Genomic DNA, 144,117 nt, shown 5'->3' with positions numbered 1-144,117 from the left:
ACTTTCTCCTATTGCTTTATAAAAAAAAAATAATAGTTGTAAAATATAATTAAGGCCACTACTATTAATAATTTTTTGTCACATCATTTTTTATATTGAATTTTATTTTCCTGGATTGATATTGAAATTATTTTAAAGAAAATAATTTATGTTAAATTAATTTTATCTACAAGTATGCATACCCAACAAACTAGCAATTTATGTACTAAAGAATTTTTTAAATTTATTGTTTGAATAGTTTTACATTTGACTTATTTAATTAGCAATTGAGCTATATTTATATAAGACAATAATAACCGTAAAAAAAATATATGATGATAATAAATTTTACACATATGAGTGAAATTGGAGTTTACACTCCAATCATAACCTCCAACGTAATAATTTTAATATTTTTATCGGTTAAATTATAATTTATAGATCAAATTTTTTTTTTCTCTTGATCAAAACAAATGATTTATTTGTTTGGCATTATTTATAAGATAGAGTACGTAGAAAGATGAAGATACGTGTTACACTTCATATTTTGCACTTATTAATTAATTAAAAAATATAAAGTTGTTTTTATGGTTGACAAAAACACATACTCGTACGAGAGTATTTAATGGAGATACTATTTTGAGTTTCATATATTACTTCTACAATGTCATGTATATTTATACTTATATAATTCGTACATATTTTGCTCCAAAAAACACCAAATTATGACTCTTAAGCAACTCATATTAAATAAGCGAACATTATATACAAAAAAAAAATATATATATTAAATTGATAATACGGTAACTTAAATAAAGTATTTGGATTAGTTTTTTGATACTCACTCGGCCACATCATGGTTGCTCCAGTGAGAAGAAAAAATAAAGAACGAATCATTAGTGTATTTTAGTTAGATATATCCTTATTAGAGATGCTCTAACTTTTTTATTTCGAAAAGTAAGAATTTTATGAAATCACGTCCAGAGTCAGCATCATAGTGAAAAAACTCTACCCACCTTCTATGAAGAGTTGCAAAGAACTCATACAATCACATGCTTGAAAGCCGGACAAAAGACATAGATATTACAAGAAATTCTTATACACACAAGCAACTAGCACACTATCTCCAAGCCGGGGAAAAGAGTTTACAAAATATACAAGACGAAAAGTGCAACAAATTAAACCCAACAATTACCCTACTCTAATTGCTAAACATGTCATAGGATTAGACGATCACAAATTAAATTAAAAACACAATTAAAGTTATGTTTACGCATCTTCAGACACCACCAAGATATAATTTTCACCTTCAAGTACAACTCCTCGGATCAGGATCACCTGCAGTTGAGTTCAACTGCAGGCCCACACAGTAAAGCAAATTGTCCTGTTATAATTTAAATAATTTATAAAATAAATAAAAAACAGTGTACAGCAGGACCCTGCAGTTGATTTTTAACTGCAGGCAATCCAAACTCCTAATGATATGACCAACATAATGGAACCCACAGCCAGTCACATGCAATCGCAAGTGCTCTTGATTTGTTATGAAGGCAAAGCATAAATGTACCTTCAAAAAATAATGACGAATGATGGAAGGCAATGTCCACTCTCCAGTGTCGGTAGATTCAGATTCAAACTAGGTTATAACAATCAAATGAATATTTATTTTTTTTCTGTATGTTCTTTCAATTAGGTGCAAGGTCAATGATAAGATGTGGCTGTGGAATTGTAAAAATTGTTGATCCTTAAGGTCCGTTTGGTATGAAGGAAAGAAAGTGAGAGAAAAGAAAATTATGCAAACCAATAAATGAATTTGGACTAAAGTTAGTTTAGGTTGATTCATTGATTTGCCTAATTTTCTTTTCTCTCACTTTCATTCTCTCAAACCAAATGGACCCTAAGAAATATATCCACATCAAATGTGAGTTGGTCTGAATAAAAGTTCATAATTAAGTAAGAGACAATTATTATCTTATAAACCGATTTTATAGGATTAAGTTAGGTCAAACTTTCAATTTTAAGATTGATCACTTAGTTGTTGGATGTGATATATTTTCCTATTATAGTGGTACTTGTAAAATTTTAAATTGGTCAGGTGTTCTTGACCCTTCACCTAATCTATAGTGTTGCTCATCATGCAACACAATTTTTGCAATATGTACCTATTTGCTAGCTTGTTGTTGGTTCTTTAGAAAGAGCGAAACAACATGATATTTGTTCAAAAAGTATTATTAGATGGAGGAGTTGGAGTTTGGATTGCCTGCAGTTAAAAATGATAGGTTTAATTAGTAAAATGGTCCCTTAAAGATATTTTTGGTTTCAGATTGGTCCCTTAAAGAAAAAAAGGACCAAATAGGTCCCTTAAAGAAAAAAAAGTCCGAATAGGTCCCTTAAAAACATCTCCGTTAATCAGTTTGGTCCCTAAAAAGAGGTCTAAAAAGGACCAAACTGATTAACGAAGATGTCTTTAAGGGACCTATTCAGACTTTTTTTTCTTTAAGGGACCTATTTCGACCTTTTTTTCTTTAAGGGACCAATCTGAAACCAAAAATGTCTTTAAGGGACCATTTTACTAATTAAGCCAAAATGATATTAGTACTAGATATTACTCTCTCTACATTTTAAATATGTATTGAAATATAGCTGAGACATTGGATTTAACGGTAAATTTTAATATGGACCACTTCATCAAGTGATTAATGGTGGATCAATCATGAATAACATTATAATGAATATGAATTTTACAAAATTCACCGTTGGATTGAAAGTTTACATCATATAGATTATCCATAGAAAAACTTAGAAAAATTGAAAATCATTTGATATGTTATTGAGACACATCAAGATTAACGGTTTATTAAATAACGTAAATCTTGATGGGTCTCAATAACATATCAAATGATTTTCAAAAAAATTTAAAAAATTTATGGATGATTTATACGATATAAACTTTCAATCCAACAGTGAATTTCGTAAAATTGATATTCGGTAGATCACTTGTCCACGGTGGACCACTTGTGAAGGTGGTTCACCGTAGTAAATCAAATATAAATATTTTTTGTACTTCAATCTCTTTTTTGTTTTGGTTAAAATTGATGATATTTCAAGTATGAGTTGAGTCTCAAATCGGATAAAAAAGTAGATGTTGAACACTTTATAAGTAAAAGGACACATCAACCTAATGTCTTAAAGTTTTTGGTTAAAATGTGGTCTCCAACTCACGTGTATAGTTGTTCAAGGTCTAATGTGTTGATTCCCATATAAAATGGATGGTCTCACACTTAAAACACCAATATGAACATATACAGTACGTCAATAATGTAGAATAAAGTTCCTCTAATTTTTATTTTTATTGTGCTCGGCATTGTGTCTAGGAGGATGTGGAGTCGCCGAAACTATTGATCACTTAATAATTGGTTGTGAGATGTTTTCGTCTCTTTGGATTAAAATTTTAAATTGGCTAGGTATTTTTGGCCCTTTACCGAATATTGTGACCGATCATGTTTCACAATTTTGCAATATTTTTCCCGTTGGTCGTAAAGAGACGCAAATTAGGTTTCAAGTCTTATGGTTAGCTTGTTGCTAGTATCTTTGGAAAGAAAGAAATAACAGGTTGTTTGCCCATAAAGCATTATATGTTGAAACATTGGTAGAGAAAATAAAAATTCCTTCTTGCTGGTGGCTGAAGACCAGTAAGCATGACTTCGATTATGATTTCAATTTATGGTGGTCTAACCATTTAACTTGTTTAGGGGTTAGAAATTGACTTGAAAGTCTTAAGACTTTTTTATCTCTTTATTTTTCGTATAAACTGTTTTTGTTAAGTACACTTTGTGCTTAACAACACTTTTTAATATTTATATTCATGTGACTTCTTAAAAAAAATATTAATAATATTAACATATTTTCATTTGAAGTGTGAAAAAATGTTCAATGTCAACGTCCCATTTAATTCAGGAGGAAGTGAATGTTAACCATCAAGCTAAAATACGTAGAGAAGGATTTTTTATATCAGACGAAATGAAATGACAAAATTATTGAAAACTCACACACACATAAAATAGAGTGATCGGAATTCAAATTTTGGTCCCGACATCCGACACTAACAATTTCAACATTTCTACCAGTTGAGCTAGGATTTGTAGACAGAAGAATCCATTTGAGGTATTTTGATTAATCATCATGGATTATCTTGCGTCATTTGTTTTCAATAAGCGGTGAGGACAAAAAACATCTTTTCTTTTCATTTTATTTTAGTAAGGGAGTATGGAACAAAGTTTTATCTTGATATGGTTGGCAACCACTTGGAATATTTGGAATATTCGAAATAAAGTAATTTTTAAGAGCAACATACCGGATGTTTCATCGTTATTGGAGACAATCAAACTTCATTATTGGTTGTGGTTCACAATCAAACTTCATTATTGGTTGTGGTTCACTAGTCGGTATGGGCGTAGGACTTGTACTCTTTTTCCTTTTTGGTGTTTAAATCTTATGTCTTGTATTCTAAACACTTAATTTAGTGCTCTTTGTTGTAAGGGTTTGAGTACCACTTGTACTCGCTTATAATAAATTTTTGCTTATAAAAAAAATTTAAGATTTTTGTAGACATATTAAAAAATATAATTATAATGTTAAAAGAAATAACATTTTTATTAAATTAATCTTATACTTTATACTCCCGGTTTTCATATTTTTCTTCCTTCGCAGTTTCCTTCCAACCAAATGGGCGATAAGGATATTGATTCCCTTAAGCATTTTATTAGAAGTTTGATTTTTGACTCATGTGTATAGAGAAAATTCGGTTGGAAGAGAAAAACGCATCTAGTGTGCCCTACAAATTTTCAGATAGAGATCAATCATCGTTAATGACGGTAAAAATTTTGTATCAATACTAACAATGAATTGATTCAAGTGATAAGGATTTTAGTCTCCTTAAACACGTGGTCAGGTGTTTGATTCTTAGCTCATGCATATGTAAAAAAAAATTGTTGGAAGGAGAGAAGTCACTTTATATATGCTTCACAAATTTCGCGACGGAGATTGATAACCGCAATAAAAAATTCATAAAAAGTAAAAATTATATTGATGAATTTGACAACTTTGTAGGAGTTTGGTTGTTTGTGGCGGTACGTGTGAGTGTTGATCCCTCCTTGACACGTGTTAGCACGAGCTACATGAGTTGGCACCTTGCATCGATCGAGGCAGCAGACACCGACTCTCGTTACGGACGCTGTAAAAGCCATGACTTACGGAAGCGGTTCCCTATATTTTAAACTTTTTCTTTCGGCACCTCTCAAGTTTTTTTTTATGTTAAGGAAAATGTTAAATATCCAGGGACAATTCAAAAGTTTTATTAAAAATTATAGGTTAAATGCATCTCACAATTTTATTTTTTTTGAGAAGTAAAAATGTGATATACATAAAATATTAATAGAGTGCTCACCTCAGTAAAAGACATATAGAAAGAGACTACGATATTTTACAAATGCGTTAATCGATAAAACAACATAAATAATAAATAAACGGGCTTGACCACTAACTACTGTAATTTAAAAGTAGATTAATGTGTTTTGACTTCATCCACCAAAAAGAGTAAAGTTTGACTTTTCAGAGTTTTTGAATAATTTATGATTTCTTTCATTCCACACAACTTAAACACATAAGCGACGCACTTTCTGACCATCTGATGAAAATAGTCCACCTATGTAACACCAATTCACGACCAAACTAACGTCCAAAGAGAACCAAAAAAGTTGTAGTAGAGAAATAAGTGTGAGCATTTGGAGTGATAATGCCCCGAGTTACCAAATTTGCATTTGTTGCAATCTGACTTGCAATAATCTTCACACAAATAAAGAAACCTTCATGAGAACCTGTTTGTGCCAAAGTACATCTTCGACTTCAACAAAAGTAATAGACTCATGTGAAGTCAACAACTGATACACGCCACGAATTGAGTAGCCTCTAACAGGATCATGTTGCCATTGTCATTGATATGAGGATTGAGTCTGCAAAATGAAACTTTGAAGTAAAGTCTGACACTCCCTCAGCATTTCCTCCTTCTACGCCCGCAGCCAGGGATGAATCTAGGAATTTCAATAAGTGGGGTCAAGGTCGTATATCATAAATATTTATAAAATATATTTATAAATTCATAACCAAAAAATTGAAAATTAATTTATCTATATTTATAAAATATTTTATCATGAAACAAAAAATTGAAAACTACATAAGTTATATAATTGTAGATTCAAAACTCTTAAGGAAAATTTGTCATCTATTTGAGTCATACTTGATGGATTAGTTTTGCAATTGCACACAGAGAATATCCAATTTACATCGAAAAAATAATTATAATTGTTATACATATGTCTTCATGTTATAAAAGTTTTGTAAGATCTTTTTTTCAATGGAAGTTGAAAGTATTTTAAAAGGTGTAGATAAATTAAATTTGTCTTCGTTCAGTTTTGATATAGAATTTTGCTAACAAGTATTATGAAAATACTGTTTTTGGATTTTATATAAAATATTATTCATTTAAAAAGATAAATATCTCAATTTTCAATATATTAACTTCACATATTCTTATAAAATTCTTTAAAGAGTGTCTCAATAAACACTAGTTAACATTTCAGTAGGTTCGTGTGCTGACACCAAATAAGGAGTGGGGTTCGCTGACCCAATTATATTAACATAGATTCGTGTCTGCCCACAATTGTTTCTGTCACACCCACGCTTCTCCTCCATCATCTCGACTACCGAACTCAATTTATTCTCCGCCAACTCGTATAAGCGCCAACTTTGTTAATCAATAAGTACTTAATTTGGTTGTTTAGAAGTTTCTTCCTATAATTTAAGATTTAAGGTTTAGGACAACAATGAATTATTTTAAGAAATAAAGGATTTAAACTTTTTAAATATGTAATTAGAAATTCTATCATCAACTCTTATGTATGGAGAATGTTAGAAGTCTTACATTGGCTAGAGATATGGTAAAGATAGCCTTTATAAGTGTAGTGCAAACCTCAACTCTCAGGCTAGCTTTTGTGGTTGAGTATAGGTCTCACAAATTATAATATGGTATCAGAGCCTATCTAGATCCATTTATTGTTTGTTGTGGTAACCTTCCATATTTGGGCCACCCGTTGTTGTTGATCCCACGTTCCAGCTTGTTCAGTCCTGGACGTGAGGGGGTGTGTTAGAAGTCCCACATTGACTAGAGATATGATAAAGATAGCATTTATAAGTGTAGTGCAAATCTCAACTTTCAGACTAGCTTTTGTGGTTAAATATAGGTCTCACAAATTCTAATAGAGAAGATGTGGTTGAAAGAGAAAAACTCATTTTATGTGCTTTTGTATGTTCTTCGATTAACACTAGTCACTATCAAATGAAATTTTGTACATATAGGACCAAAGAGAGAGTGTTGGTATTGAAAAATTACAAATATAACATAGTATACATGTAAAACATGGCCAAGCAAGCACTCATATAATGGAAGTTCCATTATTGGTAGCAATGAAGAGAAGAACAGAGCAGAGCAAGGACGTACTGATACTGCGGTACATTTTGGTGTCCCATTATTGAAGACCGAAGAACTTATACAATAGGATATAGGATAGGACCCATTCCCTCTCAAAATAACGGATCAATTTGAAAGAATTTTTTTTTTAAAAAAAATTGTACACTTTAGTTAGTACAACTTGCTCTTCATTATCAATTTAATATTTTTCATTTTGAAGTAATGATAAATAAATCAATCTAGTATATGACAAGGTATCTTAATAAAAGTAATGCATTTTTTTTTGTTAGGACATATACTTTTAATTTGTATTAATTGGTCAAACTAGATCAAATATTTTGCAACACAAAATGTATATTACTACTATAATATTATACATCTTGTTGTGGCAAGTATGAAGTAAATTAAATTTCACATTACTTAAAAAATTAGAAGTTAAACAATTTTTTTTTGAAGAAGCTAAATTAGTCCATCCAAATTGGCACCAGAGATACTCGAACCTCGTACCTCAAGAGGAGCACATTCTCAGGTCCTAAGTCAATACCAATGCACCAACCCAAGTTAAACATTTTATAAGTGAGAGAATTATGAATCTAATGCATTAAGATTTTTGGTAAAACTGTAGTTTTTTTTTTAAGTAACCTAGTGGCTAGAAATTTCACCCTTCAGATGGATAAATGGAATACCAAGGTTCGAACCTCAGTCCCCCTGCATATATAAGTCACTGTCAACTGAATTATACTCACGGGACAAAAAAAATATAGTGTTTAATTCACTTGTATTATTACTCTGAATTTAATGTAATTAAGTCAATAATGTATACACTCTTCGTATTTTTTTGTGTGACTAAATTATAAACTCTTTGTTGTTTCTATGAAAACGGTTGACATTTAAATGGGATAAATGTTGAAAGAGAATCCAACTATGCTGATCTTCATTATCACCAAGGAATGTTATAATAATGTAGAAAAATGTAACATCTTGTGACATCAATTTTTGGATAATTGGAGAGGTATAATTCAATAATAATGTAGAAAACTATAACATCTTGTGACATCAATTTTTGGATAATTGGAGAAGCATAATTCTTTATTATTTATTATGAGATTGATATAATATAAAAAAAAAAAATAGAGATGAGAATGATATAATATAAGGAAGTGATGTGGAAACAAAAAAAAATAGAGATGAAAATGATATAATATAAGGAAGTGATGTGACATTATTGTGTGATTTAATTAGATGTAAGTGAGTGATGTGGATTAGGGTTAAGATGGATAGTAGGAGAACTATCTAGGAATTATATATATAGATTAGCCGAACTAAACGTGTTATTTTCAAATAATCAAACAATATAATTAATAATTAACAAAAGTGTCCCCCCTCTAGTCTTATATTGAAGCATTAATAAAAAAAGGTTATGCTAACCGGTGCCCCCAGGGCACCGATTAAGGAAACCAAAATAGGAAATTTTTAAATTGAAAATAATACTTTTTAGACTTTCGAGACGCTGACTGTACAAAATTCAATGTCATATTACTATATTTGCTTCCTTAAACAGTGCCCCTAGCATTTTCCATAAAAAAATCACTCCCCTTAACAAAATTGATCGATTAAATTCAACCGATAAACTATGCATTTTATTACGTATAGTTGATATTTCTGAATCTGAAGAACTGGTGTTGGATGTTACTACGACTCTGTGAGGATCATTGTGAGCGGACGGTTGATCGATGGACCGTGAAAGTAGAGTGTATAAGCAAAAACTTTGACAATCAAGTAAGTAAACATTTTGAGTAAGTGATGTAGAGTTAGAATTGCATGAAACCCTAAATCCAATGCATGTGAGTGGTCTTGTGACATGTGAACTTGCTTGTGTGCCTTTAGGGCACATCCATGAGATGGTCTGCCGAGGAACCGTCGACTTAGCCGGCCAAGTTCAGGAAAGTATTAGGTATTGGCTTATTTCAAGATAATTGCTAACATGTGTCATTAGAAAACAAGTTAGATTTTTTTTTATTTAATATATAAATTCAAATTTTGTCTAACATACACAAATGAAGCAATTATTTTACTATGCACAAATTTATTTTTACCATTGTATTAATATATCTCACCATTGGACCATATGTCACATCATATCTCATTTGATTTAATTATGAAACTTATTGATACGATGAATGAAATAAATTCGTGCATGATGAACAACTTGTCTCATGTATACACTATAGATTTGACCTAAAATACATTACTCTCTTCGTCTCATATTAGATGTTTGACAATTTCACACAATTTAAAAATAGTGTAATAATAAAAGAGAGAATGTGACTTTTACTTAATTGTCCTTAAAACGTATTGAAAGTTTACTTGGGAGTACTTACTTGGTATTTTATAAAAGTTGTAAAATATTGTATTGAAAGTTGACTAGGTCAAGTAAGTATTTTGAGACAAACTTTTTATTTTATTTGGGTTATTTATTTTGGGTCTCGGACTGAATAATGTTATCTTTATTTTGCTTATCAAAATATCGGTCGTCACACAATGTGAATTCTTCCTTTCTAACTAAATTTTTTCAATCACAAGTGTCGAGAATTAAACTTTCGACAATTTACTTTAAAAATTTAATATTCTTATTACTTGAAAAAACTCATTGTTAGTACTCCCTCCGGTCCTAAATATAAGAAAAAGTTTAGTTTTTAAATTCATTGAGAATCTAATGTATCTAGACTATATTGTGAATCAGATACATTAGATTTTCAATGAATCTAAAAAGTAGACTCTCTCTTATATTTAGTATCGGATGAAATACTTAGGAGAATAATTTTATCTTTATTAACATGCTAAGAGTGTGAATTGATGTGATATGAAGAGGCGGGCTTTTTTATGATGCTTTTGGTCTTTTAAAAAAGGGAAAACAATAAAAGGGTTTAAGATAACATAAAGAAAGAAAAAGCTGCAAAAATGGGCTAATATGAATGTGATGGGTTAGGAGGATATCAGTAAAGATCAATATTGTGTCTCACTCTCATCTCATCCATCTAACTTTTTCTATGCCATGACCATACAATTGCCAGTAGCCACGTCAATATCTAGTAAAATAAATCATCACTTTATTCTTTATAAATTTTCTAATAAAATACTCCTTCCATTATATAATAGTAATTGACTTACTATTTGTAAAAAATATTCTTTAATGATTAACCTATTTTAATTTAGACAAAATAAATCATCACTATTCTTTAATTGACTCACTATTTTAATTTTAAGTTTAAGAATCAATCTAAGAGGGATGAATTAGGTTTTAAGGCTTTTTCGATTGTTTTAGAGATATTGTGGATTCGTTTTATTTTTCTTAAAAGATATAATGTACGTATGAATCATATGCAGAAAAATAAAGAGTGTAAGGAAAGAGAAGAACAACAGACAAGATTTATACTAGTTCGCCTTTTAACCAAAGATTCATTTTATTTTTCTTAAAAGATATGAAGCATGTATGAATCATATACAGAAAAATAAAGAGCGTAAGGAAAGAGAAGAATAACACAAAAGATTTATATTAGTTCTCCTTTTAACTTAAGGGTACTTCAGTCCTCTCACACCCTGTGAGAAATTTTCCACTATGTTAGATCTTTGTACGAGCTTTACACCAAGACCTATTGATCAGTGTATTTTGGCACACATTTTATGACTTTGTACTTTAACATATTGGAAGCTTTTATAGCCTAATATTAACTTTTTACCATGTTTCTAAACTTTGGGTCATAATTGAGCTCTAATGTATTTCTTTGATTAATTTTCGGATTTAATTGCATGTTGATCCTTCTCAGTCCGCAGGTCATAACTTGAGCTACGAGTATCGGATTGAGGTGTGTGAATATGCGTTGGAAAGAAAAGAGAAAGAGCTACAACTTTCATGTTAAGGACAGAACCCAGTTCGGGGCGCAAAGCAGTCAAATATTTACGTTTATGTTCCAGACTTTATGAAAATAATGTAATTTCGGGTCAAACTTATGTTTTTCGACCCGTAGCTTTTTAAGCCCAATTTTCTCTGAGTACTTAAGCAAAAACACAGCTAGGGTTTCAGGGACAATTGAGTCTTCACGCAAAAAAATAGAAAGGAGGCTGCTTCTTGTCAGTCATGGAGAACTAAAACTCTAGATCAATCCATTGACGAAGGGTACTTTATATGGATTCTTGAGGTTCTATTTTAATGTCAAATTCGTTTTATGTTTTATCTCTTTCTTTATCAATTTCATATTAATTCTTGTGCGAATCGATTTGTCTTATGATGCTTAATCATATGTAGTTTCGTTTTGTGCAATTCATTGATAGTTTGCTTAACTGATTTATCGCTTGTTTAGGTTAGTTGAGTAGAAATTGATAAAGTCTATGATGCTTAATTATATGTTTGATCAAATTCGGATTTAGATTAATTATGTTATAGACGCTTGTTCTTCCATGGTTAATTGAACTTTTTGATGCTTAATCAATAGGATTCGAATAGAAGTTACTCGACGCTTGTTCGGTTAGTTTCTATCAAACAAGAATAAATTTATAGAACGAATGATCTTTTGAAACCTCTGTGATAGAAATCCAAAAGAAGTACCTGAAGCTAATAGATTGATTGCCTTCTAATTACTTGCAATTCTTTTGCGAACCAACCCAAAACCCCCTTCTAATTGTGTTATTCATTATTTTTATTTTTACTCATTATTAAATTAGAGGTCCTTGTGAGACGACCAAGGTTAACTATCTTGTTAGTACTTTTCTTGATTAAAACTTATTTTGACCGCGTACGACAGCGATCACCTATCCTACAATCTTCTAACATAACAAAGAAATATACCACTTTCTTGATTTCACAAGCACCAAACCTACGGTGGATTTGAATCTCCCCGATTCAAAGAACCTTTTCTCAAATCGTATCGGTGAAAAATTAATAAATGTTTTCAAAAGACAAATAATTTGAGATATAAATTTATGACTAATGCTAAATAGTATAAAAAATAGTAGGGAATAAGAAAAGGAAAAGGTTAAAGGTGCGGTGGAAAACAACCCCAACAATGTCAAACACAAAGTGAAAGTAAATGGGATTATGGGAACAAATAAAACCGGCCAAAGGTGATGATTCATAGATTCATTTCAATTCAAATTATTGAAAAAGCCAAACAATTAGTAGTGGTTTCTACGGGCATCCAACAACAATGCCTTGTTTGAAAACTTGGAACCTTCTTTTCTTGTGTTTTAATTGATTGATTATAATTTAAGCAACTAATTTGTCAAACTAAACCGTATCTAATTCTTTTTTTTGACCAAGCCGTATCTAAATTTTACTTTTATTTTGTCTCTAAACCGTATCTAATTCTAATATGTCTAGAGAGCATTACTAGTACTCTTATAAAGTTTGTTTATGGTGGTTTGAAATTGAAAGTATAAGAATTTGATGTAAATTTTTAATGTATTAAATAATTTTTATTTTACATAATGTTTAGGGAAGTTTAGTCAAAAAAGAAGAAGGATATTTTAGTATTATGGATCATTTGTATTTATGATAAAAAGTTGTCGTGGTTTATTGAGAGATAAAATTTTCATTCGCTTCCCATAAACTTAACTCAGTTGGTATTTGGTAGGGACGTTATATTATATATGTAGAGTTGAATTAATTGACCAAAAAATAATAATTCATTGGCTTACCTTCTTTTTCCCTCCAATTTATTAAGCCTCAAAAACAAATCAAAAATTAAACACAGTGCAATTAGAATTGTCTTGTCCAATCAAATTTTTTAGAAATAAAAGACACCCTTAATAAATGGGGGTGGAAGAGTTAAACAGTTTAATTTCAGCCTTCGGTAAAAACTAACAATATAACAATTAATACACCATTTACAAATTTCCTCTCCAAAATTCACTACACAAATTATGGTTTTTTCTAAAAGACTAAAACAATTTTTTTGTTTTCACCACTTAATGTCCACTGAACCGTCTAATCTGATTCGATGATCAGTTATGTCATTAAGTGGTTTCAGCTCTCTCCCGATTGTAGTTGTGGGGGATTAAACTGTGACTCTTCCTACCAATTGGGGATTGAACTTGCAAGTTTAGCGTCAATCACCACTGGACTGACTGATTGAAACAATTGCAGTATTAAACAACATAAAAAGTGTTGGAAATGTAAGGAAACAGTAGTCTACAGTTACAAAAAAGACCCCAAACAATGAAGTCACCAAACCAAAGAGAAACTTAGAATCAACGAGCAAGTAAAGAAATCTTGAAATATCTAAAAGATTGAATGCTCCACTTATAGCAACACTATAAGAGAAATCTTTTACTCTAGACTTAGTGCAAGACAAGATCCATAGACCATGCCAATAGTTGAACTTGATAGGCTATCATGATTATCCTAAACCACATAATTACAATGTTTTTAGATTGAATGAAGACATTTCTTCGATTATGCCAATTCTAACGTGCACAAGTGATGCATATGGTGTATGGTGATAAGTTAATGATATCATTAACGAATACGAATTTTACAAAATCCACCGTTAGATTGATAGTTTACATTCGTGTCAAATTTTAAAAAAATTGAAAATCATATGATATGTGATTGAGACCCATCAAAATTAAACAATTTATGAGTTTTTATTAAATACTATTAATTTTGATGGGTATCAAATCAATAACATATATAATGATTTTCAATTTAAAATTATAGATGAATAATCTATATGATACAAACTTTCAATTCAACAGTAATTTTTATAAAATTCGTATTCATTATAATCATCGTAAAAGACATAATCTACTTATTAGCCAAAGCCCTTAATCTATGATTCGTGAAAGATTAAACCTATAAAGTACAAGCAATGTTAACCAACCAAATTTCTTTTTCCATAATTTACTAACAACATGATATTTAAATCCTGATATCGACATATGTAGAATAAAATTGGATCGCATTCGTACCAATGTCAATCCTGCCAATGTTAACTATTTCAATGCTCTAAGGAATCAAATTAATCATTTATTAGTGCAGGATGATGCTTTTTGGCGTCAACGAGCTAAAACTCATTGGCTCAAAGACGGTGACTTGAATACTAGATTTTTTCATGTTGTAGCTTCTTTTAGAAAGAAAGTTAATCGCATTGTTTCTTTAGTGGACTCAGATGGGGTTCGGTATACCGAGCATGATGATTTGTGTAATGTGGACACGAATTATTTCACTAATATTTTTCAGAAGCAAAATAGTCATGTAACCCCGGTCTTGGAAGTTATCAACCAACCAATATTTGATGATGATAATGCTTTGTTAATGTAACCCCGGTCTCGTTCCTTTGTTAATGGCACCTTTCAAGGAAGCTATGTTTTCTATGAAACCGGATAAATGTGCTTGTCCTGATGGATATAATCCGAGCTTCTATCAACATTTCTAGTCTTTGTGTGGCGATGAGATTTTTCATGAATGCAGCTCTTGGTTGAAAACTGGTAACTTCCCATTTGTTCTTAATTTAACAAATATTTCCCTCATTCCCAAAGACAATGAACAAATGTCTATGAAGGATTGACGACCTATTGCTCTCTGCAATGTCATCTACAAGCTTGTTGTTAAAGTCCTCGCGAATAGGCTCAAGTGTGTTCTAGACAAGTGTGTTTCTAACTCTCAATCAGGTTTCGTTCCAGATAGATCAATTTTAGACAATGCCATTGTTGCCATTGAAGTAGTCCACTATATGAAGTCCAAAACGAAAGGAAAAGTTGGTGAAGTGGCGCTCAAGCTAGACATCAGCAAGGCCTACGGTCGGATTGATTGGGACTATCTTAGAGGCGTCATGACTAAGATGGGTTTCTCTACTCGGTGGGTGTCTTGGATCATGATGTGTGTGGAGTCGGTGAATTATAATGTTATTGTGAATGATAGGCTGGTAGGACCTATTACTCCCAGAAGAGGCCTTCGTCAGGGGGATCCCCTGTCTCCATATTTATTTATTCTTTGTGCAGAAGGTTTTCCGTCTCTTATTAGACATGCTGAAGCACTATGTGATATCCATGGTGTTAAAATTTGCAGAAATGCACCTATTGTGTCCCATTTGTTATTTGCAGATGATAACTTTCTTCTTTTTTTTTCCATAGCAAATGTTGCTGAAACATTAATGATGAAAAATATTCTCTCCACCTATGAGCTTGCGTCCAGTCAAATTATTAATTTTCAAAAATTTGAAATCTTTTGTAGCAGAAATGTTTCTCAACCTGTCAAAGATGTCGTCATAACCACTTTGGGTGTGCAAGCAGTTCTTGGAACCGGAAAGTATTTGGGACTTCCCTCTATGATTGGAAGAAGTAAGGTCATCTTTAGCTTTATCAGGGAACGTGGTTGGAAGAAAATTAATTCTTATCCCTTCGACTCTTTGTGATGAAATTGAGAAGATGGTGAATTCTTTTTGGTGGGGACATTTCGGTAGCCAAAGTAAAGGGATTCACATTGGTTTTGGTATTTGTATTCGCGATGAGACCGGTGCTTTTATTCGCGCTAAAACTGAATGGGTTGAACCAAAATGTGAAGTTCATGTTGGAGAAACTCTTGATTTTCTCTGTGCTTTAATGTGGGTGCATGAACTCAATTTGGGTCCGGTTGATTTTGAACTAGACTCCAAATTGGTGGTTGATAGTTTTCGTCATCACAGGAAAGACTTTACGGAGTTTGGTGCTATTATTCAACATTGTAAAGTTCATTTTTCCTCTTTTTATGTAAACTCTAGTGTTGAGTTTGTAAGGAGACAAGCAAATGAGGTTGCTCACGTCCTTGCTACGGCGGCTCCATCTTTAGCTAGTGTCCAAATTCTGGTTGATATACCAAATTGTATCGAACACATTTTAATCAATGATACGCTATAAACACTTTTTCATAAAAAAAAAAAAGATATTTAAAATACAAATAATTATGTTTCAATTAAATGACATCCTTACGAAGTTACGATGGTTCAATTATCTACTATTTATGTCACACTATTTTGGTTTATGATACTTGATTTTACTAAATTAAAAAATTATTATAAAAGTAATAATATTTCACAGATTTAAAAATTAAAATAATTAATCCCATGAGTTTAACTCAATTACTTAGTAAGTAATTGTCCTGTACTTACTCCGTTTCAAAATATAAACAAAAATAAGTCAAATAAACGTGATATATTTGATTAAAGATTTTGACAATTCAGTTATCCATTTTAAAGATTGAATTTTTGGTGACAAAAAAACTAAAATAATTATTATTTTATCCAAAACAAAACAATTCAAGCCAAGAATCTACCCTTCACTACCACCTATGGTGTTGTGAGTTGTGACCTAACAACTACTGACCCACACCCACTCACTCACGTCTCTAAATTTTTTTCCAAAGTACCAAATCTGAAACCTTTTTTTATTTTGACGCAACCAAATCTAAAAACTTTAAATATAAAAAAGTTGAATAAAATACATATGATGTTTCCTAGGCATGTGGACCCTACCACCGGACTTCAAACCAAAATTAAATTTGGTTAATTGCTAGAAAAGAAAAATCATCTGTCTGCAATAATGGCCAACGGATCTTACACGCAAAAAAAGGAAAATTCAGAATGGCAGACACACCATGAATTCTTAATTTTAAAAACTCATATTTATCTCATTTTTAAAAACTCATAATTATCTAATTTTTTGAAATAGCTAAATAATATTTTGAGTCACTTGGTTTGATCTAATGATGAATGATTTGGGTATTATATTAGATATTACGAGTTTAATTTTTAACTCCATTATAAATAAAAAAAATAAAAAATTATAAACAGTGTTTTCGGAATATTGAGCATATTTTATTTTAAAAATTAACACAAAATTAATGCCAAAAAGATATTTTTTAGCTTTTTTAAATATTAAACATACTAATTTTAATTTTTTTATTAATATATTAATTAATGTCCGAGACACTATTTAACATTTTCATTTTTTAATCACTTTATCAATTTTAAAATAAATATCGTCCCAACATCATCATTTCACAAAAGATAAAAAAATAATAATAAATTTATCCACAAACAATATATTGATCAAAGTGATAAAGATCTTGATCTCTTAAGCATATGGTCAGGGGTTGATTTCTGACTCATATGTATGGAAAAAAATTGATTGAAAGATGAAAATCCATCTTGTGTGTCTCATAGGTTTCGCGACGAAAATTAGTTATCGCTAACGGCAGTGAAAACTTCATACCGATATCATGATATCTAAAAAATATGGCTTAATTAGTAAAATGGTCACTTAAAGACATTTTTGGTTTCAGATTGGTCCCTTAAAGAAAAAAAGGTTCAAATAGGTCCCTTAAAGAAAAAAAAAGTCCGAATAGGTCCCTTAAAGACATCTCCGTTAATCAGTTTGGTCCTATTTAGACCTCTTTTTAGGGACCAAACTGATTAACGGAAATGTCTTTAAGGGACCTATTCGGATTTTTTTTTTAAGGGACCTATTTGGACATTTTTTTCTTTAAGGGACCAATCTAAAACCAAAAATATCTTTAAGGAGCCATTTTACTAATTAAGCCTAAAAAATATTTATCTTTTAATCTAATAGACCACGTTACCTACGTGTATATTTCTATCATCTTAAATAAAAAGTAAAAGAATACTCTATCAGTCTCATAAAAATTAAAAAGTATTTCATTTGTAATATGATTGTTACTTTTTTATTTATGTACCTTACGTATTTATTTTATTTTATGTTTTATCAAGTAGTTTAATTGCGATGTATCATACTATTTTAATAAATAGTAAAAGTATTTTAGAAAATAAAATTTTATTTTATGTTTTATCAAGCAGTTTAATTGCGATGTATCGTACTATTTTAATAAATAGTAAAAGTATTTTAGAAAATAAAATTTTATTTTATGTTTGAAACATGTGAGAAAATGGTCCACATGTGGGAAACATCATGTGTACTTTTTTTTCTTGTGTGTGTGTTAATTCTTGAGTTTTTATGAAAAAAATTCTTGTAATTTGGAGTATAATCGTAAAGTAAGTAAAATTTAGCCGAAAAATTATTCAATTTAGAAATTAAACTCGAATTATTTTGAATAATTTATTCTTTAATGAAGCTCAATAACTATTTGGACCATAATAATATATGGATTTTCTACTCATAAAATAGTACACAATTTTATTGCATCACTCATTACGTGTCATTAAAACACACGCAACATAAATAGAACATTTTTTATGAGGCAAAGGAAGTACTAGTAATAATTTATGAGTGATCTACCTAATATTTTAGAAAAGATGATGCAAGTCTTTTTTATCTTAACCAAGTTTTAAATTCTATCTCCGATAACATTTCAAATACAAACAACACTCCTAATCAAAGTTATAAATTGAGTAACAACAAACAAATAGGTTTCAACATATATTTTATATCCAGCCTTTCTCTGCCGGCCCTAAATTTTTTCTTTCGAGTTTTCTTCTTCCTTCACGTGTGAGGGGTTGTTTTAGGTCATTTTTGACCTAAAATCACCCCTATGCATATTTTTTTCTTATTGTTTTTAATCTAAATAAGTGATTTTCACATAGATTAAGTCTTTTTGTTTTTCTTTATTTTGTTGTAATATCGTCGTATGAGTGCGACGTTGTGTTGTTCGTTGTCATTAGTACGGTGTTTAGTTTCCCGTCTTGTTGCGGTGTTCGTTTAGTACATATTGAAGACCAACTTCAATCAATTACATATTCAATCAATGATTTAGACACCGTCGTTGCAGATCCGGAAACATGGACATTCTAGTGACTTTAGTTTTATCATATTATTTGTAGCAATTTTGCTGTTGTATGCTATTAACTTGAATGTTGTGAGTTTGTTCGCAGATTCATCCTTTTTGTTTTTAGCTATGTTGAATTTGTACTTGAATCTGATGTACTCTATCAATTATTGTAGTGAATGAATATCATTGTTTTCTTGTATAAAAAAAAAATCCTGATTTGAGCATGCGACGGTGTTAAAATTCTTAGGGAAAGTTTATCATCCATTTTAGTTTATCAAGAATCGAGAGAATAATCTCTATACTTGCACGAGAGTACACTTGATTTAGAACAAAGAAACGCTTAAATACAGTCCTCTATAATTCAAATGTCCTATTTTCCCTCGTGCAATTTTAGTCGACTTATTTTAAAATTTCAGAGATTTGATCCCCATTTTATTTTGAGTTTTAAGAAAAAAAAATTAAAATAATGATAATATTCAATAAATCTAAGAGCATAGGGGTTTTCGGAATGGGTGGATGGTGAGAGTGGTGCGGTGGTCTTAACATGGGGAATGGAGAGATGAATTTTGTATGGTGTAAAGAAGAATATGGATCTTTGACTTGTGGCCCAAATCTTCAGAATTACAAAATCTTCATATCCAACACTAAAATAAATAGGAAACATATAATTAGTGTTTCTGAAATACTGGTTAAAAAATTTAATATAAAAAAAAATTGAAATTTGTGTAGTTTATTTTTTAAAATATAGAAAATATTTATTTAATACAAAATTTATTTCTTTTGATTTTCTTAATTATTATATCCGAGACACTAGTTTGCATAATCAAAGAAAAGTGGCAAACACATACAATGCCACATTATTTAATAAAGTGCCACATCCTAAAAATTGAAGGTGAGGAGGACAAATTTCTGAATTTTAATAAATAAGAGATCAAAATTAAGAAGGAAAAAATAGCGGGACCGAATTATAATTCTAATAAAATAGAGACTAAAATTGCATTAAAAAAAATTATGAGTAATGTACATTACATTAGTTAAACAATTAAAAGTTATGTTGAAAACAATTATTATGGAACAAAAGTAGTTTTTTTTTTTTCAATAAAATATAACACTAATTCATTTTTTTTTAATTAATAATGCTAACACTTCTTTACCATACATTTTTAAAAGCGTTATTTTTATTGATTAGAATTTAGTACATTTTATTAAATTTATATAGGATTCACGTATTTTGTAGGACACATAAAATTTAATTAAATAAAAATGTTAGATAGGAGAATAAATATGTGTGATCGACCCTCTTCAAACCTGAGATTTAGGTGATATGTTGGTAATGAGTCGTTGAGTAAGAATTGTTGATGGTGATATCTCCCTATGAATGAGGGTATATGTACATTTTTTGACGATCAAGTCACTAGAAGTTAAATGTGAGAGATATTTAGATTAAATAAATGCTTATAAAAAAAAAAGATTAAATAAAACATACTACATTGTCGTGGCAGAGCCACATAGTGACCGGGGGTTCACTTGCACCCCCTCAGATCGTCCATGTGTCCATGTCGGACAATTAGTGTGGTTCAGATAACTCGGTCCAACTCATGAATGAAATCCATTATGGAATCGTGATAAAAATGATTCTCTAAATTATTTTTTTCCGTGTATATTTCCATTTTTGTGTAGAGAGATAACATATTTTTCTTTACAGGTTATCAAATATAGTGGACATATTAATTTTTTTCTCTATACGTTTTCTTAGAAAATCAATAGTATTTAATAAACACAGTGGACATATTAATCTTTTTTCTCTATCTAACACTTTACCCTTTTTTTTTATAACAAATCTAATACTACATTTCTAAGAAAAATTTAAATACGTTCTTATCCTTTATGAATTGATCATTTATTCACTCTCTTTTATGGTAATAAAATACTCTGTAAATCTAAATAGTTTTTTTAGGTAAAAACCCAAAATAGCTATTAACATAAATCTGTAATGTACAGGAAATTGTTATTAGTATATGTTTTAATATTTATTTTTATTAATTTTTGGTCTATTAGTTTTTTTTTTGACAATAACAAAATGATATTCATTCATTCAAATTGATAGATTACATCAAATACAACCACATAATCAACATCGCTAAAAACATAAAGGATGAGTCTGCGAACAAAAATTAGTTTAGTGGTTATAAGTTATACCTTAAAAGCGAATAAACATAGTATTCGTGATTCGACGATATTTTTGCCAACTATTTCATCCATAACACTTTATAAACAAAAAACTACTTTTTAGGTTCATTGTATATTTAATAAATCTGGACCAGATTCATTAAATATACAATAAACTTAGAAAATATTTTTTTACTTATAAAATATTCCGGAGAGAGTACATATATGTTATGTCCCTGCCATAACTTTTAAAAGATCACGATAAATCATGGTAATTCTAACATATACGCTCTTTATGACAATATATAAGCAAAAATAATTTTTTTAGATTTATTGCATATTAAATGTATCTGATCTATATTATAGATCAAATACATTAATTATACGATGAAATTAAAAATATGACATTTGCGTGTATATTGTGACGGATGAAGTACTTCATAATACCAGTAGAATCTTTTTGTCACCCTATTTTTGGTACGCTTGTAAAAAGAAGTTTGATGCCAGACCCAAAAAAGTAAAGAAGATTGATGTCAAAACAAAACATTAGTATTACACACGCAACTTTTTTAAGATATTTGGATAGAAAAGGAAAATGAAAAACTTAAGAAAGAACGAGAAATCCGTGAATAAAGTTTGTTTTATTATTTTTGTATTTTTTTTAAAAATCTAATAACAAGACTCACACATTTAAATTTAGAGAAACTTGAAATTTAGGGTTCGAATCCGACAACTCCAATAATGTTCTTAGTTATCATTTAAACTATATTTATAGAACTATTTTTGTATCTATCATGCTAAATAGTATTTTCAGGACACTTTTAAATATATTAAAAAAGAAAATCAATGATAAAGTTATTGTTAAAAAGATAATTTTTATATTTTAAAAATATTAAATGAATAAAGATTTAAGATAAAACTTATTAATATGTTTATATTTTTTTTCTTTTAAGTTTTTACATCGGTATTCGGCCCATGAGATCGTCTAATTTGGTTCGAATCAGTTCTGGCATAAGTGGTTCAATCACCTTTCAATTACATTTACGGTAGATTGAACCGTGATACTTTCTATCAAATTTAACGTCAATTATCATCGAACCAACTAACAAAAATGGGTTGTATTTTCCTTTTCTGATTTACACGCGCCTGTCACTATCTTTGGTTAAAAAATTAAATTATACAACTCTATCTTACTTTTCCAACCATTATATATACCCTCCATCCTTTCTCTTTCCTCCCACCCAAACACTTCCCTTTTTCTCTCTCTACAAACTCATTTTCTCTCACTTCATTGCTTTCTCTCCATTTTTCATTCATAATAACAATGGAGAATTCCACCGACAAGAGAAAGCGAGTTCATGATGAGTCAAATACCGATTCCGAAACTCATTGTGTTGATTCGGTTGAAACTAAGATTCGTAAGGTTAACTCTGTTTCTGATGTTAACTCGTCCGAGTTGGAGTCTCAGCTTACACGAGTTGACTCAGGTTCTGATGTTAACTCGGTTTTTGACTCGGATGTTCAACTTCAAGATGAGATTTTTCATATACTTGATGATGCTGATAATGTTCCTGAACAAACTGAGCGTGACTCGGTTGTGATGGGTCTTGACTCAGTTATCAAAAGCTTTGAAGAAGAGATTTTTTCACCCGGGGTTGAACCGGGTCTAACCGAGCCGGTTCATGTTACCGGTTCAGTTGAGCTGGGTTACCTTTTTGAGGCCTCTGATGATGAACTTGGTTTGCCACCAACTGTGGTTTCAGGTGATGAACCGGGTCGGGTTGAACCGGAAAAGGTGGACCTGACCGGGTTTGCTGGGTTTGATGATGATTTTTCCGGTTTTGATGGGTTTGGTTTTGAAACCGGGTTGTTGTCGGAGTGTGATGGTAACAACGGTGGTGCCGGAGGTTTTGTGACAGGGGATGGGTTGTTTGAATATGGTGAACCGGTGTCGGATGTTTTGTGGCGGTCGGAGTCATTACAAGCTATGTAGGTGGTGGCGTTGAGATTTTGGGGTGGAAAATGTAAATCTGAGAAAATGTTGGGGTTAATTTTAGAAGGAGGAAAAAAAGGAAGGATAGAAAATGTAGGTGATAGATGTGAAAAGTTTGTAGGATTAAGAAGATTTGTTAATGGTTCTTTTGTTAAATTAATTGAGAAACAAATTGGTCCCTGATTATGTCATTTTTGTTTTCTTTCTTACTTCTTTTCCACCAAGAAAATTATTTATTTTTTGATTTTTTTTTTTGTGGAATTGGTATAAGACATCAAAAACAAAAACAACATAAAATTTAATTTTCCTAAAATTGAAAAGGAACAAATCCATAACACCCATTTTGTTGGGTGGATAAATATCAAATATTTGAGGATAATCTCTTCCTATAAGCTAATATTTGGGTTGACGACCAAATATGTTTGGTTACATTTCGATTAATTTATTTTTGAGCTTATACAAACAGTTTATGCAATTTTTATGTATTATAGGTTTTTTGAGCTAGTTTATGATAAAATAGGTTATAAAAATATAATATTCATCAGTGTGAATTTATAAAATAGAATAAAACATAATTTTTATTGCATAAGCTAAAAAATAAGCTAATTCAAACGGGGTCACACATCTCACAATATATCATAATTTCGAGACAAATATTCAAACACCAACAAGGTCTAAATCTTTCTTTTTACCTTTGGTTTTTTACATGTTTCTTTTGTTGAAAGTAATCATATTTAAAATTAAAATTGTCCTTAATGGATCATAATTGGATGATTTTGATGATAAAATTTGAGGCAATAGTTACAGTAATGCTAGATCTTTGAAATAGTGATTTACAGTGAAGAATATATTTGTAAAATATCTTAATATTTCAACGCTCAAGTTATTATATGATTAAAGAATGAAGTGAAAAATGATTTAATTACGTATCTTAACGTTAAAACCTTATTCTTAACCTTGTTCTTATATAGACTGACAATTATACCCGTTAGTGACAATTGACAACAACTGATGTAGAGTAAATGGAGCTGTTAAAATGAATTTGACGGTTCTAATGACGTTGAAAGGAGTATATTTACTGCATGAGGAATGCGTAAAGCGTTTATATTGAACATTGGCCCAATCCGAAACATAATAGATATTTCGATCTTGATTAATTATTTTTAAACTACTTTGTATGACATTAAGAAATTTTTATTTTGAGTTTTAATTTATAATTTTTTTTGGTTTTCACTATTGGTATCCGGTTTATTAGACCGGCTAATCTAATTCGAATGTCAGTTATAGTATCAATATCAAGTGATTTCAGCTTGCTCTAGTTCGGAATTAATTATAATATCAAGTGATCGCAATTGTGAGAGATCGAACCATAATCTTTTCTATCAAATCTAACGTGAATCAAAACCGGATCAACTTAACTAAGTATCGGTTAGTTCATAAAATTTCAAACAATAAAGATATAGTAGTACGTACGGTATTTAACTATGGAATTTGTCTTTTTTGCTAGACACACCAACCACTTCTGTAGTTTTACACACTAGCAGTGCAGAGTAATGGAGGATCCAAAGATAAAGCATCCACCTCGTTATCAACGAAGTGGTTGATGAATGAATTATATTTGTTCGGTTACAGATGTCTTTCATGCAAAAAATAGTCATGTTAGGACCAAAAATTTGATTTAGTGATTTTTCTGTTTTTAAGTTTTCATTTTGTCTTATCCTATTCTTAGAAAAATAGTTTAGACTCTGTTTTTTGTTTATACTCTCTTTTTTGTGTGGGTTGTGACATGGTAGAAACGTAATCGTATTTATTACTCTATCCCTCTTATTTTATAAGATCTCATTTGATTAAATGCACTATTTATATGTTTTGTTTTGACCGTATTTTTCTAAAAGTATATAAATGTAAATATTATCATATAAAATCTTGTTTGATTTGTTTCGACGAGTATTTTCAAAATATCAAATTTCTATAATTTTTACTAATGCACAATTAAAAATATACGTAATCAAAATTATGCATTGGTATGCGTGTAGTGGTCAAATAATTCTTATATTTTTGGATGGAGGGAGTATATGAGTGTTTGATGTTTTTTTTATAAAGTAATACGTAAACGGCTTCACATAATATATAGTTGACGTGTTTGATTGATATTAAAGTTTTATAATACTCTCTCGGTCCTATATATATATATATAGTTTTATATTTTTAGATTCATTGTATATTTGATGTATCTAGACAACATTTTACTCTAGATATATCAAATTTACAATGAATTTAAAAAGTAAATTTTATCTTATATATGAAACTGGAGGAGTAATAACTCAAGAAAAAACGTATCTTAGGTCTTACGATTGACATGGTTAAGTTTCTAACACACGATCATGGATTTTGCAAAAATTCAAGACTTTTTGTGTTTTTCTCTTAACGGTGTTAGTATGTTTATGTAGGTTTATTTTAACTCATTAATTTTTAGTTTTCATTTGGCTAGCAACCACTTAGTGTATATGGCGAACTCGAAACAACATTATGTTATGTGGAGATGTTAATTTGGTCTCTCTTGTAGATCAGATTATTTTTATTTCTTGGGTTTGGTTTATAGGTCGAATAAGACTTAATTCCTTCTTTGTAATTTCGGATTGGCGTAATGAACTATTAACTTGTATTCAAAGCAACTAATGACTTTTGTATAAATCGTAAGGGTTGAGTACCTCTTATACTCCTTATAATTCAATCGTTTAATTATAAAAAAAACCTTTAACTCAACCAATTCAACTAGTTGAGTTATCCATTATGTTCTCGATTGGGCCCAAGGCCCAATCGCAGAGGAAGCACTTCTCTTGGACCGTCGAGCAAGGGCCAATAGCGAGAAGCCCACAAAGACGCAACTCTAGTCAACGTTCGACTTGCACAGCGCAATCGTAACGCACGACATCGAAATGATAAACATTTACTGCTCATCATGGCTTTTCAGCCGTTTTCCGACGGCCATTGATGACATTAAACATGTCCATCAATGGTCTTGGCCCAACACTGTGGGCTATATATACTTCTCTCATAGAGAGGATCCAAATACATTATTCTTACTCCGAAAACCTTTACTTCACACTCTTGCTGACTTGAGTGTCAGATCACCTGCAAATACACAACCCCCTCCTATTCATTGGAACGGAAGAGAAACACCATCACCGACTAGGTCATCTCTGATCCAGGTATGATCACATTCCACTCCATTTATAGAAATTTGGATTGGTCACTTTTAATTAGAAGATGATACCTGTACCGGGCCATGGACCAGGGTGTGATTTGTTAAGGCCCAATACGAAAAAGCCCAATGGGAGCATCTAAAGGAGAAGCGTGAAAACAACCATGAAAAACACATGATAAGCATGATCCACCATGACTTGGAGAAGAAGGAAGAAACTTGGAGAAGAAGGAAGAAGCTTGGAGAAGAAGGAAAAGTAACCGCCCACTACCCATGAATTCCTCTCCAAGCAAGGCGGTTATCAAGCAACAAGAGGGAGATGTTTTGCCTATAAATAGGATCTTCTTCAAGAGAACAAGGGAGGCTCATTCGGAGAAACCACCATACTTTCATTCTTGTAAAGTTAATCAATTTTTTCATACTTGTATCCCTTATCAATCTTGAATAATACAAACCCCCTATGTTCTAGATCCTTTTTCTGACTTATAAAACTCCCAGGGTTGTTGGGATTGAACCGAGTGTAATCATACCATTTAGTCAATAATACAACCCCCTTTGAGTTTTTACCAGAACATTTTGGCGCCCACCGTGGGGCTGCGGTAAAATCATTTGATCCCAGCCTACCACATCGAACTAGACAAAAAATCAAACATCTCCACAAACACACGAAACTGCTAGCCAGTCCGCCCACTATCTTCTCTATCGCGACTCTGCTCGCAGTCCAGATGGTGTTTTGTTTCAAATCTCACGCGTCACGTTGTGTGTCACTAAAAGAGAAAGCTTTATTCATATGTGTTCGTTATGGTCGTTGTTGGCCAAGCTCCACGCGACAACAATGAAGCCGCCGTCGCTGCCGTCATATTCATGATGAAATCGCCGCCGCCGTCGGCTGTGGAGAAATTATCGTTGTGTAGGAACCACCGCTTCATCACCAAGTTTATGAAGGAATCGGTGTAATTACCCAGGTTCGGAAAGAACATGACGACTGATCAAGACGAGCTCAACATCCGTCTCACAAGAATTCAAGCAACACAGACTCTATGCGGAACGGACTCTATTCAAAATCCTCAGGAAAGTACTCTAAAATGCTTTTTAACTATGAAACTTCTCTGCAATTTATTATCTTAGTTTGTTTAATGACATTATCCTCTTAATGAAAGGTCCATGATTAGTAATGTGTTCTGGATAAATTAAGTCTGTGTCTATATGCTTCTTGAATAAAATAATTTATTGAATAAATAATATTATATAATATGTGTGTATGACAATCAGTTTTGATAGCCGTATTTTCCAAATTGTTGTGGACTACTAGTTTGCCTATTCAAACATGATGATTGTCGCTGTTAGTTTACACAACGTGATATTTTAGAGTCCAATAGAAAAATTGGTTATATTTCTTGCCTTTATATGATAGTAGATGTATTTGTCTCACTGATATACTTTTATTTCAATGACATAAAGATTAACGATTTTTACGGGAATTTATGATACAAGCCTAATTAATAAGTATATATAGAATGAAACTGTAGATGAAATATACTTTCAAGCAATAGATGCTCCAAGACTGTTAAGATTGTTGGGAACAATCTGGGAATAACGTGTTAATCGAATTGAAATAGTAGCCACTAAATGGCTATACATTTTTCATAACGTTTGTTTGTGTGTCCTTACATGTGCAAAATACTTTGAGCGCAACACTCCTGCTAAGAGAGGTGATCATAAAACACAAGCAGCTGAACATTGATGCCACTCGGCAAGATAGAAGTCGCCAACTAATATTTCAGGTTCAAGCATATTCTGCGATAACCACCGCAATGGAATTCAATCTCGCCGCGCCAAAACATGTACTTATAGTCACTAACCATTGTTGGATCATCGGTTAGCTTGAATGATCATAACCCAGGTGATAGCTTTCTTCTCTCTTTAATTTTACTGAGGATGTATTGCTCAGTTACCAGTTCCTTTAATTTTACGGATTCCAGTCATCTTTAATATTCTACTGTTATTGATGATGTGGTGTATGTGCCATGTTATAGTTAAGTTAATTAGTGATTTTGGATTTGTTAATCATAAACAATTAGTAATTGATGAAGAGTCAAAATAATTCAAACTTGTGGACTTGTTGTACTCTGTTTCTCACTTATCCTAATACTTCGGTTTAAAGGATTCTAATACTTCAAGTTTGAAGGAATAAAATGTTACTGTGGCACCCTTGGTAGTTATATGCTGTTATTATTATTTTTGCAATGAGATAGCACAGGAAATGTGATTATAACAAACGTTAGTACCCTTTTTAACGAGTCTTCATTAAGCTCGTATTTTGCTAATTCCTACTTTTATTACATTCTGCAAGGTGTTTATGACTTGAAAATTGACTGATAAGAAATATTTACTCAGCGTTCTATAAAGGGGTGTAGTGTACCTCTAAAACAGTTTAATATCTTTTTGTTGTGCTTATGCTACGATGATAGTTCTATTTTTAACACTCTAAATTTATTACTATTTCTAAAAGAAAGAGTTCTTACAAGGAAATAAACCAGGAAATGTGGTTCTTATATGTCTCTAACTTCGTCAATCATAACGTGGTGTGTATTTTTCTTACATGTGCAAAATACATGGAAAGCAACACTCTCCCAAGAGAAGGCAAAGTACAAGCAATTGGTCATTGATGCCACTCGGCGAGATAGAAGTCGCCAACTAATATTTCAGGTTGAAGCATATTCCGCAATGACTACCGCAAAGGAACTCAGTCTCGCCACGCCAAAACATATTTTTTTTTTCTTACTAGGCGAGGAGCGCCGCAACAAACCACCCATGGCGGTATCATTTTTGTTTGTTTTATGTTTCATATATTATTATTGTTGAACCTTTAATGTATCAAAGTTTATTTGCAGCAATCATGATTAAGTTGCGGGCTCTGAACCATAATGAAGCCAGCCGGCTCTAGACCAATAAAGACTAACCAGTGATGGAATAGAGATCAACTCATATGAAAGCTCTGAACCAAAATCAGGGTTGAAAGGCCTTGGCGTCACCCGTAGGGGACGTCAAAAACAGAAATTAAATCAGGGTTGAGAGGCCTTGGCGTCACCCGTAGGGGACGTCAAAAACAGAAATTAAATCAGGGTTGAGAGGCCTTGGCGTCACCCGTAGGGGGCGTCAGAAACAGAAATTAAATCAGGGTTGAGAGGCCTTGGCGTCACCCGTAGGGGGCGTCAGAAACAGAAATTAAATCAGGGTTGAGAGGCCTTGGCGTCACCCGTAGGGGGCGTCAGAAACAGAAAATAAATCACGGTTGAAAGGCCCTGGCGTCACCCGTAGGGGACGTCAAGAACAGAAAATAAAACAAGGTTGAAAGGCCTTGGCGTCACCCGTAGGGGACGTCAAGAACAGAAATTAAATCAGGGTTGAGAGGCCTTGGCGTCACCCGTAGGGGGCGTCAGAAACAAAAAATAAATCAAGGTTGAGAGGCCTTGGCGTCACCCGTAGGGGGCGTCAGAAACAGAAAATAAAACAAGGTTGAAAGGCCTTGGCGATACCTGTAAACCTTACGAGTAGGGTACGTCAAAAACAGAAAAATAAAACAAGGTTGAAAGGCCCTGACGCTACCTGTAAACCTTACGAGTAAGGGGTGTCATAAAAAGAAAACATACAGCGAAGAAAGGCAAGATTATCAACATCACCAACAGAAAAAGCTTGCACGCAGTCAAAACAAGGCGACATATCGCCATACCAGCTACAATCGCCAAAAGGCAACAGGTATAAAGTTATTCACAAATGATATATAATTATATTTAAAGAGCTAAAGACATTGCAGGTGCAAAGTTGAAAATTTTAAAAGGCGAGATTATTTTCAACACCAAACACAAAGTACAGTGGAAGGGCGACTCCGAGCAGCGCCAATTCTTTCTAAATCTCCAAAGAAACAATAGTTACAAAATAAGGCGTGCAAACCTGACAGTACGAAAATCAACTACAACAAAGAAGTGGCGAGACATATTACGCTAGACTACTTACAATCTTCAAATATAGAATGTCAAAAGAAAATAAGAAACGTATGTCGAGTAGAAGAAGCAGAAGCACAGACTAACAAAGTGACTAGCCACAAAGTTTCAATTCGTTTCCAAGAAGGAAAGGCGATCCGCGAAAGATGAAGAGGCGAGATTGGTGACAACGCTGACTTGAAAATGCAAATACAATGAAAAAAGAGGAAGGGCGACTTGCCAACTTGCTCAAAGTCGCCAAGAAACAATGACAACAATATTCAAAGCCACAAATGGCGTACATCAAGATATTCAAAAGTCATAGAAGGGCGTACAAATTATCTAAGAAATATCAACAACAAAAGGAAGGACAAGGCGACAAGCAAACAAATAGTATGAGTCAGCAACAAATAGGCGACATAGAACCACGCCGAGACATAATAATCGCCAAGTTACTTCATTCAAAAGCACTTCGCCTTCTTGAAGCCTCGTGCTTGGGGGGCTGTGTACCGGGCCATGGACCAGGGTGTGATTTGTTAAGGCCCAATACGAAAAAGCCCAATGGGAGCATCTAAAGGAGAAGCGTGAAAACAACCATGAAAAACACATGATAAGCATGATCCACCATGACTTGGAGAAGAAGGAAGAAACTTGGAGAAGAAGGAAGAAGCTTGGAGAAGAAGGAAAAGTAACCGCCCACTACCCATGAATTCCTCTCCAAGCAAGGCGGTTATCAAACAACAAGAGGGAGATGTTTTGCCTATAAATAGGATCTTCTTCAAGAGAACAAGGGAGGCTCATTCGGAGAAACCACCATACTTTCATTCTTGTAAAGTTAATCAATTTTTTCATACTTGTATCCCTTATCAATCTTGAATAATACAAACCCCCTATGTTCTAGATCCTTTTTCTGACTTATAAAACTCCCAGGGTTGTTGGGATTGAACCGAGTGTAATCATACCATTTAGTCAATAATACAACCCCCTTTGAGTTTTTACCAGAACAATACCTTTCTCTGAGACCTCTATTTTTGATTCTATTCTTAGTAATAAGTTTTGCGTGGACAAGTATTTGGAGGCTAGACAAATTTTGATGCAAGGGTGTAGGTGGATGATTGAATATGGGAGCCAAATAAATGTGATTTATGAGTCTGGGTTGAGAAGTGGTGATAAGTGTTGTTCTTAATATACTTGTTCTTAATAGATATGTACACATAAATTGATATTTGAGAGATGTGTTTAAAGATTAGTAATTACCGTTTGGTGCAAAACATGTATCCACAACATAGTAATTGTAACAATTTACTTTAAAATATTTTAATATTATATATTATACACTACTAAAGTCCAAATTTAATTAAGTTAGTTCTGATTGTTTGCAACAAGTGAGAAATTATTTTCTGCTATGAAGATTGTGAAAAATAGGTTGAGAAACAAGATAGAAAATGAATTTCAAACTAATTATGTGATTACTTACACCGAGAGAAGAATTGCTAAAAAATTTAATACAAATTCAGCTGATGAATTTTATGATATAGAACAATGTCGTGTACAATTTAGATAAATAATATGTAGGGATGACAAAAAAACTCAAACCTGAGAGACCCACCCGAACCCAAACCCAAGTCAACGGGCGAAATCCGATTTGACTGGGTTTGGGTTTGGGTTCGGGTGACACCTGATAATATGGGTGTGAGTTTGGTATCAGTCAAACCCACACCCGAAACCCATACACCCACCCGAAATATTTTATAATTACCTAATTACCCCCCATAGTCTCCCTCAATTTTCTTGGAAGACCTTAATTTTAGTTGTAATTTAATTTCTTGAAAGTCTATGTTGTAATTTCTTGAAAGTCTATGTTTGAATTTTCTTGAAAGACCTTAATTTTAGTTGTAACTTAATTCAAAGTCTATGTTGGAATTTAATTTCTTAAATTTGTAAATTATTTTTAAATGTGATGCGGGTTTGGGTTTGGGTGGAAAAAACCCGAACCCAATGGGTGTGGGTGTGAGTGTTGTTTTGCCACCCGAACAACCTTTGGGTTTGGGTTTGGGTGATGATTTCGGGTGTGAGTTTGGTAAGTGTCAAACCCGCACCCATGGGTGCCCGTTGCCATCCCTAATAATGTGATGTATTTTTATTTTTTTATTGAATATATTTAAATACTATTATAATTATTATTTATTTAATATTTATTATTTAGTTATTCCGGCCCCCATTTTATAGATTCATGGATCCGTCCCTGAGTGCACCTCAAAACCAGTTGGTGCGCACCTTAAAAATTCAACAACTAATGATGTTGCCGAATAATAAGAAATAGGATGCTACGAAGATCCATTCATTATTTCATGAAGCAATAACGCCTTAGATCCTGGAAGTACCAATGTCAGATGCTCACTTGTCCATCTAGGGGTAAAATGAAAAAATCTTGACATTACAGGAGAGTAAACAGAAAAAAATTTCGCGCAGGGGGTAAACAAAAAATCCATAATTTTGCAGGGCATTTACCCTGGTTAAAACTTAAAGATGAACTAAAAGCGGGGACAACTATGGCAATTCTTTTTTATTGAACTAAAAGGAATTGATTGCATTTCATCGATTATAATAGGAAAAATCAACGAGAGGATATATAATTGTAACGAACAATGGGGCTAGATGATAAACGCTCTAGCTAAGTTATGAACAACTCTATTTTCTTGCCTCAAAAGCTATATTGTAACTAGCATTTGTGTTAATGAGAGATCTACGTGTGAATAAGGGAGTTTCTAACTCATTCTCATACATATAATCATTAAGCAATACATTCATTATTTGTTGACAAATCACTTTCAAAAATTACCTTATCCTAACCATAAGATAAGGCTAGAGAAAGAGCTTGCTTCAAAGTTGTAGCTTCACATTCAACAATGGTAATTTCAAAATGAAACACCATACTATGAGCTTGAATAAAGGTATCCAACCTATCCCGCAAACATATACCTATACCGAACTTTCCTGTTGTCTTGAATAAAGCTCCACCGACATTGCATGTTAGCGAAGTCACAGGTGGTTTCTCCCAACTCAACACACGTGTAGGCAAAAGGGACGGAACAAGAGCGTTGCTACACCAGTTATAATCTCGTATCAGATCTGAAGCGAGCATACAAGTTGAGACCAAATTAGCTTGTTTATTCTCCCAAATACTAGCATTATGCACACACCATATGCTCCAAAGAACAACAACAAACAACGACTGTTTTGCCTCTTCCATGGCCGAAAGAGTGGAGAAAATAATAGAAGGAAAACCGCCACTTTGATGGAATTGACGCTCTAAATTATTTTAAAGATTTACCTCTTGCCAACACGAAATAGCATGGACACAATCCGTTAAAAGATGCAATTTGTCTTCAGCTGCATGATTACATAGAGCACATATAGTTTGGACACGGGATACCATGACTATGAAGGTTGATTATTATAGGGAGATAACCTCGAAGCATTCGCCAACAAAAATATTTCGATTCACACCTAATGAATACTGTCCTGTTGCACAAGGTTTAAGCATAGACGGTAAGATGTTTGACGGAGTACTTACCGCTGGGTGAAACCTTCCAAATGATAGTATCACGTGGTGCTCTAAAGTGTAGTAAATCATGCTAACATCCACTGCATCTTGCACGTTAAAAATCGTGTCTAACAATTCATAATTCCAAAAGTATTTGAGATAGGATCAAAGAGATTGGAAACACACAAATTTGTATAATTCACATCATGAAAAATGGTTGATGGTCGCATAATAGCTCTAGATCATATCAATGGATCAAACCTTACATTAATGTTACTTCCGTCACTAATTTTTCACCTAGCCAAAAGATTGCAATGGTATAGTAGTGCTTTGGATACTTCTCCATGAATCAACCCAATTTAAACGACACATACATAAACTGAATCCATCTAAAAATGCAAATATTCACAAATATTAAGAGAAAATAAACTTGTGATTCAATCTTTAATCTCTCACAAGCTTGGTCAAATATTAATAAATGTTTGTTAGTGTTTTTTTTTGTTACGAATGTTTTTTTTAATCGAATATTCTCTGTGTGCAATTCCAGAGACTAATTTTCAAGTTTTGTGGGATTCAAATGAGTGACAGACTTTTTCTAAGAGTTTTAACACTGCTGCATGTCTAAATCAGAGATCGAACTTAAGACTTTGATTAAGAATTTTTTTGGTTTTCACCACTGGTATCCGGTTCATTGAACTGCCTAATATAGTTTGAGGGTCAGTTCTAGCATCAAGTGGTTTCAACCCTTTCTCAATCACAATCACATAATCAAATCATAATTAAGTCCAACATCAATAGAGGTGGGAATAGGCTAGGCCGAGCTAGGCTTTGCCAAGCCTGAGCCTGACCTGTCAAAAAATCGAAGGTCTGAGCCTGGCCTGTGGCCTATCATAGGCTTAAATTCTAGGCCTGAGCCTGGCCTTTTGAAAGTCTGATGTGGCCTGTTAGCCTGTTTAAAAGCCTATTTCATATGAACATATTTAAATAAATAATTATATTTATTTTGAAATATACTTATGAACTAATAAAATAATGTTCCATTTGATATTTTAGAGAATTTGACTATATATGTCATCATATTTCAATTCTAGTTTATAATAATACATTTATATATGTTAAAAACTAATGTAGATTAATAAACTTAAATTACTTAAAAAGTTAATAGATTTATAATTTAATCAAAGTATAAATTTTAATATATAAATAATAATCGTAATAAAAATATTATTCATGTTAACTTAAATAGGCCGGCCTAGTAGGCCTCAAAGGCTTTTTTAATGGCCTGCGGCCTGACCTTTTTTAGCTAAATAGGCTTATAAAAAAGTATTGGCCTGCTCTATTTAAAGAAATAGGCTGACCTGGCCTGAGCCTATGTAGGCTAGACCTTAAGGCCATGTAGGCCGGCGTGGCCTGTTCCCACCTCTAAACATCAATCAACACTTGACCAAAATTGGTTACAAATGCTTGAACATATGTGATGATTTTTTTTTTTAAAAAATAATCATATTTTTTATCTTATCCATGTATACGTAAGTAAATAAAAAAAAAAAAAAATCCTTACTGAAAATCAAAACATGCAATCTAAACCGCAAACATTAATGTTGTTAATGTTATCCATCCATAGGTTGCTACTTCCTAGTTCCTACCAAAATCATCATCACTTCCTCTCTACTCTCTCATCCTCCTCCAAATGACATTCTCCGTAGCCACCACTGCTACATGCGGTGGTGCAGGAATCCTCTGCAACAACACAACCACAACAACACCACCATACACCCCTCTCTCACACCTCACCCTCCCACCATCATCATCATCATCATCATCATCACCTTCAAGAAGAGCCCTTCACGTAGTTTCAGCTAAGAAATCTTCTTCTCGTTCTAAAAGAAACCAACCACCAACAACAACAACTGTTGATGAGGAATTACAACCAAGGAGTGATATTGAAATACCCTTTTACTCTGATGAAGATTGGCCATTTGAATATAGACCTCCTGGTACAACAAAGGAACCTGATTTCTTTGAAGGTGAACAGTGGAATACTGTTGGGTTTATTGGAGAGTGGTTGTGGGTTCTTGGTGGTCTTTTTGCGGTATAATTCAACTTCTTATCTTGTTCTTTTTTAGTTGCTATCTTGTGAATTCATGTTTTTTACTATTATGTTGCTGAATTGTTGGTGTGTCTTGTCTTGTCTTGTGTATGTTTGTTTTTTTGATTTCATTGAGTGGTTTTTGGAGTATGAGAACAAATTTGGTAGAGGATTGAATTAAATTTTGAGCTTATTTAGGGTCTATTTGGATTGACTTATTTAAGCTTATCTATTGGATAAACACTTGTGAGATTGTTTGAGAGAGTAGTTATGGAAACAACTTATTTTTATAAGTTCCCCACTATAGACATCACATTTTATATGCAGGAATCGGGGTTCGAACCCTGGACACTCCACTTATTCACCTTAAGTGTGAAATTCTAGACACTATGGCTCTGTTTGGTAAGGCCAAATTTTGAGCGTATAGCTTATAAGCTCATATGACCAAAAACTACCTGACCAAAAAAAGATATTGAAAACATCTTATGGCTTATACGAAAATAGTTTGACTTTATTATATCTTTCTTTTGACTTTATTATATCTTGTGTTGTGTTATAGAAATAGCTTACTTCATAAGTGCTAACATGATAAACCCCTATGTTATAAGCTGCAAATTACAGTGTTTATCCAAACAGGACCTTGGTGACATATCCACTAAACTAAGGACGTGTTTGAATTACGGTTTATTTGACTAAAACATGGTAACATTGTGATTTTGTTGAAACTCTAAAGTGTAGTTTTTTTTATTATGTCAAACTTACCACCAATTCAAAATAGGCACTAAGTAGTTAGAAAAATTAGTGTGAAAATGAAAGTAGTTAGAGAAGTTACAACTTACAAAATAACATACTTCTATCAAGGTTTAAAAAATTTGGTTTGGATTGTGATGTCAAGGTTTTTGATGTCTCTATAACACTATAACCATATCATGATCGTAATTGTTGCCACATGATGCTGTATTTTGATTTATCAGCGCCTATATTTGGATTCTTGGTGGTGTTTTCGTGGTATAGTTCAACTGTTATGTTGTTTCTTTTGCTATCTTGTGACTTCAAGTTTTGGACTTTGTTGCTGCTGTGCTGATTTGTGGGCGTGTTCATGTCTATATGTGGGCGTGTTTTTCTGTTAGTGATTTTTTTGAGTATGAGAAGAAACTTGGAAGAGGACAGAGTTTAATTTTGAGTTTATGTGGTACAAATCCACTTATCAAGTATTTGGATAAGCAAATAAAAATTGCGTAAAAAAGTTTATAAAAATAACATATCCACTTATCTTTGTGACTAAAACATTAAGGTTTTTGATGCCTCACACAACCTTATTGCGATCACAGTTGTTGCAGTATGATACCATATTTGACCACATTTTTGTGCAATATTAAGAATCGTGATGGGAATGATGTTTAAAACCGTCACTACATTACCATATGTTCATACGCTTTTTTTTATTTTATTTTTTATCTTATTTACATAAGAAAGAATGCAGAGTTTATCTCATTATAATTTATACTGTGAATTTTTTATAACAGAACGATGTTAGTTTCACTTCGGTGCATTGCATTATCGTTTTACTAAATTTAAAACTACTAATGATAGAATAACTATATGAGAAACTATTAAGAAAGACTGAGAGATTAATGCGTTGGATAGAGATATGAAATATATGATAGAACATTATGGCGTGTTTGATCCATGTAGCCGACCCTAGTTAGTGTAATAAATAAGGCTTAGTTTTCATTTCTGCATTTCAACTTCTTATGTTCTTATTTGTTTGTTTTTTTGGATGAAAATGAATGTTTGTCTGGAGACTCCAGCTTACTGATCTTTTCTTATTATTTAGGCATGTGGTTCGGTTTTTAATGTTAAGAACTTCATTGTGATCGCAGGTACTTGGTGGTGGATTTGCAGCCATAAATTACAATTCAGGAGCATCAGATTTTAAGGAAACTCCTGCATACAAGGAATCTGTTCAGTCTCAAGAACTTTTAGAACAACCTGAAACATCCGAATCAGATGTATTCGACTCCAATCCTACAGAGGTAGCTCCTAGTTTGAACTAGTCTTATTCATAGATACAACAAACATACCTTGTTTTAGCATATATGAATCCAGGTGAATGATTTGAAACTTTGTAGCACTCAATTTGTAAGGCAATGATGATTTTGTTTGCATAAACTCAGTTAAGTGTATCGATTCTGAGGCAAAATGGTCATGTTGGTGTTGCTTGTGTTATATTTTTTCGATTCTTAGAAGTTGCAACTTTTTTATCAAATCATTGTTGAATGTTGATGATGATGTTATCTCCTATATAGATAAATACATTGGAATTTTAGAGATGACATTTGGATTCAAATGTGGTACATGGTTAGAGTTGTTTGTATGGACTAATTGTGTTTTACTATTTTGACTTTTGAGTTGTTTGTATGATTCACTTATTATTAGAGGCTTGTTTGGAATGAATTATTTGATTTTATCTACCGATATCATAAGAACTTATGACACTGTTTGGAAGAACTTATAAAACAACTTATGAGTTTAAGCTCTCCAGGATAGCTTATATAAGAAACTTAGAGATTATACGAAAACATTTTGACTTTCTTTTTTCATGTGCTACAAAAGTAGTTTATTCATAAGCACTTATATAAAAAGCACTCATCTAAACAGGGAGTCTAGCACGAATTGCTAGTCAATCACATTTTGCTTGATCAATTTGAAGACACAAACTATGAAATTTCTTTATCCTTGAACAAGAGATCACAATGTTTTAAAACAAACAACAAAACAAATTCGATTTATGGAACAACTACAATGTCTTATAACAAAAACAACTAAACATTCGATTTAAAGAACCGAAGTTTTTCAGTAACATTAACATACAAACAATCCACACTCAAACTCTAAAAGGAAATAACACAACCACACAATCCACACTCACTCTAAAAAGAAATAGCACAACCACACAATCCACACACTATAATATTTTTTTTCTTTGGTACATCACTCACTATAATATTTTATTGACCCTAATATGGTATCAAGACACCAATATGAACACAAAAATTGTTATATTTATGATAACAATCATTCCATTCTTTGCCTTCAAGTTAATGGCTTCACTTCTTCCAAATCCAAATCCAATGATGCTTGGTCTTGGTGGCACTGTAAATGCTGGAGAAGCTACAAATTCAATAGAAAGCATGATGGTTAGTTCAATTTCCATGACATTATGAATGTTAACCTACTTCACTAAATATTCATTTTGAGACTTAGTTTTTAACAATGATATATAAGATAAAATATTAACTAATAAGAATAAGGAAAAAGCTTATTGTGAATACCAAAAACAGTAGAGTTGTTCTTTGTTCCAAAGAAAGCTTGAGATTTTGGTGAAGTTGCAGGCACATGTATTTTCTCCCCTGTGACAAAAAATAGAGACAAAATTGTTTCAACAAATAATACAAGAAAATACCTTTTTATTTTTAGAGTGAAGACACATTTTGGTTCCTCACAAATTTCTGACGGAACAATTCAGCTCTAACAAAAACAGTTTCCTAGAGAAGCTATTTATAACAATTTTTAGATTATTTTTTTTTCTTTTTCAAATTCCAATTTTTTAAAATTTGTAACAAATGAATAAAAATTTCAAAATGTGATTTATTTTAAAAAGCGATCCTTTCACAAAAAATACGGTAAAAAGTGATTATTTTTGTAACCTTGACAAACTGAGCTATTGACTGGAAGGTTACAAAGAGCTGGGATTTGTAGAGCAAGTGTTCTGTTTATGGGGAAAGAGGTAAAGGTAGTGCTGTTGAACAAGAAACAAAGACAGTGAGGTTGTTGGTTATAGATTCGCTCGAGGTTGCTACAACAGGCAGACGCCGGAGTTCTAACGGCGCCCTGCACGAATGGCATGCAGGGAAAGAGAGGAAGGAGGCTTGATGTGCATGGTGCTATTGTAGGGCTTGAGGAGTTTGGATCTTGGGAGAGGGTGTTTGGTGGATAGGAAATTATCAGCAAGAGAAAAATGAGATAGAAAAGAGAAACTAGATTGCAATGAATAAGAGAAGCCATTATGTTTGTGTGATAGTGTGTGAAGAGAGAAATGTTTAGCAATGTATCTAAATAGCAAAATTAGAAATCTTTTGTGTGAGTTTTTATCATGCACCTTTTGTAAACAAAATTAATTTTCATGCAATTTTGTTTGTTCATATGTAATACATGAAGTAAAAAGGTGGTTGAACTCAAATATTTTAATGAGTTTCAGTTAAAGAATATATATATTTTTTGAAATAATTTGAGTTTGAATTTTGACCGAAATAATTATTGATTAGATTTTATTTATTTTTCGATGAATTTCATATTATTAGGATCTCATTCATGGTGAACGGAAAGATTAAGACAAAAAATTGTAATACATGAACTCTGTTGGTTTTTTTTAGAGGAAGGAGGAATACAACTCACACAATTTTATTGATATTATCATCCTTTAAATACATGAAAAACATAACATAAAAAACATAAACATAAATCAGAATTAAACTACCTTAAATTTGTAACACACCAACTAATACTCATAATTCCTATAGTTAAAACTAGTAACAATAGGAATCCTAAGAAACTCAATAAACTCTATTAAACTATAATAATAATATTGATTCAAACTTTCAACACTCCTCCTTGAATCAATAGTTATTGACTTCAAATTTCTCTTCTTTGGACTTCTCAACTTCTCTAATGAACTTTGTAGATTTTCTCAGCTTCAAAACTTGCCCCTTCATGACTTGCCACATGAGCAAAATCATTAGAAAAATAAACTTCATGTTCCGGAAAGCCTTTGTCAACCAATTTTTCCTGAAATTTGTTCTTAGAACCATTATGATCAAGTTTAGTTCTATAAACCCACTTAACATTATTCAACTTTTGATCTCTTGGCTTGTCTTCAAATTGCCAAGATTCATTTTTCTCTTTCATATTTTTATCCTCCTGCATGACAACTCTCCAACCATCCATGCTTGCCACATTTGCATCACCCAAAGGATTGACCATAGCAACATTGCACATTTCAAAAATTTCAGCATGAGGTTCACACTTTTTAACAGAAAAATTAGCATTATCATCAAATTTTTCTTCTGCAGTTTTAGAGTTTTGGCCTTGGAGAATTTCTACTCCGTTCTTCTCTTTATTTGAGGCTTCTACTACACTTGTAGATGCATGCATTGCTGTTTGCTTCCACTCTATCGGAAAACTTCTATTTCTCATTTTAATAGACATTAGTTCACCACCAACAGGATCAAATATGGTGCATTTCATGTCATTAAAATGCAAAGTGTAGTGTTTTTCCAGCATTTGTCCAACACTCAACAAATTTTGATTCAACTCAGGCACAAATAAAACATCAGAAATATATTTAGTACCTGAGAGAGTTTCAACAGCAACAACTCCCTTGCCTTTGACATCAACACTTTGTCCATTGCCAATGGTAACTTTTGAAACAATTGTTTTGTCTAACTTCTTGAACAACTCTTCATCATGGGCCATGTGATGTGTACATCCACTATCAACCAACCAATTTTTCTTATTTTTGTCGGTAGACAAACATGTTGCTGCAAATAAGTATTCCTCCTCCTCATTTTGATCAGCCACTTGTGCCTCAACTTTAGGTTGTACTTCATTTTTGCAAAATTTTGCAATATGACCCGGCTGATTGCATTTGTTGCAACGGAAATTAGGTCTACTCCAGCATCTGAAATGTGGATGATTTGTTTTTTCACAATGCTGACATGGAGGATAATTTGTCTGCTCATCTTCAGCTTTACTACTCAATTTATTAGAACCTTCTCCTTTCTGGAAGTTGTTCCATTGGGCCTTTTTCTTCTCTCCTTTGTGGCCTTGATTGAGCTTCAACTTTGCTTGTAAAGCACCTTCATTCGTGCCTTCCTCCCTCATAAGTCGCCTTTGTTCTTGGGCTTGCAAAGCATACACCAATTCTGACAAAGTAATGGTTGACAAATCTTTGGAGTTTTCTAGAGAAGAAATGGTGGACTCAAATCTCTCAGGAACAGTTACAAGAATTTTTTGGACTATTCTTGTATCAGAAAATTCAGTTCCAAGCAATCTTACATTGTTGACGATGCTTAGAAGTTTGTCAGAATACTCCTTGATTGTTTCTGATTCCTTCATCCGTTGCATCTCAAATTCTCTGATCAAATTCAGCACTTGCATCCCTTTGATTTTCTCATTTCCTTCGTACTCCTGCTTGAGAAAATCCCATATTGCTTTGGCTGACTTCAGAGTCATAATTCTTGTAAAGATTGCTTCAGAAACAGCAGAAAAGAGATAAGACTTTGCCTTTGATTTTCGCTGCTTTTTCGTCTTATGAATTTTAATTTGTGCAACCGTTGGATTGTCCGGTAATGGATCAATCTCATACTCATCCTCAACAGCCTCCCAAAGATCATTAGCTTCAAGATAAGCTTCCATTCTGGTTGCCCATAAGTGATAATTTTTACCCTAAAAAACTGGCAATTTTATGGCTAAGTTTTCTGATTGCATTTTGATCTCTCTTTTTTTTTTTTTTTGTGTGTGTGTTTGATGGAACTCTCAACCTCACTAGGTCCCTCAAGAAAAAAGCTTTGATACCACTGTTGGTTTTTTGTAGAGGAAGGAGGAATACAACTCACACAATTTTATTGATATTATCATCCTTTAAATACATGAAAAACATAACATAAAAAACATAAACATAAATCAGAATTAAACTACCTTAAATTTGTAACACACCAACTAATACTCATAATTCCTATAGTTAAAACTAGTAACAATAGGAATCCTAAGAAACTCAATAAACTCTATTAAACTATAATAATAATATTGATTCAAACTTTCAACAAACTCTAAAAAAATAAATTATATTTCTAAATAACATTTTTAATTATATAAAATTGTTGCTACTATTTTGTTTTGGATCAACGGTGATTCAGCTTCTTTGGGTTAGCTAGTGTTTTATGATCAAGGTTTTCTCCTCGACATCTCATTATTATGATATCCATAAAAATTAGGCAAAATTACATTTTTAAGTCATTTAACTTAATTTCAGGTATACTTTAGTCATTTATCTTTTTTTAATAATATTTTAGTTTTTTTTCATGTTTGGATATGAATTTCAAACTTCACATTTATAATTTTATGTCTTTATTCGCTTTCAATCATAAATATATGTATGCCATAAAAGAAAAAACATAGATTTAAACCTTGAAAAACCATAAACAAATGTGGATAAAAGACCAAAAATGACTCGGATGACGCAAAAAAAAAAAGCATTAAATTGTTAACTAAAATTAATTAAAATTAGTCTAAATCATTCATTAGTTTTCGTAATTTTTTTTCTACATTTTTCTTTCCACTCAACCAAACAGACCCAAATAACTAAAAATGTAAAAGTAAAATGCACTATATATGTGCATATACAAATTAGGTAAACAATACACTAAGTGGTGAACCATAATCATGGCAGTTAGCTTCGCTAAGTGTTGCTATGAAGAATTTTAAAGACCGATAGACTATGAATTCAGATAAGTGTCAATAAAGAATTGAAGTAGAAGTAAAATAAAAAAAGACAATATTTCAACAAAGTGTGTGACCATCAACAAAACAACATCCAAATTATCAAATTATGAAGAAGTTCGAATAGACAACAAGAAACGTTAAGTGTGTCTTGATCGGGAATGTGTTTTTTTGCTAAAATTAATTCAGTAAAAATAACTGCCACAAAATGGTACCTATTACTAAAGTCAAATTCAAAAGGTATAGGGCGATGAACATTAAGTGGTGTACCGTGCACCACTTGTCTCACACTTTTATGTTAGAAGTGGCCTTAAAAAAACTATCTTTTGACATTTGAAAAATCACTACCAAATTAATTATAAAAATATGGAATATGAATTTCATATTCTTTCAAAAATACAATATGAACTGCATTTTCTTTCTATTATTTCAATCACCTCCAAATATTTACTTAAGTCTCTCTGGTGATTCAAATTCAACAACCAGAATAACAACGACAAACTCAGAAAAACAAAAGTTAATAGAGATAAATGAAGGAAGTTGATAGGCATGGTGGTGGGTCTCGCGGCCGTGAGAAAGAGGGAGAGGCAACTGTTTCAAACCAAACTCGAAATTAGGATCCTGGCTTCAAATCCAGAATTGTTGTTCTAAACTTTCTACAATGTTTTTTGAGTTTTATGATTTTCATTTTTTTTTGATATAGTTATGATTTTCTTTTGTTGGCGCCCAGACGTGCAGAACTGAGATCAATTATGCCTACTCACGCTCAGGAGTGGGAGCTCACGTCCAGGCGCAACGCGTTTTAACAACATGTTTTGTTTTGCTTTTTTTTTTTGGGAAAAACTTTTTCTTCGAGGGTACTATGACTTGAATTTGTTTTATTTTAAAATAGATTTGTTACTAGTTTTTTGGCATATATTTTTCTATAAATAGAGATCACTTTATTTATAGAAAAATTGAGAGAGATTGAGGGAATAATAAGGATTTGCCAACAACAAAGGCTAGGGATTTAGAGAGAGAACAAAAGGGTTTTTTTTTTTTTTATAATTATAATTATAGGACAAAGTGTTATTGTTTCTTCTTCACCTTGGGTAAATTAGGTCAAATTGAATCTCTTGCCCACAGGAAGAGATTTAGGTTTTTTGGTAGAACTAGGATTAATTCTTGTAACCCAATTTGGGATTTCTTCTTATAAGGTGACTATTTGATTATAGTGGAACGGATGGGCTGCTCTCTTCCCTAGACAGACTAGGTTATTTTGACCGAACTGGGTAAACAAAGATTTGTGTCTCTTCTCTTTTATTTGTTTACATGTCTTTGGATTATTTATTATCATCATCTCTATCTACTTCATATATTGGTTGCTTGATTCAGTTACTCCACATATCAAGTTTCATATTTGTGTGATTTTATTAACGAATTCACAACATCTTTTAATTTTATTTTTTAAAAATTAATTAAAGGTAATTTATATTTTAATAGTTAAAATGTGTATTGTCAGCAACATTCATACCGACCACATAATATATTGGTAAAAATTGGTCACATCAATGTTTTTCAATTAAACAAACACAATAATGACCTTTAAAAAAAAATTGCAAAAATAAAAAATTGCAGGGGTTTGTTAAAAGAGTTTTGATTGATAAAAAAAACAACATTTGCATGAAACTTTGTGATCTTTTTTCATTTTAGCTTTCAATTATCAATTTCTCAGTTGCTTGAGGACGAGAATTGAGCGATGAACGATGTCGGTATTGCATAGTGGAGCGTGTCGAAGTCGGCCATCGAAACAACAATGACAACTACCACTGCATGTGCAAGTTGCTATTGGAAATCAGATTTCGGAAGAAGCCAGTACTAGAGCTATTCATATTCTTAAACACTTTGTTACTTACTTCATTCATTTTTAAGTGTCGTTTTAGAATCGTACGCACTATTCATATAATCTACTTTGACCATATTTAGCTTTGTTCACTCTATTCCCTCTCGCAGAAACCTCTAATCACTGCAGTTTTTTCCAAGTACGATCACTGACATATGTGAGCGACAGAGAGAGGATGACATCCAAATTACAAATATTAATATTAGTTAAATATTAATATTTTTTAATTAAATATTAATATTATAAATCACTATAAAATAATAGTTTAACTTTTTTGACGAAATATATAATATGTTTGATGTAAAATATAATATCTAATATATTAAAAATTAATATTTTGGAATGACAATTATCGATTATATTTAAAACATATGAAATATTTTAAAAAATAGATTAAATTAAACTATTAAGTAGTATAAAAAAATAAAAATAAAAACAAATAATTTTTTTTGGTTTATAAATTTATGGCATCTTGATATCAAGATAGAGATGGATATCGCAACTATGTTGGCATCTCATCCATCTCTATCCTCTACCTATATATCATATTATATTAAAAAGAGAAATAAGTTTTAAAATATATGTATGCAGTTTGGTTCTGTTTGAATCGGTTTGAAAAAATCAATCCAAAATCCGATTCAACGGTTTTTACAAAAGGAAATCCTAACACATCCAGGAAAATTTTGTTTTGTTTTTTTTTTCTTTCTAGTTTTTGGTTATTTTCGGTCGGTTTACAATTTTTATTTTGATCCTTTTTATTGTTGGGCTTTGAGGAGCTTGGATCTTGCAAGAGTATATTGGGTGGATAAGAAATTATCAGCAAGAGAAAAATGTGATAAAAAAGAGAAACTAGATTGCAATGAATAAGAGAAGCCATTATGTTTGTGTGAAGAGAGAAATGTTTACTAATATGTCTAAGGCCCCGTTTCTATTAATTTATTTTTAAACTTATGTAAACAGCTTATGCAATTTTTATGAATTGTTATAAGTTTGTCAAAGTCGTTTATGATAAAATAGCTTATAAAAACACAATTTTCACTAGTGTGAACTTATAAAATAGCATAAAATCTAATTTATATTGCATAAGTTGTTTGCATAAGCTCAAAAATAAACTAATATAAATGAGGCCTAAGTAGAAAAATTAGAAATTTTGTGCGTGAGTTTTTACATGTACAAGGTGCGATTTTTATGAATCATGCTTTAAAACAATAGTATTAAATTATCATGCAATTTTGTTTGCTCATACGTAATACACGAACTAAACAAGTGGTTAGACTCAAAAGTTTTAATGAAATTCGGTTAAAAAAATTCTTTTGAGATAAGTTAAAGTTCATTTATCTTTTGGTAATTTTTAAATCATCAGGACATCTTTCAAGGTAAACCAAAGGTTAAGACAAAAAATTGTAATATATGAACTCTTTTAAATAAATTCAAGGTTAATTAAGATATATAAATAATTATTATATTTTTTTGGGTAGATAGACTATTATATTATATTTCTAATAATAATTTTAATTTTTATAATTTTATAATTTTTAAAATAAGTTATATATTTACAAAATTGTTACAATATGCTTTAACTATAAGATGTGTTTTCCGATCAAGGTTTTCTCCTTATCTCATTATTATGATATCAATAAAAATTAGGGTTAATTCCAGTTTTGGTCTCCTACTTTGAAATATGATAGTTTTGGTCACTCTATTAGTAATTTTTAACTATAATTAGTTATGTGATATGTTTTAAACAAAGTGACATATGATTTGATGATGAGAGAATTTCGATAAAATCGTATGAAAAATCCTTCATAAAGTTAATTTAAAACATGTTGTATCACCAAATTTTAGAAAAAATATGTGTTAGAGGGACCAAAATTATCAAATTTTAAAATAGGAGACCAATTCTATAAAATGGTTAAAATAAGGAGATCAAAACTGCAATTAAGCCTAAAAATTATTACAAGTGCAAGTAGTGTGACATGATTAAAGATGTTAATTTGTATCCATAAACAAAGATCTCTATCGAAACTTCCCCATCTGAACAATAATTGTTTTCACCGTGGAAGTGGTGAAGAAAGTCCTCAAAGAGTTTTTTTTTTTTATAGTTAGACAAAATAAAGTTGGGAGATCAAAATTCAAATTTCATGAATTTATCTTGAATCGAGATCTTTTGGCAAAACTTTATCCAAGTTTTGCCGAGAGAGCAACCCCATTTTTTACCTTGAATTGGTCAAAATACGCAGACTTTCTTACCTTTCGTGGAGGATTAGATCCCCTAATTGGTGGTCTATGGCCGACTGATATTGCACATCATCATTTAGCTATTGCAATTCTTTTTCTCATTGTCGAACTAATGTATATAACTAACTAGGGTATTGGTCATAGTATAAAAGATATTTTAGAGGAAGATCATGATGTCCAATCTAACAATTTTGACATTTTTATTGATTTACTTAAAATTTGTGAATCCTTCAAGAGCATTTTAGGGATTGGGAACCCCATTCTCGAGCCGGTTAATAATATATATGCATTTGTATCTTTATAGGTTTGTGGATGCATTTTATTTTTGATTATATGTAATATTTATTAATACCACACAAAACTAGCTCATAATAATATTTACTTTCGTTATGATTGAAAATAATATAATTTTGGTATTTTTTTTAAGAACAATGGTGGATTCTCGACTTCACTTGTACTTGTTGACTTTGTTTGATTGTTCTCGACTTTTCTTTTATAATATATATATATATATATATATATATATATATATTAAATTTATCTCTAACCCATTCTTATGATGACATTATAAAGTGTCGACCAGACATCAAAATTTACCCTTAAAACACATACATGCACACACTTTATTAAATTAAAATATTTGCAAGAAGAAGCAGAACACTTCATTCTTGCACAAGATTAAGAACTTTTCAAAAGATAAAGCATGTTCTTTCATTCTTTGTTTATGTAGTGGCAAGCACAAACTAGGAACAAAGAAACCAAGAATAATGTGAGGAACAACGCTACATTGCATTCCAATATGGCATAATAACTTGTTTCAAATAGAATAAGATTCTACAAATTAAAGAAGAATCATTTTTACCATATGAAAAATGCTAAACAGCTCATAATCATAAACCTTTTTAGCTCTCAAAGTTTTAAGATCCACCCACTTTTAATCTTTTACTAACTCATTCATACTATTTTGGACTTGAACTCTCTCTCTCTCTCTCTCTCTCTCTCTCTCTCTCTCTCTCTCTCTCTCTCTCTCTCTCTCTCTCTCTCTCTCTCTCTCTCTCTCTCCCTCTTATCTCATTGATTTCATGACAGTGAAGGCAAGCATTTTAATAACCATGTTTTGTCTTTTTCTCAAGTTTTTCATAAATATCAAATTTTGAATTATTTTTATTTTGTTATATGGCAGCATTTTTGTATGGTGATGAGGATCAATATTGACTGCAATGGTTGTTATAGAAAAGTGAAGAGAGCCCTTCTTGAAATGCCAGGTTAGACATAATTGATCAAAGTACTATTAAGCAAATAAATTTAAGTTCAAGATTAATTAAGAAAAATGAAATCGCTCTAATTTTATCATTTAGAAACACATTTTTTTTCTTTTAAGTTTATTTTTCTAGTATAATTTTTTATAAAACAATCCTTTTCATTCATGCCTATTATAATTAGAAACAAATATTACTTTTTTCTTTCTAATTTTTATGATATTTGTTCTGATCTCAAGTCCGCTGCGCTATATTTTTTGAAGTATTGTCCGTTTTGGAAACAATATGAATTTTATGGTGTACTGAAAAATTAGCCCCACATCGAGACTAAGGGGCTATATGGTCTCTTAGACCTCGAGTTTGACATATGTTTGAATTATGACTCCAATTGTATGACACCATATTCTGAGGTACAATCTATTTTAGATTTTGAGTAAAGTCGTCATAGTTTTGCCATTTGACAAGTATATCGATGAATAAATAAATGTGTGTTATTTATAAGCAATTCGTAATTTCAATTTTCAAGCCGCGTGAAAATTTGGTGTCACAGAAAATATTTATTTTTTCTAGTATCATTTTCTTAACACTAATAATCATATTTTCCATGCATAGTTTTGAAATTGAGAATTATGTACACTATAGCTAAATTTATTTCTCTTTGGTTTTAATTTCTTCTAGAGTTGGAGAGCCATTTCCTAGAGAAGAAGCAAACAAGAGTAATTGTGTGTGGCAGTTTCATCCCTCAAGATGTTGCAATCAAGATAAAGAAAAAAACCAATCGAAGAGTTGAAATATTGGACATACAAGATTTGAGTGAAAACAATGATGAAATTATTGAAGATCAGAAACCAATTACTAGCCCCCAAAAACCAATTGAAAGAAATATGTTTGGTAGCTCGATAGAAACAAAGAGAGATATGCCTCCTCTCAACCATAGAGTTCACTACACATCAACTGTTTCTTATATTTAGAACCAAAAAGAGTATAACCGAGATCAACTATCTCTTATATTTTAGGACCGAAAAGCCTCGAAATCAACTATCTCTTATATTTGTTATTTTTAAGTGTATTTAGTATACTTGGAAACATAGATTTTTAGTTTACTTTGTTCATGGCTTTAAGCCTTGAAGTCTATAAGTTATAGTAGCATTGTTTTGATGTTCTCAGAAATAGGATTGTTAATCACCTTTCTTTGTGCTACGCTTTGGCTCAATTTGTGAAAGACCAATTTTGAAATTTACATCTAATAGGCAATAGCTAACTTACATCTAATAGCTTAGCTCATAACTAGATCCATGCGGTGCATGAGTTTAATTAGTTGTAATATGTAATAATAAACAATAATATAAAAATTCTAAGAGCATCTTCAATAAGGAGTTTCATAGACTAATGATCTGTACCTTAATTTTTTTTTTTATCATTGGAGTTCTGACGTGGCATAGAGGGTATCAAAATTGATGATACGATATCTTATTTAAGGTACCGTATCATCAATTTAATACCATCAATTTAAGTTAAAAATAAATAAATATAATAGGGACCACTTGTTAATAATGTATGATACCTAAAGTAGTATCAGCATTGAAGCAAAATATGTATCAGTTGCATAAGTACTACATGACATTGTATGACCATTTGTTAGTAATGTATGATACCCAAAGTGGTATCACCATTGAAGATGCTGTAACACTAAAAGCTATATGAAAAAAGTCGAGCAACATTAAACATTAGTTCAACAATAAATTTGCATAAATATTCATCGAACAGAAGTTATGGTATATTGTGAAATACTACAGACTACATTGAAAGTTTTATTTGTATCTTCACCAATTATGTAACAAAATTTGATTAAACTTTATTCAATTTTTTTTTGACTAATCACTGAGCTTAGCTTGCAAGTAACAAAATATATATTTTAGACAAAATAAAAATAAAATAGATCAAAACTCTTATTCAGAAATACATAAACAAATACTACGTTTAAAAGACACTTAACACATTTCTCAAAAAATGTACTTCAATGATTTAATGAAAACTAATTTTTAACCTTTAATTATCAGCAATTTTTTTAAATAATTTTGGAACCCCATCGTTTTGGTTGATTCTGAACCATTAATTATTTTATATTTGTTTATGTTCTTATTTTATATTTTATACTTTTTTTAATAATTTAGGAACCCCATCGTTTTGTTTACTTATTAAAAAAATTGCTGATAATTAAATGTTAAAAAAAATGAAGAACACAGTCAAGAACATAAACTTAAGTAGACAACCATAAATAAATAAAAATTGTGATTAATTCTGTCGTTCAAATTTATTGAAAACATGGTTAACATATTAGGATTCCTAACTTTTATCACAATTGAACCACAGACTTTGGTGGTTGAAAAACTTTATTGTAAGTATGGGATTTAAGTAAGGGATGTAAGTTCGATTCTCGTCGTAGATAAATTTGTATTTTTTTTATTATAAAGCTGCAATAAAAAGAGTGGGAAAATAATAAGGTTTAAGGTTACCTTATGTTACATTTGATCTAAAGCGTGTTTACATTTGATCTAAAGATATAAAGTCATCACTAAAATAATTTGATCTAAAGGTATAAAGTCATTACTAAAATAATTCATGTGGTACAACTCACACTCTATCACCTAATAAAAAACAAATCTTTATCGTTAAAAATCATAATTATGGACTTCCTTATTTACTTGCCCCAAATTTTTAACTCGTCCATACACCCTATGATACCGACCAATGAACAAACTTTTGCTTTGCAAGTTCGAACACGAGTCTTTTCAGCGTGTCTTGTCCTCACTCGCACGCTTTCTGGGAAACTTCCCAGAAGGTCACCCATCCAAAGACTACTCCAAGTCAAGCACGCTTAACTGTGAAGTTCTTATCAAATGAGCTACCGAAAAGAAGATGCATCTTGTTGATATAGGTAGTACCAAACAATTCTTATATGCCTTCCTTCAACCATGCAGTCTCATACCTGCACGGTCTCAGGATCCCTCTCATTCCGATGTGATTCGTTTTTGCCTAGAAGCTGCCAGGAGCCGCTAATTGTCATGCCTCATGCACCGACAACCACTCCCCACCATGATTCAGAATAAGAAAATGTAAGTTTTTTTATAAAATAAAACACAGAAAATGTATGATTTGATGATTTGCTAGATTTCTAATTATCGGTTTTTAATTGTATAAACTTTGCAATGAAAATTGATGGTGCTTAATTGTCCTATGAAATCTTTCCTATTTGATTGATGATAATTGATTCCTCAATATGGATGTAAATTAATTCCGCAAAAAATTTAATTGATGCCTAACGTGAGTCAGATTTAACACTTTGTGGACATAATTTTAATCACAATTGATCTACATGCCATATTGGTTGAAATGTTGTATTGCAATAAAGGAGATGTGGGTTCAAATCCTAGTCAAAACAAAGTTGTATTTTTTTAATAAAAAGCCGCAATATAAAAATGGAGAGAAAAAAAATAGGTTTGGTTTACTTGTGTATACAAGCTTATATTACAATAGATTTCATATTTATGTGAAAATTCAACTTCCGATTTATCACAATCGCCGATCCGATCAGATGTTAGGAATCTAAGCATCTCTTGGCTTAGAAGCTTAGAAGCAAGAGTTCCGGTTAATTAACAAGAAAAAAAAATCCCGTAATCTAAAATTTAATCGCGAGATTAATAAAATCAAACAAAAAATTATTTGGACCAAAACTCAAATTCAATTCTCACAATAAAAAAAAGACTTTATCTATTAAAAATATTTTTGGTTTCACATTGCTCCCTTAAAAAAAAAGTTATACTTTAGTCCCTTAAAGACATCTCCGTCAATTGTTATTTCCGTTAAATTTTAACCCTAAATATATAAAAGTGCACAAACATTATAGATGGTCCATCTAATTTACTAACTACTAATTTACTAAATAATTCATTAATCCATTTAACTACCAATTTACTAACTTCCAATTTACTAACTACTAATTTACTAAATGTATGAAAGTGCAAACATTATGTATAAAAGTGCACAAACATTATAGATGGTCCATCTAACTTCCAATTTACTAACTACTAATTTAATCCATTAATTTCTTAGGTGCCAACTAATTCATTCATCTTCTATCTATTATAGTCTTATAGACATCATCAACCAATCATTTTTAGTACAAAGAGCCTATAAATAATCTCATTAAAAAGAATATAATAATTTCTGGTGCCAACTAATTCATTCATCTTCTATCTATTATAGTCTTATAGACATCATCAACCAATCATTTTTAGTACAAAGAGCCTATAAATAATCTCATTAAAAAGAATATAATAATTTCTAAAATAACCATTATTTTAAAACAAGATTAAAAAAGTAAAAACACTAAAGAGAAAGTAATTATTTAAAATTTTAACTTTTATTACTTCAAATAACAAAGTGAAGCACCCTCTCAAAACACAGAAAGTACCTTCACATATGCCCCTATGGTAGAATACTATACTAATACAACATGCATATTTTATTAATCTACATATCCACCTCATATATACCTTTTACATAACATGATAAGGTACATCACACATGAAGCAAATTACACAAACCAAAAGTTTAAAATACACCAATACACATTTATTATTAATCATAATCATATAATATGCATGTATCCATCCATACATAGATATTAATCATGAAGATGGTCTAGTGTCCAGTACATGATCCAGTACCAGGAAGCTTCTCCTTAATCTTATCCATAATCCCTTTCTTCTCTCCATGTTGTTGCTGATCTCCATGATGATCATGACCAGTTGTTGTTCCATAACCAGTTGTCCCTGTTCCATGCCCTGTTGTCCCATAACCTGTTCCTGTTCCATGTCCTGTTGTTGTTCCTGTTCCAGTACCAGGAATCTTCTCCTTAATCTTATCAACCATCCCTTTCTCTCCATGTTGTTGATGACCATACTCAGTGCTTCCAGTTCCACCATATCCAGCTCCACCACCACTTCCATAACCAGTTGTTCCATGTCCTGTTCCATACCCTGTTCCTGTTCCAGTACCAGGAATCTTTTCCTTAATCTTGTCCACAATTCCTTTGTCTTGTTGAGTTCCATGATGACCATACTCAGTGCTTCCAGTTCCACCATATCCAGCTCCACCACCACTTCCATAACCAGTTGTTCCATGTCCTGTTCCATACCCTGTTCCTGTTCCAGTACCAGGAATCTTTTCCTTAATCTTGTCCACAATTCCTTTGTCTTGTTGAGTTCCATGATGACCATACTCAGTGCTTCCAGTTCCACCATATCCAGCTCCACCACCACTTCCATAACCAGTTGTTCCATGTCCTGTTCCATACCCTGTTCCTGTTCCAGTACCAGGAATCTTTTCCTTAATCTTGTCCACAATTCCTTTGTCTTGTTGAGTTCCATGATGACCATACTCAGTGCTTCCAGTTGTTCCATATCCTAATCCTGTTCCACCGCCGACACCGGTGGTGCCATAGCCAGTTGTTCCATACCCTGTTCCAGCTCCTGTTCCTGTTCCATCAATATTGGTACTTCCATAACCACTTCCAGTGTTGGTGCTTCCATAATCAGTGGTTGTTCCATAACCTCCTACACCACCTATATCAATCACATATAAAAGTTAATCATACTAATTAATTCAATATTAGTAAGATTAATTTCTATGCACATAGAACGTGCTGCTAATTCTTTCTTAAAATATAATGTATATTCTTTCTTCTCATAAATTAAATCCTTGGTATCCCACTTATTTATTTAAGAATTTAAGTTATACAAAATGATGTGCTTTCCTGCCAACTGAGTTAAACTGACAGTAGCAGAAAATAACTCTTTATTTCAATGTAGTACCATAGAAATTCTTAATTTAACCAGTATACATGACTAGTTAATTTGTTATACTAATTGGTTACCTGTGGCTGTGTGGGTGTCATATCCAGTTCCAGTTCCACTACCTGTGTGAGTCCCAAACCCAGTGGTTTGATCAACTCCACCATGATGCTGTTGTTGCTGACCATGACCATGACCATGACCAGTTAACCCACCACCACTACTAATTGGATTACCAAATTGATCAAGTTGTTGACTCACTGGGTTTCCATATTCATCAACCCTACGTGTTTGATCACCATATCCACCTTGTTGATATTGAGACATTTTGTTATTATGATTCTTCTTCACAAACAAAAATAAAGTACTTGAAGTTGTTGGTTTTTGAGGTTGTTTTTTTTGTACTAATGTAATGATGTTGTTTTGAAATTTGATGTGGTTAGGTATTGGAACATGTTGTGTGTTTATAGGTGAATCGAAGTATGGGATATGAACAAAAAATCTAAGGATGGGGTCGGTGGTTTTGGATTTTGATTTTTTGAAAACTGACACGTGTCAATGTTGAATCGCCACGTACAAGGATACGTGGTGTGTGGTTATTGGAAACCGACAGTTATTTTGTCGTGTTGTGATATATGAGATGACACGTGAGGGGTTTGTGTGGTTTTGGAGAGCAGAACTATTGTGAATGGTAAGTTGGTAACTATGGAATTAATTTATGGATAAGGCTTCATTTAGTTACTTACTATGGTGGTGTTATAGCTAAGCTACTAGTTAGACATAGTTTGACTGCATGTGAATTTGACATTAAGGGTCTGTTTGATAAAAATAAACTATAAGCTAGCTGATAGCTGATAAGCTAGCTGATAGCTGAAAAGCTAGCTTATAGCTGATAGCTGAAAAGCTAGCTTATTGAAATTAAAGTGTTTGGTAAAATTAGCTTTTAAAGTGGTTATTAAATATAAAATTACATAATTGATAGTGGGTAGTTTATTTTTTAGAGTGGGTAGTTATTAAATTAAAGGGTAAAAATGGAATAAAGTGTAAAAAGCTATAAGCTATAAGCTCAAATGCTACTTGAAATAGCATCTGAAAAAAAGCTATAAGCTAGTACAAAAAGCTTGTTACCAAACACCTCTAATTTTTTGAAACAAGCTTATAAGCTCATATAATAAGCTATAAGCTAGCTTATTTGTGTTACCAAACAGAGCCTAAGGGTCGGTTCGATAAAAATAAGCTATAAGCTAGCTGATAGTTGATAAGTTAGTTGATAGCTGAAAAGTTAGCTTATTGAAATTAAAGTGTTTGGTAAAATTAACTTTTAAAGTGGTTATTAAATATAAAATTACATAATTGATAGTGGATAATTTATTTTTTAGAGTGGGTAGTTATTAAATTAAAAGGTAAAAATGGAATAAAGTGTAAAAAACTATAAGCTATAAGCTCAAATGCTACTTAAAATAGCATCTGAAAAAAAGCTATAAGCTAGTACAAAAAGTTTGCTACCAAACACCTCTAATTTTTTGAAACAAGCTTACAAGTTCATATAATAAGCTATAAGCTAGCTTATTTGTGTTACCAAACACACCTAGCATCTCAAAAAACACTATAAACTAGTTAGAGAAGCTCGTTACCAAACACTTCACATTTTTTTCAAACAAGCTTATAAGCTATAAGTTATAAGCTAGCTTATTGGACTTACCAGACAGTGCCTAACTATCAAAAATAAGGTATACAATCGATCTTTAGTTGATTAAGGGATAATTGATACTAGATTTAGTAGGAGGATCGCAGTTCAATTCCTCACAATTGCAGTTGAAAGAAGGCTGAAACCACTTGATGTCAGAACTGATTCCAGAACTAAATCAAGTGGTCCAGTGGCTGGATACTGATGGTGAAAAAAATTCATTTTTTTTATTTACAAGAGAGAATGTCAATGAAAATCAAACTTATAAAAGTTGACACATACTAGAACTTCGACCCGTGCGGTGCACGAGTCTAATCAGCCGTAATACATAACAATAAAAAATACTTAGATAAAATTCATACAACCGAAATTATGTTATATTACGAAATACTTTCTTATAGACTACATTGAAAGTTTTATTCCTATCTTTTTAAATTTATTTTGGAATTGTATTTTTGAAATATTTGGAATTGAATTAAATAGTGAAAATTTATTTAGTTTAATGTGAAAATGAAAGGTGTCCCAAAGAATTAGGATTGAAAAATAGGTAACTGGTTGAAAAAATATTATAAAAAAAATTACAAAACTAATAAACAAATTTTCCTTCAATTGACGAAGATTAGTTAACTAAGAATTTTCTAATGTAAAATTTTCCAACATGTGCGGTGCAAAAATTATGCTTATTATAGGCGCAAAACAATTTTTTTAGCAGGCAAACGTTGATTGACACGCATAAATTAAGAATGTGGGTTGGCTTATTATAGGTGCAAATAAATAAATAATTAGCAACCAAACATTGATTGATACGCATAGATTAAGATTAATTGATAGCAAAATTAAGAATGTGGGCTATCTTATTATAGACGCAAATAAAAAAAATTTAGCAACCAAACATTAATTGATACGCATAGATTAAAGTTAGGCTTAATTAGTCTTTTGGTCCCTTAAAGATATTTTAGGTTTCACAATGGTCCCTTAAAGAAAAAAAGGTCAGGATTGGTCCCTTAAAGACACATCTGTTTCTCAATTGGTCTTTTCCGTCAATTTTTTTACAAAAACCGTTAGTTTCAGTAGACTGAATTGTGGATGTCATTAAGTGTAAGTGGTCCACCAAAAACCTTATTAATTTTTAAAATTTTAACCATTGGAATTTTTTGTTATATTTGGAGTTAAAATTTAACGGAAAGGACCAATATGACAAAAATATATGTCTTTAAGGGACTAATCCGGGCCTTTTTTTCTTTAAGGGACCAATCTAGACATTTTTTTCTTTAAGGGACCATTGTAAAACCTAAAATGTCTTTAAGGAACCAATAGAGTAATTAAGCCTTAAAGTTAATTGAGAGCAAAATTTAGAATGTGGATCACTCAATAAAAGAGGGAAAAAATGATATTGATGTGAAATAAATTTATGTCATATATGTGAGGGTTAAGAGATGAGATTGCTAACGTTAATCATAATTAAAGAACATGTTTTAGTGGTTGAAAGACCTTATTGTACGCAAGGGAGGTAGGTTCGATTTCCATGTTAGACAAATTTGTTTTTTTTTTTTTTAATATAAAGCAGCAGTAAAAAGAGAGGAAAAATGATTAGGTTTAGGATTAGCATTTCGGAACAAACTTACAATATAAGAGATAATAAGAATTAATAATATACAGTAAGAATTAATATATCCGGTTAAAAAAAATAACTTTTATGATTTCTCATATATTCTAATAATATATATCAACGTATAACGTTACTATATATTCTAATATATATAAATAGTATCTCATCCTAAAAATTCTTAGATTAGATATCCATTGTTCACAGCTCGCACCGCCCAGCACCGCCGTGCTGTTCTGTTTCCGTTTTATATAACTTAAATTCCTTACCACTAAATCAGATCAGTCTGTTTGGTAAAAATAAGCTATAAGCTAGCTGATAGCTGATAAGCTAGCTTATAGCTGAAAAGCTAGCTTATAGCTGATAGGTGAAAAGCTAGCTAATTGAAATTAAAGTATTTGGTAAAATTAGCTTTTAAAGTGGTTAATAAATGACATAATTGTTAGTGGGTAGTTTCTTTTTTAGAGTGAGTAGTTATTAAATTAAAGGGTAAAAATGGATTAAAGTGTAAAAAGCTATAAGCTATAAGCTCAAACGCTACTTGAAATAACATCTGAAAAAAAGCTATAAGCTAGTAAAAAAAGTTTGTTACCAAACATCTCTAATTTTTTGAAACAAGCTTATAAGCTCATATAATAAGCTATAAGCCAGCTCATATAATTCATTTTTTGTAGTAGACCAATTAATTGCCAGCTATCACTTAAACTAACGCTCTTAACCGTGAGATTTCGTGTTTAAATTCAACTAAAAATATTTATGTTGAAATTAATTTTGATATCAATCAGTAATCACATTCACATATATAATACATGCTCACTAGACGATATAAAAATATAATTATATTTAGTATAGAAGTTAAATAAACATATAAATATGTATATAAAATAGGATTTATTATTGGTTAATTTATCAAAGATCAATAGTAGAAAATAGAAATACATGGATACATGAAACCATTTATTGATATCTCTCATTAGTACTCCTGCAATACGCACAGAAAAGGAGAGATGGATTACTAGTATCTACTGACTTGAGGTTTTTTTTTTTAATTTGGACTCTTTATACTTTTACACACTCTCTAGATGATGAGAAGTAGAATCGATATGCGATGTGTCTGATATCTTGAAAGTCATAGCCTATATATAGTGTCATGACAAATTCAAATTCTCATTATTTTAAAAGAGTGTTGTTATTGTCACGATATGAGTGTCACAAATTCATCACGAAATCATTACCACCGTTAGATTTCATTTCATAAAATACATGGGTGGATGGATATAAAGAATAATGTCTGCTACAGTAAAAGTAAAAATATGTAGTGTCGTGATGTTATCGAGAAAAAGCATTCGAGATATGCAACATCTCATTCTAAAATGGGTCATCTTAACATTGACTCATATTGAGCTCATACCAATTAATTAAATAATTAATTTAATTATCCAAATTGAAATTTAATTAGCATTTTTACTTAATGGGTCGTGACACGACAACAAGTGATGCAATGAATGGATGAATATTGAAGCACATTGGGTAGTACTATGTAAAACATACTGACTCAATTGCTATTTTGGTTATACTGTCAAAACTATAAGAGGTCAATTTTTTTGGTTTTGAATGAAGCTTGAATTTGTCATCCTATCCTATGGTGTATTGTCACTATTGGATGCAGTGAATTGTTGCTTTGAGAGGGATATAGATTAATTATAAGTGGTTGAGTTAAGAATATTGTAAAAAAAAGTAGTCATATTGTTTGTAAAAGTTTGGTCAATGGTTGGAAAAGGGTGGCTAAGATAAGTGCAGCAGAAAGAATGAGATAACTTTGAAGGAGAGGATCCGATTCCTTATAATCATAAAATTGGAAAAATTCTATAGATTACTTCTTCAATAAGATCGATGAACACCGCAACAAGACGGAAAATCAAACATCGCCGTACCAAGACGACGAACAACAAAATGCCGCACTCAGACGACGACACCACAACAAAATAAATAAACTAAAAGAAATCTATGTGAAATCACTTATTTAATTTGAAAGAAAGAAAAAAATGTAGAGAGGTGATTTTAGGCCAAGAATGACCTAAAATCACCCCATTACCCTTGAAGGAAGAAGACGAAACTCGAAGAAAGAATGAAAAACTAGGGCCGACAGAGAGAGAAGTTTGCTGAAAGGTATTGAAATTCTGGTATAACAGAACCAGATGTTGTACAGGATGGCGAAACATCTGGTCTGTCATGAATAATACGGCAAGTCATATAACATTAAAAAAACAGATACTGAAAGACATAAACAACAGATATTCTACACGATGCTCCAACACCTATCAGGAGCGATAGTATACTAATGTTGAGACAGATGTTCAAGCATCTCGTACCAGTACAGACAAGTTAATAATAAAGTGCAGAACGTAAATAACACAAGTTATTTGTTAACCTAGTTCGGTGCAACGTCACATAATCTGGGGGATACCAATCTAGGAAGGAAATCCACTATAATAGTTCCAGTTCAAAGCCCTCAATAAACGCCCTGTTTATGACTTATCACCTAGACACTACTCGTGCTAATTTCTACCTAGGAACTCCTAGATATGAGAACCTCTGCTCACTTCCCTCAATCAACACAACTTGTGTTTACAATCGATAACAATCTGCAAGGAGTCACACTCCCATAAAACTAATACCACCCTTGACTAAGTTCACAATTTGGAGTTGCTCCTCCAAGTACAATACTCAACTCATTACCTAAATGTTTCTAAGTAAGGACATAGTGACCATCTCACAACCCGAGTGGTTCACTTACACCAACTCTCCTAGAGAGTGGCTTAAAGACACAAAACCCTAAAAAACTACATCTTTGATATGCTATTTTGATTCTAGTTTCGGTTCACAAATTAGATTTTGCTCCTTTCTTTATATAGTCTGAGCTTAGCACAACTAGGTCTTGAATTTGGGCTTCAGATCACAGCTGGTCCAAAAGTTCATGCAAGGAATATTCTTGAATCAAATGTTTTATTTCCTAAAATAGTTGATTTGTTTAGAGACAAAACTAAGTCATGGCCGCCTTCTAGAACATCAAGAAAGGCGCTACTTGGCGCACATGTTAAACGTGAATATATTCTTCAATCAAATCTTTCAGAGATCTCACGCGAAAATAGACCTTTCAAAAAATGCGAAAATAGAGCACACCGGATGTCGTATCCAATGTTGAAACATTATATGAGCACACTGGATGATGTATCCAATGTTGAAGCATTGTATCCAACATCTCGCTTGCATATTTGTTTTAGCAAAATGAGACCAACACAAATCTCCAACAAGTATGCTCATCATGTCATTCATAAGTATGAGTCAAATATTATATGGGTAAAATTCAAAGAATTATAAAATAGAGCGATTAAAATTTCAATTTTTAAAATAAAAGGGATAATATTCAGATTCAATCAAAATACGAGATAAAACTACGGCCTAATAAAAATATTTATGTTTTTGTGATTAAACATTTTTGGGTAAATAGGGTTTTACCCCCTGTAAAATGGGCGAATTTTGCATTACCCCTGCAAAAAAAAATTGTGATTACCCCCCTGTAATATAAAGATTCATTCAACTAGAACATCGACCCGTGCGGTGCACGGGTCTGATTAGCTGTAAGATATATAATGATTAAATAATATATGATAATTCCAATAATGTAAGGTATATGAAAAAAGTTGATTAAACGATAGTTCAACAATAATTTTGGATAAATATTCATACAAAGAAAATTATGTTATATTACGGAAGACTTCCTTATAGACCACATTCGAAGTCTTAGTCGTATCATCACCGTCGTCATCGATGATCAATATTTTTAATCCTTTTCTAGAAGTAACTTTTGAAATTGCAACATACAACTGACCATGTGAAAACACTGGCGACAGAAGATATATCCCAACATGCTTTAAAGATTGTCTCTGACTTTTATTAATAGTCATCGCAAAAGAAATCATTATAGGAAATTGTCTCCGTTGAAATTTAAAAGGAATTCTCACGTCATATGGTGTCAGAGAAAATCTAGGTATGAAAACCTGATCACCAATATTACTTCCTGAATTTTTTTTTTCTTTCAAAAACACGTTTTCCCAATCTCGTAATAATAAGTCTTGTTCCATTGCATAATCCTAATTTTTTATTCAAATTCCTTAATAGCATAACTGAAACTCCAACTTTAAGTCTCAACCTGTGATTTGGATGTCCCGACGTAGAAATCGTGTTCAAAAATTCGGGAGTATGAACATCATCCACTGTTTGACCGTCTACATTTTGTGTGAGTGGAGTATCATAACTCAAATATGTTTTTTCTTCACCAGGAAATTAAATCCAACATATAATCATTTATTGTGTCGACTATTGAATTTTTAGGAGCTAGCATAGCTCTATTTTGGAAATACGTTATATCGTTCATGTTTTGGAAAAGTTGGGGATAGGTGCTTTCAACGATAGAAGCAAGAGGATCACCTGAATTTGGAATCAATAAATCTGATGGAATGTCAAGTTCTAAATCATCGTCGTTGTCATCTCCAATTCCTCCATCGCCAACACCCAAAACCATTCAGAAAACAATCTTCTTTGTTCAACGTCTGCACTCGAAGCACCACCGAGAAGCCTCATGTTTTTACCCAATGTTAAAACTTCACAAAAATTCCAACGAACCGAAGAATTAATAATAGCATTAATAACTTATGGTCTTGTACCTTTGGGTATTACTGGTAGAATTCCTTTTAAAACAACAATTTTTCCACCGAAGGGAATGTGTTTATTTTTTTCATCAACAGACTTAAGAATATCTTTTAAAGTTCGATCAACAGCTTCAAAACAATGTTTGTGCATCATTGGTGTTTCATCCCATATAATGAGCTTTGCTTTTTGTATTAATAGCGCCAAAGGGCTTTTAGGAACTATGGTACATGTTGAAAACTCATCAACATTTAGAGGAATACAAAACCTTGAATGTGTTGTTCTACCGCCAGGTATAAGCAATGCGGCGATCCCACTTGAGGCAACTGTTAAAACTATCTCACCTTTTGAGCGTAATGCGGCTGACATGGCCCTCCAGATAAATGTCTTCCCTGTACCGCCATAACCATAAAGAAAAAACACACCAGGTTTGTTTTCGTTAACTCTTGTCATGATTGTGTCATATACTTTACGTTGCTCTGAAGTCATAGTTGACATCAATCTAACATGTTCCTCAGCTAATGATTGTCTGTTATAATTCAATTTGTCGTGTATTAAACTATTTTGTATATCAGGAACTAATGATGTGTCTGCTCTAAGCATTAGAGAATAATCTTTTAAACTCTTCTCACAACTACGTAACATCATCTCAATATCTGCTAGTGCATGTTGTATTAATTAATCATCGGTTAATATTAAATCTGCAACGTTAAAATCAAAATAATGAATGTGATTAGTGACATGACTATGGTTGTGTTTGGTTGTATTGCAAAAAAAATTGATTTAGCAGAATTGAGTTTGATAGATTTGATTTTGGTTAAAACTTAAAAGTGAGTTAAACAGAATTGATTTATGTTTGGATACATTAACGTAAAAATAAAGGGTATTTTTAACAAATATCAAAAAAAAATTCCATTTTTTTTTTACAAAATTCTTTTTCCAATTTTAAAAAACTGCAATTTAATAAACTGCATAATAAATAATTAAAAAGTGATATAAGCAAGGTTACATGAGACATTGAAATGTGAAAGATGTTTTTTTTAATAGATTTCCAAATCACACGTGACAATAACTTTCCAAATCTCACATGATAATTATTTTCTAAATATATGAGCCGGTAGAAAAAAAATCATTGATCAAGAAAGACATAAATTTTTTTTGTGATGAATAATATAGTCAACAATAATTTTGATATGATATATTTTAAAAATTGATGGTGCTTATCAATTATTGCACATAATTTTAATCACAATTGATATTCTTGCCATAGTGGTTGGAAATATTGTCTTTCACTGAAGGGTTGCGAGTTCGAATCCTAGTCAAGACAAAATTGTATTATTTTTTAATAAAAATTGCAAGATAAAATGGAGGGAAAATAGGGAAAACAAATTAGGGTTTAGAGTTTGCTTGTGTATACAAGCTTATAATATAAAAGATTACCCCCCTAATTCGCCAACTAGACATGGAATCTTTTTTTTTATGATGTGGCATGCATATGTGGATTTTCTTAGAATTTTTATTTATTTTTATTATTATAATTATTCCAAATCATTGTTATTTAAAATAAAATAAAAAATTAAAAAAATCTTCAACAACCCTAACATAATCAACTCCTTCATCCCTCTCCTTCCTGGTCTCTACCTCTCACGTGTTCATTCCTTTGATCTTGGTGAAGGATATGAGTTGGGTTAGCAATTACAAGTTCAAGAAAAATAACAACAACACATGTTCTCCAAACATCATTAATTCTAATTTAATTTTAATTTTTTGGAAAATCAACAAACAACAAAATTCAGATCTTAAAATCGGCGAAAATTAGTGAGAGTGATGCTGCAAGGAAGAGAGATGCAATTGGTGGGAAAGAGAGATGGACGACGACAGTGGTGGTGGCTGGTGGTGGAGAATGAACCGTGAGATTTTATGTTTTGAGAAACTTATGAGTTTTTTATGGTTTTGGATTTATGGGTTTGAGATTGAATTGATGAGATGAAATTTAAGATTGAAGATGAAGTTTGTTGTTGTTGTTTTGATTTTTTTTTTTAATTGAATGAAAGAATGAGTTGTTGTTGTTTGTTCTTCCCATGAGAGTGGTGAAGATTGTTGATGTTTCTTGCTGTTTGTTTTTCCCCTTTTTTGTTTTTTATTTTTTATTTTTTTTAAATGACATAGCTCAATATGTGGCAAAATAAAAATTAAATAAATAAAAACAGTAAAAAAAGCCATGTGTAAAAAAAAAAAAAAACCATGTATGATTTCCATGTCAACAAAATTAAGATTTCAAATCCATGTTGTCAATTCAGGGGGGAAACAAATAATCTTAATATTATGAGGGGGAATCACAACTTTTTATTTTACAGGAGGTAATGCAAAATTCTCCTATTTTGCAGGGTAAAACCATATTTACCCAACATTTTTCATTCCCCCCATAAAAATCTCTTTCCTCAATTTCTACACACTCCACAGTTCTCTTTCCACCACATAGCAAAGGAGGGCAAACCACACGCGCAAGCAACGCTCCGTCGCCATCAGTCGTTGCGTTTACTCTCAACTGTAAGTCATCCCAATCACAAGACAACTAGCAACTCTTACATTTACTTCTCATTTATTTTCGGACATGCAATGCAAGAATCGATTAACTATGGTTTGGTTAGGGCATTAGGTCTTAGAAATTGTTCTTGATAAAGGTTAATTTTTTTATCAATTTTATTTTAGATCTAAATGAACACTTATCATAAGGGTAGTGTTAATGACAGTAGTGAGGGTTGTGGGTGTGTGATTCAGTAGAAATATAATTCCAAAAAAACGACCAACCAATAATGGATTAGTCAAACTGGTAAGTGATGTAGGTCACGTGGTTAAAGGTTCGATCTCCGACTCTCGTGTATGAAAACAAAAATTGTCTGGGAGGCGAGAACTCACCTTGTGTGTCTGACAGCGGAACAAGAAAAAATGGATTTTTAGGGGATTAACTGAGAAATTTCGTGCTCAAATACAGTAAAATCAATGATTGAATGAGCTCCGGTGTTGAAGAGTAGAGTTTTCTTAGAGAAGTAGATAAGTTTTGTTAAATTTGATTTGCCTTCGTTCAAGATCATTGGCTTAGCTATATATAGCTAAGGCAGTTACAAAGTGATACATTGGAAAATTCTAGAATCCTTTCCACCCGCAACTTGCTAGCTAGAATTTGGTATGACTATTGAGAGATATTAGGAACTCTCCAAGTGTGAGTAAGAATTCTTACATTGGATGAAAATGTGAGTGTTGAACAACACATACCAAATGTCTTAAAAGGTTTTAGACGAAGATATGGTTTTAAGCTGCTTGTGTGGTTACTCGTAGCCTAATAATGTGATGACTCCAGTGTTTTAGGTTCTCCTTGTGATCCAACTTTAGGTTCTCCATTTGTTTTTCTTCTTCTTAGCATTAGTATATTTCACACGCCCAGGATTTGTATTACTTTGATATAAACCTGGTTTTCCTCGGTTAAACCATATTTCATTTCTCTGTGTTCTCTTTTATTATTGGTTCTCTGTTAGTTTCTTAACTTCTTAATCTCATGCATATAAAATAAACCAAAATTTCATCATAGTTGGTCAGTTAGAGCCTAGAGGGGATAACATGTATAAATAGAAGAAATACAAAAAGGCACTCTTCAAGTGTGAGTAAGAAGTCTTACATTGGATGAAAATGTGAGTGTTGAAAAACATATACGAAATGTCTTAAAATGTTTCAGACGAAGATATGGTGTTTAAGCTGCTTGTGTGTGTTACTCATAGCCTAAGAATTCTTACATTGGATGTGTCTCAAAAATTCTTTTGGTTTCAATAGAGTTCAGATCCATGTCCTCTAGTTTGAGGACGAGTACCAAACTGTAGTGTACTATTTTGTTCCAAATTGAGAACTAGTTTATATTATAATTATATTATCATGTTGAAATAAACTGAATTTTTCATAGGATGAACTGATTAAATTACAGTATTGAATAAAATAATAAATTAAAATATCAACAATGTGAACTACTATTATGTTCTTCCATCTATATTAACCATTTCTAATTATCTCAGCATGATTTGATTATCTGATTATTTAATTTAAGTTTAGTTCTTTTTAGTCTTCTAAATGGTCTTCAGTCATTTCTTAAACTTTATGAGCAAAATTCTATTATGACATTTCAAGTAAATCTATGGCAACATTCACTTTTGGGTACACAAAGTTTGTTTATATCTGGTTGAATGTTTCGTTATCACCTGCAGCTGATTTTCAACTGTATGTGGTCCTAATTGTTCAAAAACTTTTTATGCTAAAGGAAAAATGTGCGAAGAAAACCTTAAGGCCACACGATTGAAATTTGAATCTGTACCTTCGTAAATCGGAAAACTAAATAGGGGGGATCACATTCCATAGTTGAATATGTGTGCCTATAATTAATGTACATTAAGTTTTTTTTCTTCATAACAATATTTACTCTTTGTGTAAATTTTGCAGCTCACTTATGGCTCAGTCCATCAAGAAGGCTAATCATGTTGATCACATTGATCGAATAAGTGACTTACCAGGTAATGTCATTGATGGCATCCTAAAACACTTGAACATCCCAGACATAGTTAGTACCAGTATTCTGTCTAGAAAGTGGAGGTATATGTGGATGTCAGTCCCGGAACTTGAGTTTTGCTACGAATGTTTCAGTAGGTTCGAGGATCTTGATGACCCTGGCCCTGAGATTTCCAGAATTATCACGGAAGTTCTTTTCCTTCACAATGGGCTGATATATAAGTTTACTCTTGACATCCCTTTCACGATCAAAACTGAATACCTCAATAAGTGGATTCTGTTTTTGTCAAGGAAGGGCATTAAAGATCTTGAGCTTCGGAACTATGCAAGAATTGACAATAAAATGCCATCTCACATTTTCTCTTGCCAAGAATTGACTCACTTTCGATTATCCGGATTTAAATTGTCAGTTCCACCTAATTTCTGTGGCTTCAAACAATTGTTGGACCTTTGCTTAGATCTAAATACATATGAGTTTGGTGCACTTGAAAATTTTATTTCTTGCTGCCCATTACTTGAAAAGCTCAGCATGATATTGTTTGGAGATATGAAGTCAGTTTGTCTAAAAAATGCAAAGAATCTGATTGATCTTAGACTCATGGTAGAACTGAAAAGGGCATCTGGTTTGATCAAAAGTTTGCCAAAAATTCATAGGCTTGCAATAGATTCACCATTCTGCAACACGGTTAGGAAACAACATCTCTAATATTAGTCTATTTATTTATTTATTTATTATGGTTCTATTGGATAATATTCTGACCAGTATCTTTGGTCAGTAGACTTTTGCACTTGTTCCTCTAGTTTCACAAACTCTGCATGGCATGATTTTTTTTGCAAGGGGTGTAACCAAGCTTTGTTGCAAAAATAAAACCCAAGTTCAATAAAAGATTAATACATAGTACAATGTTACTTTTAATATTCCAATCTCAATTTGATTATTTTTAAAATCACTTCTATCTTGGCTGCCCTTGCAGTTTGATATTTTTTTTAAACTTATCTTTTATTGTATATTTGAGAGGGAAGCAATGTTGCATTTTATTGATGGTTCAATCTAATATTTCCACTATTTTTTTACATTGAAAGTTGTGTTTTTACACTTAAGGGTTGTAAAAATATACCTCATAGCTTTGTTGTTTGTACACAGCTCTATGCAGATATGATTCCTCCAACACAGCTAATAAGCTTAAAGTATTTGAAATTATCTGGTGTGAATTTGGATGAAAAAATAGAAGTTTTGTATATTGTTAGTGTACTCAAAAGTGCTTCTGACCTGGTGGAACTTGATATCAAGGTGAGTAGGTGACCATGAATACCCTATGCTTTCTTAGCTTGTCTTTCTATTGTCATATTTTGACTCTCTTAGTTTTATAATTTAGAATTATGATGATGATCATGATGATGATGATGATGACGGTGAACAAGAGCCAGACCAACCGGAGCAGTTAGAATGCAATAGCTGTTGCCTAAGTCAACTTCAGACGGTGAATATCAGCGTCGGAACCAGCTTTAAACATGCCATGAGTTTGATACGGTTCGTACTTGCAAATTCCTCATCTTTAAAGACCCTTACTTTTAAAGTTGGTTTTTGTTATGAGAAATTGGATGCAGCTGTGCTGTTAAGCATTTCACGAAACTTGTTACGTATGGAGCGAGCATCACAAAGAGCACGTGTTGAATTCCTTCAACCATAGATGTCGTACTAGGTTCCTGTTGGGTACTCTATAAAGTTGCATGAAATTATTAAAGACACTTATTTGTATTTATTTGTTAAATGCTATACTTATAGTATATATTTTCTTTTATATTTTAAACTTATCTGTACCTTAACTTTGAAGGAGAGGGATTCAATTTGTTAGGTATAAAAACATATTTAACCTTTTATTTTTTCCCAATATAGAATGCCTCATTTTAATGTTGGTTTTATGTTCAGAATAAGTTGGATAGGCCCAATCTTTCGTATTAGACAAAATTTTCTTTATAATATATAGATAGATAGATTTACTTTTGACAATTTCAAGTTTGTTTTAGATGCATGTATACATTTAGAAAGACATTCGAGCTATTTTACAACCAGGAATATATAAACTATGTACCAGGTTACAAAATTGATAGCATATAACTTATAGCTTATCAACGATAATCTATAATTAAAATGTTTAGTAAAATTAGCTATTCAATTATTAATCGTTAGTTGGTTCAGTTATGATTGGCGCTGGACTTGGTAGGGATGATCACGGTTCGATCCCCCGCAATTGCGATTGAAAGGGGGCTGGAATCACTTGATGCCAGAACCGACCACCGAACCAAATTAAACAGTGGGCTGAATACTGGTAGTAAAAAAAAAAAAACTATTCAATTGGTTGATAAATGTAAAATGACATAAAATATTTTTAATTAAAAACAAAATGAGTAAATTACACTTAGTCTTTTTTTTTAATAGACACTTTAGTCTATTTTAACATAAATAAATATTTTTGTGATAACAATTAACTTTAAAGGCTTAATTAGCAAAATGGTCCCTTAAAGACATTTTTGGTTTCACATTGGTCACTTAAAGAAAAAAAAAAAGACCGAATAGGTCCCTTAAAGAAAAAAAAGGTCTGAATAGGTCTCTTAAAGACATCTCCGTTAATCAGTTTGGTCCCTTAAAGACATCTCCGTTAATCAGTTTGGTCCTCCAAAAAATGGACGGAAAGGACCAAACTGATTAACGGAGATGTCTTTAAACGGAGATGTCTTTAAGAGACCTATTCGGACAATTTTTTCTTTAAGGGACCTATTCAAACATTTTTTTCTTTAAGGGACCAATGTGAAACAAAAAATGTTTTTAAGGGACTATTTTACTAATTAAGCCAACTTTAAACCACTATTTAACTATTTCAAAACATTTTAGTCATTAATATTATTGAAGAAATTAATTTTTCTTTCTTTGAAAAATTTATTATTTTAGAATATAAATTTAATATATAATTGTTTTTTAATCGAGTTTAGTAATTTATTCTAGATTTATGTTTTATTTTGTAGATCGGAACTCGCTTAGGTTCGGAATCTGCAATTCGAATCCCTTTTTCTTTGTCGATCTATTTGATCGAATCCTCTATACTAATCGATTTCATCATTGACAAACCCTTGCGCTATCACTACTACCCTTTAAAGGTCGTTGATGTTACACCTCTCATACTGGAAATATTGCTCGCTAACGGCCATCTCGCACACTATTGTGTTGCAGTGATGAGCGTTGGACAGTGGTCCCTGAGTTACCTTCGTTTTATTTTTGAAGAACTACTCTTTTGGGAAATCTTCTACGGTGATGAAGACCTTGGCAGTATCTAGATCTTAGTTGTAGTATTTTGTTTTATGTCAAAAGGAAAATTAAGAAAAGTGAAGACCTTGGCAGGATATAGATCTTAGTTGTAGCATTTTGTTTTATGTCAAAAGGAAAATTAAAAGTGAATTTCGGATCGTATTTTCTGAAACGGTATTAGTTTCAGATTCCAACTTCCAAAAGTATATCAGGGGTAATTTCATTAGGATATTTTCTCTTTAGGCCCCCCACGTTTCTTTTATACCCCCCTTACTTACGTTTTTGCCCCTGCACGGTGTTTCGGGTTATACGAATCGAACTTTAAAACAATTCGGTTAATAGAAATCGATCGCGTTTAACTTCGAGTTTTGTCAACCGAAGTTAACTGATATAGAAACAGAAGCATTTCATAACCTCTCAGTTACGTATTTTCTTCTAAACACCAACAACACCACTCCTTCTTCTTCTTGAGAGCGATTTTGTGGAAAACTTCAACATCCTATCTCAAACCATTCTTAATCAAGTAAGTTCCATGCATTTACATTCACTCTTTTCTCATTCCATGTTTTTCTTATCACATTCACTCTTTTCTTCGTTTTTTTCCCTCCCTGAGTAATTTTCTATCTCAAAATTCTATGTTTGAATTGTTGATTAATGGTTAGTTGTTAGTTTAGTTAGATGTTAACATGAATGCATGTGATATTAGGTTTAATTTGTGTATGCAATTAGATGGTATTATGGTGTACACTAAGTGTTTGACAAAATGTGTAAGTAAAATTCAATATGCTTCCATATGAATAATGTTAACCATAGGTGTTAGGATTAAATGTTGATTGAATTATAGTTTGAATTTATCATAGTTTATAAGATTGTATTGAGTGTGAAGATATTTTTCCATGTTAGGATAAATATGGAAGAAAATGTTGGGAGAGGTAGACATGGCAAGCCAAGCAATGCAAATGCTTCCGCTCGTAGAGAGCTTGCTGCAAATCGCCCTGCCAAACGAGGTCGTAGTAAGCAGCAAGGACCAATTCCCGCGCGAGGGACACATGATGCTGAGGCGGGTGGTTCGCGTACGCGTACACGGTCACGTTTAGGCCAAGCACAAAATGCTGCTGAGGATGATGATTTTGACGCGGATCAATTTCTAAATCAGGATGCCGAGTATGGCGTGTAACGACCCGATTTTCGTATTCGTATATTTTAATAAATGTATTTTTATTTATTAAATGGCTTTTATTATTTTAGTGGGCGACGAATAATTATTTAGCCGAACGTAAGTTATTAGACGCGAGAACCATTGTTTTGGGCTTATGGGCGTGAGAGGTAATGGGCCTAAGCCAATTGGGCTTGGTTCATGACCATGGGAAAGAGTATAAGTAGCAAGTCCAACTTATGAATAGTTTCATAACTTCATTTCTTGAGTTTGAGTGAGTAGAAGCAACATAGAGCTAAGCTAGGGTTTGGATCAAGAGTGAAAGCTTGAGCAAGAGGAGGCTTGGATCATCATCTTTGCTTAAGGTAAGAGATTAGAATTCATGATTCTTGAGTGACTAGGAGGGGGGAGATTGTCTATGTCTCCGTTCCCGAACTCTCCCACTCAATTTCTTTTAGATTTTGATTAAACTTTTGTATGTGAGTATGATGTTTTTCATCATCACTTTGTGTGTGTTAATCACTAGTTTGATTCCATGATGATTATGTATGTGTTTGGATCATTTTTAGAAAGTTTGAGAAAGTTACTTAAAACTCAAGTAATTGCCATGATTTTGATTGTTAGAGGTATTTGGATGTTTGGAAGGGATGATTAATGTTCCTTGATACCATATATGTTTGGAATGGCTGTCTATATGAATTTATAACATGTTTGGATGAATTTTTGAGTTGATTTAGTGTTAAACCGCCTTAGACAACTCAAGAACAGATTTCCTTTCTGGTGTAGTTCGCTTAGCGAACAGGAGTTCGCTACAGCGAATAAGCTCGCTACAAGTTCGCTACCTGTTCGCCATGTACCTGTAATCCTCTGATGTAGTTCGCTACAGCGAATTGAGATTCGCTTAGCGAATGAGTTCGCTACCTGTTCGCTATGGGTTCGCTTAGCGAACAGTGCTGAACCTGCAACTTTTGTTAATGTTTGTAAGTATGATTTGGCACTTGTAACATGGTTTAAGGGTATCCTTACATGATTGTTGATACATGTTGATACTGTTAATGCTTATTGTTAATCGTTATATGATTGATAAACGTGTATGCAATAAGTTGTAGCTTAAAGTGAGCAATGTGAAGATTTGGCATTAATTTGTAATGTTAAGTGAATGTGTTTGAATTGTGTTTCCGCATTCATAAGGAGTAGCTTCGAGCTAGAAATATCATATTGATGATATGTGCAAACATACATGCATTCATGTATATATATGTTGAAATTGGAAACTTGGGTTCCAATAGATTTAAATGGATTTTTGAGTCCATAAGGAAGCCGAGGATCGGATTAGATGAATCCATAAGATCTAGAGCTGCTATCCAGCAGGATATAAAACTGTTTAACTTATCCATGAGGGATATGAAGGTTTGGTAAGTTCCGAACAATCCGGCAAGATGTAAAACTGTTTAACTTATCCATAAGGGGTAAAAGGCAATTGGTACCACATGCATTAGTCGTGTCTAGGGATGGCATGACATAGAATGATTGGCATTAGATACATTAGGGTAAATGCGCATATATTTGATAAATGGTATGTGACATTATCTGGTTGAACTGTGTTAAACTTTATTAATTGATAACTGTTTAATACAACGTTTTGACGTGAGTTAGAATATGTATGGTGTAGTTCGAAGGTGTAAGACCTTTCTTATACTCGTATGATATGCGATTATGTTTTCTAACTCTCTGCTTTGTGTTATTTGCTGGACCTTTGGGGGTTCAGATATTCAGGCTGAGGATCGTGCCGACGTTTAGACTGCTGTTCTAGCGTGGTGTTGAAGTACTTTTTGGTGAGGAGACTTAGCATAGATTACTCCTCTTAGTACTAGCTTTTGACTAGAGTTTGTAAATAGTGAATGCTCTGGTAATGTAACATCGAGTCGGGGTTTACGCTTGGATTTCATCGTATATCGGTGTTACCTTTTTGTTATGCTAGTTCTTGTATAAGTGACATCCTTAGGGATGAATATGGCTTATGTATATATATATGTACATATATGCATGCTTGGTTTGATTTGAATCCGCTGTTGCTTTTCATGTTAAATTTCATGACACTCTGTGTGTATGGTTGTGTTTTAATTACCGCGTGGCACTCTGCCTTTACACTTGTTAAAAAGTTTTTAAAATTACGTTTTTAAGGGTAGTATGGGTTAGGGTGTTACAATAGTGGTATCAGAGCAGGTCGGTTCATGTGAACCAATTAGGACTTTTCTTTTCCCCGTATGAGCATGTGTAGGGAACACTGTTAGTACTTTCTAACGTCTAGTTGTGATTCGTTCAGGAATCATGGCTGCTGCAAGGACGAATGCTCAGATTGCGGAAGCTTTGGCCGCACTCACCAACATTGTGGTTAGAGATCATCAACCTGGAAGAGAGGTAGAGATGAGGTTGGAAAGGTTCATGAAGCAGAAACCGCCAACATTTACCGGAGGTTACAACCCGGATGGAGCTCACAAGTGGCTGGAAGAACTTGAGATAATTTTTGAAGCAATGGATTGTTCCGAGGAAGGGAAGACAACCCTGGGGACATATGTGTTGCGTGAGGAAGCGAATGTGTGGTGGAAGAACGCCAAGTTAAGGCTAGGACCCGGTGGTATGGCTATACCATGGGCAATGTTTAAAAGAGAATTTTTGGTTAAGTATTTTCCTGTGGATGTGAAGAACAAGAAAGTGGTGGAATTCATGGAGTTGAAACAGGGAAATATGACGGTAGCTGACTATGCCGTCAAGTTTGAGACTTTGTGTGCGTTTAGTCCGCATTACAACACTATGGAAGCGGAGAACGACAAGTGCGTGAAGTTTGAAAGTGGTCTACGTCCAGACATTAAGCACATGATTGGATTTTCGCAGATAAGGGATTTTGCGACCCTTGTGAACAAGAGTAGGATTTGCGATGAGGATGGTAGAGCTAAGGTGAACTACTACAAGGCTGCGAATGACCGAAAAGGGAAAGGACAAGAGCGCGGAAAACCTTATGATAACCGCGGTAGGGGTAATACAAGTGGAAGTAAGAAGCCGATGAATGGAAGTTGTTACAAATGTGGAGAGAGGGGTCATATGTCGTATGATTGCCAGAAGAAATTGGACAAGTGTTTGAATTGTGGGAAGTTAGGCCACAAAACTGAAGTGTGTAGGACAAGAGTGTTTTGTTTCAACTGTGGTGAGGAGGGCCACAAGAGTATAATCTGCAAGAAACCCAAGAAGGTGATGGGCAAGGTGTTTGCTTTGAGTGGAGAGGATGCTAGCCTTGAGGACAATCTCATTAGAGGTACGTGTTTCATCTATGACACTCCTTTAATTGCGATTATAGATACGGGAGCGACGCATTCTTTTATTTCTTTGGATTGTGCGAAGCGTCTTAGTATTCCTTTAACGGATATGATGGGTAGGATGGAAATAGAAACTCCTGCTAATGGTTCAGTGATTACCCGACAAGTATGTCGTAATTGCCCCGTAACCATTTTTGATAAGCACTTTGGTATGGATTTAGTGTGTATTCCACTTAGTGGTATGGATGTAATTTTTGGTATGAATTGGTTAATCTTCAACCGGATTCATATCAACTGTCGTGAGAAGGCCGTTGTTTTTCCGAAGCCGGAGGAGAACTTGCATTTGATGAGCGGGAAGGAAGTATCGGAAGCGTTGAAAGAACATGCCGAGATGTTCATGATGTTTGCATCATTGAAACTCGAAGGAGGAGTTAAGATAGAAGAGTTACCGATCGTTTGTGAATTCCCAGATGTGTTTCCGGATGACATATCTGACGTGCCTCCAAAGCGAGAGGTAGAGTTTTCTATCGACCTAGTACCTGGAACTAGTCCGATATCGATGGCGCCGTATCGAATGTCAGCGTCAGAGTTGAATGAGTTGAAGAAGCAACTTGAAGAGCTGCTTGAGAAGAGGTTTATTCGACCGAGTGTTTCGCCATGGGGAGCGCCGGTATTGCTTGTGAAGAAGAAAGATGGAAGCATGAGATTATGTATAGACTATCGTCAGTTGAACAAAGTGACGATCAAGAATAAATATCCACTTCCGAGGATAGATGATTTGATGGATCAACTAGTTGGAGCTTGTGTGTTTAGTAAGATCGATTTGAGATCTGGATACCATCAAATTAGAGTGAAGACGGAAGACATACCTAAGACTGCATTTAGGACGAGGTATGGGCACTACGAGTATTCAGTTATGCCGTTTGGTGTGACCAATGCACCTGGAGTTTTCATGGAGTATATGAACCGAATTTTCCATTCATTTTTGGATAGATTCGTGGTGGTGTTCATCGACGACATTTTGATTTACTCGAAATCCGAGGAAGAGCACGAAGAGCACTTGAGGATTGTTTTGCAAGTCTTGAAGGAGAAGAAGTTGTATGCCAAGTTGTCTAAGTGTGAATTTTGGATGAAAGAGGTGAGTTTCCTAGGGCATATAATTTCAAGTGGAGGAATCGCGGTAGATCCTGCGAAGGTTGACGCTGTGTCACAGTGGGGAACGCCGGAATCTGTTTCAGAGATTAGAAGTTTTCTTGGTTTGGCCGGTTATTATAGAAGGTTCATCGAAGGTTTTTCGAAGTTGGCTTTGCCGTTAACCAAGTTGACGAGGAAAGATCAAGCGTTTGTTTGGGATGGTATTTGTGAGAAGAGTTTCCAAGAGCTCAAGAGAAGATTGACTACTGCACCCGTGTTGATTTTACCTGATGCCAAAGAGTCGTTCGTCGTGTATTGCGATGCTTCGAAGTTAGGACTTGGCGGAGTGCTTATGCAAGGGGGTAACGTGGTAGCATATGCTTCAAGGCAACTGAAGGTTCACGAGAGGAACTATCCAACGCATGATTTGGAGTTAGCCGCAGTGGTGTTTGCTTTGAAAGTGTGGAGACACTACTTGTATGGATCGAGGTTTGAAGTGTTTAGTGATCACAAGAGTCTGAAATACTTATTCGACCAGAGGGAGTTGAATATGAGGCAACGAAGATGGCTCGAATTCTTAAAGGACTACGATTTTGAATTGAGTTATCACCCCGGAAAAGCCAATGTAGTGGCCGATGCATTAAGTAGGAAAACTTTGCATATGTCATCATTGATGGTGAAAGAGTTAGAGTTGATAGAAGAATTCCGAGACTTGAGTCTTGTGTGCGAGGTTACTTCTACAAGTGTGAAGCTTGGAATGTTAAAGTTGACGAATCCTTTTCTTGAAGATATTAAAGAACGTCAGAAATCGGATAAGAAATTGATGGAGAAGATGGTGCTCATCAATGAAGGTAAGGAGACCAATATCAAGATTGACGAGAGTGGAGTCATGAGATTTCACGGAAGAGTTTGTGTACCGGATGTACCCGAATTGAAGAGAATGATCATGGAAGAAGGTCACAGAAGTGGTTTGAGTATACATCCTGGAGTAACCAAGATGTATCAGGATTTGAGGAAGTTATTTTGGTGGCCGGGAATGAAGAGGCAAATTTCTGAATTTGTTTATTCATGCTTAACTTGTCAGAAATCGAAGATTGAGCATCAGAAGCCGTTTGGTTTGTTGCAACCAATGTTTATACCCGAATGGAAATGGGATAGCATTGCAATGGATTTTGTGGGAGGTTTACCGAAGACCAAGAAAAGTAACGAGGTGATTTGGGTAGTGGTAGATCGTCTGACGAAGTGTGCTCACTTCATTGCTATTAGGAAAGGTACTTTGGTGCCTAAGTTGGCCGAGATTTATGTGGAGCAGATTGTGAGGCTACATGGTATTCCAACAAGTATTATTTCGGATAGAGATCCGAGATTTACTTCTAGATTTTGGGAAAGCTTGCAAGAAGCTTTAGGAACGAAGTTGAGGTTGAGTTCAGCGTATCATCCTCAGACAGATGGTCAGTCGGAGAGAACGATACAATCCTTAGAGGATTTGTTGAGAGCTTGTGTTTTGGAGCAAAACGTGAATTGGGATTCTTGTTTGCCGTTGGTAGAGTTTACATACAACAACAGTTACCATTCTAGTATCGGAATGGCACCGTTTGAGGCTTTGTATGGGAGAAGGTGTAGGACACCTCTGTGTTGGTATGAAACTGGAGAAGGTGCAATTCTTGGACCAGAGATTGTACAAGAAACAACAGAGAAGATTCGGATGATTCGTGAGAAGATGAAAGCGTCTCAGGATCGACAGAAGAGTTATCATGATAAGAGGAGGAAGGACATTGAATTCCAAGAAGGGGATCATGTATTCCTACGAGTTAAATCGACTACTGGAGTAGGACGTGCGTTGAAGTCAAGGAAGTTGACATCGAGGTTTATTGGACCGTTTGAGATTTTGAAGCGAGTTGGGAAAGTTGCGTATAGGATTGCATTACCGCCATCATTGGCGAATTTGCACGATGTTTTTCATGTATCGCAGTTGCGCAAGTATGTGTCTGATCCGACACACGTAATTGAATCGGACGATGTTCAAGTGAGGGATGACTTGACCATTGAGACTGTACCCTTGAGAATAGAAGGAAGAGAAGTGAAGAGATTGAGAAACAAAGAGATTGCATCCGTGAAAGTCGTGTGGGGAGGACCGGCTGGTGAGAATGCAACGTGGGAGTTGGAAAGCAAGATGAGAGATTCTTATCCCGATCTGTTTCTAGGTAATTTCGAGGGCGAAATTCTTTTAAGGGGGGTAGGATTGTAACGACCCGATTTTCGTATTCGTATATTTTAATAAATGTATTTTTATTTATTAAATGGCTTTTATTATTTTAGTGGGCGACGAATAATTATTTAGCCGAACGTAAGTTATTAGACGCGAGAACCATTGTTTTGGGCTTATGGGCGTGAGAGGTAATGGGCCTAAGCCAATTGGGCTTGGTTCATGACCATGGGAAAGAGTATAAGTAGCAAGTCCAACTTATGAATAGTTTCATAACTTCATTTCTTGAGTTTGAGTGAGTAGAAGCAACATAGAGCTAAGCTAGGGTTTGGATCAAGAGTGAAAGCTTGAGCAAGAGGAGGCTTGGATCATCATCTTTGCTTAAGGTAAGAGATTAGAATTCATGATTCTTGAGTGACTAGGAGGGGGGAGATTGTCTATGTCTCCGTTCCCGAACTCTCCCACTCAATTTCTTTTAGATTTTGATTAAACTTTTGTATGTGAGTATGATGTTTTTCATCATCACTTTGTGTGTGTTAATCACTAGTTTGATTCCATGATGATTATGTATGTGTTTGGATCATTTTTAGAAAGTTTGAGAAAGTTACTTAAAACTCAAGTAATTGCCATGATTTTGATTGTTAGAGGTATTTGGATGTTTGGAAGGGATGATTAATGTTCCTTGATACCATATATGTTTGGAATGGCTGTCTATATGAATTTATAACATGTTTGGATGAATTTTTGAGTTGATTTAGTGTTAAACCGCCTTAGACAACTCAAGAACAGATTTCCTTTCTGGTGTAGTTCGCTTAGCGAACAGGAGTTCGCTACAGCGAATAAGCTCGCTACAAGTTCGCTACCTGTTCGCCATGTACCTGTAATCCTCTGATGTAGTTCGCTACAGCGAATTGAGATTCGCTTAGCGAATGAGTTCGCTACCTGTTCGCTATGGGTTCGCTTAGCGAACAGTGCTGAACCTGCAACTTTTGTTAATGTTTGTAAGTATGATTTGGCACTTGTAACATGGTTTAAGGGTATCCTTACATGATTGTTGATACATGTTGATACTGTTAATGCTTATTGTTAATCGTTATATGATTGATAAACGTGTATGCAATAAGTTGTAGCTTAAAGTGAGCAATGTGAAGATTTGGCATTAATTTGTAATGTTAAGTGAATGTGTTTGAATTGTGTTTCCGCATTCATAAGGAGTAGCTTCGAGCTAGAAATATCATATTGATGATATGTGCAAACATACATGCATTCATGTATATATATGTTGAAATTGGAAACTTGGGTTCCAATAGATTTAAATGGATTTTTGAGTCCATAAGGAAGCCGAGGATCGGATTAGATGAATCCATAAGATCTAGAGCTGCTATCCAGCAGGATATAAAACTGTTTAACTTATCCATGAGGGATATGAAGGTTTGGTAAGTTCCGAACAATCCGGCAAGATGTAAAACTGTTTAACTTATCCATAAGGGGTAAAAGGCAATTGGTACCACATGCATTAGTCGTGTCTAGGGATGGCATGACATAGAATGATTGGCATTAGATACATTAGGGTAAATGCGCATATATTTGATAAATGGTATGTGACATTATCTGGTTGAACTGTGTTAAACTTTATTAATTGATAACTGTTTAATACAACGTTTTGACGTGAGTTAGAATATGTATGGTGTAGTTCGAAGGTGTAAGACCTTTCTTATACTCGTATGATATGCGATTATGTTTTCTAACTCTCTGCTTTGTGTTATTTGCTGGACCTTTGGGGGTTCAGATATTCAGGCTGAGGATCGTGCCGACGTTTAGACTGCTGTTCTAGCGTGGTGTTGAAGTACTTTTTGGTGAGGAGACTTAGCATAGATTACTCCTCTTAGTACTAGCTTTTGACTAGAGTTTGTAAATAGTGAATGCTCTGGTAATGTAACATCGAGTCGGGGTTTACGCTTGGATTTCATCGTATATCGGTGTTACCTTTTTGTTATGCTAGTTCTTGTATAAGTGACATCCTTAGGGATGAATATGGCTTATGTATATATATATGTATATATATGATGTGAATGAATCCGCTGTTGCTTTTCATGTTAAATTTCATGACGCTCTGAGTGTATGCTTGTGTTTTAATTACCGCGTGGCACTCTGCCTTTACGCTTGTTAAAAAGTTTTTAAAATTACGTTTTTAAGGGTAGTAAGGGTTAGGGTGTTACATGGCGAACCTGAAGAACCGCAACCTGATGAACCGCAACCTGATGAACCGCAAATTGAAGAACCGCAACAACCACCACGACGGAGACCGCAACAGCGACCACGACAACCACGACGAGATGCAGCAAATGAGGGTTATGGAGGAGGACCAAGTGATATGTCATTATTAACACAATACGGAAATCATAGGGCGGTTCCGATATGGGATGCAGAACCAGATGATCACGAGGTACCGTTAAGTGTATTAATTGTTTTATTAAATGTATTAATTGTTTTAAATACTGTGATTATGTTAATTAAGTTTTCAATGTTTTGTGTTGTTGGAATTTTTCAGGTTTTAAAGAGGACTCTGCGTTGCCAAGCTAGCGGGAAAAAGGTTATGGACATCGTCAAACCGCCTCGTAGTGAGAGGTGGTTTTGGGATCCAATAGAGGCATCGGGATTGGAGCCGCTTACCCGTGTCAATTTTAGCGTACTTGACTATGGGGTTATATGGGCATTTGTTGAAAGATGGCATCCGGAAACAAGTACTTTCCACCTTCCGTTAGGTGAGCTCGGCATCACATTGGACGATGTACAATGTCTGTTACATCTTCCAATCCAAGGAAAGTTTTTGAACCATACGAAGATGTCAAGGGGAGAAGGGGCTGACATGGTTAGTTCATATCTAGGAGTTGAGCGAGAGGATATTGATAAAGCATTTGCCGAAACCAACGGGGTACATTTGAAGCATACTACCCTGCAAACTCTATACACAACAAACCAGACGTCTGCTGAAAGAGCGATTGCTGAAAATAAGCCGGCGCATGTTGTTAGGCTTTACAGGGAGAGGAGCGTAAGGGCTTTTATGCTACATTTGGTCTGTTGTACAATATTCAGCAACAAGAGCAGTTACTACGCGGATGTTGTGTATTTGCAGTACTTTCAAGATTTGTCATGCGTTCATGAATGGAATTGGGGTGCTGCTGCTCTTGTTCATCTGCAGCATTATTTGGATCACGGATCTGCGGTTAGCACGACTCAGATGACTGGCTACATGTCATTTCTTCAGGTAAAAATATCTGAGCGTTATATAAGATATTATTTGTATTTGTCTAATTTGTCACATAGACTATGTTTGGCTATAATGAATCTTGTTCGTCATACTTTCAGGGATGGATTATTGCGCACTTTCCGAGACTTAGTGTGTGGGTGGAGGCTCCTAGATATACAGCGAACATGCCACTAAATTCAAAGGTTGTTCCTGGGCAAGGACATAAGGATGCAGCTGGATATAGAAGCAGTTTGGACAATATTCAAACTTACGATTGCGTGTTCAGCCCGTATGATGCCCACCGACAAGTGCGACCTTTGATAAATGCATGTTGGTTTTCTGGATGGTTAAGGTGTGGTAAATTGAAAGCCAAGCATTTGCCGGAACGTGTGCTAAGACAATTTCAACATGTGCAAGGCATTCCAAGAAACCCGAGTATGTCTGCAACGCCGGGGATGAACTTGTGTGAGATAGATCGTGTGTTTACGGAAGAATTGGAGCTGAGAATGATAGATGAAGAGATGAGGGGTCGGCCTGTTACAAGCCCGTGGGACACTGAACCCGGATATATGTCATGGTTTTATAGAGTGTCGCATCCAGTTATGCGACCCGTAGAAGCTCCTGAATCACCACCAAGGCCACCTAATTTAGAGGTGTTAATAGAGGCGGCGGAAGCAAGAAATGACCCTAATCTAATGCAAGTTTGCCGGAGTGTAAAGGTTGAGGTCGAAAGGGCAGTTCGCGATGGTGAGGCGGTTGAAGGAACTCCAATTCATGGTACTTTGCAGCGGATTCTGAATTTGCTTAATCCGATACTTGCTTATAGGCGAATTAAGCGGGGGAAGGGGACACGCTACCACACTCGGGGGTAGACTTTGTTTGTTTTTGTAACTTTAATGTTGACGTGGTTGTTTATAAACTCTGATGTTTGTTTTTATTTTTGATGTAACTTTGATTATGACAATCGGATGTAGTACACTACGTATTTTAGTATCGTTTAATTCGTAATTTGTTACCGGTTGTTACGTTTTTTATTAATCGCTAAAATATTTTTAGATTGGATGGTTAATATGTTGATGCTCTGTCATATATAACATACTAAAATGTGTTATAAACAGGTTTGGACCTCAAATGTGTAGAGGTTGTGCAAGGCAGAGACTCACATTGACTGGTTTTTTGGCCTGATATACTTCGGTTTATACGGCCCGAAATTGTTTAAATTCCCAGTAATTTCGGTTTGTATCAATCGAAACTTATGTTTCGGTTTCTGCGGGTCGAAATAAGTTATATTTTGCGAAATTCATGTGTATAGGGGGTATAAAAGACATGATGGGGGGGTGATGGAATATTTCGCAAGTGCACGAAAACCACGTAGTAATAAAAATATCGATCCACAGGGATTGTGTGATCAAACTAGTCGAATTGTGTTCATAGACATTTCACAGAAAATACACATAAATTGGGGGTATATTGAGTAATGAATTGCTGGAAAACGTGCTTTGATATAAAGGAAAAGCGAGGTAGAATCATCGGAATCATCTAGTCTATAGCTAAACCTCATGCAATCTACTATGTCGTAGGAATTTACTCAAGTGTTCACAACTAGATCGACAAATTAGTGAATCGCAATCTCTTGTCAAAATCCACTCTATTCGTTGTCGATACTCCCCCGATCTCTCGGGCGGAAGCTACCTACAACGAATGATATTAACGCGCGTCAATCGTTCGCTACACTCTATGCCTCAATCTCTCGACCGGAGACACTCGAATGCTCAATACAATTCAGTTCAGAAATTAAATCAATACTCTCGCACGTGACTTAACTCGAAATCATTATAACACTAATGAAGGATTATAAAGCATTAAAAACAGAATTGCATTGGATGAACACTATAGAAAGAGTAAATTCTTACAACATTTGCAGATTACATTCAGTTGAACTACATCCTAAACTATCCTAGATTCTACCTTCAAAGGAGTTTAGCTCCTCATCGTGCTTCGTTCGCTTCCTCGCTTCATCGCCATGGCTTGTGGATCCATGCTCTCGACGTGCTTGGAGCTATCCTCTGGAGTCTTGAATCGCGATCTGGAAGTTCCAAAACCAGAATGTAGATCAATTTTGCAGAATTTTCCAACCAGAAAACAGAATTATGCAGAAAATATATATACAGAAGGCAACCACGCCGCGCGCCAGATCTACCACGCCGCGCGTGGTTGCAAATCCATCAACTACGCCGCGCGTAGTAACAGAATCACGCGGCGCGTGATCAAGTCAGAGAGCAATCTTCATCTTCATCAAGGCTTCACGCCGCGCGTGGTAAGGCATCACGCGGCGCGTGATCAGAGTCACAATCTTGGCTCTCTGTGAGCTCCATCACGCGGCGCGTGATGGGCTACGCCCCCAGCGTAGTGAAAATCATTCAAATCCTGCAGTTTTTCCTGTTTTCTTGCAAAACAAGTAATCACGCTAATGGTTAGATTTCTCTTATATTTATTGCTACAAACCTACTAAAATGCATCTAATGTTGCTAAAATAGGCATGGATTAGAGAGTGTGACGATTTGTCATCACAACCCCAAACTTAAACCTTTCCTTGTCCTCAAGGAAACAACTTTTACCTCAAGCTTTCGTGTCAAGACCTTGGCATTTTCCTTAAAATCACTCGAATCATACATACGTGAGACTCACCTGATGATCAATGATCCACCTGCAAACAATGCTCAATTGCACAACCGTTCCCGCAAGACATTTTCAAGTAGTTCACACTTTTCGACCAAGGCTCTATGATTTCATCACACTACTCACATGCACTCTTCAGTTTGGGTAATTCACTCAAATCAACACATCAATGCAAGTCAACAATAATTTTGCAAGTAGTCTAAGAATTCATTCGGTTCACTTTGTGCACACACATTAGAGGTCTTTTAGGGTTATAACGTGGCTTGGCTAGGGTGGATGGTGACATTTTGGGATAAGTAGTAGAAAAACTTGGAGTTAGATCCCCCTATTAGTCAAAAATTTCATAAACCACCTTTTTTTTCTTTTGAACTATAGTGGACTAGAGAACTTTTTCAATCATCAAACAAAGTTTTGCAATTCTATGAATTCAAGGCTATCACTTCTTTTTGTACTTCTTTTCTATTTTTTCTTTCACATTCATCTCTTTTTTCATTCATCATTTTTTTTCTTTGCAACTTTTTGAAATTTTTCTCAATTTTTCAAATCAAAACTTTTTGTAAGTTCTCTAGTACCCTCACCCCAAATCAAAACTTTTTGTAAGTTCTCTAGTACCCTCACCCCAAACTTTATTTGTTGCTAATTCCAAAGAGCAACCCCAAACTTAGTAGTGAGCAATGCGCATCAACCACTAATTAGGTGCCTAACCTCCAAGAAAGTCATTCCTTTTTTCAACAAAAATTTCTCAAGGTTTTGCAAAAATAACATTTTCTTTTTCAGCTCAAATTGGTTAAGCAAAGGATAATTATATGTAAGGGTGGATAGAAAGGCTCAAAGGTACCAAGGAACATGCCTCGTGTGTGCTACAAGAGTACCAATCAAATAAAAAGACGACAAGCAAAATCGAGAGACAATACATGAGCGGATATCACACATAGAAAGAATGAGAGTGTTTGGCTCAATACCTCACGGTTGGGTCGAATCAAAGAACCGGTCAAAAAGTGTGCGTTCCCTTCCTTTGCCTCTTGATCACATGAGTGCAACAAGCTATTGCACTGCAAGTTTCACATATCACACACGGAGAAAATCAAGTAATTGATACTCAAGTAACTAGAAGGAACATGCCAAAATATTGAAACAAACTCTAGAAGTAAAAACCATTCCACAATTAAACAAAAGACGATTCAATTTCAGAGTACACAGATAAAATATCCAGCCAATATCCAAGCAACATCAGAATATTATTACAAACTAAGCAAATAAAAGACAAAAAGTAAAGATAGAGATAGAGTAGTAGAAGAGTAGCAGCAGCAGCAGAACAGCATCACCAACAATGTCAAACCGCGTCATCCGGCTGGCCAGTGAAGTAGTTTGTGAATGGGCTATTCAAATTCAAATTCAGCCCATCCACATCCAGCATTTCCCTCTCCATAGCAGCAGCTTCATCCTGCTCAACCCGGCGTCGCCTTTCGATCTCCGCCAACTCAGAAGCTCTCAAACCAGAATTGTATGCTTGTCTGGCCTGAAATGAGTTCAGCTCCCTCGCCTGATGCGCCTCCCAATCAGTATCAACGGGATACAAAGTCCCAAAAGTAGGAGGAGGGAAGGTAGACCGGTAAGTCATCGCCTCGGTGTACATGGAAGAGGCGGTATCAAAGTAGAGATTCGGCAGCCCGGAATATTGAGAAATTTCCATTTGATGCAACATCGAAGCAAGCTGATTCATATCATGAGAGTAACGAGGAGGGTCTTGAGCTGGTATATCGTGAGACTCATACGCCGGATCCCCCTGTTGATCCGGATGGTTACCCTCTTCAAACCGATTAATCTCTTCTTCCTCTCTCAAAGCCTCCTCCCTTGCAGCATTCCCCTCACCTCGGGGCACAATAGGTCCTCTCTCAAACTTTTTGATGAAGTATGATAAAGACAATGGACGGACGGGATGAAGATCACCTTCTTGCACATTCATGGGAACATTATTCGCCCTACACAAAGCAGCGATGAGATTGCAATGTCCCAAAGTAAAAGTCGGATTCGGATGATTGGCTATCTCATGAAGATCTTTTTGTAACCAATATCCCAGATTAATATACTTCCCTTCAACCAACAACCGGACCGCGTGAGCATTATCCAGCTGAATCTCGGAATTGTTGCCAACAACCCTCACATTTTTCAACCAAAATTCACCCCAAGCACGGTGAACCGGATTAAAACTTGTTAAGCTCAACCTTCTAGGAAGAGAAGCTGCTGAGTGGGCTAGCCACATTGCTCCCGGACGACATACTATCCTCTTTAGTTCCTCCCTAACTTCAATACCACTCTTGTCGATCCTTTCCCTATCACGCAAGAGTTCACACACGCCTCCAGCAGCACAACCAAGCAGATTGTTTATAGTTTCAAAAGAATAGCTCACCTTAACACCCCTAACCACAGAAACATATTCCGGAAACATAGGTTGATCCGGTAAATAAGCATTTGCAAAGAACTCCCTAGCCCACATCTGATTTCCAGGATTCACTTCATCTTTAATCATCAATTTATTAAATTTCTCCCATCCCCTAGACTTTATCTCATTCCCTAACTCAGCTACACCATTCAGCAAATCCTCACCAAAACCCTTCTCTTGATTAATAGTAAAGGTTCGAATTTGTGAGTACCTTTTCTCATGAACTTCACTAATGAAGTGGGGATGAACTTGTGGCCGGGTAACACTGCTCTGGCGAGGAGGAGATGCTTGAGCGGACCGAGAAGATTGGCCCTTGCTTGCACTCATCTTTGTTCTTGGTTTCTTGGGTGGTTCTTGTGTTGGGTTAGCATCACTCTTCTTCTTTCCCTTTCCGGTTAGCCGTGTCAACATGGTGATAGTAGATAGATTGAAATGGGTTAATCTTGAGAAAGTGGTGAAATGTGATGAAATGAGGGATTTGGAGTGAAATTAGGAGTGGGTGATATGGGTTTTATGTGAATGTGAAGGAAATGGGTGATAGGAAGTGATTAGAAGTGAAATTGGAGAAGTTTGAAGAGTGAAAATGGGTTGCCAATGGGGTTTTCCGTGTGGGAGACCGTGTGAATTGATGATGGGACGGATGGAGTGGTTGAGAAGATGAAGAAATTCAAATTTTACACGCTTTCCTGTGTAACCACGCCGCGCGTGACCCCTGCTACGCCGCGCGTAGTACCAATTGTAACGGTCAAGAACTTATTTCCTCAAGGCCACGCCGCGCGTAATAACTATCACGCGGCGCGTAATCACTAGTCAGAGACTCCATATTTCTCCAGTATTCACGCAGCGCGTGATATACCCCTACGCCGCGCGTAACGCCTTCTGAAAACTTCTTCCTCTGTGATGAAGGATCACGCCGCGCGTGATTGTACTGCGCCCCTGGCGTAGTAGAATTCTGTTCTGCCCTGTTTTGCTTCCGTCCTTGCTTCTGCTGCACACCTAACTACATACTTCAAAACAACACAAACTAAAACATTAGAAACCGTTGGGTTGCCTCCCAACCAGCGCTTGTTTAACGTCCCGATGCTTGACGTTCCATACCCCTAGGGGTTAAAGAAAAGAAGTGCCACCATGTGGCAAGTAGTGTGCATTCCAAGGTAACTTAAGAGCATGTTTAACAATATGATCATAAACCTGGATTTTAAAACATTGTGGGTCTCCATCTTCGCACTCCATCTTATCAAAGACATTAAATGTAACCTGCTGATCATCAGTCCTTAGCATGAGTTCCCCCATCTCCACATCGATTAGGGCACGGCTAGTTGCTAGGAAGGGTCTACCAAGTAGCAAAGGTTCCCACTCCCTAGTTTCTTCTATGTCTAAGACCACAAAATCTGCGGGAAACACAAACCCAGCTACCATAACCAACACATCATGGAGAATACCTTCCGGATGCACAACCGATCTATCCGCCAAAAAGAGACTCATCTTTGTCGGCCTTGCCACCGCTCCCGGTATCTTCTTCATCATTGATAACGGCATCAGATTAATGCTAGCACCCAAATCACACAAAGCCTTTTCAATAGTGAGATTTCCAATAGAACAAGGAATTGTAAAGCTCCCCGGATCTTTCTTTTTCTGAGGTAGCTTCCGTTGAATGAGAGCGCTGCACTCTTCCGTCATACTTACCATTTCATCATCTAATGGTTTTCTTTTCTTTGTGAGCAGCTCCTTCAAAAACTTTGCATAACTCGGCATTTGCTCCAAAGCCTCAACCAATGGTATGGCCATCTCAAGCTTGTTCAACACCTTCATGAATTTCTTGAACTCCTTCTCCCGCTCAAGATTCTTAACTTTCTTTCTCCTAGGAAAAGGCATCCTAGCATATGGCGATTCATCAACCCCTTTACCTTTCTCAACCTTCTTACTCTCTTTTTCTTTTATCTCCCTCTGTTTTTCAACTTCTTCTTTCTCATCCTCACTAATCTCCACTTCCTTAGACAAATTTTCATTTTCTACTTCTCCCTCATATCTCTCATTTTCAACTACAACTTCTTGCTTATTTTCAACTTCTCCCTCATTGACCTTCTTTTTCAAGGGCTTCTCCACAGCTGGCCTTTCCGGTATCTCTCTACTCCTCAAAGTGATTCCATTGCAAGTTTCGTTTTTCGGATTATCATGAGTGTTTCCACCGAAACCTCCTTGGTTTTGCAACATAGAAAACTGCCTTGACAACTGACCCATTTGCACCTCAAGATTCTTGATAGAAGCTTCATGATTCTTGTTAGAGGTTGCTTGACTCGATTTCATCGCTTCAAAGTTGCTTTGGGTCATGAGCATGAACTGATTTAGAGTCTCTTCCATCCTTGATGGAGGCCTTTGCTGCTGTTGCGGTGCACCTTGACTTTGCATACCGTTCCCCCATCCGGACTCGTTGTTATTGTTGTTGTACGGCTTCCGAAAATTGGCCAAGTAGCGAGCCTCCTCTGAACCCTCCGGGAAGCATCCGCCATTTGGGTGGTCCTGCAAACAAAAATCACAGCGCACATTGTCAATTTTACCTATTGGAGAAGTTTGGACTTGCGGATTGGATAGCAACTTCATCATTGCTTCCATTTGGCTAGTCATGAGCTTTTGCTGTGCCAATAGTGCTGTTTGAGTATCCAATTCCAACACTCCGCCTTTCTTTTTGGCTCCCCTATCATTAGTAGCTCTATACTCGTTTTGAGCCATGCTTTCCACCAATTCTCTTGCTTCAGTTTCATCACGGTTCTTCAACGAACCACCGGCTGATGCATCAAGTATCATTCGCGTTTGAGCCCTCAAACCTTGGGTAAACATTTGCATCTGATTGTGGCCATCGAAACCGTGATTCGGACACCTTTTAAGACAAACTTTGAACCTCTCCCAAGCATCATACAACGTCTCACCATCCGCTTGTTCGAAGTTGCTAATTTCAGCCCTTCTTTCTAGGAACTTATGAATAGGAAAGTAACGATCTAAGAACTTCCGCTCCAGCTGTCTCCAAGTCTCAATAGTTCCGGCGGGTATCGTGTCCAACCAATCTTTAGCACGGCCGGTGAGAGAATGCTTGAATAACCTAAGTCTTTTGTCCGATTCGCTCACCCCCGGTGGATCGGTATAGTCGCATGCTTCATAGAAGTGAGACAAGTGTAAATTCGGGCATTGAGCTTCCGAACCTGAATACGGATTCTCTTTTAAGGCGGAAAGGACCGTGTTCTTGATGTCGAATGAGACAGGATTCGCCGGCTGAAAGCCTTGATTTGCCAACGCGTCATTGTCTCTCCTCCCATAATCACCAAGGGTACGCCTTGGCGGTTGAGGAACCGGTGGAACCTGTTCTTCCTCCATTGTTGCTGCAGTCCTTTCTTGACAGTCCGGTGTATCCCTTAGCAAAGCTGTTCCCCTTGAAGCTTGGGCTTCCCTTGTTGCCTTTCGAATTGCGCGAGCTGTCTTTTCAATCTCTGGATCAAATTGCAGCTCTTGAGGACCTGTTCTCCGCATGCACAATGAAACACACAAGTAGAACGCTCCGGGAGAAAAATATAAACAGAAAATAATAAAGAAAACACAGAAAATATGAACACTATTGCCTAGTTGAATCAATCACAATCCCCGGCAACGGCGCCAAAAACTTGATGGAATATTTCGCAAGTGCACGAAAACCACGTAGTAATAAAAATATCGATCCACAGGGATTGTGTGATCAAACTAGTCGAATTATCAAGTCGGCTCATTAGCTTTATATATTTACACGGGCTTTATCAGGATGGATCTTATCGAACCAGACTTTTTCATGGGCCGTCATGGACCGGTCCACGTGCTTTTGTGCCAGCCCCTTAAAGAATTTTAAAAATGTAAAAAAAAAAACAAACTGAAATTTTGATTTTGAAACAAAAAGATATTTTGGCCCCTTAAGTTTGTTATTATTATGAAAATTATCTTTTAAATTTAAAAGATCATAAATTTAAAATAAGTTAGTTATTATCTTTTTAACATTTGTTTTTCTATTGTAAGCCTATTTAAAGGCAACCATATTTAGAATCAATTCAAGTTATAGTTTATCATAAAATTTTGACTAAACTCAAACGAATCCTCCATTGTTTTATGTATTTTGAATTGTTAGGTTAAAAGTTTAGTTTGTGATATAAGCTTAGACTTTATTAGCTTTGAAGGTGCACTTTGTAAATTTATTATCTCTTGACTTTTGCGTGGATATTTTGTAGTATTTATTATCTCGTGAAATTGTTACATCCATTTTTTTTATGGATACTAATTTGTGTGTCATTCATACATTTAAAAAAAAGTGTAACAAAAAAAAAAATAATAAACAGACCGACCCATTGGGCCATATAGGCGTTTGCTTATCGGGCCGGGCATGACGGACCGAGCTATAAAGTTTACAGACCGGGCCGGGCTAGACCATCTTAAACATTCGAGCCCCCTCAGGCCAGACCAAGTCGGCCTCTTTGACAGCTCTAAGTGTAGTGTTGTGCATCTAGTGATACTTCTCTCCGATCTATTGCTTACACTACTCATGACATGACTATGATATTGAAACCATTGTCATATTAGGTGACAACTCATGTGTGCTTTTGGTGGTTGAATGGATTTATGTCAATACAATTTACAACTAGTTAAATGAAAAAGAATGTATAGTTTTTGGCAAATCATTTTTTTTACCACTAATATCCGGCTCACTGAACAGTCTAATCTAGTTCGAGGATCAGTTCTAACATCAGTCTAATAAATATTTAAGTTTTTGTAATTAAACATTTTTCATTCCCCCCATAAAAATCTTTTTCCTCAATTTCTACACATTCCACAGTTCTCTTTCCACCACATAGCAAAGGAGGGCAAGCAACGCTCCGTCGCCATCAGTCGTTGCGTTTACTCTCAACTGTAAGTCATCCCAATCACAACTAGCAACTCTTAAATTTACTTCTCATTTATTTTCGGACATGCAATGCAAGAATCGATTAACTATGGTTTGGTTAGGAGGGCATTAGGTCTTCTGAAATTTGACTCAATCTTGAAACTTCTAAAACATGACTTCTGATTCTAATTTTCTGAATCTTTTGAAGTTATGCTCGAGTATTGAAATTTTTATAAATTAATTCATACTTCAAATATTTTACTCTCTCAAGTTGTACTCAAGTCTTTATATTATTATGATTCTAGTATTTTGAAGTCAGATGAGAACACTCACTTGCTTGTCTCAATTCTCATGTGATTGACTCTTTGATGTGATTTTTTTTCTTTTCCAAACAAGCCGCAAAACATAATATACCAACGTCAAGCATTTTGTGATATCCATACAGAATAGTCTGAAGCATGATGAATAGTTAAAAACTTTTGGTCTCAATAGACTTCAGATCCTTTTTAGTTAGAGGCCGAGTACCAAATTGTAGTGTACTATTTTGTTCCAAATTGAGAACTAGTTTATATTTTTTTTTTAACAAGCAGTGAACTAGTTTATATTATAATTATATTATCATATTGTTGAAATAAACTGGATTTTTCAAAGGATGAACTGATTAAATTACAGCATTGAGTAAAATAATAAATTAAAATATCAACTATGTGAACTATTATATTCCTCCATCTATCAACCGTTTCTAATCATCTCCGCATATGGCTTGATTCCGGTTATTTAATTTGAGTTTAGTTCTATTTTGTCTTCTAAATTTGGCCTTCAGTCATTTCATAGTTGGATGTTATCTCCACCATGTGATGCCTTTGTACTCTGATTTTGCTTAAAAAAAGCATGAATTCTTCTTCTAAAAGTTGAATGTTGCGCCTAATTTTCTACACCTTGTTTCAGCAGATACTAAACAGATAATTTTTGTTGGTTTTGGAGTTTAAAATAATGTCGTGGTTTTGGAGTTGAATGTATAGTTATCAATTGCAGCTGGTTTTCAACTGTATGTGATCCTAATTTCTCAACAACTTCGTGCTAACTTATGACTCTTTCGCTTGAATTTGTAGCTCAGTTATGACTCGGTCCATCAAGAAGGCCAATTGTGGTGATCATATTGATCGAATAAGCGACTTACCAAGTAATGTCATTGATGGCATCCTAAAACACCTGAACATCCCAGAGCTAGTTAGTACCAGTATTCTGTCCAGAAAGTGGAGGTATATGTGGATGTCAGTCCCAGAACTTGTATTCTGTGAAGACTTTGTCAGTAGGTTCGAGGATCTTGATGACCCTGGCCCTGAGATTTCAAGAATTATGACGGAAGTCCTTTTCCTTCACAATGGGCCGATATATAAGTTTAGTCTTAACATCCCTCTGTCATCCCAATTCACAATCACAACTGAATACCTCAACAAGTGGATTCTGTTTTTGTCAAGGAGGGGCATTAAAGATCTTCAGCTTCTGTGCAATGCATATACACTGCCATCTCACATCTTCTCTCTCCAAGATTTGACTCACTTTAGATTATCTGGATTTAACTTGTCAGTTCCACCTAATTTCTGTGGCTTTAAAAAATTGTTGGACCTTTGCTTAGAAGTTATTATATATGAAGAGTTTGATGCACTTGAGAATCTTATTTCTGGCTGCCCATTACTTGAAAAGCTCAGCATAATATTGTTTGGAGATTTGAAGTCAGTTTGTTTCAAAAAAGCAAAGAATCTGATTGATCTTAGAATCAAGATATATCATGTAACGGTATCTGGTTTAATCAAAAGTTTGCCAAAAATTCAGAGGCTTACAATAGAATCATATTCAGATGGCAACGAGGTTAGGAAACAACATCTCTAATATTAGTCTATTTATTTATTATGGTTCTGTTGGATAATATTCTGACCAGTGTGTTTGTTAGATAGGTTTCATCTAACAAAGATAATAGAATAATATGCTGTTGCTTTTGCATCTTTTCTTTTTCATCTAACCAGTGTTTTTTCAATTTGATCTTTTTTAAAATCACTTCTATCCAGGCTACCCTCGCAGTTTGATCTTTTAAACTTATATTTTATTGATGGTTTAGGGCTGTTTGGAATAGCTTATTACACGTAGGGTTGTACAAATATGACTCATAGCTTTGTTGTTTGTATATATAGATGCTCTATGCAGATATCATTCCTCTGTTAAAGTTCAGAGAGAAACACAAAATAACGGCTAGGGTTTAATAATATTAGAATTGCATTACTTAACAAAATAAGGATTACAATACAATTTATAATAATTCCTAATGGACTACTAGACTACCAACATATAAAGCCCAATACTTAAAGCCCTAATAATATTATTATCTAACACTTCCCCTCAAACTCACGATGCATTAACAGATAATCATCGAGAGTTTGTTAAACAAGAAACAAAAATCATACTAACTCTAACTAATTTTTTTTTTCTAATACTACCCCTCAAGCTAAAACTTACTAAGCTTTGAGCTTGTCACAAAATCAACCCTGAAAATAAAACTAAATTAACTAATTGCATTAACCGAAGTGGGGAACCAGATTCTACTTTAGCTTCAGGCTTCAGAGTTTCAGAGTTTCAAAGTTTCAAATAGTCATATTGTGAGTATTCCCTCACCAGATTCAGATTGTGAGTATTCCCTCACCGGATTCAGAATGTGAGTATTCCCTCACCGGATTCAGATTGTGAGTATTCCCTCACCGGATTCAGATTGTGAGTATTCCCTCACCGGATTCAGATTGTGAGCATTCCCTCCCCAGACAGATTGCGAGCTTTCGCTCACCAGATAGATTGGAGCTTTTGCTCACCAGACAGACAAATTGCGAGCTTTCGCTCACCAGACAGATTGGAGCTTTCGCTCACCAGACAGACAGATTGCGAGCTTTCGCTCACCAGACAGACAAATTGTGAGTACTATCTTAACTCACCAGACAGATTCAAACAAAATTCGACATAACAAAGTAAATCAAACCAAATAAAAATCCAATCGACCAACGAAAAAGAACATAGAGAACAAAATCCAATCGAAGAGAATCTCCAATACCATAGAAACAAAAATCCATCGGACTATGGATTTAACCAAAACTCTCAAACAAACCGAATCCACATGACATGCTATACCAAAAAGTGGACCAACAAAAACAAAACATTACGGCAAACATGCAAAACCACACAAATCAAGATGTACCTTTACATTCTAATAGCAATATCCCACCACCAGACCTTGACTCTCCCTCTTCCCTTGAATCACAAACATCACTACAAATCAAATACTCCCACCAAGAGAGAGAAAAAAAGACGCAGCAGAACTCAAACAACGAAACTAAAACAAAACCTGACTCCAAATCAAAATTCACAAACGAAGAATCACAAATTTATTCCCAAAATTTTGGGAATTCGAAAGCGGAAGTTTTCAAATAGTTCAAGGCGGATTGAAATAAGCTCTTGATACCATGTTAAAGTTCAGAGAGAAACACAAAATAACGGCTAGGGTTTAATAATATTAGAATTGCATTACTTAACAAAATAAGATTACAATACAATTTATAATAATTCCTAATGGACTACTAGACTACCAACATATAAAGCCCAATACTTAAAGCCCTAATAATATTATTATCTAACATCCTCCAACACAACTAATCAGCTTGAAGTATTTGAAATTATTTCCTGTGAATTTGAATGAAAGAAGAGAAGTTTTGTATATTGTTAGTGTACTCAAAAGTGCTTCTGACCTGGTGGAACTTGATATCCAGGTGACCATGAATACCCTGTGCTTTCTTAGCTTGTCTTTTTATTGTTATATTTTGACTCTTATTTTTATAATTTAGAGTTGTTACGATGGTGGTGAACAAGAGCCAGACCGACCGGAGGAGTTAGAATGTAGTAGTTGCTACCTTAGTCAACTTCAAACGGTGAATATCAGCGTTGGAACCAGGTTTAAACATGCAATGAGTTTGATACAGTTCATACTTGCAAATTCCTCATCATTAAAGACTCTTATTTTTGAAGTTGGTACTGTTTCTAAGAAATTGGATGCAGCTGTGTTGTTAAGCATTTCACAGAACTTGTTACGTATGGAAAGAGCATCACAAAGAGCACGCGTTGAATTTCTTCAACCATAATTGAGACCAACACATAAATTAATAGAGACCAAATTTAGAAGGCAAAGGATTCAATTTTATGTGATTTTCTTATCTTCTTTATCATATTCTCCCCCAAATTTGTAGTTTGCAAGAACCTTTTAGAAGATAACTCAAAAACCCTTGTATCTGATGAATCGAGTACTTCAACCAAATCACATTCTTAATTTATCTCATGTAGTCCTAAACTTTTCTCATCATTTTATTTCATCAGATTGTTATTATATATCCATGAGTGATTGTATTTTCTTATGTAGACATATAGTTAGTTTGTGATCTATACCATTATCAGGATTAAGCAAATAACCAACATATCTAAAATAACAAAATATATATTTGATGATATATTGACAACAAATAATAGGTCAACAATGTATTTGTCCTCAATTGAACTAAAATGTGGTACTTCAGGATCAATTAGTTCTTCATCATTTACTCGATCTCTAAAAGGACATTTGCTCACAACTTGCGACCTTACTGCAATTAGAGTATACAATTGATTCGTAATTCAAAAAATAATACTCATGATTCATAAAATATTCTAAAAATACTTATCTTGTAAGAAATAACAATATTTCATATGCTCTTCATGAGTCTTGATGATATTTTTATCATCAACATAAATCTTAAATATGTCCCCGTGAGCTTAGGTCGGTTGGTAGGGACATCAACATTTTATATGTAGAGTCGGGGTTCGAACTCCGGACACTCCACTTATTCATCTTAAAAAGGTGGAATTTCTAGCCACTAGGCTACTTGACAAAAAAAAAAACTTAAATATAACAAATTCATTGCCAAATATTTTCTTAAACATGAACAAATTGCATTTTCATACTTCTTATTTGGAAATATTGCTCGAGTGCATAAGGAGACTTATTCATGTTTATTAAGTCATCTCTTCAATAATCTGATTTATATGTCTCACTAAATCCTTCGGAGATTCTCATATAATCATCATTATCAAGTGAGCCATTCAAATGCGTTAAAACACATCTTTCACATAAATTGAGTTTTTCATGCGCTACTCAACTTAATTATTTACAAAGAAGTTTTTTGAATTCAAAATCAATCGTAGACATTTTTCACTATCCTTGAATAATACTCCATCCGTCCCAAAATATAAGAACCAGTTGACCGCTGCACGTACACCAAGTCATAATTTTGATTACGAATATCTTTAATTGTATATTAGTAAAAATTATAGAAATTTGATATTTTGAAAATACTCATCGAAACAAATCAAACAAGATCTTATATGATAATATTTACATTTATATACTTGTAGAAAAATACAATCAAAACAAGACATATGAATATTGTATTTAGTCAAATGAGGTCTTATAAAATGGGACGGAGGAAGTACGTCAAACTTTGAATACACTTAAGGTGAATTGCCTCTTGAAAATCAATATTAGATTGTCCAACAGGGACGTTCACTTATATTGGAGCATTAGCAAATATTAATTGATTTCATAAATTTTACAAACGAGTTATCTTTTGAACTTTTGGTTCATACTAATTTGATTTCCTAGAGGATCAATAATAATAATAATAATAATAATAATAATTTATTTAAAAAAATTCATTTGAACTTTTGGTTCACATATTTTCAGCTATTTATTATCTTCCCATAATATTGAGAAAACTATTATGGGCTTAAAAAAATATCTAATTATTGGCTCAAGGTAATTTATAATAGGTGGATATTCATATAAAATTTATTTTCCCAATATCTTTTTTTCGTCGAGTAGTCTAGTGATTAGAAAATCCATCTTAGAGGTGAATAAGTGGAGTGTCCAGGGTTCGAACCCCGACTCCTACACATACAATGCGATGTATCTGCCAACTGAATTAAGCTCACATGAACTTAATTACCGTGCATTATATTGGAACAATTGAGACGTACACAACACATCCAAAAATACTTATATCGGAAATTAGGTTTATAAACCAAAATTCAAATAAATTAGAGGAGAACTTATTTATATAATATTTTGTCGGCATGATGCAATTCAACATCGCAACATACATGTCTGAATGTTCCCAAAATATAACTTAGAAGTTATGATCTCATAAGTATCGTGTTAATAACGTGTTATGAAACTAATCTAAACATCATTAAGAATCTATAATATGTAATAAGCCAGACATATTTCTCTTTCTCTCTCCTCTCCTCATTCAACCTCATTCCTCACATTTATTTCCCTTTCTCATTCTCATTCACGTTAATTGATCATTCCTCACATTTATTTCCCTTTCTCATTCTCATTCACGTTAATTGATTCAACATTTAATAGTGGATTTGTCTAATTATTCCCCTATTCAATTTTGTCCATACCATGTCATCGTTTACTATTATTAAGGATCGCATCAATTTACCATTTAATAGTGGATTTGTCCATATCATGTTATCGTTTCCTATTATTAAGGATCGCACCAATTTTGACTAATAATATTAATGATAGTTTTTGTATATATGTTAATTAAAATAATGAGTAAACCATTCAAGTTGGTCAAACAATCATTAATCTCTCCAATTCCGTTTATGGTATTAGTATTACTATTTTACTATTATTATTATTATAGTAGGATTTTATTTTTTGACAAATATTAAAAATTTAATTAACTAGCAAACACTAAATAACAAAAATTATGAGTTTATGATGATGCATGTTTTGGTTGTTATTGTCACACAGCCTTGATATATGGTACTTTATGCCACACAAAATTCAAATATATTCTCATAAAATTGTCACATGGCATAAGGAAATGAATTTTCTTCTATGAATGATTTGACATTAATTTCTCATATGCAAATTTATTAAATGGTTGATCAATGTATAGTTGTGACCAAATTGTTCCTCTTCATGATTATATTTATCACATTAATTATTTGATCTTCATTCTTTTTGTTTTTTGTAACCGGATAACTTTTTAGCAACTCGAGGGGTACCAATCATTATAGCATTTTTTTGCATTCACATGAATAAAGGGGATTTTTCTTTTTTTTACAATATAAATGAAGGCATTTTTTTTAAAACAAAATAAAGGATAAAGGGATGTTAAAACTTTTTTTTAAGCAAAAGGGAAGTTAAAACTTAAAACCGTGTATAACGAAAAAAAACTTAAAACCGTGTATATATTATAATTATAAAAGAAATTATAATAAAAGAAATAAAATGAATATGCCAAATTCATTGTGAATAAGTAATAAGTAATTAGCCTTTATTAGTTTATTACCATTTATCTCTTACCATTGATATGTGATATGATCCACAAATCACGATCAATTAAATATTAAATAGTTAATTTTTTTTATTGTGTTGTTTTCATCATGTCTCTATTAATCTTATTTTGCTATAAATATAGCTTTTAATCGTAAACATTTGTTGCAAAATATTGATCTTGCTTTAACCAATTTCAATTTTTCTTTCTCACAAATTTCATTTTTTTTTCTTGCTTTTTAATTCTATCTATAATTATTTTTTGCGTATTGATTCTTTGTTTTGAGTTTGTTTGTTTATTTGATCTTTTATTAGAATGTTCAAAGTTGCAGGTTAAAATCGACCAACATGACACAATGAGAGATCTATCATAAGGTAAGTGGTGATAGTTTAGTGTCAATAATTAAGATTATTATATGCATCGGTTATTAAGATCATCACACATGAAAAAAATGGTGATAGTTTAGTGTCAATAGTGATAGTTTTAATCCTTCTAAAAGTAATACCCATGAAGTTTTCTTCATTCAAGGATCCCAGGACCACTTGATCAAGCTAAATGCTTTATGATTTATATATGTTCCTATAAGATCAATATTTTCTTTATCAGTGTGTAATCTTCATTTTCAAAGGATTGTTTTAAAAAAAATACCAACGATTTTGACTTTCTCTTGCTTTAAAGAGAAATTTATATTTTCATACAAAAAAACTTATAACTAAATTAAGAGAATGAATAAACGGCAATGTAAATTTATAAAATAGCCGTTCAAATAAGGTACTAATTTTAATTTATGAATATATATGTATAATTTTTTATTTATTTAAAATATAATTAATGACATTGATCATTAAGGTACTAATTTTAATTTTTAATTCTATTTTATATGCAGATTCGTTTGGTAGAATGATGATGGTCTCATCTAAGGCACGAATTCAAGACACTGAATAGTAGTCCTTTACCTTCTTTTTTTTTAGTTGTGTTTTTCAATTTGCTACTTATACATTTTAGAGATTTATGTTCAACTGTTGCAATGTAATGTAACTTGATTAATGATGTAGACATATATAACTTTTCTTTAATTTCAATGCTTTTGTCGAATGCATTATTTATGATAATTTTTTATGGCATAAGGTAATTTTATTAATCAAGACATAAGGTATATATGCTAAAATCGTAACACACACCATCCAATAAGGTCATATAATAGAAAATTAAAAGAAAAGGATCCCATCACAGTACACCGTGTTGCTGGAGCTAAACAACAATAACCCCAAATTTTTTAAAAACTCAAAATTAGAAAATTATGTCGCGCAATTAAATAACTGAAGACTATTAATGTGTACGATTAAATAATAAAAAATTATGTCCGCAATTTGTGACTAATTTTTTGGGTCGTGTTAACCTTAGAGTACATGTTAAGAATTCAAAGATCAAAATATTCTCTTACGTTTGTGCATTTCATTTATGAAAATTTAAAAGTTGAATTAACTGCATGAATTCAACAACAGACGTTCAGCTCATTAAAAGTCCTGTAATCGCTCCATTTTTTCAATCGGATGGTCCATATCAAACTAACAGTTGACCGATCCTATAATCCTGCTATTTTCATTTTGGTCTGTCATTCATTTTATATTAATTGCCAATATTGAAATAATTAATAGTTAATTCTAAAAACAAGGTGATAAAATATACAATGAAACCGTGTCAATTAAAGAATGCATATTTCTCTTGATTCTTCTATACATTTTTTAACGCATGACATCTCAAAAAAAGGTATTAGAACATTTATCAATTATAGAAATATGTGTATTATAGATGTATATATGTTGTTTATTTACAAGACCAAATACAAAAAATACAAAATAAACATAGTAATAATTTAGTGAACTAATTAGTAATATCAAAAACAGATCTTTATTAAGAAAAAATGCAAACATTTGAATGATCCGGTCTAATTTAATGACTATAAATAAATCAATTTTGGTCTAATTTAAAAATATTCAAATTAAAATGATTTGATACACCACAATTTTAAGTAGTCAACAAAACATTTTAAATTGAAAAAACAAGAAAAAAATGTATCACTACTAGGGGTGCTCGCGGTTCGGTTTGAATCGGTTTTGTGGCAAAAATTCATCCGATCCAAAGTTAAAATTACTCGCGGTTCAGTTCGATTTTGGATGGCTAATTAAAAAAATCCAATCCAATCCGATCCAATTTTGTGCGGTTTAATTTGGATTGGTTTTTGGATATCCAAATTACAAATTAAATTTTATTTAATTAAATATTAATATTATAAATAGATGATAAAATAATATATTTGACGTGAAATATAACACATAATATGTTAAAAATTAATATTTTGCAATGATAATTATCAAATATATTTGAAACCTATGAAATAGTAAAAACAAATAGATGAAATTGAACTAATAAGTATTATTGAGAAAATTAAAAACCAAGAATTAATATGATAATGCAATATATCATAATAATAAAAAGTTAAATAACTATTAAAAATTATGTATGCGGTTTGGTTCGGTTTGGATCGGTTTTGAAAAATCAATCCAAAATCCGATCCGATCCAGCGGTTTTCACAAAATGACATCCAAACACATCCAAAAATATTCGGTTTTTTGCGGTTTTCGGTTTTTTTGGATCGGTTTGCGGTTATTTTTTGGATTGGTTTGGATTTGAGCACCCCTAATCACTACTATTTAGGTAACTTATCAATACTTGATTCAATAATTTAAGAACAATTAATCTTTAATTTTGAATTTGTGAATTTGAAATGTATCCTTCCTTTTTTCAAAAAAAGAGAAGAAGTTGTATCCTTCCTAATATATATCTTTGCGCATAATATATACGTCTGGTGCTCATGTTTTTCTATCCCTTCTCTTTTTTTCTTTCTTTGATTTCTAAAATTTATTCTAATTTCTGATTTCTATTTCTAATTTTTCATTGTTTCTTTTGTAGGAGTTGCCGATCTCTTCCACATCAACACCTCCAATGTGCTATAGGTTGTTTATCATCGATTATCAAAATTTTCCTCATCTTTGTTTTGTGTTTTTTATTATTTAATTATTTAATTTGTCCATAAAAATTATGTGTATTTCTTCTTTCTTTTTTGAGGAGATGTGTATTTCTTTTTTATTGTGGAATTTTGTGGTTTGCATGTGTGCTATGTATATCTAATTATGGGTTGATTTTTCATTTTTTATATTGGTAGTCTTTTTTAACACTGATCTTATTTTTGGGATCATATTGGTTGATTTCATGCATATTAACAGATATTTGGTAATTTGCTTAGAGATGATTATACATGTATCCACAAACATATGTAGCTTATGCCTATATATATATATACACACACACACACGTGTATTTGACCGAAATATGGAACAAATAAACAAAATATAGATGTAATCAGTTAATGCTAGCATGTCTCTTTAGTTTTTCTACTACTTTGTTTAAGTGTCTAAACTCAATTTTTATTCCATTATTTTTACCGCATTCAGTTTATAACAAATACTATTTAATAACATTTTGCTGTTTAAAAAAAAAATTCTAACAAGCCAGCTATAATGTGCAATGGTAGAGAGCTCCTACCTGGCTAACTTTGAGCCAATTAAGTATAGATGAACTTGAATACGCTCATATGCAATGGTAGAGAGCCACTAACTTTTAAATTGTTATTTGAGGACACACTTCCAAAATATGTATATACTGGTATTTGAGTTTTCATTTACCTTTGTTGTACCTCTTCCTTTGATAATGTATATTGTGCTTTTTTAATTGTTTCAATGTCTTTGAATTGGAAATAGAACCAATTCTCAGTAATGATGGGCTATACACTAACATGGAAACAAGGTAGATGACATGTAAATAAAAATGCATTCCATGATGCTTTAGGTAAATAAAAATGCATTTCATGATGGGCTATACACCGGATGATTTCATATCATGCTATGCTACTGCCATTTAGATATATTCTTTTGTTTTCTTCTTTCCTTTTTTTAAAACATGATTTGTATTTTTTTTATTTGCGCAACCTTGACTATTTTTTTAGAGATATACAATAACATATTTCTAATTCCACAACAATCACGGGCTATGGAACATCTGATTAAAATAATATTAAATTTGTTAATTTCGTGCTAACATAATTCTTTTTGAAATGTGTAGCTTTGTTCCACATGAAACTTTTTTGCTGTGCGAGTAAATCTTATGTTGGTATATGTCTATAAAATATTTGTGGTATTATTAAGTGGTTGACTGATTTCACTAGATTTACCCTATGTGAAGTTGTTTTTCCTATTGAATATATAAGTGAAGTGATAATATATGAGAACTACATATTGTAATGTCTCCGCGTATATTTATTATGAGTTATCGATTTTGGCTTAGTTTTTACATTTAAAATTTGTTGATCAATGCAAAGTTGTAAAAAGAAAATTATTGCAAACCATATTTTTAAAATTGATAGTGATTTCAATTTTGTCATATAAATTAACTTGCAAAAATATATATGATGATGATGTCAACATCGATCTACAGCGATGATAATTTCATAATTTGTGAAAAAATTAACTATAGAATTGATTGATGAGCAGACATGATTTCCTATTTCTCAAAAAATGAATAGAACAAAACCATTGTTGCACCAAACATCTTTGAGTGAGCTCCTTTATCTCTATTTTTTTTTTACAATCCCGTTTACCCCTTTTTATTTAAAATAAAATTTAGTAATGCATGTTTAATTAAACTCTCTTAATAAAACAAAGTCTAGCTCACTCTTCATAAAAATAAAAATTTGGTCCGTCTATTCCAAAATATCATTTTTTTTGTCACAAATTAATTTTTGTTTTGGAATTTTAGTCATTTTTTAATGATACGACATGTCATTTCTAATGTGAAAAGAGGGTTCATGTTGCTTCTTATATATATATATATATATATATATATATATATATATATATATATATATATATATATATATATATATATATATATATATATATATATATATAACAAACATTGTATTAATAAGGAGTACAAATTTTACACTAATTTTACGTTATAATTTTCTTTTTTAAAATTAATTTTATACCGTTAATCAATTTTAACCATGTATTTCATCAAATCATTCCACTACATCCCACTTCAATTATATGACATGGAAAAATTTTAGATTCCTATTAGATGTCAATGTAAAATTAATTTACACCGATAGAGCATATTCGTTAAACTCTTTTTAATTATAAAAAATTTAATATTAATATGTTATTTTTTAATTGCATTTTTACCCGTGCTTGGCACGGGTCCGGATACTAGTATAGAAGAATAGAGATGAAGCATAGAAAGAAAAGAGAATATAATGTATTTCATATATGGGCAAGACTAATGGACATCCACTATATCTATACATATATATATAAAGATGATACAAAAATTTTGGTGTCGAACTTTTCATAATACCAACAATAATAGCAACAAAAATCATTTATTAACCGTACATAAAACACATCTTTTTTACCAATAAAAATCTTTTATTAACAAATTCATCATCATAACATAAGAGAGTTAGGATCTCTCCATAAGATTTTTTTTTTTTTTTACATAAGTTACATGTAGACAGACGCGGCCCGCTAGTTATTCATAACAAAAATAAATGTTTAAAAATATTTTTTTTTGGGGGGCTTACATATATTTAAAAACTGAGGTATGAGAAGCAACATTCATAGTCTCTCTCTCGCACACATCTCATTTAGCGAAGGTCAGCAAGCCACGAGCGCGAGCAACGTTCCGTCTCTACCAGCCGTCGCGTTTACTCTCAAGTCTCAACTGTAAGTCTTCTATCTACTTATCGTTTCTTTTTATACATGCAATGCAAGAATCGATTAACTATGGTTAGGGCATTGGGTCTTAGGAATTGAATTCAATCGATTAACTATGGTTAGGTCTTAGGAATTGAATTCATCCATTTAGTTATCATTTCATATAATCTTCTTCAAATATCAACTCACTAGTGTAAAGGTTAATTTTTTTATTATTGATTTCAATGAACATTTATTATGGTTAGTGGCTATGAAGCCAAACAGAAAAAATGCATTTTTTTTAATTGAGAAAGAGTAAGACATCTAATGAAGGAGCTACAAAAATGTGGGATATTGCTAGTATTCTTGAAGTTGCTAGTCTTTATCTTGATGAACATGCTCTAATGGGCACCTGCCCTAAAGCTGTAAGCGGGTTTAGTCAAGTAAAGCAGAAGGCGAAAGAAAGACAGAAGCGGGAACTAGATACCGCTCTTTTTGAGCAAATTGCTTTTAATTTTGATCTTTTAGTGTCATTTGAATAGTTTGAATTACTTTTAAACTATGACTTTTTTTTTATGTTTGATTATTTGTGAACAATGGAATTTTATTTATATAATTACATTAAAAAAAAATATTCAGCTAAAAATGCCGTATTACGTACCGGTACCCGTTCCTAGGCAACGTAGGTTAGTGGTAATGGCAGCTGTAGTGAGGGTTGTGGTTGTGTCATTACGTAGAAATAAAATTACCTGAAGTGGTCAAACTGGTAAGGGATTTGGAAAAGGCTGGAATTTGGTGTGGCTAGCTATTGGGAGATATTAGACACTCTTCAAGATGATATACCAAATGTCTAAACCGCTTGTATGGTTACTCTTAGCCTAATGTGATGACTTCAGTGTTTTAGACTCCTCGTGACCCAACACTAAGTTTCTTCTACTTAGCATTACTGCATTTCAGACACCCAGGTTTTGTGTTCTATTTTATTATTGGATTTCTGTTAGTTTCTTATTCGTATGCATATAAAGTACATCAAAATTTCAGCATAGTTAGTAAACTAGAGGGGATAACATATTAACATGTATAAATTTGAGAAAGGAATAATCCTTTGTGAAAGGAAAACCCCACAGAGATCTTCGTTTCTATTGTCATTCTTTCAGTTATTAAAAAAAATGTCTCCTTTTCTATCAACTTTGCTAATCTTGAAACTTGTAAAACATGACTTCTGAATCTAATTTTGAATCTTTTGAAGTTATGCTCGAGTCTTGAGATTTTTAAAACCTAATTCATACTTCAAATATTTTGAAGTCAGATGCAAACACTCGCCTGCTCTTCTCAATTCTCATGTGATTGACTCTTTGATGTGATTTTTTTTCAAACATGCCAACTTAAAATGCATTTTGTGATATCCATACACAGAATAATATGAAGCATGATGAATAGTTAAAAACATTAGAAGTGTTATGATATAGTTTAAGATCATGTATTCTGCCAGTATGCTTGCTTTTTGATTTCCCGTAATGGAAATCCTTTTGGTCTCAATAGAGTTCAGATCCTTTTAGTTAGAGGCCAAGTACCAAACTGTAGTGTACTATTTTGTTCCAAATTGAGAACTAGTTTATATTATGATTATATTATCATATTGTTGAAATAAATGGATTTTTCAAAGGACAGACTCATTAAACTACAGTATTGAGTAAAATAATAATAAATTAAAATATCAACAATGTGAACTATTATATTCCTTCATCTATCTGATAGAGATCCATATATGAGAGATAGAGGAAAATGGATTATTATTATTATAGTAAAGAGTATAGTGGGGTTTTATTAGTAATTAGTGAGTGACTATGAAGCACGGACACCTCTATGATTAGGTGTGTCGCAGTGTCCGATACTCGTATGACACAATATTTTTAGATTTTTCAATAGTCGATGGATAAATAAAGGTAAAATACTATCATATCTTGTTTTAAAACTTTTTTTAATAAATAACTTGCTTAACCTAAATTTATATGTATATCAATTTATATCTTTTATAAATATGTAGCGGTGTCGGTGTCCTATATTTTTTATTTTAGCGGTGTTGTTGTGTCCGTGTTGCGGTGTCCGTGTCGGAGTCGTGCTTCATATGTGAGTGACGTAAGGTGCTTAGTTGGCAAGTTTGTTATGCCTCTTAGTAGTATATTTTATTTTTATTTTTTTGAATGGCAAAATATTATTATTATTAAGACCGTAAGAAGCGGGAGAAGCGGAACTACAAAATAAAGGCGCCGTAAAAAGCAGAACACCAATGAAAAAGCTAAAAACTAACACCACCTAATAGAGGTTCACTTCTAATCCCGTTCTTAGAAGGACACTCCACAACCTCCAGACCACCAAAGAAGACCATCAACCCGACCCATAGAGATACAGCTAGACTTTAACTCCCAATCTCGAATCAAAAGTGACCGGCCCATCAAAATCCAAAAAGCAACTCCGCGAGCCAAAAATTGATGTGTCAAACGGTAGAGTGAAAACTTAGGCAGATAAGTCAAAGCTCGCAGTCCGCCGGCACACAGTTAACACCGATGCGGAAGCAGACAAACCAGATACAAAGAAAACTGCAAATCTTAGCAGCAAATCTCAACAGATTTGTACGCGGTCAGATAATCCCATATCGAAGAAGGCCAATCACACACGGCATCAACCACCTCAACCCACCCTTACCAACAGTACAATCCAAAATAGAAAAACCAAGCCAAAAACTCGTGTAGAAGCAGAAAACGTCCGGCGGAAACGAAAACGCATCCAGTGAGCTAGCCACCACCCCATCACAACACCAACAGCCACCAAAGAACCGGCGGCGCAGTCATCCACCGCACCACCAGCAACCCGCAGCCGGCCACCACCACCAAGAAAACGCCAGACCCGTCGCACAACATAACCACCAAGAACACAAAACACAGCACCGCGACTGAAGCTAATAACAAACACCAAGTGTGGCCCTTGTAACAAAGCCTCCGCCGGAACCAAACCTAAGACAAAACCACCGTGCCAGAAAAAGCACATGCTGAAAACTACCCCCAACCAAGCACCGAAACACCATGAACAGGCAGAGAACTTCCAGATCTGACGCCAACCACCGCCAAATAACCACCATCAAAGCAAAGTAATCCCTGAAACTTCCAGATCTGACGCGAAAACACCTCTGTGCGAGAGCATCGACGCCGGGGAACTGGAACCTAGGTGGTGCGGAGGGCCAAACGCTGCTCCTCGCACCACCACCTTTAAGTTTACATCACGTTTTGGAAGGAGGGAGGTGCTGTCTTGGTGGTTTGTGGTTGTAACGTTAGAGAGATGGAGGAGAACGAAAAGTTGGAGAGTAACACTAACAAATCCCTCTTAGTAGTATATATAATGAGGTGAGGGGAGTGTGAGTGGAATATGGAAGATTATTGTTTGGAGCATTATGGTTAGGCAAGGAAAGAGTCTTCTCTTTCTTTGAAGGAGCTTTGCTCTGTGGGCATTATAGGATATTCATCCTCTTGCATTAAGCTTTCATTTTCAGAAATAATACACTATACACTATTTTCCATATTTGTGCATTTTAATCCATTTCTTCTATTTTTTCTGTAAGTTGTGGGATTTTGGGTTCACAACACTATCAACCGTTTCTAATCATCTCAGCATATGGTTTGATTCCGGTTATTTAATTTGAGTTTAATTCTTTATTGTCCTTTAAATTTAGCCTTCAGTCATTTCATAGTTGGATGTCATCTCCACCATTTGCACTCTGATTTTGCTTAAAAAAAATAAAAGCAAGAATTCTTCTTCTAAAAGTTGAATGTTGCGCCTAGTTTTTTAAACCTTGTTTCAGCAGATACTAAATAGATAGTTTTTGTTGGTTTTGGAGTTTAAAATAATGCTGCATCATGTGGTTTTTTTTTCATGAAATGGAGCAAAATCTATAGTGACATTTCAAGTAAATTTATGCAGACATTCACTTTTGGGTCAAAAGTTTATTTTATGTCTGGTTGAATGTATAGTTATCACTTGCAGCTGATTTTTCACTGTATGTGATCCTAATTTCTCAATAACTTTATGCTAACTTATGACTCTTCCGCTTGAATTTGTAGCTCACTTATGACTCGGTCCACCAAGAAGGCCAATTGTGGTGATCATATTGATCGAATAAGTGACTTACCAAGTAATGTCATTGATGGCATCCTAAAAGACTTGAACATCTCAGAGCTAGTTAGTACCAGTATTCTGTCTAGAAACTGGAGGTATATGTGGATGTCAGTCCCAGAACTTGTGTTTCGCAAAGACTTTTTCAGTAGGTTCGAGGATCTTGATGACCTTGGCCCTGAGATTTCAAGAATTATCACAGACATTCTTTTCCTTCACAATGGGCCGATATATAAGTTTAGTCTTGACATCCCTTGGTTATCCAAAAAATTGACGATCACAACTGAATACCTCAATAAGTGGATTCTGTTTTTGTCAAAGAGGGGCATTAAAGATCTTCAGCTTCTGAACAATGGATGGTTTTTCTTTAAAATGCCATCTCACATCTTCTCTTGCCAAGAACTGACTCACTTTACATTATCCGGATTTAACTTGTCAGTTCCACCTAATTTTTGTGGCTTCAAAAAATTGTTGGACCTTTGCTTAGAATGTAATATATATGAGTTTGGTGCACTTGAGAATCTTATTTCTGGCTGCCCATTACTTGAAAAGCTCAGCATAATATTGTATGGAGATTTGAAGTCAGTTTGTCTCAAAAAAGCAAAGAATCTGATTGATCTTAGAATCAAGAATTATCATGTAAGGGGGGTATCTGATTTAATCATAAGTTTGCCAAAAATTCAGAGGCTTACAATGGAATCATATGAGGTTAGGAAACAACATCTCTAATATTAGTCTACTTATTTATTTATTCATTATGGTTCTGTTGGATAATATTCTGACCAGTGTTTTTATTCGATAGATTTGATCTAACAAAAATATTAAAAAAATATTCTGTTGGCTGTTGCACTTTTTCTTTTAGTTGGACAACTCTGCATGGCATGATTTTTTCGCAATGAGTGTAACCCAAGTTCAATAACAGTATAATACAAAATACAATGTTACTTCTAATATTCCAATCTCAGTTTGATCTTTTTTTAAACTTATCTTTTATTGTATATTTGAGAGGGAAGCAATGTTGCATTTTATTGATGGTTCAATAATATTTCCACTATTTTTTACATTGAAAGTTGTGTTAATTATACACTTAGGGTTGTAAAAATATACCTAATTCCTTGGTTGTTTGTACGCATAGCTCTATGCAGATATGATTTCTCCAACACAGCTAACAAGCTTAAAGTATTTGAAATTATATGGTTTGAATTTGGTTAAAAGAACAGCAGTTTTGTATATTGTTAGTGTACTCAAAAGTGCTTCTGACCTGGTGGAACTTGATATCCAGGTGACCATGAATACCCTATGCTTTCTTAGCTTGTCTTTCTATTGTCATATTTTGACTCTCTTAGTTTTTACTATAATTTAGAATGATGGTGAACAAGAGCCAGACCAACCGGAGCAGTTAGACTTAGAATGCAATAGTTGTTGCCTTAGTCAACTTCAGACGGTGAATATCAATATCAGCGACACAATCAACTTTAAACATGCAATGAGTTTGATACGGTTCATACTTGCAAATTCCTCATCTTTAAAGACTCTTACTTTTAAAGTTGGTTTTTGTCATAAGATATTGGATGCAGCTATGCTGTCAAGCATTCCACAAGACTTGTTATGTATGAAACGAGCATCTCAAAGAGCACGCGTTGAATTCCGTCATTTATAGATGCCATACCCGGCACCATACCTAGTACTTGTTGGGTATTTTATTACTGTACATGTTAATTATGAAAGACTTATTTGTAATTTTTTTTTTGTTAAATGTTATAAGAACCAATTTGCAAATTTTGAAAATGTTTAGGGACCAAATTTGGGATTTTGGGTGTACCACAATTATGCTGAGAAACCACTCCATCACTATATATTGTTTTAGCATTGATGATTGTATTTATATGCATTGTGCCTCATTTGGAAATCAATCAATTTATTTTTTTGGTAATATTACAGTTCTACATTGCCTAATACACAAGTCACTTCCTTGAAGTGATTGTGTATCCGTTTGCTTACTACACAAGTCATCTCCTCAAGTGATTGTGTACCTTTGCTTAGTGTATAGCTTATGTAGAGTAGCATAGCATATAGTTTGTTAGAAGTTTGTTAGAAGATTGTTAGTAGCTTGTTAGAGTTAGTTAGAACTATCTACACCTATATAAAGGTGATTGTAACTACTTTTGCATCATTGATCAATAATAATAACTTTGAAGCTTTCAACATGCTTCTTCTTCTTCAATCTTTCTCTACCATTTTCGTTATCTTCAATAACTTCATGATGGTATCAGAGCTCTTCTGAGCTCTGCTGCGCATCGCTTTGCTTCCAAATGGCTCGTGGTGGTCATAACAACACTGCCGGTGGTTCAAACACCGTGCTTGTCCAAGATCCGTCAAACAATCCCGGCGACGTTTACTACGTTCATCCTTCCGATGGACCTACTACTGTGGTGGTGAAACCTGTTCTCAACCATTCGAATTATCAGGCCTGGGCGCGATCTATGAAGCGCGCTCTTGGAGGTAAGAATAAGCTTGATTTTGTTGATGGAACAATTGAAGTTCCTGGTGAATTTGAACCTAATTTCAAGGCTTGGAATAGATGCAATATGTTGATTCATTCATGGATCATGAACTCTGTTGATGAATCAATTGCGCAAAGTATTGTTTTTCTTGATAACGCCATTGATGTATGGAATGAACTTAAGGAACGTTTTTCACAAGGCGATTACATTAGGATTTCAGAATTGCAATGTGAAATCTATAGCATGAAACAAGATTCACGCTCTGTTTCTGAGTTTTTTACTGCTCTCAAGTCTCTATGGGAAGAACTTGAATCGTATTTTCCTACTCCTGTTTGCTCTTGTCCAATGCGTTGTATTTGCAATACTGGTGTACGCAATGCTAAGCATCAACATGAGGTTACTCGATCCATTCGATTTTTAACTGGTTTGAATGATAATTTCGATTCAGTGCGCGCTCAAATCTTGTTGATGCATCCATTACCTGCGATTAATCGCATCTTTTCTATGGTTATTCAACAAGAGAGGCATTATAATTCCATTCATTGTGATGAATCTAAAGTGCTTGTGAATGCTAGTGACAGCAGAAAGCCACAAGGCCGTGGGCGTGGTTATTCAGCTGGCTCTAGTTCATCTGGTTCAGGCAATAGGTCGAACAGTTACGGTGCAAAGAACAAAGAGTGTTCCTTCTGTGGTAGAACCAATCACATTGTTGAGAATTGTTATAGAAAACATGGATTTCCTCCTCATTTTGGAAAATCTAATGCTTCAGCCAACAATGCTTCTCAAGATGAAAGGGAAGATGTTGGTGACAATCAAGGTGCTCGTATTAGTGATTTTGGCTTCACAAAGGAACAATGCTCACAGTTATTGCATCTCCTTCAAAGTTCACAATCTGGCAATCAAGGCTCCTCTTCTAATGCTGGTAATCAAGGATCTTCCTCCACTCAAGTCAATATTGCTAGTGGACATGTTACTTCAGGTACAAGTAACTTAGTATGTACTTTGCACAGTTCTAGTCCTGGTAAATGGATTGTTGACTCAGGTGCAAGTGATCACATTTGTTCTTCCTTAGATTACTTCAGCTCATACAAGTCCATCCAACCAGTTACAATTAAATTGCCTAATGGACAAGTTTCCATTGCAAATTATTCTGGTTCAGTGAAACTTTCATCCATTTTCACTATTTCACATGTTTTGTTTGTCCCTGAGTTCAATTTGAATTTGATCTCAGTCCCTAAACTTTGCCTTGATGACCATTTTATTGTGACTTTTGATAATGATGAATGTTTGATACAGGAAAAGAAGAACTTGAAGATGACTGGTTTGGCTAAGCTCAATGGAGGATTGTATTACTTTAATCAAGACCATGTTCAGCCTAAGTCCACAACCATTGCTTCCTCTCAACTCACTCCTGCTCATGTCATTCCTAAAGAAGCCTTATGGCATTTTAGATTGGGACATTTGTCCAACAGTAGATTGATAGAAATGCATAAACAATTTCCCTTTGTTAATGTTGATGATCATGCTGTATGTGATATTTGCCATTATGCAAAACACAGAAAATCTAAATTTTCCCTTAGTTCAAATAAAGCTAAACATTGCTATGAACTTTTCCATTTTGATATATGGGGTCCTTTTTCTACTCCTTCTGTCCATGGACATAAGTATTTTGTTACTGCACTTGATGACCATAGTAGATTTACTTGGATCATTCTTTGTAAAGCTAAATCTGAAGTTACTACTCTTGTCCAACACTTCTTAACAATGATAGAAAATCAGTACAATTGTCATGTTAAAACTGTTAGGACAGATAATGGACCTGAATTTTTTATGCCAAACTTTTATGCTTCTAAGGGAATTGAACATCAAACTTCATGTGTTGAAACTCCTCAGCAAAATGGGCGTGTAGAGAGAAAGCACCAGCACATTTTGAATGTGGGAAGGGCTTTACTCTTTCAATCTAAACTGCCTAAACAATATTGGTCTTATGCAGTTTTGCAGGCCACTTACATAATAAATAGAGTCTCTACTCCTTTGTTACACAATAAATCTCCTTACTTCATTAGATTTAATCATGATCCTGATCTAAATGAATTGAAAATCTTTGGTTCATTGTGCTTTGCTTCCACCCTTTCAAATCATAGAACCAAATTTGATAGTAGAGCTAGAAAAGCAGTTTACTTAGGACACAAGTCAGGTGTCAAAGGAGCAGTTTTGCTTGATTTACATACCAAATCCATCTTTATTTCAAGAAATGTAACATATCATGAACACATTTTACCTTATCAAAACCACACTCCACCTTTCCAATGGACTTACCATTCCATTCATTCTTCCACTGATGACATTCCTGCATCAGACACCATTGACAATACTATCACCCCCTCTGCTCCTATTTTTGATGATGACTTTCTTGTTACCACCCAAAGCCATCCACCTATACACACTACACCACACATTTCTGATTCTCCATCCTCTCCATCTCCTTCATCTTCTCCATCTCCTTCACCTCTCCCTGTCATTAGAAAATCTACAAGAGTGAGATCTCAACCTGGTCACTTGAATGATTATGTATGCAATCTCTCTAATGCTCATTCCAAATCATCATCTCAAGGTATGCTTTATCCTATTTCAGACTTTCATTCTTGTGCTAACCTCTCTACTTCCCATACCAAATTTGTTTTGTCTGTTAATAGTGACATTGAACCTAGTACTTACAAACAAGCTAGTTTGCAAGATTGTTGGGTTCAAGCAATGAATGCAGAACTTCATGCCTTAGAACAGAACAAAACCTGGATCATAGTTGATGCACCACCAAATGTAAAGCCTATAGGGAGCAAATGGGTTTACAAGGTGAAGCATAAGGCAGATGGATCCATAGAGAGGTACAAAGCACGTCTTGTAGCTAAAGGATACACACAGGTTGAAGGTATTGACTTCTTTGAGACATTCTCACCTGTTGCTAAGATCACCACTGTGAGGACCTTGATAGCTTTAGCTGCCATTCAGTCTTGGCACTTGCATCAGCTGGATGTAAACAATGCATTCTTGCATGGTGAGTTGCAAGAAGAAGTTTACATGTCCATTCCTCAGGGTGTTACTACTTCAAGGCCAAATCAAGTTTGTAAGTTGCTGAAATCCCTATATGGCCTAAAACAGGCCAGCAGGAAGTGGTATGAGAAACTTACTGGTGTTTTACTAGCTCAAGGTTATGTGCAATCTAGTTCAGATCATTCATTATTCACACTTTCCAAACATTCTAGTTTCACTGCTCTTTTGGTTTATGTGGATGATATCATTTTGGCTGGTGATTCACTTGATGAATTCACTCACATAAAACAGCTATTGGATGATTTGTTCAAAATTAAGGACCTTGGTCAGTTGAAATATTTTCTTGGCATTGAAGTAGCACATTCCAATCAAGGTATCACTCTTTGTCAACGAAAGTATTGCCTTGATTTGCTACAAGACACTGGCTTACTTGGAGCTAAGCCTGCAAAGACACCACTAGATCCTTCTGTCAAGCTGCATCAAGATACATCTCCACCATATGCAGATATTGCTAGTTATAGGAGATTGGTTGGTAAATTGTTGTATTTGACTACAACAAGGCCAGACATTGCTTTTGTAACTCAGCAACTTAGCCAATTTCTGACTTCACCAACCCAAGTTCACTATGATACAGCTTGTAGAGTGATCAAATACCTCAAAGGCTCACCTGGTCGAGGATTGTTCTTTAGCAGGTCTTCAAAATTGCAATTGCTTGGTTTTACTGATGCTGACTGGGCTGGTTGTCTTGACACACGACGTTCTACTTCAGGTTATTGTTTCTTTCTTGGCTCCTCTTTGATTTCATGGTGTGCCAAGAAGCAACACACTATAGCTCGCAGCTCCTCAGAAGCAGAATATCGTGCCTTATCCTTTGCTGCTTGCGAGCTCCAATGGCTTGCTTACTTGCTCAAAGATTTAAGAGTGTCCTGTGTCAAGCCTCCTGTGCTGTATTGTGACAACCAAAGTGCACTTCACATTGCAGCCAATCCAGTCTTTCATGAGCGCACCAAACATCTTGAGATTGACTGTCATTTTGTTAGAGAAAAATTGCAGCAGGATGTTTTCAAATTGCTTCCCATTCACACCAAGTCTCAACTTGCAGATTTCTTTACCAAGCCTCTTCCACCCAAGTCGTTTCATTCCTTCATTTCCAAGCTCAACATGATTGACATTTACCATGTTTAGCTTGAGGGAGGGTATTACAGTTCTACATTGCCTAATACACAAGTCACTTCCTTGAAGTGATTGTGTATCCGTTTGCTTACTACACAAGTCATCTCCTCAAGTGATTGTGTACCTTTGCTTAGTGTATAGCTTATGTAGAGTAGCATAGCATATAGTTTGTTAGAAGTTTGTTAGAAGATTGTTAGTAGCTTGTTAGAGTTAGTTAGAACTATCTACACCTATATAAAGGTGATTGTAACTACTTTTGCATCATTGATCAATAATAATAACTTTGAAGCTTTCAACATGCTTCTTCTTCTTCAATCTTTCTCTACCATTTTCGTTATCTTCAATAACTTCATGAGGTAACAATCAATCAAATATTTCAACAGGTAGCTTCTCTCAAAAACTCTTATTCAATATTATGTTTGTATAATATCTCAATTTTATCACATTCTATTTCAAATAATTAGAATTCCTACTTTGAGTTTTATCGATTCGTTTCTAGAATCCTATTTCCCGTCTCAATTGGTATCTTGAGCCTTCGATTTGATGGCGTGATGACTGCTAGACACAAGCCTGTGAAAATTTTGAGAGCTCTCGAAGAGAAGATGGAAATGAGTTTTTGTGTGGTATGAAATGAGCCTTTTACTCAAATCGTGCATTTCCTTGATATAACATAGTGTACAATCTTTAACGTTTCCTTGATTGGGGAAATAGGAAGTGGCATAGTGATACTTCTCTCCAATCTATTGCATACACTACTCATATTTGAAACCTATTGTCATATTAGGTCAAACTCCTGTGTGCTTTTGGTGGTTGAATAACTTAAATGACCAAAATGAAACAAAAAGACTTAATAAACCAATTAATGTTTATAATTTCAGGGGCTAAAATGAACCAATAAAAATATAAAGACCAAAATAAAATCTAAAATAAATTTAAGGGACTAAAATTATAATTTAGCCTTAAGATAATTAGTTATATACACATTTATAATTTCAGGGAATAAAATGAACTTAAACAACATATTTTATTTCTTTTTTTTTTTTGAGAGGGAATTCTTAAGAAAACGACTAAAGGGTGAAAACTTTTGTGTGTGATTTTTTAATGACTCATCATTTTAGCTATCAATTAAATAAAAAAATATTTATTATGTTCATATCTTATTCTAATTTTTTATCTATTATACTAATATCTCTATCTTATTTTAATTTTTTAATGTAATTTCTTATCCTATCGTGTCTCTGTCTTATTCCATTTTTATCTAACTTATCATCTTATCTTATCATAATAAAAACACAACAAAGGGGAAACAAAAAAAAAACACAACAAAGAATATAGGAGTAGCTTATAGTGGATGAGTGAGAGAATAGTTATTGATCTTAACTGTTGATCAGAACAGGTGATGGTCAGCTGGTAGTCCGTTAAGCAGGTGGTTGACGGCGGGTCGAGCAGCTGATCCACGGAGGGGGTTGTACCTGCAGGTGCTTCGTTGCCAAAGTTAGAGAGATAAAGAGAGCACTAAGATACAAGAGAGAAAAAGTAAGTGAGTGAATAGTTATCTTGCTCTCCTGTGTAGGAGAGCTTTTATAGCCCCCAGCGTTGTGCCAAAAAGGTCCACTTAATGAATTGTATTTGGTTGACCCAATAAGAAAGACTGCTAAGATATTTCCCTTTGGTAATGGGAAGAGCAGTAATCTGCTCTTATCCTGGTAGAGTTATTCCACCATGCTATGCTGATGTAGATACGGTGGCACACCGTATTGGCCCAAGTGGGTGTGATGTTGGGCTAACTCTAGTTTCAATCCAGAGCAATTATAATTTCAGTTTGAGTGGTGTTATATTATAAGGATAAAAATTGAAGAAAATATAAAAAGTTATAAGCTGAAACGCAACTTGAAATAACATTTCAAGAAAAAAATATAAGTTAGTCAAAAAAATTCTTACTAGTTCATTAAGTTACTCTCTCTGTCTCATTTTAAATGACTTATTTGACCATTTCATACTGTTTAAGGAAAATCTAATAATTAAAGATAGAAAAATATGATTTTTTACTTAATTGCTCTTAGTATTGATACTTTTATTTAAAAATCGTGAAAGTAGAAATTATGAGAGGATGTTCCCGTGAGCGTAGCTCAGTTGGTAGGAACATCGCACTTTATGTGCAGGAGTCCGGGTTCAAACTCGGGACACTCCACTTATTCACCTTTAAGATGGATTTTCTAACCACTAGACTACTTGACAAAAAAAAAAGAAATTGTGAGAGAATATAATTGTAAAGTATTGCATTAAAAGTTGAATAGGTCAAATATTTTGGATTTTTTTTACAAATTTCTGGGATAAGTTTTTATTTCTTTTGGAGTATTTATTATTTAAAAAAAAAAAACAAAGGGTGCTTGTTAAAAAAATAAAAACAAAGGGAGTATAAGCTGGAAAAGGATTTCCTGCAATAACTGCACGATGCAATATCAATCAGAGTTGTTCGATTTAATTTTAATGGCCAAAATTGTTTTAACCGAAAAACATAATTTTTAATATAAACTCTCCGATCTAAGATCAATAACTGAGATTGAAAACTGTGTCTAATAATTTCAGCAAAAATCTTAATCCATATAAGTTATCTTACTCCTTATCTATACCAAATTATAATTCACTTAAGATAATTTTATAAATTAAATCATAATTTATTTTCCTCATACAATATTAGTCACATTTTTGTGTAATATAATTAAAGCGGCTTATAATTTGTTACCGATAAAATATGAGAAAATTGAATATGCATTGATAGTATAAAAAAATTTTACACACTGTGAATCAATGACAACTATGTATCCGCCACGTCATCCCACTTTCTTCATGTGACATGGAAGATTGGTGATTTCTTATTAGATAACCGTCTAAAATTATTTGATGTTTTCTCTTTAGGCCCTCGTGGTTCTTTTTTTCTTTGAATTTTACTTTTTTGCCCTTCGTTAAAAACTTCGGTTGTTACAAACCGAATTTCTTTTGCCTTGAAAAAAAAAATCGGTTTCTATTAACCGAATTTTCCCTGAATTTAGAACTAAAAAAAACCTTTTTTTAGCAAAATTATTTGGAGGCATAAAAAATACATGGAAGACCTTAAAAAAAACATCATATTATTTTACATCGCAGGTACATCTCACCGTTAAACTTCATATAATATTTACGTTACCAAAAATATCCTTACTACCAATACTACCAAGTAGTTAGCAATAATGGTTTGCACGACTAAAGACAACTAGATCAACCAACAATCTTTTTTTTTTTTTTGATAATAACCAACAATCTTTTTAGTTCCAACTTTCAACTCAACTCAACACAAAGTACAATCTATTCCTTCAATTCATCATAATCTCATCTAATCCAATCTCAAAACTCAAAACAAACTTTCCCAGATTTTACTCATTTCATCATCATCATGATGGCATCTTCACAAAGAGTACCAAAATTAGGATCTTTCCGTCATAGTTTCTTGGAAAGAAAAGAGAAACTGTTATCAATGAAAGGTGGTGTTGGCGGCGGCGGTTATTCTCAAATCGGAATTCCATTACTAGAATCCGATGACGAAGATTTATTTCCAGGAAATTGGAAACGGAAGTGTTGTACTTTTAGTGGTTTTTCTAATTGGATCGTTGATTTTTGTAAGAAAGTGAAGCGCGTGGCTTTAAGAGCGTGGGAAATGGGTCATTCTGATCCAAGAAAGATTATTTTTTCTATCAAGATGGGTCTTGCTTTGATTATTATGTCATTGTTGATTTTTCTTAAGCAACCTTTTCCAGATGTTGGTAGATATTCTGTTTGGGCTATTCTTACTGTTGTTGTCGTCTTCGAATTCAGCATAGGTAAAATTCACTTTTTTAAATATATTTACATTTCCATAGTTCATTTCGGCCGCGATGTAGGTAAAGTCGATTCATCCTAGGGAACTAGTTAATTAATAAGAATTTAAACCCACTTGGGTTGGTGCATTGGTATTGACTTTTGACCTGGGAGTGTGCTCCTCTTGAGGTCTGAGGTTCGATTCTCTCTTGCGCCAATTTGGGTTGGCTAATTTAGCTTCTTCAGAAAAAAAAAAAAATAAACTAGTATGAATTTACTTTTTTTAGTTGATTAATGGATTATTTAATCAGTAGTAAACTGATGTTAACTTTTAAGATTAAATAAATACGGGATGGAATTAATAATGTAGGAATGTCTTCCATGAAAAAAGGGAAGAAATTTGATTTAAATAGTTGACCATAGGAAATTGAATTGTGGGGGTACTTACTGATATTAGTATGTTAATGTTTGTTTGGGAAATCAATCAGGATTGAATACTTTCATTTTAATATTTCAATTTGTGATAATGAAAGGTTATATATAATACATGTTCCAAACTTGCTGCTTTGCTTAATCCTCTTCCACACAAAAAGGTGAATTGTATAATATTCATATACTTTGTCTTTTAGTGTTAAATTGAAAACTTTGAACATAAACAGTTGACCTAAGTACACTTTTATCAAGAAAAAACATGACCTACATTGACTAGAGTATGACTTACATAGAGCTTGTAAACTTTACCCAATCACAATACAAAAGCCGATTTTGTAGGGTTGAGCTAGAACTAAAATTTAAAGCGAGATTAGAATCTATCCTACAATGTTATTGAACCACCATATGGCAATTCCGACACATGACTTAAATAGAACTTATAAAGCTTAGACAATGCTTAAGTGAAGTATAAACAATTCTCACCTTACAAACCAGTTTTATTTTACAGGATTTAGGTCCAAAACCATAAAAAAATTCATCATACTTTCTGTTGGGTCAACCCAAACATAAGTATAAACTTTTCACTCAAAAACAATATTTAATCGCAATGTATTCATGCAGGAGCAACACTAAGCAAAGGTCTAAACAGAGGATTAGGGACTTTATCAGCTGGAGGACTTGCTTTAGCATTGGGAATGCTATCAAATTTAGCTGGAGAATGGGAAGAAATTGTAATAATGGTTAGCATCTTCGTCGCAGGTCTGATTTTTGAATCACTTTCATCTAATCTCATTTTTCCTTTGGCATACGCCTTGTTTTTCTGATAATATGATATGTGATTGATAGGATTTTTTGCCACATATGCAAAACAGTACCCAACAATGAAGGCTTATGAATACGGTTTCCGTGTGTTCTTGATCACCTATTGTTATGTTCTTGTATCCGGATATCGAACTGGAGAATTTACTCATACGGCTGTAAATAGATTTTTGCTCATTGCTCTTGGTGCTGCTGTATCTGTTGGTGTAAATGTGTGCATATATCCAATCTGGGCCGGCGAGGATCTACATAATCTTGTTGCGAAAAATTTCGCGGGCGTTGCAACATCATTAGAAGGTCGAGTACAATAAATTTTCTTATTAAAATTTACAACATTTACAGCCTGTTTGGATTGACTTTTTTGAGCTCATCTACTGACATAAAGACTTTGGGAGAGCTTATGAAAATGGCTTATGACATATCTATAATATGTTTTCAGCATATTTCTATAAGTTCGTCAGAATAACTTATGAAAACAGTTTGGCAGACTTTATATTATCTTGTTATAGAAATAACTTGTATATAAGCACTTATAGCATAAGGGCTTAATTCAGCTGTTTATCCCAACAAAGCCTTAATTTGTAATAACCAACTACTCTAACATTTAGTTTTGCAGCTTCATAACCTTTTTTTCCTTTATTGAAAAGCTTTGTTTTAGTTTCTTTTCAGGTGTTGTGAATAACTACCTTAACTGTATTGAATACGAGAGGGTGCCTTCGAAAATTCTTACGTACCAAGCTTCTGATGATGTAGTTTACAGTGGATACAGATCAGCTGTTGAATCTACAAGCACAGAGGATGCATTGGTATTATTATCTTTATCTGCTTAACTTTTCTGTCTGTTTTATGGAGAAAAAAATGTTCATATTTCTGACTCATCGTTGTGTTCGCGTAATGTTGATTGAAGATGAGTTTTGCTATCTGGGAGCCACCTCATGGTCGTTACAAGATGTTTAGATATCCATGGAAAAATTATGTTAAAGTAAGTGGAGCACTCAGACATTGTGCATTTATGGTCATGGCTATGCATGGATGTATACTTTCTGAAATTCAGGTACTCCTTATGTGGCTACTTTTTCTGTTACATAGACTTAAAAAAATTTGTGTTGGGATTTTTCTTCCTTGCACTGGTGCATATTAGTTCTATTAAGTGTTTTAAGTAAGTTTAATATATATAGTGAAGTTTTAATTTTGAAGGGGAAACCATATTCTATACTGGATTGAACAGTAATTGATAAGTTATTGAAATAGTACTTATGAAATCACACTTACTCTCAGACACAGACACATGACTAACATTGGCACGTAGACACCGATAATAACTTAAGAAAATGGAAGTGATTGAATGTAACTATATGTGTAGGTGTTTGACACAAACCCTTTTCGGATACCGGACATGCCTTTAATCTGAAGTGTCGGTACTGCATAGTTGATACATGTTTCCAGAAATGACTATTTGTTCAATTGTTGTATTTGATTCTTGGAATGTAAGAAAGCTTTCGTCTAGCCTGATATGAACGATCAAATTTATCTTTTTAGCTTTATAGAAAACTTGCTAATGATTGTAAACCACAGATTTGGGGTAAACTATTTGGCCATTCTGAAACTTAAGCTTCCCCTTTTTGTTATCCTCTACCCCTTCGAAGTTCGAACCCCTTCACATCAAACTCAAGAATATTCTTAATGTGCTAAACTAGGGATGCTGTGTGTGAGTCAATCTTAATGGTTTCCTGTATATGATTGTGATAGTAGTTTGTAATAGGACTCTCAAACATATCATTTTAAGTTAGCTTATCTATGTTCGTATATACTTAAGTTGCACTAATTTTTCTTATACATGTGATGTTATGGTTTCTTAATCATAAAAAGTAATTAGAATACTGCTTAGGTGGCACCCTCTGCAGTCTGCACAGTGGTGCCAATCGCAGATTGCAAAAAAAAAATGGTTTTGTTTGAATTTCGCTACGATTCAACACTATATTGCTGCTGTAGTCACTATTTGATAACGCTTGGTAATAAATCAAGTATTGCGGAATAATAGCAGTTCGATAAAATTCCGCTACACTGTTGTGCTGCTATATCCACAATTTGACAACACTGCCTTTCCATCACTAGATTAGTATTTAATTTTCTCAAATAAAACATGTATCTTTGTTATTTTTAAACATATGCATATACACATGTACTAAACCGCACCTTTTTGACAAATATAGGCTCCAGCCGACAAGAGGCAAGTTTTCCGCAATGAGCTTAAGAAGGTAGGTTCCGAAGCAGCTAGAGTCCTACGCGAACTAGGTAACAAAGTTAAAAACATGGAGAAACTAGGCGAAGAAGACATTCTTTTCGATGTACACGAAGCAGCAGAAGAATTACAAATGAAGATCGACAAAAAATCCTTCCTTCTTGTAAATGCAGAGCTTTGGGAAATCGGTAACAGGCCAAGAAACGAGAATGTTTCTCAAGACCTCTTACAAATGGATGAAGAAAGACATTTCTTACAGTACAAGTCACTAAGTGAAGCTGTGCTTGATCTAAGATCAGTTAATGTTCCAAAAAGTTGGGAAGATAGTGTTGTTGCACCCGACAACAACATTAAACCTGTGAATGTCGTTACTGATGAAAACATGCTTATGAAACAAACATCTTGGCCTGCACAATTTTCATTTCAAGCTGATTCAATGCCAAAAGATGAACCATCAAAAACCTATGAAAGTGCTAGTTCATTAACTTTGGCAACATTTACATCACTTTTGATTGAATTTGTGGCAAGGCTACAGAACCTTGTTGATTCTTTTGAAGAATTAGGTGAGAAAGCAAAGTTTAAGGACCCTCTTCAGCAACAAGAACCTGTAACTTCTGGTTGGACTAGGTTGTTTAATTGTTTCAAATCTAAGGATTGACATATACCTCTGGCGCCAATTTGGGTGGGCTAATTTAGCTTCTTCAAAAAAAGGATTGACATATACACTTAATACTTGTAACATGTATTGTGACATGGATAGATCTTTAGTAAAAAAAAAAATGTATCATGACATGGATAGATCTAAATGTTGGTGTCCCAAAATCAAAATGTGCATTACTTATTCTTCTGAACATTTCTTCTAGCTGTAGATCTTAATTTTCCTAAATTTCTTTTTTGTTTACTATATATATAACTTAAAAAGGGTACTTTTTTTAATAGTACTACTATGGAGATAATTTAAATCGGATTTGGATCTCTCTTTTTTTTCCTCTCGAATTCTCTCATTTTCCTTATTTTGTGAGTGTGAAGAGAGAGAAATTAAAAATAAATAAGTGATGATGAGAGAGAAGAAATGATGAGAGAGAGACGTAAAAGAAAAAAGAGTAGATTAGTATCCAAATAAAACTAGTAACATACTTGTACCAAAAAAAAAAAAAAAACTAGTAACATACCTGTTAGGGTTGGGAACAGGCCTAAGCCTGGCCTACGATTTTTTTTCAAGCCTGAGCCTGGCCTGCGGCCTATCAAATGTTATTTTTTTTGGCTTGGCCCGAGCCTTTTAAAAGCCTGACCTTGTAGCCTGTTTAAAAGTCTGTGTTACATTAAAGCTTTTCTATATAGTTTTTTTAAATAGGCTAAACAGGCCTTAAAAAGTTTACATTTAAATTTTTATAATTTCTACAACATTAAGAAAAAGCTAATAATATGATTAACACAATAATTAAAAACTAATAAAATAACAAATACGATTACGAAAAATAATAATTATTATAAATAATATTTTTTTATAAGATATAAATAATAATTATTATAAACAGGCCGGCCTATCAGGCTTCGTAGGTCTTTTTAGAAGCCTAAGTCTGACCTATTTATGTAAACAGGCAATTTTCAAAGCCTAAGTCTAGCATTTTTAATAACCAGGCCAGGCCAGGCTTATACAGGCCAGGCCGAAGGCCCCTGTAGGCCGCCTGGCCTATTCCAAACCCTAATACCTGTGCTGTTGAACGGGTCGTCCGTTCCGTGCGTGGGTTGATCAGCGGAAAAAAATAAAAAAATTATTGCAATTAAAATAGTTTAGTCCGAGTCAATTAAAATCCTTTTCCTTAGAGAAAAAAATGATGAGAGAGAAAGACACAAAAGAAAAAAGAGTAGATTAGTATCTAAATGTGTACCGAAAAATTAACCATTTTATACTAAATTGAACGGTAATTGATAAGTTATTGAAGGGTCTAGATCAAATGACACCAACTAATTTGACATCAAATGTTACACCTCTCAATAATGTTTTAACCGATATAAATGATTTTGGATATGTCGCAATAGCATATCAAAGGATTTTATATTTGTCTGAAATTTTACACAAATTATCTATAAGATATAAACTTTCAATCCGACGGTGGATTTTATAAAATTTATATCGGTTAAAACGTTATAGATAGGTATAACATTTGGTGTCAAACTAGTTACTATATGTGGACAAGCGACTCAAATGGTGCATTATGCACCACTTGCAAATATTATTATAACGAATACGAATTTTACAAAATGCACCGTTTATTGATTTTAATTGAATACTGTTAATCTTTTTTTATGGATCTCAATAACATATCAAATGATCTTTATTTTTATTTTTAAATTATGGATGATTTCGTAAAATTTATAGTTATAATAATATCGCAACTTATGCATCCTGAAAGACTCAGTGAAGTCTTGCATTTTAGCCGAAGCACTATAAAAACACAACATTAGGCAAGTGTCCTGCACTACATCAACGTCTTTTTCACTATATTTCTCTTTAATTTTTTCAACTACAAGTACAATAAAACACTGTCTGAGATTTGTTATCACATTCCAAAATCATGACATATTCACAAAAGGTACCTATACTAGGTTCTTTTCGTCACAGTTTCAAGGAGAGAAAAGAGAGAGTTTCATCAATAAAAGGTTATTCACAAATAGAGATCCCACTATTGGAATCTGACGATGAGAATTTCTTTACAGGAAAAGGAGGGAAAATGCTATGGCTCGATTGGAAGAAAATGAAGCGCGTGGGTGTGAGAGTGTGGGGTATGGGTCATTCTGATCCGAGGGAAGTTATTTTTGCTGTTAAAATGGGTGTTGCTCTTTTTATTATTTCGTTGTTGAGTTTTCTTAAACAACCGTTTCAAGATGTTGAGAAATATTCTCTTTGGGCTATTCTTACCGTTGTTCTCATCTTCGAATTCAACATAGGTAAGTAAACACTACTGCTTCTTATTTGTTTTAGTTTAGTACTAGCCGCCAGACGGACATGTTCCGTGCCGTTAGTGTGATCTACCTTTTCTATTCTACTGAGTTGTGTAAACTAATACAATGCCATGTCTTTCTTTTTATTTTTAAATCAGCTATCATCTACGTGTAACTGATTAATCTATCGAATCTTGTAGGATTCAAATGAATGGTAAACTTTTCTTAAATTTTTTAACACTATTGCATGCTGCTAGGGATTAAACCTGAGATCTTGATTAAGTTACAAGCGATTCGCGTAGTCTTGTTTAAATGTTCATGGTAGTACAATCTCTTTCTCTACCAACTGAGAGACTGATTTCTTTTTAGTTACATTTATTTATTATTTTAGGTGTATTGGGAGATTCTAAAAGAAATTTGTGTCAATAAAAAAAATGATGTATTTAAAAAAAAAAGTAAACCAAAAAAAAAGTAATACTAATACTATTTAACACTAGTATTAAATAAAACAACACCTGCAAGGGAGATCTCTTTGTTTTAGTCCTCCAACATGTCACTTAAAAATAACCTGCAACAAGATCTCAATTATTTACTTTCTCTGATCTCAACAATTTATAATGATAATAAATAAGAGTTAAATATATTTTTAGACCTATAAAATACCATTAAATAAGGACTAAAAATATATTTTACTTTAATAATAATAATAATAATAATAATTTTTTATATTTATATCAATTAAAAACATTTAAATTAATATTTTAAGTTGTAATTAAATTAAATATATAAATGAAATATTAACATAAAAGAATATTAACGTGTAGGGTGAAATTGTGGGACCCAATATAAAGTCTTTACACTCTCTTTGATTCTAATAAGAAGAATTTATGAACTATATTTTTGAAGGAAGAAGAATTTATGAAGTGAGAAATAGAGGAGAGAGTTGGAAAAGAGAGAAATTGATAATAAATAGAGAGAAATAGGATAATTTTATGGTTTGATATATGAGAAAGAGAATATGAGAAAGAGAATAGAAGAAATAAAGAGGTCTCATGAGGTTAGTTCAGATGACAGAGATATTATATTATACTACCTCCGTCCCATTTTATAAGAATCACTTTGACGAAATGCACTATTTATATGTCTTGGTTTGACCTTATTTTTCTAAAAGTATATAAATGTAAATATTATCATATAAGATCTTGTTTAATTTGTTTCGAAGAGTATTTTCAAAATATCACATTTTTATAATTTTTATTTATACACAATTAAAGATATTTGTAATCAAAATTATATCTTGACATACGTGCAATAGTCAATTAGGTCTTATATTTTGGGACGGATGGAGTATATGTAGGGGTCGAGGTTTATACTTGACTTAAAAAAAAGAAGAAATGGAGAATAAAGAAATAAAATAATTTTATGAAATGTAAAAAATGACCTTGTTTAAATAAATGTCCAAATTATCAACTAAAAATAGTGCACACTTTAATTAATTACAGTATTTTAACTTTAATTAATTAAATAAAGTTACTATTTTTTGAATAAATTATTTTAGTTAATTATACAAAAATTATTTTAGTTAATTAAGTCAATCTTTTTGTTCTTCTTTTTTTTTTCTTTTTCTGATAAGCATATATATTTTTTTTTGTGTTTTTGGCTTTCACCACCAGTTTAATCTGGTTCGGAGGTCAGTTTTGACATCAAGTGGTTTCAACCCCTTTCGATCGTAGTTGTGGTGATTGAACCGCGGTCCTCCCTACCAAGTTCAGAGTCAATCATCACTAACCAACTAACGATTTTTTCTTCATATGTACTGTACTTTCTCTGCCATCAGATCATAAATATTTGATACCTTTATGAAGAAAAAATCATATCCTGCATTGACTAGATATGACTTAAATAGAACTCGTAAAGCTTAGATAGTCATCACTTTCACTTTACAAGCTGGTAGTACGGTTTAAGAAATTTTCACTTTACAAGTAGTTTTTGTAGAATTGAGTTCAACATAAAACTTAAAACTCCGACATATGACTTGAGTAGAACTGGCTTAAATAGACCTTATAAAACTAAGACAAGCTTCAATATAAAGCATTAGAAGTTCTTACCTTACAAACTGACTTTATTTTATAAAATTGAGTTAAGTACAAAACTAAGCATAAGTATAAAGTTCTCACTTATATACAATAAATTGTTTACAATGTATTCATGCAGGAGCAACACTAAGCAGAAGTCTAAACAGAGGAATAGGAACTTTATCAGCTGGAGGACTTGCTTTGGCATTAGCAATGCTACCAAAATTAGCTGGACAATGGGAAAAAATTGTAATGATGGTCAGCATCTTCATTGTAGGTCTGATTTTTTAATCACTTTCATCTAATCTCCTTTTTTTTTTCTTTGGCTTATGCCTTGTTTTTTCCTGATAACATGATATGTGATCGGTAGGATTTTGTGCGACGTATGTAAAACTATACCCGACAATGAGGGCTTATGAATATGGTTTCCGCATGTTCACGATCACCTATTGCTATGTTATCGTATCTGGATATCAAACCGGCGAATTTCTTCAGACCGCTACAGATAGATTTTTACTCATTGCCATTGGTGCTACTGTATCTATTGTTGTTAATGTGTGCATATATCCAATCTGGGCCGGCGAGGATCTACATAATCTTGTCGCGCAAAATTTCACGGGTGTTGCAACATCGTTAGAAGGTTGAGTGCAATAACTTTTCTTGCTTATTAAATTTACAACGGTTAAAGCCTGTTTGGATTGACTTATAAGCTTATCTACTGATGTAAACACTTTATGACATGTCTATAAGTTGTTTTCGGCTTATTTCTATAAGTTCATCAGGATAGCTTGTGAACTTAATTCTATAAGTTGTTTTAAACTTATTTCAATAAGTTCGTTAGCATAAGCGCTTAATTAAAGCAAATCCTTAATTTGTTGCTACATAACCTTATTTCTTATATCCATGTACACTTAGTTTTGCTGCTACATAACCTTATTTATTGTGTTTAATATCTCTTTGTTTAAGTTTCTTTTCAGGTGTCGTAAATAACTACCTTAACTGTATTGAATACGAGAGGGTGTCTTCGAAAATTCTTACGTTTCAAGCTTCTGATGATGTAGTTTACAGTGGATACAGATCAGCTGTTGAATCTACAAGCACAGAGGATGCATTGGTATTATTATCTTTATCTGCTTAACTTTTCTGTCTGTTTTATGAGAAAAAAATGTTCATATTTCTGACTCATCGTTGTGTTTGCATAATGTTGATTGAAGATGAGTTTTGCTATCTGGGAGCCACCTCATGGTCGTTACAAGATGTTTAGATATCCATGGAAAAATTATGTTAAAGTAAGTGGAGCACTCAGACATTGTGCATTTATGGTCATGGCTATGCATGGATGTATACTTTCTGAAATTCAGGTACTTCTTATATCCATGTAATTACAGTGTCGTGTCGGTGTTTGACACACACAAGTGTCGGATACTGATGGGTTTATGAATTATGAAAATGAATGTAACAGTAATAATGAAGTAGAATGAAAGAAAAGCTTGCAATTGCTATTAATGGAGTTTCAATTACAAGATAGAAGATAACAGAATAAAGGAAATAACAAACTAGTAGAGAGTCTACTAGCCCCAAAGCACTAAGTGCCCCAAATCACTAAAAGTGATCCCACTCAATAACAGAATTCCTCAATCCTCCTTTCTCATTCCTTCTAGCCACATATATAGCACTGACTCATGCTTCTCATGCACACACATGCATTCCTCCCCTCAATTAGACACGTCATGCTTCTTCTTTTTCCTTGTATGCACTCTCCAAACTTTAGGCTTTAGGCCCACTGTCAAGGCCCAACTCTTGATCCATGTTTCTATCAATACCACCCCCTTAAGAACAACCTTGTCCTCAAGGTTGGGAGAGGTTTCTATTACTCTTCTTGCTGCTAGGTGATCTGCCCATTCGCTTGAGAAATACATAGAGATTGAGCCATTGAAGATACTAAGGTTGAACCTGAATTGTACCTAAATGCTTGAAGACCAAAACTTTCCTCTATCATACACCAACATAAGCACCACCCAAATGCTTTTGAGCCAAATATTTCCTCTGTCATATACGATATTAAGCAAACCATAGATTGAAAGAGCACTTCTCAAGCAACATTGATAAGCATATTTGGTCATATGAGTATTGAACTTCCATGGATCCCATGGTATTACCATTGCTGATAACTTTATTGTAGTTGCAAACATCAAAGCATTAGAGGTAGCATAGCTCTTTTCCATCGCATGAAAGTGAAGAAGTGGAATAACAATACTGACATCATACACATACTGCTGCAGTGTCATTTTCCCAACCAACCAAATTGATTCCCTAGCAATTGGAATGTTTACATTGGCAGTACATTCACACAGTTGTGTCGCCACATCATATTTGTTAGTTTCATTTGCCACTGCAATAAGCATTTCAAGCTTCACTCTTATGACATATGATGGCTCACTATACTGGTCAGTAATCAATATATCCAGTGGTGTCTCTTCTAAAAATTCAAGAAGTATGATAAAACCACTGACTTCATCCTTCATTGATAAGATGGTTATATGAAAAGCAAATGGTGTTGGTGCTATGCCCTTTTCTCTGTTCTTGTTGTCCATAGTTGGAGTTATGTACTTTTTCATAAATATTGGTTGATACTCGATTGTATCCATGCCTTTAAGACTTGAAATGAACTTAGACGTGTTGTCACAGAGAAAATATTCATAACTTGACAATGCTTGCATCAAAAGTTCATAATCATATCTACCACCTACTTTATCAATTAGAACCACATCTAAAACCTCATGAAATGCTTGTTGAAGTGCCCCCCTTGCTGCAACAGCAAGATCTTTGGCATAACCTTTCTTTAATACATATCTTGGAAATTTATTTTCATGTGTCTCTATTTGTTTAATAGCTACCGATTGAATTGCATCATAAATAGATCGTATGACTCTATTATTGTGTTGTTTGAGCGAGCAACCAATCCTAATTAGATTAGAAGAATTTCCAACTCTTATAAATACAACATGTTTGCTCAATTCCTTTAATGTGCCAATATAATGATTAGGAATGAAAATACTTACACATTTTTCCTTTCCTGAATGCTCATCAACCCCTTGCCCATACTGAAATTGGTAGATATTCTGCTGAGGTGGAGATAAAAGATGCCATGCACACTCCCATGTAAATGCCCACTTGGCTATTGCATATGTTAACATCTGTAGCACATTTAATACCTTGACATCTTTATATTGCCACTTGGCAATGGCATAAGTAGACATCTTTAACACATCTAACACTTTGAAATCTTTAACCATCGTTAGTAATGAATCAATACCATAAGGGAGATAAAGTAATTTTTCCTCTATCCGATGAAATTCAAAGCTCTGTTTATAGCACGCCAAAAGAGAGGTTGCATTCCAAACAACATACTCTCCAATTGAATTTTTGATCATTATACCCAAAACACGTGTTGAATGTCTTCTAGTCACCTCACTATTCAAGTTGCAAAATACCAATTTTGCCCTTAATTTCTCTAGATCTTTCCCACCTTCAGCATCAGCGTGCACATCAGCGTACACATCACGTGGCTCGTTAGGGATTGAATCCTTCCCTACCATTAGGATGTTGGCCACCGGCGACTGTGGAGGATTCATACCTGGAGGTTCAGGTGTCGGTCCTCGTCGTGGAAGCATTGTCGCGAGTTGATCGGAGTCCTGCGATTTTGACTGAAGTAATTCCGGCGAGAGTAGATCAGGTGGCTTTGGTTCGAGTAAAGTCTTAATTGATGCATCCAAGACCGGCGGTTCCGGCATCGGAAGTGGCTCAAAAACAAACACCTGATTCTTTCCTCTTTGTACCTCAATCACTTCCTTCGTCTCTGTCACAATCTCCACGACCTTTTCTGGCTTTGGTGTTAACCTTGGTTGTAATTCATTGTTAGACGCGACTTCTCCAGCGTTGTTCATCACCTTTAGCACTGATTCATCCTTTGACCCATCATTTTTCTCTTTTATCACGTCAACCACAATCGTGTGATTTTTCGTGACTGAGGGTGTCACCATAGGTGTCGCCGGCGATTTTCGATGTAATTGCTCCGATGGATTCTTCAGTGAACCGTATGAGTTATCTTCAATTGATTTCTCAATTTCCAGCGATGTCTCCTCCAAGCCAAGTTGTTTGCACAATTTACTTAGAATCAAGCCTCTTTGTTGCAGTTGGTAAGCGAACTCTTGCATCGTTGATTTCAAATCACTCATTGTTTCTTTCATTTTGGTTGTCTTACGATCACTAGTTCCTGGGAAGTGTAATCCGGCAGGTCGGACCAATTGATGGGTTTATGAATTATGAAAATGAATGTAACAGTAATAATGAAGTAGAATGGAAGAAAAGCTTGCAATTGCTATTAATGGAGTTTCAATTACAAGATAGAAGATAACAGAATAAAGGAAATAACAAACTAGTAGAGAGTCTACTAGCCCCAAAGCACTAAGTGCCCCAAATCACTAAAAAGTGATCCCACTCAATAACAGAATTCCTCCATCCTCCTTTCTCATTCCTTCTAGCCACATATATAGCACTGACTCATGCTTCTCATGCACACACATGCATTCCTCCCCTCAATTAGACACGTCATGCTTCTTCTTTTTCCTTGTATGCACTCTCCAAACTTTAGGCTTTAGGCCCACTGTCAAGGCCCAACTCTTGATCCATGTTTCTATCAGATACCAGGATGCCCTTAATCCGAAGTGTCAGTACTACATAGTTGATATATATTTCGAGAAATGACTATTTGTTCGACTGTTGTATTTGGTTCTTGGAATGTGAGAAAGCGTTCATCTATAACCATTTGGCAGAAATTAGTTGTTTGTTCAAACTCTGCTATGCTACAGTGCTATAGTACTGCTTTAGTCTCTATTTGACAATACTTAGTACTAAATCACATATCCGGAATAACAGCGTTTTGATAAAATTCTGCTACGCGCCACTATATCTGCTATTTGACAACACTGCCTCTCTCCATCACTAGATTAGTATTTAAATTTCTCAACATAACACATATCTGTGATTCTGTGTTATTTTTTAACATATGCAAATACATGTGTACTAAACTTCTCCTTTTTGACAAATATAGGCTCCAGCCGACAAGAGACAAGTTTTCCGCAAGGAGCTTAAGAATGTAGGTTCTGAAGCAGCTAACGTTCTACGTGAACTAGGTAACAAAATTAAAAAGATGGAGAAACTAGGCGAAGAAGACATCCTTTTCGAAGTACATGAAGCAGCAGAAAGGTTACAACAAAAGATCGACAAATATTTTTTCTTTCATGTAAATGCAGAGCTGTGTGGAACCGGTAACATGCCAAGAAACGAGAATGGTTCTCGAGGCCTCTTACAAATGGATGAAGAAAGACATTTCTTACAGTCCAAGTCACTAAGTGAAGCTGCGCTTGATTTAGGATCAGTTAGTTTTCCAAAAAGTTGGGAAGAGAATCTTGTTGCACCCGACAACATCCTTAAGCCTGCAATTGTTGTTACCGATGGAAACATGCTTAGGAAACAAACATCTATGCCTGCACATTTTTCATTTCAAACTGATCTAAAGACGAAAGTGGAAGTATCGAAAACCTATGAAAATGCAAGTTCATTAACTTTGGCAACATTCGCATCACTTTTGATTGAATTTGTGGCAAGGCTACATAACCTTGTTGATTCTTTTGAAGAATTAGGTGAGAAAGCAAAGTTTATGGACCCTCTTCAGCAACAAGAACCTGTAACTTCTGGTTGGACTAGATTGTTTAATTGTTTCAAATCTAAGGATTAACAGCTACACTTAACACTTGTGATATGTATCATGGACAGATCCAAATGTTGGTGTCCAAAAATAAAAACATGCATTACTAATCTATGAAGCACGGACACACGATGCTCTTCGGATTAGGTGTATCATGGATACTTATGATTACATTGAATTATGTGATTTTCTTAAATTATTATCGCTGTCGACGTGTCAGTGTCCATGTCGTGTCTTGCGTCCGTGCTTTATAGATACTAAAGTTCTTCTGAACATTTCTTCGAGCTGCATTTCTTAATTTTCCTGAAATACTTGTTTACTATAACTTCAGAAGGGTAATTTTATAATTTACTATTAAGTATAGAAATTTTTGTGCATTAATTGTTGTATTACATTGGAGGTAGTATTTTTATTTTTATGAAAAGTAAATTAAATTATATTACTGAATCAAATGGGGCTAAGCAACACACTTTATATTGTCTAACAAATACTTATATTCTGTCAAAAAGAAAATAAAAAAAAAAGTTATATGGAGAGAAGGAAGGAGATGAGGAGTAACCCTTAAAAATCATTAGTTACCCGTAATCGTACCGGTACCGATACTGTTCCTAGGCAACATAGGTTAAAAGTCATCAGTCGACATCCTGATATATAACTTCATGAAGAAAGATGAGAAAAACATTTTTATATGGTGCTACTTTGACCATGTCAACGATGATTATTGAATGATCTTTTGTTCACATTTTGAAAATTATGTTTATTTTAAATTTTAATTTGTGATTTCTTACGTTCAAAAAATTTCCAATTAGTTAGTTTAATCAAATTTCTGTTTAAATCATGCATGTGGAGTGGATTTGGATACATGCACAACAAGGACAAATTTATGTTGACATAATGTAAGAGATCGACTTGAAAATTTTTAAACGTTAAAGACAAAATTGAAATGTAAAATAAAGATAAAAACTAAAAATGCAATTAAGCCTTCTTTTAATATTATTTTTTTGTCAAGTAGCATAATGGCTAGAAAGTCCACCTTAGATAAATAAGTAGGATGTCCGAGGTTCAAACTCCGGCCCCCTGTTTATATAATGCAATATCAATTATTTGACACATGATTACCCATCAAAACCCTAATAAAATTTAGAGTTCAATTGCGAGATAAGTATTGTCGGTCCAAGAATTGTTTCCACAAGGAATTCTTCCGAACGATTCATCCTAAAAAGAACTCATTAACCACCTATGATATATTGACTTGTAGAAAATATTTTACACCAGTTCATAAATCTCAACTCAACCGATAATGTTGGTATTATTAAATTGAATGTTTTCATTCATATTTGAACTCATAATTTCAAAGTAAGTGACCAATAATAAATTGGTCAAAAGTGATAAAGGTTTTGGTTCCTTAAACATATTTATCGATTTATAATTTATAAACATTCAAAAAATTATTTTATAGCAAATGCTAACGAGTGCCTCCGGAGCACTCTTTAAGACCTTAAATAATCAGATTTTTTTATAGAATTTTTATGAAAATACGGAAAGGTATCCGTTGAAATGAAATACTTAAAGACTGTTATAGTGTTATTTTATTCCTATATCTAAAAATTAAAACCCGTATTTGTTTATGGGTCGGGTACAATAATTTTAGTCCAACAAACACGATTTGAAAAATCTCCACCCAAACAACAAACAAACCAAAAGCACCCAAAAGCAATTGTTTACACCTTCAAAGAAATGGTGATTTTCTCGAGAAAATTCTAACAACACAAATTTTCTCTCTATATCCAAACTTCAGATCCGATCCATTTCCGCTCCACTCTTTCAGGTTCAACATCACTTCTTCATCCTCTTCCGTTTTCATTTTCATTTTCTTCATTTTTTTTATCATAATTTTTAATCAATTTTCTATAATTCATTCTGAATCACGTTATTTTTCTTCACAATTTCAGATCAAGCATCGCATTAAAGATTTCGAATTTTTTTTTGTGCAATTTTCTTCAATTTTTATCATCGATTTGCGTTTGAAATCGAGCGAATCGTAGATTCTGATAGATTCAGATCGATATGGCTATGGTGGATCAACCTTTATATCCAATCGCTGTTCTAATCGACGAGTTGAAGAACGAGGACATTCAACTCCGGTTGAACTCGATCCGTCGTCTTTCGACGATTGCGCGTGCGCTGGGCGAAGAGAGAACAAGGAAAGAACTGATTCCTTTTCTGAGCGAGAATAACGACGATGATGATGAGGTGCTTCTTGCTACGGCGGAGGAATTGGGAGTTTTTGTTCCTTATGTTGGTGGTGTGGAGCATGCTAGCGTTTTGCTTCCACCTTTGGAAACTCTTTGTACTGTTGAGGAAACTTGTGTTAGGGATAAATCGGTGGAGTCACTTTGTAGAATTGGTGCTCAGATGAGGGAACAAGATTTGGTTGATCACTTCATTCCTTTAGTTAAGGTAGTGCATAATTTAATTGTATTATATTTTTATTTTATTTATTGTATGTGATTTATTAGTGTTATCTAGGTTTTAAATTGCAGTTGTTGTTAGGTTAAGTTAAGATTGATCCATGGATATGGTTGAAAAATAGGAAATTGCAGACAAATGTTAGTCTTGCAACCACATTATGGTCCCGATTCCGTTATTGGGACGTCAAATACCATTTTCATAGATTGAAGCTATAACGTAGTTAAGAGTGTTTGCAGATACACCACCATATTAGAGCATGCTTAGAGAAAAATTGTATTTATACTGCAATTTGTTTCCAAATAGCGGCAATAGTAGTGCTATTGCGTAGTTAAAGTTGAACAAATTTAGTACTAAGAGCATCTTCAATGCTTGGTTCTTCAAATTTAAGATCACAAAAATTGTTTTAAGAATTGGGTCACATCTAAGTTTTTGCCATAGTGGAGAACGGTTGCCATGTTAGAACATCTGACATGTTATTCTTAATAACATACAATTCTTTTTTCCAACACTTATGTGCGAGAGTCATGAAATGGGGTTAAATTTTAGTGGGTGGGGTCCGTTTTTAGCATTGGGGAAAAGAATATGATAATTGTTCTTAAAGTTGAGTTGGCAGAATGTATCCTACTCAAACCAATTTAAGAACAATATTGGAGTTATAGCACTGAAGATGCTCTAAGTGCTGTCCACTAGAGGATATAGCAACACTATAGTATTATAGCATAGTGGAATTTGAACAAATTGTTATTTTCTGCAATTTGCTATTGACAACATTGTTTAAAACCGTTAGTGTTTATATTATAAACCCTGAGCTGATTGTGATTCATTGCATTTATCAATTTGTTTGTTTTGTTGTGATATTAAATGTATAGAGGCTGGCTTCTGGGGAGTGGTTCACTGCCAGGGTTTCTTCATGCGGCTTGTTTCATATTGCATACCCTAGTGCACCAGAGGCGTTGAAAACTGAACTGAGAACCATATATGGGCAGCTGTGTCAAGATGATATGCCTATGGTTAGGAGATCTGCTGCTACTAACCTTGGAAAATTTGCTGCTACTGTTGAAGCTGCTCACTTAAAAACGGACATCATGTCTGTGTTTGATGATCTCACACAGGATGGTATGTGAAGTTGATATGACTAATTTCTTCACCACTTTGTAGGTCTGTTAAACAAAACTAGGCAAAGCATAATGATGATTTGATCACTGAATATTATAATATACCAGTCTATTTTATTTTGTTCAATAGATTTGACAAGTAGTTATTCTATGGTTGTGAATGATGTTCTAAAATGTCTTTTTCATCTAGGGCTTTATGCAAATTGGATAATGAAATTCCATGTTTGATTGTGACCACTTCATGTAGGTAGGGAATATTTAAGTTTCAGTAAATCGACAAGGGAATTATGAGAGAGAAAAAAGAAGACTGACATATCATTAAAAATTTAAACATTTTGAGTCATCGATAAATTTTCAACCAGGTTATGTGTAGTGTGACTTTGAAAGTTATTCACCAAAGTACCTAAAATATAAGAAATATTCATCTTCATCAAAGTACCTAAATTATTAGCATCCAGTAGCCTTCAACTGTCCTCAACAATACTTTTCATTTGTGCAGATTTTGTCTGATGAACTTTCTCTCTTCTCGATATTTTATATAAGGGAGTTTTTTTGTAAAGGAATTTTTTTTATAAGGGAGTACTGCACATATTTTGAATTCCAGTGAGGCAAATAATTGGAACCTTAACCTAATGAAGTAAATTCTCAAGGGGGCATTCATGTTATTGTTGCCTATAATCTTATCCAAAAATTGACATTCTGTTAAATTTTATTTATCCGATGATTTTTAGGATTATGCACCTTCAAAAGCTACGCATCATTTGTGGTTGAGATGAATGTTTTAAGGTTGTTTTAACCTTGAAGCTTATTTATTTTCCTTATTAGAAACTGAAGATATTGTCAGTTTATCAGTATATTTCACTGACTAATTAATTTGTTTGGTAAATATAGTGTTTGTTTGTCATGCTCATTTATTACATAGTACAGTGTTTTGAAGTGATCTACTTGGTGTGTATATATATATAAACTAAGAACTTCTTGGCTCTTGTTCTTGTAGATCAAGATTCTGTTCGGCTTCTTGCTGTTGAGGGTTGCGCAGCTCTTGGAAAGTTGTTGGAGCCTCAAGATTGTGTGGCACATATTCTTCCTGTTATAGTGAATTTTTCTCAGGTATATTGAGCATTAATTTATGTGGGAAGATATGTCTTTTTTTATTGACTGACTTGCAGATTTACTAACATTTAATTTACGAAAGTGGAATAAAAAAACAATTTTGTTCAACAATTTTAAGAGGTCTGCGGTTGAGCTACATCTCTTTCAAGCTTCCTGTCTGCGACTGTATTAGTATAGCTTTAGGCATGGGCACCCTTTCACATGAACATTGTATGGGATTTGTGTTTATACACGCAAAGATGTATCTTTCTAGTATAGCTTCTGACGTCGCTTCATGGTATATTGGACCAGAAAGGGACAACCCAGCGCATACACTAATTTTTGCTCAATTGAGAAATGTTCTATGGATGAGTGGACATACATGAACAATAAAGATTAGGGAAACGATGTGTAGTGTGAAACAAGAGAAAACTGTAACCGTTGTGGGTGTGAATGCATTAATATTCAGTAAAATAGACTAATTGTACAGTATTTTAGGTCTGAAGAATAGTGCAAAAGACATCATCATCCTGAAGCACATGTTTATGTGCAAAATACACTACTCTTAACATCCCTCCTCGTGTTGTTTGGTAGATGTTAATCGTGCCGAAGTTGTAATGAGTAACTCCTGCATTTGGAGCTATTCAACAATTGAATGAGTAAACCTTGGCTGTAGGTCTGTTAGAAGGTGTATTCTCTTCCGTTGCCACTTTAGTTGGTCGTCAGCAAGCTCTTCATAATCATAATCCCATCTTTTTTTTCATTTTAATTTAAAGAAATCCAAGTGATTTTAAATTTTTAATAAAATAATTAAAAAAAAAAACGTTTTTGCTGGCTTGTGTTGTGTCTAGAATGATGTTCTACACGCTTTATTACATAGTTGAAAACTTATTGGTGCAGGATAAGTCATGGCGTGTTCGTTACATGGTTGCCAATCAACTCTATGAGCTCTGTGAAGCTGTTGGTCCTGATTCCACAAAGTAATCTTTCTTATCCATTTTATTGAATTGTTTTGTCATGATTTTCCTGCATGCATTTATCCACTGATGCTTTCTGAAAATCTGTTCCTGAAGTTTATATTAATAAATGGGACATTCTTCAGTTGGTAAAAAACTTGACGCTTCTTGATCAAATGTATAACACTTATAACTGTGTATTAATTTCTTCATGATCCATGGCATGGTTTAAAATTATTTGTTTCTCAGATTCTTCTAATTGACTGTATTGCATTTTAGGACGGAATTGGTTCCTGCTTATGTTCGGCTGCTGCGTGATAATGAAGCTGAAGTACGTATTGCTGCTGCTGGGAAAGTGACTAAGTTCTCCCGCATATTAAGTCCTGAACTAGCCATTCAGCATATTCTACCATGTGTAAAGGTATGGATTACCATAAAAAACTTGCTGCTTTTCCAGGTTAACATTTATGATACTTTTGGTGGCTAGCTGACCAAGTTTGCTTTATATAGGAATTATCGACAGATTCATCTCAACATGTTCGCTCTGCGTTGGCTTCAGTTATAATGGGAATGGCACCAGTCTTAGGGAAGGTGTGACCTCTAAGATTCTAAGGACATAGGTTGTACTGGAGAGGTTGCATGTGTGTTCTTGCTTTTAATATCTTCTTGTGGTTATTGCAGGATGCCACAATTGAGCAACTTCTCCCGATTTTCCTCTCTCTTTTGAAAGATGAGTTTCCTGATGTCAGGCTAAATATTATCAGCAAGCTTGATCAAGTGAACCAGGTTTGTGGCTTAAAATTGACATCCTTTAAGATTGGCAATGTACATCTCAAATGCTATTACTTTTCGTATATTCTCTCTATTGAAGTTATGTTCATGTATATGCATGTGTTTCTTGCAGGTTATTGGTATCGACCTCTTATCTCAGTCGCTATTACCAGCTATTGTTGAGCTTGCTGAGGACAGACACTGGAGAGTTAGACTTGCAATCATCGAATATATACCATTGTTAGCAAGTCAGTTGGGTGTTGGCTTTTTTGATGATAAGCTTGGAGCTCTTTGCATGCAATGGCTAAAGGACAAGGTCTGCAAAGCTACTAAACTTTTTATATTTACATTAAAGGCATCATATTGACTTCAACTATATTGGTGATGGTTGTAGGTATACTCAATCCGGGATGCAGCTGCCAATAATGTCAAACGCTTAGCAGAAGAATTTGGACCAGAATGGGCAATGCAGCACATTATTCCCCAGGTATTTTTACCATATGAAGTATGACTTAATTGCTTGATGTACATCAGCATTATACCTCAAGGCTTAAACTATGGAAAAGGATTCTCTAAACCAATGCTTTGAAAATGTTCTCAAACTTGTAGGGCCTCTGGCTCTGGATCACCCAATTTTTATTTGCCCCTGCCATGTAAAAAGCTTAGTTAAATTGAAAAAGTAATGCAAAGAGTTTGGGTGTTGTGATTCATTTAATAATTCTTGGTAGTTTAGTCTTTGACATCTTTGCCTTGCTTCGCCTTGGTATGAAGTCTGTAATCAACTATTGCCCAACACATAGAAAGCAAAAAATTATAAAATGAGTCTAATTTTGGAAAAATAATTTTAAAGAATGTAAAGAGGAAATAATTGTGAAATGAAAAAATGGAGAAGAGGTCGTAATATACAAAAGCAATTATTTAAGGCATGTGTTGGAATTTGAATAAATTTATCCCAAGATTTTCTTATGTTATAGTAGACACTTATCTTACGATTGTAAGGTATTTCAGAATATGTCCAAATGCTTATGTTATCTATTATTGGTTTGTTGTTCCCTATTAAGTTAAACAAACAAGTATCTTTGCAGGTTTTGGACATGATTAATGATCCACATTATCTGTATCGGATGACAATTCTACACGCAATTTCTCTGTTAGCTCCAGTTCTGGGCTCGGAAATTACTTCCACAAACCTGCTGCCTCTAGTTGTTAATGCAGCAAAAGATAGGTAAAATTGCACAGTCCTCCTCACTTTGCATGTCTTCATTTGAGCAATTGCTGATTGTATGTCTTGCAGGGTACCGAATATCAAATTCAATGTTGCCAAAGTATTGCAGTCTATCATTCCAATTGTTGAGGAATCTGTAAGTAACTTCCATTTAAGGTTTCATCTTTAATGCACTTCCTATGTTTGCTCAAATTTTCTTCAAACTTAATTAAATGGTCTAGCAATAACATTAGAAACATTGAGTTCTTGGTTTACGTGATTTTTTGTTTGTGGAAAGCATTATTATTTGGTAGGTCACTGTCTGTCCGAATGCAACATTTTTTACTGTCTCACAACTAAATGCCATTTGAACTATATGAAGGTTGTGGAGAGTACCATCAAACCGTGTCTGGTTGAGCTCAGTGAGGATCCAGATGTTGATGTGCGGTTTTTCGCTTCTCAAGCTCTACAATCTAGTGATCAAGTGAAGATGTCCAGCTAGATCAATATGCATATTCTCTCTAGTTATTTTTTACTTGTAATATTTGCAATTTCTTTTGTAATTGGCCATATGCCAACTTGCTTAATCCTTTGTATTACATATCATTGTTGGGATCCTGCATTGCTTTATTTCTATTTGATATATTTATGCTAATGCTACCAGGTTTTTTTGTAGTTATAAACACTTTGTCCAGAAGTGGGTTGATTTTTGACGTACGATCACTAATTTTATGTTTAACCATTCTGAACATTATGTATGAAATTTTGCTTTGCCAATAGAAACATATATTTGTAATCTGCTTAAAAGATTGTATAATCCTTGTTTGTGCTACTATAAATATCCATGCAGATGCCGTCAGATCTGAAAGATACTTCCTCCTTTCTTTTTATAAGCTCTTTTTTGTACTAGCAATTCAGTGGTCATCTTCCTCCGTTCAGCTAATATAGTTAGAACGTTTATCTTTTACAGTCCTTTGCGGTACTTTACATTACAATTTAATTGTTATATTCTCCATCAATCTTCATTATAATGTGCAGACATGTACTTCATCTATCGAAGGTATTAACCAAAATAATGACATTACCTCTGGGAACAAAATAATAAAACAAGGTATAAATACCTTATATAAATACAAAAATGTCAATCTTCATCTATCGAAGGTATTAACCAACAAAAGAGTAACATTCACTTCATTGAATTACACTGGAGAGATAATCACATTTGATAAATTGCACTCAGAGTGAACAAATTGAAACTCAACTATTCATTTTTTTGTTTTGTTCTCTAATAATATTCATACTCCTCTGTCCTTTACTTGGTAGATGATTATGACTTCAACAAATTGTCAAGAGTATTGGATATAATTAACAAAGATTTTTATTTTGTTGGTACAGTGGTAATTATTCATTAACAGTTTTTCTTTTATGAAAGGATAACATAGTTAGCATCAACATTTCTACATTCAAATATTAATCAAAATAAAAGAATATAGGCTTAAATATGTCATCGGTCCCTGCAGTTACACTCACTTTTGGTATTGGTCCCTATACTTTAATTTGTTGGCTTTTGATCCTTGTAATTTGAAAATTGTTTGCTTTTGGTCCCTCCGTTACTTAAACGTTAAAAAAAATGGGTATAAACTAACGGAGTGCCACATGGCCCAATCAATGTAAGCCACGTGGCACAGTAAAGACTCACTTTTATGATTTATATTTTAAAGAAAAATAAATAAATGAGAATTAAATATTAGTATTTTATTAATAGAAATAAATAATTAAAAAGTAACAAAAATTGCATAAAAAGAGGGATTAAGTATGCTGCTCTTCTTGGTTCAAAAAAAAAAGTATGCTGCTCTTCTTCTTCTTCTTCTTCTTCTTCGTGAGACAACAACAATCACAACTCATTTGTGTTGTTGTTCTTCTTCATTTTTATCAACAACATTCACATTCATGAACAAATGCGACCAAGTATGGCCAGAAATTTTACGAAAATCGATCTTCAAACAACCAGATTCGAACTCAAAAAAGGAACAACACAAACCAGCGGCGATTCTAGTTCAGGTGAGGCTACTGGTTGTGGACAGGATCTTAACCGGAGATGTTCTTGCCGTGATTCTGCTTCTTCCCTTAGCCTTATATTTTTTAATTTAATTAATAAAAATAATATATAAATATTAAATAATAATAGTTGTAAAAGTTATAAAAAAAAATATAAATCATAAAAGTAAGTCTTTTTGTTGTGCCACATGGCTTACATTGATTGGGC

General features: G+C 33.6%; 12 protein-coding genes across 18 annotated transcripts; 10 read left to right on the top strand and 2 right to left on the bottom strand.

The window, feature by feature from the left end:
* Positions 1–22,678: 22,678 nt before the first annotated feature.
* On the top strand, positions 22,679–23,633 carry LOC123886991. The gene has a single exon (XM_045936254.1). The coding sequence runs from the start codon at positions 22,774–22,776 to the stop codon at positions 23,440–23,442; it is 669 nt and encodes a 222-aa protein (XP_045792210.1). The 5' UTR covers positions 22,679–22,773; the 3' UTR covers positions 23,443–23,633.
* A 12,118-nt stretch (positions 23,634–35,751) lies between these two features.
* Positions 35,752–38,602, top strand: LOC123885527. Its single transcript, XM_045934808.1, has 2 exons — positions 35,752–36,269; positions 38,150–38,602. The coding sequence occupies exons 1-2, from the start codon at positions 35,868–35,870 to the stop codon at positions 38,321–38,323; spliced, it is 576 nt and encodes a 191-aa protein (XP_045790764.1). The 5' UTR covers positions 35,752–35,867; the 3' UTR covers positions 38,324–38,602.
* A 615-nt stretch (positions 38,603–39,217) lies between these two features.
* LOC123885526 (non-specific lipid transfer protein GPI-anchored 10) lies at positions 39,218–40,400 on the bottom strand. The gene is made up of 3 exons (XM_045934807.1): positions 39,977–40,400; positions 39,602–39,679; positions 39,218–39,440 (listed from the first exon to the last, which is right to left on the bottom strand). Exons 1-3 carry the CDS (start codon positions 40,332–40,334, stop codon positions 39,298–39,300), a joined length of 579 nt encoding a protein of 192 aa, XP_045790763.1. The 5' UTR covers positions 40,335–40,400; the 3' UTR covers positions 39,218–39,297.
* Positions 40,401–48,942: 8,542 nt separating this feature from the next.
* LOC123885163 lies at positions 48,943–50,441 on the top strand. The gene is made up of 3 exons (XM_045934427.1): positions 48,943–49,040; positions 49,130–49,211; positions 49,884–50,441. The coding sequence occupies exons 1-3, from the start codon at positions 49,029–49,031 to the stop codon at positions 50,174–50,176; spliced, it is 387 nt and encodes a 128-aa protein (XP_045790383.1). The 5' UTR covers positions 48,943–49,028; the 3' UTR covers positions 50,177–50,441.
* A 3,168-nt stretch (positions 50,442–53,609) lies between these two features.
* Positions 53,610–55,565, bottom strand: LOC123885188 (dehydrin DHN3-like). Its single transcript, XM_045934454.1, has 2 exons — positions 55,144–55,565; positions 53,610–54,832 (listed from the first exon to the last, which is right to left on the bottom strand). The coding sequence occupies exons 1-2, from the start codon at positions 55,385–55,387 to the stop codon at positions 53,910–53,912; spliced, it is 1,167 nt and encodes a 388-aa protein (XP_045790410.1). The 5' UTR covers positions 55,388–55,565; the 3' UTR covers positions 53,610–53,909.
* Positions 55,566–65,477: 9,912 nt separating this feature from the next.
* LOC123884522 (F-box/FBD/LRR-repeat protein At1g13570-like) lies at positions 65,478–96,390 on the top strand. Of its 4 annotated transcripts, none has more exons than XM_045933635.1 (5): positions 65,485–65,613; positions 93,112–93,866; positions 94,187–94,206; positions 95,674–95,803; positions 95,879–96,390. In XM_045933635.1, the coding sequence occupies exons 2-5, from the start codon at positions 93,114–93,116 to the stop codon at positions 96,170–96,172; spliced, it is 1,197 nt and encodes a 398-aa protein (XP_045789591.1). In that variant the 5' UTR covers positions 65,485–65,613; positions 93,112–93,113; the 3' UTR covers positions 96,173–96,390. The 4 variants fall into 4 exon arrangements, with proteins under 4 accessions (XP_045789589.1, XP_045789591.1, XP_045789590.1 ...); XM_045933634.1 differs by lacking the exon at positions 65,485–65,613 and adding an exon at positions 91,921–92,020 and having other exon boundaries at positions 93,107–93,866; XM_045933636.1 differs by lacking the exon at positions 65,485–65,613 and adding an exon at positions 91,935–92,020.
* LOC123884410 lies at positions 71,829–81,893 on the top strand. Its single transcript, XM_045933497.1, has 4 exons — positions 71,829–72,082; positions 80,934–81,174; positions 81,280–81,780; positions 81,825–81,893. The coding sequence occupies exons 1-4, from the start codon at positions 71,829–71,831 to the stop codon at positions 81,891–81,893; spliced, it is 1,065 nt and encodes a 354-aa protein (XP_045789453.1).
* Positions 81,973–82,986, top strand: LOC123884523. The gene is made up of 2 exons (XM_045933637.1): positions 81,973–81,996; positions 82,098–82,986. The coding sequence occupies exons 1-2, from the start codon at positions 81,982–81,984 to the stop codon at positions 82,848–82,850; spliced, it is 768 nt and encodes a 255-aa protein (XP_045789593.1). The 5' UTR covers positions 81,973–81,981; the 3' UTR covers positions 82,851–82,986.
* Positions 96,391–105,144: 8,754 nt separating the features above from the next.
* On the top strand, positions 105,145–111,320 carry LOC123885412 (F-box/FBD/LRR-repeat protein At1g13570-like). Of its 3 annotated transcripts, none has more exons than XM_045934693.1 (4): positions 105,145–105,258; positions 109,344–110,103; positions 110,531–110,677; positions 110,759–111,317. In XM_045934693.1, exons 2-4 carry the CDS (start codon positions 109,351–109,353, stop codon positions 111,053–111,055), a joined length of 1,197 nt encoding a protein of 398 aa, XP_045790649.1. In that variant the 5' UTR covers positions 105,145–105,258; positions 109,344–109,350; the 3' UTR covers positions 111,056–111,317. The 3 variants fall into 3 exon arrangements, with proteins under 3 accessions (XP_045790649.1, XP_045790650.1, XP_045790648.1); XM_045934692.1 differs by lacking the exon at positions 105,145–105,258 and adding an exon at positions 107,418–108,629; XM_045934694.1 differs by lacking the exons at positions 105,145–105,258; positions 110,531–110,677 and adding an exon at positions 107,406–108,629 and having other exon boundaries at positions 110,759–111,320.
* An 8,088-nt stretch (positions 111,321–119,408) lies between these two features.
* LOC123885428 (aluminum-activated malate transporter 9-like) lies at positions 119,409–124,301 on the top strand. Of its 2 annotated transcripts, XM_045934709.1 has the most exons (7): positions 119,421–119,980; positions 121,011–121,148; positions 121,236–121,505; positions 121,878–122,014; positions 122,116–122,262; positions 123,422–124,109; positions 124,169–124,301. In XM_045934709.1, exons 1-6 carry the CDS (start codon positions 119,557–119,559, stop codon positions 124,106–124,108), a joined length of 1,803 nt encoding a protein of 600 aa, XP_045790665.1. In that variant the 5' UTR covers positions 119,421–119,556; the 3' UTR covers position 124,109; positions 124,169–124,301. The 2 variants fall into 2 exon arrangements, with proteins under 2 accessions (XP_045790666.1, XP_045790665.1); XM_045934710.1 differs by having other exon boundaries at positions 119,409–119,980; positions 123,422–124,301.
* A 1,704-nt stretch (positions 124,302–126,005) lies between these two features.
* LOC123887012 (aluminum-activated malate transporter 9-like) lies at positions 126,006–134,437 on the top strand. Its single transcript, XM_045936280.1, has 6 exons — positions 126,006–126,402; positions 128,611–128,748; positions 128,842–129,111; positions 129,449–129,585; positions 129,686–129,832; positions 133,585–134,437. The coding sequence occupies exons 1-6, from the start codon at positions 126,030–126,032 to the stop codon at positions 134,269–134,271; spliced, it is 1,752 nt and encodes a 583-aa protein (XP_045792236.1). The 5' UTR covers positions 126,006–126,029; the 3' UTR covers positions 134,272–134,437.
* Positions 134,438–135,837: 1,400 nt separating this feature from the next.
* LOC123887494 (protein phosphatase PP2A regulatory subunit A) lies at positions 135,838–142,647 on the top strand. Its single transcript, XM_045936819.1, has 13 exons — positions 135,838–136,069; positions 136,194–136,701; positions 137,583–137,829; positions 138,826–138,938; positions 139,821–139,900; positions 140,156–140,297; positions 140,387–140,467; positions 140,558–140,662; positions 140,781–140,963; positions 141,042–141,134; positions 141,733–141,872; positions 141,942–142,008; positions 142,234–142,647. The coding sequence occupies exons 2-13, from the start codon at positions 136,309–136,311 to the stop codon at positions 142,351–142,353; spliced, it is 1,764 nt and encodes a 587-aa protein (XP_045792775.1). The 5' UTR covers positions 135,838–136,069; positions 136,194–136,308; the 3' UTR covers positions 142,354–142,647.
* The last annotated feature ends 1,470 nt before the right edge of the window (positions 142,648–144,117 follow it).

The sequence above is a fragment of the Trifolium pratense genome, linkage group LG5 (genome assembly GCF_020283565.1).
Source record: "Trifolium pratense cultivar HEN17-A07 linkage group LG5, ARS_RC_1.1, whole genome shotgun sequence".
Taxonomy (NCBI): domain Eukaryota; kingdom Viridiplantae; phylum Streptophyta; class Magnoliopsida; order Fabales; family Fabaceae; genus Trifolium; species Trifolium pratense.
The sequence above is the reverse complement of the archived record's forward strand: the minus strand, read 5'-3'. Positions and strand labels throughout refer to the sequence as shown.

Bases quoted from the DNA above. Each gene is read 5' to 3' on its own strand.
- LOC123886991 (XM_045936254.1), top strand. From the start codon at position 22,774: ATGGAGAATTCCACCGACAAGAGAAAGCGAGTTCATGATGAGTCAAAT.
- LOC123885527 (XM_045934808.1), top strand. From the start codon at position 35,868: ATGACATTCTCCGTAGCCACCACTGCTACATGCGGTGGTGCAGGAATC. The intron at 36,270-38,149 runs GTATAATTCAAC...TTGTGATCGCAG, and splicing joins TTCTTGGTGGTCTTTTTGCG to GTACTTGGTGGTGGATTTGC.
- LOC123885526 (XM_045934807.1), bottom strand. From the start codon at position 40,334: ATGGCTTCTCTTATTCATTGCAATCTAGTTTCTCTTTTCTATCTCATT. The intron at 39,680-39,976 runs GTTACAAAAATA...TTTTTGTCACAG, and splicing joins CAATAGCTCAGTTTGTCAAG to GGGAGAAAATACATGTGCCT. The intron at 39,441-39,601 runs GTATTCACAATA...TTGAATTTGTAG, and splicing joins GAACAACTCTACTGTTTTTG to CTTCTCCAGCATTTACAGTG.
- LOC123885163 (XM_045934427.1), top strand. The intron at 49,212-49,883 runs GTTAGACATAAT...AATTTCTTCTAG, and splicing joins AGCCCTTCTTGAAATGCCAG to AGTTGGAGAGCCATTTCCTA.
- LOC123885188 (XM_045934454.1), bottom strand. From the start codon at position 55,387: ATGTCTCAATATCAACAAGGTGGATATGGTGATCAAACACGTAGGGTT. The intron at 54,833-55,143 runs GTAACCAATTAG...TGATTGATATAG, and splicing joins TGACACCCACACAGCCACAG to GTGGTGTAGGAGGTTATGGA.
- LOC123884522 (XM_045933633.1), top strand. From the start codon at position 67,556: ATGGCTCAGTCCATCAAGAAGGCTAATCATGTTGATCACATTGATCGA. The intron at 68,300-68,758 runs GTTAGGAAACAA...GTTTGTACACAG, and splicing joins ATTCACCATTCTGCAACACG to CTCTATGCAGATATGATTCC. The intron at 68,906-68,990 runs GTGAGTAGGTGA...TTTATAATTTAG, and splicing joins TGGTGGAACTTGATATCAAG to AATTATGATGATGATCATGA.
- LOC123884410 (XM_045933497.1), top strand. From the start codon at position 71,829: ATGGAAGAAAATGTTGGGAGAGGTAGACATGGCAAGCCAAGCAATGCA. The intron at 81,175-81,279 runs GTACCGTTAAGT...GGAATTTTTCAG, and splicing joins CAGAACCAGATGATCACGAG to GTTTTAAAGAGGACTCTGCG. The intron at 81,781-81,824 runs GTAAGGGCTTTT...TACAATATTCAG, and splicing joins GGCTTTACAGGGAGAGGAGC to CAACAAGAGCAGTTACTACG.
- LOC123885412 (XM_045934692.1), top strand. From the start codon at position 108,565: ATGGAGGAGAACGAAAAGTTGGAGAGTAACACTAACAAATCCCTCTTA. The intron at 110,104-110,530 runs GTTAGGAAACAA...TTGTACGCATAG, and splicing joins TTACAATGGAATCATATGAG to CTCTATGCAGATATGATTTC. The intron at 110,678-110,758 runs GTGACCATGAAT...ACTATAATTTAG, and splicing joins TGGTGGAACTTGATATCCAG to AATGATGGTGAACAAGAGCC.
- LOC123885428 (XM_045934710.1), top strand. From the start codon at position 119,557: ATGATGGCATCTTCACAAAGAGTACCAAAATTAGGATCTTTCCGTCAT. The intron at 119,981-121,010 runs GTAAAATTCACT...GTATTCATGCAG, and splicing joins CGTCTTCGAATTCAGCATAG to GAGCAACACTAAGCAAAGGT. The intron at 122,015-122,115 runs GTATTATTATCT...TGTTGATTGAAG, and splicing joins CAAGCACAGAGGATGCATTG to ATGAGTTTTGCTATCTGGGA.
- LOC123887012 (XM_045936280.1), top strand. From the start codon at position 126,030: ATGACATATTCACAAAAGGTACCTATACTAGGTTCTTTTCGTCACAGT. The intron at 128,749-128,841 runs GTCTGATTTTTT...TGTGATCGGTAG, and splicing joins GGTCAGCATCTTCATTGTAG to GATTTTGTGCGACGTATGTA. The intron at 129,586-129,685 runs GTATTATTATCT...TGTTGATTGAAG, and splicing joins CAAGCACAGAGGATGCATTG to ATGAGTTTTGCTATCTGGGA.
- LOC123887494 (XM_045936819.1), top strand. From the start codon at position 136,309: ATGGCTATGGTGGATCAACCTTTATATCCAATCGCTGTTCTAATCGAC. The intron at 139,901-140,155 runs GTAATCTTTCTT...ATTGCATTTTAG, and splicing joins GTTGGTCCTGATTCCACAAA to GACGGAATTGGTTCCTGCTT. The intron at 140,663-140,780 runs GTTTGTGGCTTA...TGTTTCTTGCAG, and splicing joins AGCTTGATCAAGTGAACCAG to GTTATTGGTATCGACCTCTT.